The 118,593-nt window shown below is 36.3% G+C and overlaps 2 protein-coding genes across 6 annotated transcripts; one reads left to right on the top strand and one right to left on the bottom strand.

Moving 5' to 3' along the window:
* The first annotated feature begins 5,725 nt into the window (after nt 1–5,725).
* pgr (progesterone receptor) lies at nt 5,726–13,873 on the top strand. Of its 2 annotated transcripts, XM_026231048.1 has the most exons (9): nt 5,726–6,040; nt 6,152–7,080; nt 8,295–8,404; nt 9,248–9,364; nt 10,002–10,307; nt 10,462–10,606; nt 11,934–12,064; nt 12,438–12,595; nt 13,028–13,873. In XM_026231048.1, exons 2-9 carry the CDS (start codon nt 6,287–6,289, stop codon nt 13,181–13,183), a joined length of 1,917 nt encoding a protein of 638 aa, XP_026086833.1. In that variant the 5' UTR covers nt 5,726–6,040; nt 6,152–6,286; the 3' UTR covers nt 13,184–13,873. The 2 variants fall into 2 exon arrangements, with proteins under 2 accessions (XP_026086833.1, XP_026086834.1); XM_026231049.1 differs by having other exon boundaries at nt 5,726–7,080.
* A 250-nt stretch (nt 13,874–14,123) lies between these two features.
* On the bottom strand, nt 14,124–113,219 carry arhgap42b (Rho GTPase activating protein 42b). Of its 4 annotated transcripts, none has more exons than XM_026231044.1 (25): nt 112,871–113,219; nt 87,447–87,542; nt 78,114–78,175; nt 58,681–58,752; nt 40,245–40,346; nt 39,517–39,627; nt 37,122–37,226; nt 33,006–33,135; nt 32,079–32,179; nt 31,875–31,984; nt 31,179–31,235; nt 29,335–29,413; nt 29,091–29,130; nt 28,680–28,742; nt 25,904–25,978; nt 25,029–25,113; nt 24,763–24,821; nt 24,551–24,656; nt 23,996–24,155; nt 23,004–23,154; nt 22,383–22,796; nt 21,286–21,430; nt 19,315–19,374; nt 19,088–19,167; nt 14,124–15,965 (listed from the first exon to the last, which is right to left on the bottom strand). In XM_026231044.1, exons 1-25 carry the CDS (start codon nt 113,022–113,024, stop codon nt 15,877–15,879), a joined length of 2,706 nt encoding a protein of 901 aa, XP_026086829.1. In that variant the 5' UTR covers nt 113,025–113,219; the 3' UTR covers nt 14,124–15,876. The 4 variants fall into 4 exon arrangements, with proteins under 4 accessions (XP_026086829.1, XP_026086830.1, XP_026086831.1 ...); XM_026231045.1 differs by having other exon boundaries at nt 22,383–22,772; XM_026231046.1 differs by lacking the exon at nt 31,179–31,235.
* Between the last annotated feature and the right edge of the window lie 5,374 nt (nt 113,220–118,593).

Here is a 118,593-nt window from a genome sequence, read left to right as displayed (position 1 = left end):
TTCTCTGTCTAGAAATGAGTCAGAAATAGACAAAAGCTTTTATCAGAATTGGCTGACTTGACTACCAAAGCTCTGACCTCAATAACAGCTTGCTTGCTTACATCCCAACACGAGTAGCAGTTTTGTATTATTTTGAGTTATTTTTTTTCAGTCTAATCTCATTGTGCATTATCTAGCTTACTGTTACATTGCTACTTCACAAAAACATACATAAATGGACATGACATTTTGACTGGATTTGTCACGTTTTATTCAATTATTGACTAATCAGAATCAAATTTTCCAATTTATTAATAATATTATTATTATTATTTATCACATTGAAAGACACTAAATGAGCAGGCAAATATTTTTTGTATAACGATCAAACAAGTAAATAAGTCATTAAGTACTGATTTGAGTAAAAATTATTTTATAAGAAAAAGTGACATGATGGACTGACACTATTATTTTGTATACATTATGCAAAAATGTTAAAAGGTTGAACAATCAGAATGAGGTATTCCAGAGATTCATTAAATACAATATTATACTCTAATGGCTCTATCATATTTTTTTTTTTTTTTTTTTTTTTTAGTTTTCCTCAAAATTAATACAATAACAATTAAAGGCAACTCAGAATATGACTCAAAGCTGTAATAATTAAATATGTTAAATGATGCAAATATCCTTTATGTATTTAATCCCATTTTATTAACCAATTTGCTGCATTGTTTCAATGGTCCAATTCAACCATACTAATGAGAAAAATGACACAAGATAAACTTATTGTTTATTACTGAAGAGTTTTGAACTTAATTCTTCTGCTTTTTACTCTACATACGTGAATTTACATTTCCTTTAGCCTGAGGCTTTTGGTGTGAAATGGCTTTTAAATTTGCCCAAAATATAACTTTTTATATTAAAACAGCCCAGATTTAAAGAGTAATGCAATGCAGTAATTTAAATAAAAAGTAACTAAGTAACTTAATCATGCACGAGCAGATCTGTTTCCTCTCTGGAGACGTATTCTGTCTTTGCGTTTGCAAATTCAGCCATGAAATTGCATATTTGCCATGGTGCGAGTTCACCTGGCTCTTAAAGGGACTGGGAGACGAGACCCTGATTGGTTTATTGCACATTATGCCCAAAACTCACCCATTACTCATAAGAGAATAGGGACAACCCTGTAGACAGTGCGCTGAACGTTTTCCCCATCCTTAAACTAGCAAAAGTGGATTTGGACACATACTATGTGCATCTGCGCCGTGTGCTTTAGACCTTGCACTAAGAATGTTAAAATATAAATATAGGACCCTAAATGTTTAATTATGCTAGCACAAGATCAAATTTTAGTTTTTTCTTAAGAGAGAGTTTGTGATCACACCACTGTCACAGCTCACTGAAGCTTGGTTGCCAAGGTGACTGGAAATAATGCCTTGAAGATGCGAGAAAGTTAAGAAAAGAACCTGTTTGGTCACTTTAAACCCTTCAGCTGAGCACTCTGATGTGAGAAGTGTTAGAGAAAATGTCTTCGCTTGTTTTGTGCCTTAATTGATATCGTACAACCAAGGCTAATCAGTTGTTGTCAGTGACGGCTGAACAACAAAAAAAAAAAAACAGGTGAAAACGGAACATGATATAATTAGTGGTGTTTACAATATCAATCATATTGCCTATACCAGTGGTTCCAAATAACGCTCCTGAAGCCCCTCCAATACTGAACATTTTGCATCTCTCCTTTGCCTGGCGCACCCAATTCAAGTCTATGAGTCTCTAGTAATGAGTTGATGAACTGAATCAAGTGTGTTTGATTAAAGAGATATGGGTCATTCTTACTATTCGGCGCATATTTTAGCTTGGTAACTTAACAAGGACCAAATGTCCACCCTGTTACAAGACATTCTCATCTAAATTAACAAGTGTTTTGAATACACAGTTATTGTAATATTTACATTTTCTTTCTTACTCTGCAAATTTATTTTAACAAACTGTTCATAATCGGGCATTATCTTGAAAAAAGTTTTATTTTTGATATTCATAATTTCAACACATTTCTTTTAGAATAAAAATACATTTAAATTCATTATTGGAACCATTTGAACTTATTTCATTTCACCATTTCATTGCCTAAAAGTAACCACAAAAATATGCGTAGCATTTGTTGAACTTATTTAGTAATATCTCAAAAACTTTAAGGTAAGGGTGGACAGAGGGGGAAACAGGGTGGACAGGACATGACAGGGTGGACATCACACAGCTAAACAACAGTATATTTCAACATGTCGCCTAATACAGGAAGCAATTTACAATATTTACAGATTAATGGTTCTGTATATAAAATGTATAGGATATAGGGCCTATTATCACATTAAAGTAAGTTGTTATACCTTTTATTATAAGCTCTAATTTGTTATGCTGTCCATTTATTAAGCTACAAAATAAGTTTATTGTATTTTACTATTGAAAGTTTATAGTTTTAGAGAACCTATTATTTTGCCCTCCCTCTCACATGCACATCACACACACACACACCTACACACACACACACACACACACACACACTTCCTTCCTTTATGTCCTTCCTGCACCTCCCCTTCTTTTTATTGAGGTATATCTGCCTTCAGGGTGTGAAACAACAAGCCTTGTAGTCACAATAACAATCACAACGAGCCTTGTAGTGTCGCTGCTTTTCTTTAGCAGACAACAGTGTCATTTTCTACCAATTGCACGGCACCTTTTTCTGCCGGAAACCAATCTGCTGGTTCCTCCTCCCTCACTATCCTCGACGTTGGTGCAGCTAGGGGGCATATGCGGTCAGTTGCAATGCAGTTGTGTCCTAATAATACTTCCTCCCAGCAGAGTGAACCCAGGCATGCTGTGGTTTACATGGATGCCCCCACCACCGACTGGGGGGCCACGTGCAAGTACACAGTGTCAGGGGTATGGACAGGTCCCCAACTGCACTGGCATATCAACTGCCTAGATTAGTTAGTGGTGCGCCTTTCTTTGAACCGTCTCAAAGGGCGTTTTGAGATGGTTCAAGGCAAGGAACCGTCAAGACATCTCCCCCACCACCTCCTCCTTTGGAGTTGGAAGGCTCTGCACTTCATGCAATTCACATTCTGGGTCTGTGCAAGATGCTGTGCAAGGTCAGGGTGGATGAGGAGCAGCTCCTGCTAGTGGTGCTGTATTGGCCGACCTGGACATGGTTCCTAGAAATAATGCTCCTCGCGACAGCCCCTCCCTGGCAGTTTCCTCTGAGGAAGGATCTACTGACTCAGAGATGGGGCACCCTGTGGCGCCCAAGTCCACACCTCAGGAAACTTCATGTTTGGTTTCTGGAAGGGACGCGGAGGTTCTTGGTGACCTACCCCAAGAGGTAGTGGACACCATCATTTTAGCGAGACACCATTTCTCACCCTCCTCCATACCCTCTTGGGACCTGTTTCTGGTGCTTAAAACACTACAGCAGCACCCATTTGAGCCTTTGCAGTCAGTTAAGATAACGTTTCTTTCAATGAAAACTCTGTTCCTGCCTGCACTGGCCTCCAACAAAAAGGTAAGGGACCTGCATTTTCGGTCTACAGTTTGTGCCTAGAGTTTGGGCCGGCTGACTCCCAGGTAATCCTGAGACCCCAGCCTGGCTATGAGCCCAAGATTCCAACTACTCCCTTCAGGGATCAAGTGGTAGGCCTGCAAGTGCTGCCCATGGAGGATGCAGACCCAGCCCTAGTTTTGTCTCTGTCCTGTCCGAGCGTTGAGATGCTACATAGACCAGACACAAAGCTTTAGAACCTCAGACCAGATCTTTGTCTGTTGCAGAGGCTCTTACAGGGCCTTGTGCCCTGCCCGCTCAGGTTGTGAGCTCACTCTATTAGAAGTGTTTCATCCTCCTGGGCGCTGGCTCATTGTGCCTCACTGACGGATATTTGTAGAGCTGTGGACTGGGTGACCCCCAACATGTTCTCTAGATTCTATAGCCTTCGTGTGGAGCCAATATCCTCCTGCGTTCTCACCTTAAAAAGGGCAGAGGCACTGAGATGCCCCGGTTTAGTGTCGGATTGCTAAAACTCACCACGTAGCCACAGCTGCTGTACCACCGTTGAGCGTCTAGGTAGCGAAATACTGATATGCTTTGCACCTGCTGCCTTTTTATGCTCACGTTGTGATCAGCGGCAGCTGGATGCAGTAATCACATGCCAATGTGCATTGGCTCTTTTAGTTTACACTCAAAGTAGATTGGTTTCTCTAAACGACTTGACCGACGTGACGTCTCCGTTCCCTGAAGGGTTACATACGTAACAGAGACGTTATGCAAACTTACTTGGGGACATGGCATTTTAGCCTACTTGCACTCAAATAACAGTGATTATTTTTTATTTATTCATTTTTAAGCAGATATTGTTGTGTTTGATTGTAGAGGGGCAGTAACTTTGTAAGATTTCAGCATTCAGAAACAAGTATTAACATATTTTTACACAAAATATACCACATTATGTCATGGGGACTGTCGTATCTAATATAAATGTGGAATTTCCCATCCATGATCAATTCTCACTCAGAAACTGTGATAACGAACCTGGTAAACTAGAAGTTCACTTTGATGATGTTCTCGTAGAAGGGATTCAGAGAAACTGGGGCACATAAGCCAAAAAGCAAAAGAAGAAGCAATGAAGGGGAAAACAGAATGGAACCTCAATGGATGGAGCAGCAAGAAATTGTTTTTAGAATAAGGAGAATAATTCAACTTATGCAAAAACAGAAGGATTTGAATAAGAAAATTATCAGAATGCTGAAGGAAATGTTTGATTTGGTAAACTTTAACTTGGAGTTACAATCTCTCTCAATTTAGATAACGACATTTGAGCTTTGAGGTTGCAAATGTCTGCCACAAAAAAACTGAAAAGCTTTAAAAGGCAGTAATGAGATATACATTCTGTTAGGGTTTTGCTCAAAAGTTAAGTATGTATGTATACTTTTTATTAACTCTACCATGATTGTACAAGGAAGTGCATTTTGCAATAACCTTGCAGAATGGGCCATCGTTCTTAAAGTGTTTTATTGTGATATGTTGTATCTTATCTTAAAAATAAATGTTGCAATGTATTTAGAAATGGTTACTTGCTTAGCCTTCGCCTTTTAGTTGTTGTTATTGTTTAGATTAAAAATAGAGATAGATTAACTTGCTTTAATAGAAAAGATGCTGCAATTACTTAATCTGAATTTATGCCACTGTGACGTTGCTACTAAGTGAAAGGTTATACTTCCTGTATCCATAGCAACCTGAATACTTGTATGTGAGTGGGTGTTTGTGTTCACCGAAAATGGGAATGCGGAAAGAGAAGAAATTAAAATCTGTAGTTGAAACCGTTGCTTTAAGATTAAGATTTTAACAAACTTTGGTGTGTTAGGCACTTGTTAATGATTTGCTCAATGAAGTAGGCTAAATTGAAAACCTGCATTGCATTGTCAAACATTAAATAAAGAATATTATTATTATTATTATTAATAATAATAATAATACATGCATGGACTAAACAATGCTTTAAGTTTATAAGTAGGTAAATCTAGCTTTTCTGTAAGGAAATGAGCTTCAACTGAGCTCTTAACCGGCCTTCTGAAACTGAGCACACAAGTACAGGATGTTCACATCACATTAATGAATGACCTCAAACAAAGATCTTCCACCATATAAAACCACACTATTTTCTTTGTTTTTACAGACTTTGCTGAGCATAGACTTCACAGACAGTTTCAGTTGGATTATGATGCAGATGCTAGTAAATAGCCTAATTTTCATATTCAGTCTGGAACCAAACGTGTCCAAATCTTCTCCATGTGTAACTTCTGCGCAGATATATTAGAAGGACGTTTTTCTCTCCTCAGTCGTTCTGAACACATCATGTGGAGCATGTGTCTGGAGCATGTTGGATAACATTACAATGCATTTTATTTCGCGACGTCATCAATGACCACCAGTTCTCCGTTTTTGTATTTTGGTGTCTTCGTCACACTCTTTCAGGAGATTGATTTTGTGTAATTGACTTGTAGCCAAAAGGTGAGAGTTTCTCTTTCTACAAACCTTTACCTTTCATTGTCAGTTAAAAAAAAAACTTTTATAAAATAGGCTAAATATTTTAATTAACAGAGCAACGTCTCGTTGTTATAGATTTCGGAATAAGTCGCAGGGGACACTTTTGTACAGCCTCTTACCACAAGGAGGAATACACAGAGAAGGTTATACGCCAGTTTACAACATCCAAGCAACCAGTGAGGACGCTTCTTGCCGGCCAGATTTTTAATTATGGAATCCAAATCTAACAGCAGGATGGACATTGTGAACACTTCTTTCGCTGATTCCACAGAGGCGAAGACTGGAATAAGTAGTTTAATAGAAAAATTCACGGATGAGTGTTTCGGGCAAGGCAGGTTCTCCGAGCGTGGTTTTGGAGACGCGGGGTCTTTACGCAGCAGCGCGCCTGGATCAAGCAGCGACGCTCTGGATCAGCTATCTCTGCTGGACTTGCCTCTCAGTACCACCACATATACAGGTCACATGGATGACTTTCTGAAAGTCGAAAGCGGACAGTGGAACGCAAAAGCGCTTCTTCCCAAGGAGTCAAATGTTTCAGAGTGTTCGTTTATTAAAGATGAGAATGAGCATTCTCTTATTATGCAGCCACCGAACACTGATTTCGACATAGGCTTAAACATCAGCGCATTGGAAAGCTGCTACGACCAAGCAGAAAAGAAACAGCAGTGTGAGTTTACTGAGGAGTCTTCAGCTTTGCTCTCATCTCAAGCAGCCCAGCAGGTAGTTGTGGACAGTTCTTCTAACTTTCAGCTGGACATGACTCAATCTACAGTGGTTTTGCCACCACCGAGAAGAGTATCGCCTTCTCTCGGCAGAGGTATGTTGAATTTCGATGGAACAAGCGCAGCTGCCCTGATGCCCAAAACGGACATTTCCAAATGGATTTCACCCAAGGACTCTCCGTTCTGGTATCAGAGCGCTACTATGAATGAAGAGCACGCTGGATACTCTTCGCCAGATGGGTTCATCTCGCGCTCACACACACTTTACACGGCATTCCCTGGGTAAGCATGATCATTTATGTTGTGCCTCATTCAGATTTGAATTTAAGCGAAATAAAGCCGTTAATTGTCTGATTTTAAAGAAGAAGTATTAAACGTGTGTGTTTGTGTAGTTTTAATTTAATTATTCAGAATAATGATTATTTTGGAAATGTCACCTTTACAAATTTGTATTTATCATTTTATATTGAAATAGACTAACTTTATCATATGCACAATAGAACAAGTTTTCTGTTGTTACCCCAAATCCTTCAAAATGGAGCCGATCGATTTTTATTTTTATTTTTTTATTTTTTTATACTAAACCAAATTTGACACCATGGTTGTGGGTTGTGGCCAATTCATTGAGAATTCCTCTTATTTTAACTGAATGGTAACCAATAAATAAAAAATAGAAAATATAATAGAAAATATAAATAGAGTTATATACTATATAAAAAAAGACCTTTAGGGGTAATAAATAAGTACTTCTTATAAGTACAGTACATGTACATTATACATGTGTTCGTGTGTGTGTGTGTGTGTGTGTGGGTGTATGTGTGTGTGTGTGTACGCACAAACACACACACACACACACACACACACACACACATACACACACACACACACAATCTCATTGTAATTATTCCTGAAATTTGTTTCAAGGTAATTTTATAATTTTTTTTTATTATGACTCATGTAGAGTGTGTTTTTAATTCTGCTCCTAAAAATAATAATAATGAAAATAATAAAAAATAAATAATTTTGCACAAATATTTTAGATTTACATATTACATCCACTTGGTGTGGGCCAGAACCAAGTTCTTTAAAGGAGCAGGACTAAGCACATCTACTTTAGCACTGAATGAGCTAACCATTAAAAATCACTTAATCAGAAAGTCAGAGGTCAGAACATATTGTACGCTGACCCAATTTGGACACTTGTGGAACACTAAGAAATGTGTGTGTTTCATTTCAAACAGTATAGCATGGTGCTATAGCAATGCCATGGTCATGGGTTCAATTCCCAGGAAAAACAATAACTGATAAATGTAAATGTGCACCTTGAATGCAGTGAAAAGCGCTTTGGATAAAAGTCTCTGCTAAATGCATACATTAAATGTAAAATACCATCAAGTAACATCTGCAGGTTTAAAACCATTTAGTCCAAAACAAAAACTTTTTTGAGCCATTGTTATTAAGGATGTGATAGAATATTGTGTCTTGCTTCCATTCAGGGTTCCATCTCAAAGACTGTGTGTTATATGTGGAGACGAGGCTTCAGGTTGCCACTATGGAGTTCTAACCTGTGGAAGCTGCAAGGTGTTTTTCAAGAGAGCTGTTGAGGGTGAGCAACATACTAAAACTATTGTAATAATTCTGTCAAAATGCAATGCTCTGTCTTGAACTATATTGATTTATCATGAAATTTGCAGACTGCACTTCCTCTCTCCTGTAATGTTGATGTATTTCCTGAAACAGGAAACTTCCCAAACATGAAGTCCGAGCAGGACATATTTAAGGGATAGCCAATAGTCTTCAGTTACCTCACAGCCATGAGGATATTGGAGGTGGGACAATCTAATTTTAAAGAGCATTTGATTTGGCAAAAAATTGCATTTTCCTAGCGGACCAAGGCTAATTGAATTTTTTTTTTGCTCACATGCTAAATGTCTTTAAATAACACATTAGCTTATAGTAGATGCCCTGAAAGCAAACAAAATATGTGGACTACAAGCTACAAAATATAACTTGCGATTGCATAGGGGTTTTTAATATTTTCAGTGTTTCGTAAGTGTTGTTGCACACAGAAACTTTTATATTGTGTTTCAACGTAAGTGAGTCATGGTGCATTCAGACTCCCAGAAGACTGTTATTATTATTTGGACCAATGTTCACCGTGTTCTTTCTCTGCCTTGTTATTCTTCTTATCACTGAGGACAGATATGTAAGAGCCACTATGTCTGACCATGGCCATGTCACTATGCCCTCACAGCCTTGCTTCAAGCCAATTCACTCTGTGCCTTTATCTTTCTTTCCCTTGCTGTGCTCACAAAATCATCCTCTTTTAAAAATTACATGTTACTCTGATGGAGAACTGGAATCATTTATGTGCATCTGTGTTGACAGATTTTTTCCCTTACATAGTCATTCATTGGTTTAATAATTTTTCTTTTTGTCTCTTGTCTAGGTCACCATAACTACCTGTGTGCCGGACGGAACGACTGTATTGTTGATAAAATCAGGAGGAAAAACTGTCCTGCATGTCGTCTTAGAAAGTGCTACCAGGCAGGGATGATGCTTGGAGGTATCTTTCATGTGACATTTTTTTTTTGTACATATTAGGGTTTTGTATATATTTTATATATTAAATATAAAAATGCTAAAGCTTCTTAAAACTTAATAGACATTAATGGACAGTCATACTTTACAATGTTGAATATTTTCCAAAGGCCAGTCTTATCAAGGTTAATATACAGAATTAACATTAGTTAACTATAGTAGTTAGCATAAACAATGAAACATAATTCTGAATCATTTATTTATCTTGGTTAACGTTAAGTCCAGCATTTACTGATACATTACTGAAATGAGAAGTCTGTTAAAATTGTTTAATAGATCTGGGCTTGGATTATTTTTTAACTGAAACTAACAATGATAAAGTTAAAAGATTGCAAGTAACATTAATTAAGGGGACTTTATTGTAAAGTATTTATTCATCTTCGTGTTGTTCTAAACCCAAATAACAGGACTTTCTTCAGTATCAGACAAAAGAAGATGTTTAGAACAATGTCCAAGCTGCTTATTTCTATAGGTGAAAGTGAACAGGGACTGGGACTGTCAGTGATCAATTTGAAAAGAAATCTATTTATAACCCCAGCATATTGAATAAAAGTGAGAAGGTGATCAAGACAGACCCTCATTATAGTACATTTATGTTTCAGGCCGGAAGATGAAGCGGTTTACGGGTATGAAGGTCATGGGGTTGAGTCCATCGCTGATGTTCCAGGATCCGTTGTCCCTGCTGGCTGATGGTCAAAATGTGTCCTCCCTGCACTGTATGCCAGCGATCCGTGAGCTGCAGCTGTCCCCTCAGATGATCAGCATTCTGGAGAACATTGAGCCACAGGTGGTTTACTCTGGCTATGACAGCTCACAACCAGAGCTTCCCCACCTTCTCCTCAACAGTCTCAATAGACTCTGTGAGAGACAGCTGCTCTGGATTGTCAGATGGTCCAAGTCTCTTCCAGGTAACACCTTTACAATCAGCCTAATATAAACATTTTAAGTTTCACTTTTAAAGATGAACGTTCTTTATTGGAATCTAACCCTCGACTGTGGAACATTTCCATTTGCACAAAAGGTTCTTTATAATGGAAAAAAAGTTACTTCTGTGTTTAACAGGTTTTCGCAATTTGCACATCAATGACCAGATGACGTTAATCCAGTATTCCTGGATGGGTTTAATGTTGTTCTCGCTGGGTTGGAGAACCTTTCAGAATGTCACCACTGATTACCTGTACTTTGCGCCTGATCTCATCTTGAGTCAGTAAGTAACAGTAAAAAACAGAATTAAAATCTTTTGAAGAGTGAAGGCCCCTGGTATACTAGCAAAATTAGAAAACAAAGTGGTGCGACATCATTTCGAAACAAAATCAGGCCAAAGCAAAGCTTGTTTGGGCTACCAAAATCAAAAAGTGGCAAAGTGAAATTTATTGAAAAGTTGGCACTGGCTGGTAAATACCTTTGAACCACCATTGGCTTGTGGTAATTATGGCACGTATCCACTGCGTGGTACCACTCGGCTCGGTATGGCTCAGTACAGTATGGCATGGCTCAGTTCGCGTTTCCACTTCAGTTTAGTACTGCTTTAGAGTGAGTGGGATTATTCGCGTTGTTATTGTTGCGCTGCCTCTACTGCCGCGACTTATGAAAAGCATTTTATTTCGTGTCGCCCCTTCATGGTGTCGCTGGATCCACTTCTCTGCTATCAATGGGAGGATCGTCTGTACTTCCTCAACAGACAACGAAACTGTTTTTTTTGGGTTGGTTTGGCTTGTTCAAAATAGTTGCGTTCGCTCCTTCGCTTGCTGTGCTGATTTAAATCTAGCGTTTTTTTTGCGTTTGTGTCGCAAGTTCATTGCCGCAGGTAGTGATGATCCTCACCTGCCAATCTCTGATCAGCAATGTTTACAAATCACGTTTTGGTAATGTTACGGTTCACTTGGAACCTCAACTGAAGTGGAACTAAAAAAAAGGACTAGGTACCCAGGTACTGTACCCAGTGGAAATCCCCCCAAAATTAAACCGTACCGAACCATACTGTGCCGTACCATGCAGTGAAAAAAACCCATTACATAATAGTAATTCCAATTCAAAGTGATATTGACTCTGGTTTTAATTCTTTATATGATAAATCTACTTGCACTGAATCAATTGTATGTGATAAATAAGTGCTATATAAATAAGTGTGACCTGACATGATTCGGCCAGAATCCTGAATTGCAGAGATCTGGAGCAAACATATCCACATACTGTAGCTAAGATCAGATGCTTTCTTAAACGCTGCTTTCTCACTGTTTTCTTTTATTTATTGTGCTCTTAAGAGAATAGTTCCCAGCACACATTTGCTAACAGAATACTTTAGCTCAGGTATTTCAAACTCACAAGTGAAGAACAAAAATTAACTTTTCTGTGAGTGCAACAGGGGCTTTATCATGGACCTTTACCTATTTTGTACCTTATTTCTGGAATGTGTCTGGCTATTAGAATCCCAATAGCTACATTCAGTTAACAGTTGTGGATATATTGTATATGCAGTAAACAACTGACATTGAAGAATGCTTAGTGTTCTCATAGAGCTGTTTACATTTTAGTGATCAGCTGAGGAGGTCTCCGATCTACGACTTGTGTTTGGCTATGCAGTTTGTTCCACGGGAATTTGCCAACTTGCAAGTGACAAAGGAAGAGTTTCTGTGCATGAAGGCTTTGATGCTCCTCAACACCGGTAATAAATCCTCTCGGACTCGTAAAACTCTTACTGACTGACCCTCTACAGGCCAGTTTGTTTTTTTAGAATGGAATATTAACAGTCTGGACAATTTTAAACCATTTGGCCCCGTGCCAGTCGGCATGGATAGACAGAGATACAGTACGTGTTTGGCAAACTGTGAGACCTTGAAAAGTCCAACTAAGTTTCAATTCCAAACTAACAATTTCAGCCGTCATAATCTTTTCAGTGATTTACAGAAGGAACATTTTATGCATGGTGAAAGCTCAAAGAAGTTTTCATTTATCTGTAACTAATGCTGCAGGAAACTCTAACATAACCACTGGTAGAAGTTCTTTGGAAATGATTTAACGTGATGCATTTGTGACAGTTCCTCTGGAAGGCTTGAAGAGTCAAACACAGTTTGATGAAATGAGACAGAACTACATCTGCGAGTTGACGAAAGCCATCCAGCTGAAGGAGAAAGGAGTGGTGGCCAGCTCACAGAGATTCTACCATTTGACCAAAATCATGGACGCCATGCATGAGGTACAGCATGAGTAAAATAATACAATGGGGAGCTATAGACTAAATATACTTGATTCTGATTGGCTGTCAGTGTTTAATCGCACATGAGCTGGAAAAAGTCTTTATGACAGTGATTCCAGCAATGCGTTACATTACTCTGTTTCAATGTCAATGTAGTTGTGATTTGGACTTCCATATTTTTATAGAATCAGAATGATTAATAAAACGTCATAGTTTCAGTTATTTTCCTTGGTGTGAAACCCTCTAATCTGTTGTTTAAGAACACATTGTGATAAGCTGTGTGACGTCGACATCAAATGAATAGTTTATTGCATGTATCAAATCTTTCATTTGAAATACGTCACATATTCACACCATCACTTGTTAGATATCAGAGTGCACAAAGAATGATAGATGAGCTTGAATTGTAATGTTGAGTTTATCTCTGTGTAGATTGTAAAGAAGGTCAATCTCTACTGTCTGAGCACATACATCCAGGCGGACGCCATGAAGGTGGAGTTTCCAGAGATGATGTCGGAGGTCATTGCATCGCAGCTGCCAAAAGTGCTGGCGGGAATGGTCAAACCCCTCATGTTTCACAACAAGTGATCCAGACAGGATGCTTGGGGTCTGTGATGATGTACCACATCTAATTAACACTGACATTGATCTTTCCATATACAATCATCCCCTTATAATAGTTACAAGTTCTGATTTAATGTGTTAGCTGAAAATGCAAAGAGTCCAATAACAAAGACAACATGTAATCATGCTGTATTATCAAATCTGCTATTGCCTTTTACAAAACCTGTCAATCTTACATAACATGTTTCTGAGAACTTTTATGATAAATACAGAGAATGTAACTTTCAGTCTTAATATGTACTAAAATGTGTTTTTTAATGAATCCTTAAATATGACAAAAATTGTAACATATTAGACTCTAATTTATGTATTAATTATACACTTAAATCCTAGCTTTTCAGGAAATGTATCTGAGTGTGAGGAAAAGCCAATGCTTATTTGTCTAACTTAGTTTTCATGGTGAGATCTTGCAAACCTTTGATCTTACTTACATTTACACAATATCCGGTCACATAACGTGTTATGATAAATGCTGATTGCAGATGCTAACAATGTTTGAAAGACAAAGAGCTCAATTGTACATCGGCTCAGAGATCACTGTATAATAAGTGGATCATTGTATAATTTGATCCAGTCTGATGTTTATTTTTAAAGCAGAATATTAAATGTTTTATCAGAAGCCAAGAGCATTAAAGTTGAAAAACATTTTTTGGATCATCTGTCTTTTCGTATCTGTGACCTTGATGGTTTAGCTGAAGGGAGTATCAGTCCGACATCAACAGTCAAGGGTACGGAGCATTCTCATGTGTTTAATTGGAAAAGAACACTGGGATCTTGGCAATCGCCTGCTTTCCACATACTTCTGATGCTGTTTCCCCTCAGATCTCTGCCGGAATCAAGTGACTGATGTCTGAGATTTACTTCAGATGATTTAGCTTTTCTTAAATAGAAAACAAGAAGTGGGTCTCATTTTATAAACACATTTATTGACAGAACAAAAATGAACTAAGAAGAAAAATATATGATTTACAAAATAATCATGTATAAACTTCTAACATCTAGATTTTCTATCACCTGTTATTTTCATTATACAAGTTTGCAATATTTAATTATGGAGACAATAAGATAACTGGAACGTACCATGACAACTTCAGAATGAATAATGTGACCTTGACATTAATGCAACAGCTAGACTTGATTCATTAGTATTTGTTAAAAACTGATTTTAGCTTGACGTTCTGAAGTGCCCTCGATGCAAAACTGAGAAATGATCCACTGCTATCTCATGCTTTATACCAGTGGTTTCCAAACTTTTTTTTAGGATTAGAAATATTGTGTATAAAAAATATTAGACCTTTCAATTATAAATAACTGGAACACTTCATTGCATTCCACTCATTTGATTGAATAAAGCAGTCTTTTAAGTGTGATTATATTTCAGCACAAAGCTGGAAGACTTTAGTGTCCACCAAAAAAATTGTGCTTAAATGGCTGTGCTTAAAACTCTATAAGTCAATAGCATACACCCAGTGGTCAATTAATGTTGAAAAGGCATCAAAGTTGAAAAACAGGTAAAATCTGCAAATCAAACTGATGTCAAAAACTTGATGTTGATTTGATGTAAATTGAAGATCAAACATATTGGCCTACATACTGTATACTGTACAATTAACCAATTTCAAATACCTCTGGAAGAAACTGTCATCAAACAAACTGAATTTAAAATGATGTCACAGCATCTTGATCAAGTCTTGACTAATGTTTGACATCCAATTGATATCAAGGTGCCCGCTGGGCATGTTTATTCATTTTTACTTTCAAAGCATTTTATTAACAGCATAATGTGATGAATATGAGTATTATAACTGAAAATGAGTAAATATAATTATATGTCCCTTTTAATGTCAGCAGCACTCAAGCTGCGCAAGCAAATCATCTTGTTTTTCAGTGTTCCCAAGTGAAATCTTGTGCTTCAGTGTTAAGCTGGAGATTTGCCCAGATGGACTTTACTTGAAAACTTTAACATAATTATTAGTCATCTAGAAATATTGCAGAAATGTGTGTTCATTTTGTTTGTTTAATTTGGCTGTTTAAAATGTTCAAAAATCCTAACAATTGTGGTCTAAGTCTATTGAAAAAGAATGACAGTAAAACCAAGTACATTCACGATAAAAACCCCCCACACAAAGCAGAGTTTCTGCTGAACTGAGTTAAACATAACAGTGATTCACAGCTCAAATAGTTACTGCTGAGGTTTAACATTCTTCTCTATCGTTTCAAGGCAGTTAGCATTGAGCTAAAATAAAAGGAAGTCTGTCTTTTAGACTTATTATCTGACCTTTCTTAACAGAATTACAGTATTCCACCACATAGTAGACCTAAAAGGACCATTTAGTGCAGTCCATCGCACCTCCTGATCTCAGTGTATGTGAATTTGTTTATCTGGACTCAAGCAGCACATGAAGTTCATTTCAACATTTTAGTCTCAGCAAAAGCTTTGGAAGCCAGTTGTCTAGAATTACAGCCGTGATTCAGACATTAATCACCCTTGTGCTGCATCATTGAGGTTTTTTGTACCATCCGTGATCTCTTAATTTCACTTACAGAAATTCCACTTACATATCTGTCAACGACTGATATATATTTAAAGCCCTTGGTCTAAAATTGATGTTACCATGGATACCATGAAATGCTTGGGCCTCCTTTGTTGGACGCTGTCAGAGGAACACCACATAATTTTCAGGAATGAGGCCTGTTTTGCCCTCAAATGTTGCCTGGAGCCAGCCTGGTTCCACTGAAGGATACACTACACAGAGGGAAATGGGAAAGTTTAGTGGTGAAGACTTGATAGGAAAATTCTATAGTATTATTACTCATACTTAGAGCTACTTTCTGAGAGCATTTTGGGACAGATGACAGAAGATCATTGGGTCAGCAGAGCTTACTATTGTTGGTCTTGTACATGCTTTGTATATTTAGCAAAAGTAAATTATTCAATAGTAAACAGAATGTTGTTTACTGATTTGATGTTACCAATATAATGTCTTAATTTTAGAAGGATTAATTATATTGTTAGAAATTACAAATCAGTCAGTAATGTTTCCATGTATTACTTACTATATATGAGCAATATTACACAAGTAGCAGTGCGATATGGCTGTATATTAGCATGGGCCATAGGTACGAGGCAACAGTATGGTGTGTGTGTGTGTTTTCGTGATGGTGATTTTAGTTACATTATTCTGCAACAAGAGAATGTCTTTATGAGACTTTTATATTGAAAGAGACTGAAACAGGTTTGTAAACAAGGAAGTTTTTTTTCTTTTACTTTCAACAACACTTTGTTATGGCACAACCAACAAATGCACTGAGCAGCGCTGTCATCTGAAATCCCCCTTAACAGATGAAAGGATAGTACGACAAAGATATGGCTTTCCTCAGCGGACATTCAAACTGATGTTTTATTTTGAATATGAGATTGAGCTGAAGAATAATTGCTTTGTCAGATGCAGGTAATTACACTCGCTTAGTCTATCCCTCTCTCTCATAATACTCTACATACTGTAATACAGTGAGCTTTTAAGCATTTTAATACCATAAGCTTTCTGTGAAGCAACTCAACGTTCCTTCATTACTAATTTTAAAGTGATGTTTTCGAATTAGTAATGGAGGCTTGGGCTCAGCTGTTTAAACTATCAAACTGAGATCTGAATCTGTGGTGGAAGGAAGTTGTTCTGCACAAAAGGCAGTTTTTAAAGACACTTGTTGTCTCTTTTTTTTTTTTTTTTTTACACTCTTGTGCGGCAGAATCACAGCCATGCTGATATCCTGCCATCCGCACTGATATTCATGTGATATTAATCATATATATGGAGAGAAAGAAAGTTAAATAAAACGTAACATTTTTACATTTATTTAAATTGAGAATTCAATTAATTTAAATGTATTAATATTTAAGTGAAAGTTGTTTAATGATTTGATGGTACCAATGTAACATTATGTCATAAGCCCCTTTCACACTGCACGTCGGACCCGGAAAATTGCTGAAACATTGCCGGGTTGCCTTCTGTGTGAAAGCAAACACGTCCCTGGATTGATTCCGGGACTGATCCCGGGTCGGGGATCTAGTAACATTGCCGGGTTCAGTCCCGGAACGAGCGCTGTGTGAACAAATCTCAGATCTAATGCCATGTGATGATGCACGTTATCGCGCGACTCTTTTACCAGGTATTTTGAAGGAAGATCAACATTTGCGATAAAAAAATATGTAATGAAGCAGAGATCAGTTAGTTCCTCACTTTCCATGCTGAAGCTGAGATTGTTCGTTAGTTTAAGTGAAAGTATAACGTGCCTAACGTTTTCAACTCGAACATTACACCTCACGCCCTGATGTCACGTGACGTTACGGGACCTATACAGGTTGTGTGTGAAAGTACGCACATATTCCGGGTAATAACTGGCAGTGTGAAAGTGCAAAATCTAGCAACCCGGGAACAATTGTCAGGAGACATTATCCGTGTATTTGCTAGAAATCGCAGTGTCAAATGGGCTATACAGTAAATTAAGTAGCAATAATTTCTTAATCTTAAGAGGAATAATACAACTTAATTTAAAAGTCATAGTCAACAAAGTAAAAAATAAAATGGGTATTTTATATAAAATTGTTTTGATGTGGTCATTGAAATTGCAGGCAAGACAAGCAAAGAAAAAACCACCAGCCATCTGGGTCAGCAGAAAACATCCTTAATGTCGACCCTGCAAACCCTAAACATCACATCTGACATATGCCTGTGTGTCGTCCCACATGTTAAGAACAGACTTGAATGTTACCTCAAATTGTGGCTTATTGAGGTGTGCTATTATTTTTCTAAGTGATCAGACATATTGAAACAGCTGAACAGAAACACTCAAATTTAGAAACTACAAGCAAGGCCCCTTTTCCAGCCTGCATCTCAGACAAACACAGCATGTGTAGAAGTCCTGAACAGACTTGAGACAATGAAGCCATTACTTTTAAAGTGATTTGTTTGTCCATTATGTTAAAAAAAAAAAAACAATAGTAACCTCAGGAAAGGGGGCATCAGTGAACCGCATATGCATGGTTATTATTAATGATGGATCAAGTCAGGCCAGTTTGCTCGGATAAATTACCCACATAAAGCTTTCAAAGGACCTCACAAGTGACCTCAAAGGACCTCATCCTGTAATGACACATTTCAACATACTCCGGACTATCTGAGCATCTGTTTAGACTGTAAAGCATTAGGCAGATGAGGTTGGAAAATAAAGAGGTTTTAAATTGTTTTATAAGCAGAGCTCTCATAAGTCAACAGTGAGATGGTTGATGGGTAAAAGGTGGTTTATTTTGTGCTTGTGCTAAGTGTTTGCTGAGCTTTACAGAGGGGAAGACACTGCCTTCACCAGGTTACTGTGACCTGTTTCAATGCCCTGATGCCCAGCCAAGTTTGTTCCTTGCAGGAAATACATCCAGCTATAAAATCCCAGTCTTGACATGTTCAAAGAACAACAACAGATGGTTGTTCCACAGAGCAGACACTGGAATGCATTATTTTCCATCAATATTAATGCCCTGGTATGCAGCAATGTGCATCAGTCCAGTCATAATTCATTCTCTTTTTGAGTCTTGTAACCATCTCGGTCATGGATGGATAGATGAATAGACATGGAACAACAGACAAGACAGACAGACAGGGATGGGTGGGTGGATTGAATGGCAGACGGATGGATGGACTGAATGGCAGACCAATAAAAGATGGATATATTGATAGATACTGTAGGACTGAATGGCGGATGGATGGACGAACGGATGGATGGACAGACGGGAGGCAGACAGACAGGTAAATAGATGGATGGACTTAATGGCAGACAGACAGACAGACAGATAGACAGATAGACAGATAGACTCACCGTTGGAGAAGTGAGCCCCCTGTGGGAAGCTCAGCTCATTGCTGTTTTCAGCTTCACATGAATATATGGCTTTGGCATCTCTGTAGATGAAAATCAGAAATGATAACATGTATGGATATTCTCATACATTGTTTTAAAAGAGAATTTGTTGGTTTTATATTTTTATGACATTTGGCATCAAACATATCTGAGACAGTAATGTTTTTATGGGCCATGTTCATTGTTACCTTCCCGAGGGAGGAGGTTTTACAGCTGATGGGTTCTCAAAAAGCATCGCTCTGGCAGCCCTGGAACACAGAACCATGCCCAATGACAGGGTGAGTGTCAACGATTTTACATCACAAGAATTAAACTGAATAAACAAACCATTTTCAGCTAAAGCAGGTATCAACAATTTGACCTCACATATACAGTAAAAAAAGGGGTATGCATTCTGCATTCATTACTGGTACATTTATAAAGTAAATATATATATATATATATATATATATATATATATATATATATATATCACCTCTGTAACAGTGATTCATGTACACTTTATCACTGTTAAAGTAACACGCATATTCTCAGGCCAAACATCTTTCAAGTCAACATGTTGCTAACACTTTAAGCTGTACAACTTATAAAACAAATAAAAGGATTTTTTGAATCTAGTCCTCTTAAGTGAGTTGTGATGTTTCTTTTCTTCTCTGTCATGACAGGTAAAATGATATATCCTTCCCTGAAGAGAGAGTATAAAAACTAGTGCTAGCTCACATCAACCCTTTCAGTGGTGTAATTAAAACTTGTACCAACAAAGAACTGCCATCAATCTCCATTCAGCAGCTTCCTCTTCAAGCCAGCAACTGCACTACAAAATACTGCACCATGTTTCCTCACTATGTGCTGTACACTGAATAACGTTTTTCTGAAACCTGACAGACACAAATAAAAGCTGACAATAATTTGAACATACATCTTACATGATTGATTCTTTTGTTTCTAAATAATAAATCAGTTGCACTGAGATTTAAATAAAATTATTAAAACAAAATAAAAATGAAAAAAAAAAAAAAAATTCATATAATTCTTACAGCAGCACATTACCTTAAATAACGTGCCATAATCTATCAATCCTATTTGGTTTTAAATTAGAACTAGTATATTTTAGTAGTAATAATAGTAAATTTAGTAATAATATTAATAGTAGTGCAGTTTTTTACTTTTGTCTGCCAAATCAGTTTCTTCAAAAGTTTATTGTATTGTAATCAGAGCCATTCTGTGTAACACTTTAGGTTCCATTTGTTAACTTGGTTAACTAAAAATGCAAAATGCAAAATTATTAAAGTGATAAATTATTAAAATCTAAAGATTTATCTTTTTATATTATTCAATGGAACTGAGCTAACATGGACCAACAATGAACAGTTATATTTTTTATTAGATAGCATTAACAAAGATGAATAAATAAATACTGTAAAAAAAAGCTCATTGTTACTGTTAAAGAATTGCGAGATAAACTCGCATTTGTGACTTTTTCTCAGAATTGCACGTTTTTTTTTTTTTTTTTCTGGCAAGCCCCCCTCCCTGCAATTCTGACTTTATAACACGCAATTGTGAATTATAAAGTCTGAATTCGGAAAAATAAACTCGCAATTGTGACTTTTTCCTCAAACTGCAAGTTTTTATCTTGCAAGTTTTTACCCCACAATTCTGACTTTATACATGCAATTTTGAATTTTAAAGTAAGAATTCTGATATAAACTCGCAATTGTAAGAAAATAGTAGTCTCAGAAGTCACAACTGTGAGTTTACATTGCAAAAATTCTGAGAAAAAAAGTCACAATTGCTCTTTACATTTTTTATTCAGTGGCGGAAACGGTCTCCAATAATAAATATGGTTAAAGTATGTTTTACAAGCATGCAAAAGTTTATATTTCTAAAAACGTGTTTTAAAATGAAGTTTTTTTTATTTGTATTTTTTTCATCATCTTCATCCTAATATGTTGACTAGAATCTGTTGTTGAACCATAAACTTTTGATTGGCTCACAGGGTACACATGGTCCCCCAACATATCAAGTTTTTTCTAACATCTAAGAAAACTGGATGACTTCTCATCTGAGAATGAGTGCTGGAGGAACAGAAAGAGCTGGGTTTTCATCAAATGTCAGCTTCAGCATCAGTGGGTTGGACACTGATAGAGAGTTTCACTTACACTGATCCTGGTCTCTGATAGCCGTTGGTAGAGCTGCTGTTCTCCAGCTTTCGGCGCAGGGCCATTTTAGGTGGCAGATCGTGGTAGGGGGCGGATGCTAGATTCTGTGCAGACCCCATACAGCTCTTACGACCTCCAGAGAGCCCTAAACACGAGAGAACAAAATAAGTAAATTGGTTTATTTTGTGTATTTTAGGGGTTTTAAACCAAGTAAAAAAAAAATAAAAAAAATACATTTGAATACAGTTTTGTAAAGACACAAAAAAAGGGGCATACACTATTGGTCAAAATTTGGAACAATTCATATATATATATATATATATATATATATATATATATATATTTATTTTGTTTTTGTTTCTCTTTCTAAAGAAGTCTCTTATGCTCAGTAAGGTTGTGTTTACTTGATCACAAAATACATTATAAAAAAAAACAGCAATATTGCTAAATTGTATTATTATCTAAAATAACTGTTTTATATTTCAATATATTTAAAAAAAACAATGTATTCCTGTGATGGCAAAGCTGGATTTTCAGCATCATTATTCCAGTCTTCAGTGAAATTATTCTAATATGCTGGTTTGGTGCTTAATTACTATTATTATCAAGTTGAAATCTATTTTTGTTGCTTAATTCTATTGTTACAAAACAAATAAATGCTGCTCTTCTGAACTTTCTATTCAAAGAATCCAGAATTTTAATTTAAATGCTTTCCACAAAACATTAAGCATCAAAAACTGCAGCGAATCAGTTTTTAACATTGATATTAATAGGAACCATGATTTATAATTGAGCACCAATAACAGATGATAACATATGAGCAGCAAATCAGCATATAAGAATGATTTCTGAAGGATCATGTGACACTGAAGACTCCTGAAAATTCAGCTTTGCCATCACATAAATAAATTACATTTTAAATCATATTAAAACAGAAAACAGTTATTCCACATAGTAATAATATTTCACAATATTTCCAATTTAACTGTATTTTTGATTAAATAAATGTAGGCTTGAAGAACTAAAGAGCCTTCTTTGAAAAAAAAAAAAAAAAAAATCGAAACTTTTGACTAGTAACTTATGTTTTTGACCCCTACCTTCTATGATGTGTAAAGATCTCAGAGATGGGGCGTTCGAGCGGTTAAGCTGTGCTGATTTGATTCCTAATTCAGAGTGAGGAGCCTTTCTGGGTGCTGGTGAAGAACCGACAGCTGCTGAAGCTGCGTTCACCCTACAGGACTCCTCCCAATCCACACGGCCCGTGTCCTCTCTTGAGCTGGAGTCTGGACTGCTGGTGCAAGTGGGGCCCTGAGGCTCGCCGGAGGACGGGGAGGAAGGGACATGTCGCAGGCCGGGGAAGGGGGGCTTGTCTTTGGGCTGTGGAGAGGAGCAGGTTTTGGAGGAGCTGTTCTGCTCTGAGGAGTGGGAGGAGAGGGAGTCCATGCTGCCGATTGGAGTGCTGCCTGAACTACTGCTGAACGTGTCACCTGCAGGGGGAGTATGAACATGTGCTGTGGAGACATATAACAGCTGAAACCTGATTTGATTTCCTTATACATCAGCCTATTAAAGCTGCATTCCGTAACTTGTTTATGTTAATCTTCAATTGACTGGTTTCAAAATATTAAAATGAATTTCTGACGTTAGCATAAAACACAGAGGATGTATTCTCAGCAGTGAATGTGAAATGTGAGGGTGGCCGTTGGTGTGAGACTCACTGTCCGCGTCTGCCAGGCACATTGAGGGTGTGTAGAGGCTCTTGGGTTTGCGTGATCCAGATGAGAGACAGATGGCTCTGCTCCTGCGAGACTCCGGACGAGAATGAAGCTGTGGCAGGGGAATGTTAGGTTCCGGCGCTTGATGAAATATCTGTGAAGACAAAAATGAAGGAATAATAATAATCATTTGATTCGGCGAGGATGCATTCAATTGATTAAAAGTGACCGTAGACACTAGACTTCTATTTCAAACAAATGTTGCTCTTTTTGAACTTTCCATTCATCAAAGAATCCTGGAAAAGAGAACGCATCACAGTTTTCACAAAAATAGATGTTTTCAACATTGATAATACTAAGAAATGTTTCTTAAAGCACTAAATCAGCATATTAGAATGATTTCTCAAGGCTCCTATGACACTGAAGATTGAAAAATCAGCTTTGCCATCACAGGAATAATTTACATTGAAAAATATATTAGAATAGAAACAATGTTTTTTTTTTTTATGTGTGTATATATATATATATATATATATATATATATATATATATATATATATATATATATATATATATATATTTTATAAAAATAAAAAAAAATAATTAGTCAAAAGATTTTTAAACGTAAAAAAAAGGCTTTTTTTTTTTTACGAATTCTCTTATGCTCACCAGAAAAATACAACAAAAGCAGTAATAGTGTGAAATATTTGTACAATTTAAAATAACTGCTTTTTATTTGAATATACTTTAAAATTGTACTTATTCCTATCATTGCAAAGCTGATTTATTTTTAGCACCATCACTCCAGTTTTCAGTGTCACATGATCCTTCAGAAATGATTCTAACATTATGATTTGCTGCTATGAAGTGTAAGAGACTTCTTTTAAAAAAACATTAAAACATATTCTGAAAGTTAGTCTATATAGACATCTGCAGATATACATACAGTTTGAATGTATCATTTCTTACAGGGGTATGTTGTGTATTAATCTTGCCTTTTCAAAATTTTCAATGAGAATTTCTACCACGACATTTTGGAATTTGATGTTCATCATGGCAGCAACTGTTTCTTCCTGTGAGCGCATGAGCGTAGGGCCAAAGATCACTCCCAGATTGGACACGGTCATCCTGTTACTCTCACTGTGAGCGGACACACTGCAGAGACACACGTCAGTCAAATCCTCGAACCAATAACACACTTCAAATAATACTTCATTACCCCACACAACTACCTGACACCAATGAAAACTTGCATGCAGGACAAGAACGTTCTAATGCAACCTAGTGCTAGCACTAAAGTTTAAGTGGTGGAGTCCATAGATCAAGTACATCTTGTTCTTGGTTAAGCTAACGTTAGTTAAGAAGTCTTGCGAAGACGCCAGCTCCAAAAACAAAACACATGCTGGTGACCAACAATCTTATTTACAACGTTTTGCTCTAAATAACTCTACAACCTATTCCTTGAGACTAAAAATAAAGTGAGTTTAGGGAGAGAAAAGTTTTCTTTCAAAACAAAAACAAAAAAAAAAACAGTCAATGTTCAGTAATACTTGAGTAGATGTTTGATTAATATCTCCAGCATCTCTTTGTTTTTGTCAGGTAGTTTATGCACCAGCGCGTGAACTGCACACACTCTGTAGTTCTGATCATCAGATTCTGAAAGGAAACAGACCAAATATACACCATCAACACAAACTCAACACAAATATATACATATATAGACTAGCTTTTCAGTGTCTTAATGTTTAGCTTTAGAACTTACTGACAGCCAAGAGGAAGTCTGAGTGGAGCTTGTATGTCATGAGAGGGTCAATGAGACACCTAGTTGATGGAGACGAGAATAACATCTTGTTAGCTCTTCTCTCAGAAAAGCTTTTGGTTATTTTCAACTCTCTCAAATGGAGAAAGGTACACTCTATTTCAGTGTAATCTTGCTGAATTCTACAGTTCCCATCAGCATTCTTAATCTCCATTAGGAGTAATAACATCAGCCTGTAACCTGTAGCAAAACCTGAGGAACACACTAACCTCAGGTAATTTTTGAGGCCGCTGGTGATGGTTTTATTGTCCCAGGTATCTGGGTCCAGATCCATATCTGATGCTGCTTTGTGTGCTGTAATAGAAAACCAGGAACAAATGTGCAAATGCTGGAGTGATATGGAAGACCCATGGAAAACTGCTAATTCAAAAAAGTCATATTTAAAAAAATAAATAAATAAATAAAAAAGTTGCAGGAAAATGAAGGTAATTATTAGGTTTATTAATTATTTTCATGACTGTTAAGCGCACTATAAATAATTTATCATATAAAATGTATTGAATTTAATGTATGCTTATTTATTATGGCAATGATAACAAGGGATTTTTTTCATTACAGTAATGAAAACTGGAGGTGAAAATGTAAATAACTGTAAAGAAAGTTAAAAAATAAAATAAAAATAATAATAATAAAAAAAACATATTTATTTTTTGAGAATCTATCTATCCAGGAAAGAGATGTCCTTGTGAAGGTGGTGGGGGGGGGGTATCATGTTTTTGAAAATTTTAAATATGATTATATTATACAATTCCAGGAAATAAAATAAAAATTCCATATATAAAATAAAAAAATTTCAATTTTTGTTTCATGGTGACATGGTGTTTAAAGTTTAAGTTGGTCTGTAAAACTTTTACACTTGATTTAGGTTTACTGACTAAATCCAGACATTAATTCAGATCTTTCAGAACAAGATTAATAGCCACCAGATGTAACGTTAAGCTCCAACATAAATTCATTTGACAATGTTTTTGCAAGACTGGGGGACTGCTTCAGAGCGAAGGATTTTTGCGATCTGTCCTGGATCACACATTTATTTGTCTGGTTCTGGAGGCTAACATTAGATGTGTAGAGTGAAGTAACTTACAGAAGACTGTGGACATGAGCTTCTGCACTTTTGAGTTTATTCCACCGACTCTGTACAAACCCATTGTGTTGAGCCCTGTTGAGAGGAGAATGTGTACAGTACATACAGAACATACACAAATATAAACACAGCACACATGCATAATTACTCTCAATTTTGAAAGAGAGAGACCACATGACGTATGAATGAGTTTATCTGATGTCAGATGTGACCTATTATACCCAGTGTTGGGGGTAACGCATTACAAGTAATGTGAAGTTATGTAATCAGATTACTTTAATAAGTAAAGTAATGCATTACTGTTTAATTTACAAGAAAGTATCTGAGTTACCTTTTTTAAAAAAAGTAACACCAGTTACTTTGTTTTTCCATTTATTGACTGACAAGTCTCCTGTCCCTATATTGGGACAGGATATATTGCGCTATTTGAACATGATATAGTTCTAGACTAAATGTGAATGTGCATTAACTCATCTTACTTGTAAAAAAACAAATTTAGTATTCATCAAAATGAATGAATGAATGAATTAAAGTCAGAATATGATGCAAACCTGCAATAATTAAATATGTTAAATAACACATATGTATCTAATCTCATTTTATTAACTAATGTCTTTGCTGGTGACCTTTGATGATCCAGTTCAACCATACTAATAATCAAAAATGACTTTAAATATGTTTTTTTATTTCTGAAGAGTGTTGAACATTCTTCTACTGTGTTCTACCGTACAGACGTGAATTTACTTTTCCGTCAGTCTGAGGTTTATACATTACACTTTTTGGTGTGAAAGGGATATTTGGGTAACACTTTAGAATAAGGTTCCATTAGTTAATGTTAGTTAATGTATTAATTAACATGAACAAACAATGAATAATACATTTATTACTGTATTTATTCATCTTCGTTAATGTTAGTTAATGAAAATACAGTTATTCATTGTTAGTTCATGGTAATTCACAGTGCATTAACTAATGTTAACAAGCACAACTTTTGATTTAAATAATGCATTAGTAAATGTTGAAATTAACATGAACTAAGACTTATAAATGCTGTAGAAGGATTGTTCTTGCTTAGTTCATGTTAACGAAAGTAGTTAACTAACATTAACTAATGGAACCTTATTCTAAAGTGTTACCGATATTTGCTATAAAAATAACTTCTTATTTTAAAAACAATCAAGCCCTGCTCATATTTAAAAATAAGGCAAATGTAATGCATCACATTACTTGCCATAAAAAGTAACATAATTAGTTACATTTTTAGGGAGTAACGGAATATTGTATTGCATTACTTTTAAAAGTAACTTTCCCCAACACGGATTACACCAAATAGAAAGCTTTTACCAACTGATGTAAGATAAGATAATTTTTTAAAAATCTTTTTAATTTTGACTACGTAAACATTATTAATCAATAATACAGGTGCATGTTGTGGAAATTTTTATTTCAGTAATTCAACTCAAATAGTGAAACTCATGCATTAAATAAATTCACACAGACTGAAGTAGTTTGAAGTCTTTGGTTCTTTAAATTGTGATGATTTTGGCTCACATTTAACAAAAACCCACCAATTCACTATCTCAACGAATATGTTGACATGCCAATCAGCTAATCAACTCAAAACACCTCCAAATGTTTCCTGAGGCTTCAAAATGGTCTCTCAGTTTGGTTCAGCTACACAATCATGGGGAAGACTGCTGATCTGACAGTTGTCCAGAAAACAATCATTGAGACCCTTCACAAGGAGGTTAAGCCACAAACATTCATTGCCAAAGAAGCTGCTGTTCACAGAGTGCTGTATCCAAGCATGTTAACAGAAAGTTGAGTGGAAGGAAAAAGTGTGGAAGGAAAAGATGCACAACCAACCGAGAGAACCGCAGCCTTATGAGGATTGTCAAGCAAAATCAGTTGAAGAATTTTAGAGAACTTCACAAGGAATGGACTGAGGCTGGGGTCAAGGTAGTGTCAAAGAATTTGGCTACAGTTGTTGTATTCCTCTTGTTAAGTCACTCCTGAACCACAGACCAGAGGGGTCTTACCTGGGCTAAGGAGAAGAAGAACTGGACTGGTGCCCAGTGGTCCAAAGTCCTCTTTTCAGATAAGAGCAAGTTTTCATATAATTTGGAAACCAAGATCCTAGAGTCTGGAGGAAGGGTGGAAAAGCTCATAGCCCAAGTTGCTTGAAGTCCAGTGTTAAGTTTCCACAGTCTGTGATGATTTGGGGTGCAATGTCATCTGCTGGTGTTGATCCATTGTGTTTTTTGAAAACCAAAGTCACTGCACCTGTTTACCAAGAAATCTTTGAGCTTCCTTCTGCTGACCAGCTTTTTGAAGATGTCGATTTCATTTTCCAGCAGGAATTGGCACCTGCCCACACTGCCAAAAGCACCAAAAGTTGACCTGACTTGCAAGCAAACTCACCAGACCTGAACCCCATAGAGAATCTAATAACGCCGAATTGAGGCAGTAATTAAAGCAAGAGGAGCCGCTACCAAGTACTGAGTACATGTACAGTAAATTAACATACTGTACTTTCCAGAAGGCCAACAATTCAAAATTTTTCTTAAGTATTCTAATTTGCTTTAATTTGCTAAATGTGAGCCAAAATCATCACAATTAAGAGAACCAAAGACTTAAACTACTTCAGTCTGTGTGCATTTAATTTATGTAATACATATGAATCAAAATTTGTGTTGAATTACTGAAATAAATGAACTTTTCCAAGACATTCAATTACACACAAACACACATTCATACTCCAGTAAACACATCTCACCTCTCACCTCCACCAGCTCTATACACTTCCTCACAAAATTAAAGCCAGCTTCATTTAAATATGCTGCAAGAGATGGGTGAAAAGAAACAACATATTCAATAGATGGATTTAGCTCGTGTCACACTCTGGGGGATACTGCTTACTCTGGATGTCATAAATGTAATGCTATCGACCTTGTACAGGGAAATGAGAGAGCAGAGACACACAAAGGGTGAAGGGAAGGGAAACAGAACACACTATCTGAATCAGTGTGTGTTAAACACGTAATCTGATGAGACAATGTGAGGTCAGACTCAAACGTCAAGCTCACTCTGATTAAAAAAAAAAAAGAAAAAAAAAAGAGGCAAGACCTAATATAAAACAAAATGAATTAATAATACTGTGGCTGTGCTTAAAGACTTAAATACTTACTCTCCTCTTTCTTGCTCAGAATAGCAGGAAGGTTGTAGATCTGAAAGAGAGAAAAAAAATATTACTGCACGTAGTTAATTGAAAATTGCTTGTTGAGCAATAAAATCGCAGATAAACGGCATATTAATTATTACATCTTCTAACCAAAATATCTGGACTTGAGGATCTTCAGAAGCTTGAATCAATACAGAAGCAAATGTCAAGATTGAATTAAATCAGGCAAGAAATTAGCTTCAGGACTCACCGGCTCTTTGCCATCCATAGCTTCCAGCCAGAGTCTCCTGTTGGACTCAGACGGCGCTTGTAGAGTGATAATGCCATGCCTGAAGACAACACAGCACTTAAAAGTCTGACATGCTCTGGAAATATCTTACTCATCTACCTAATATAGTTCCTGAATAGAACCTTTTCTTTGTATATGTTTAGAGAAACTGAAGAATGTAAAGGATTTAGACCCAAATTAAATGGTGCCTCGTGATATACAATTCACCCCAAAATAAAAATGGTGTCATCATTAACTCATCCTGATGTCATTCCAAATCTGTATGACTTTCTTTCCTCTGTGGAATGTAAAAGAAGATATTTTGAAGAATGTTGGTTACCAAACATTTTTGGTTACCACTGACCTCATACCATAGTATAAAACTTTTTTCAGTAAATGATGACAGAATTTTCTGGATTTTTGGATGGTTGTGTGGCAACCTGTATGACTTTCTTGCTTAAATGGAACACAAATAATGTTCAAACTGCTTTTTTAGCAGCACACAGATTTTGCACTGATCTTATTGATTTTAATTTATTTAAACTTTTATTGAGGTTTTGTTTCATTTTTAGAGCTTGACCGCTCCTGGTGACTGTTTGCTGTTGTTTTACGAAAAAAAGAGCAGCGTGAACATTTTTCAAAACATCTGCTTTCGTGTTCCCAAAAAAAAAAAAAAAAAAAAAAAGTCATATGAATTTGAAATTGCATTATGTGTTTGTGGCTAATTATTTCTTGAAATTTTTTGAAACTAAAATCAAAACTGATGTCTTAATTTTCAATTTCCCAAGCTCAGTAAATCGTATGGGAAAAAATATACATGAAAGTACTACTTCATTTATTTAAACATCAATTTCATTATATTCTATATTGACACTCATTTAGAATCACAAGGATGAATTAATACAACCATAAATATTACCCATGAGTTTTTTTACACATGATTTGACAGCATTTGCAGTAACTTTAAGGTGAACATTAGAGCGAGCTCATAGCCATTAACACGCTCCTCGCAGAATATACAGCCATGCCTATGCAACAGCTGTCACTAATATCTGTGCATGGCTAAACGAGATATACCCTCACTTATGCTTTGATTATTATCCCTCTTGTTAGGGCAAGCACGCTGCAGAGCAGTTCAAAGGTAATGGATGGAGTGTTTCCTGAGAGGAGATTTGTGTACGCGAGCAAGTGTATGCATATCATATCAGTTATAATGGCTTTGAATTGTGAACTTCTGAACAACTTTGTTCCAAAACATAGTGAGCTGCCTTGCTTGCTTTTTAAAATAACATAAAACCTTATTAGTGACTGATTAAAGGAATATACATTTTATTATAATGTGTTTTAACGTTACCATTGATGAGGATTGTAGTAATAATTTCAGTCCGTAAATGCAAGAATTATATTTGCAATGGTTCTATTTTGGAAAATCCAATATAATTCAGACCAAATGAAACCCAAATGAACTAAAGAACTAAAGGCATTTTGGGCCTTTGCATTGGATGATGCCTTAAAATGTTTTCTTGGTCCATCTTGTCCTAACTCTAGCCTGGTGTGGCTATAACTAATGTTGATTTGATGATGTGATGTTTGCTCCTTGATGTCAAGCGATAATGTGATTTCCAGATCAAAAATCACTCAGCCAGTTAAATCAAATCAAACTGTTTACACCAATTACAGGTGCAGGCAATGTGTTGGATTTTCAACATGCAATCCTTTAAAACCACCGGAGTGAGAAATGAGCTTTGATCAGCGTGGGGTTTCGAATGCATGAGATCACAAGCAGCGCACATGCACTAAAACATGCTTCTGGGCTGGTCACATACCGGGCTTTACAGAAAAATTGCAGTGGTCTGAAAAGAGATCCACGATAGATGGTATTTCTAGATTGAAATAAACACAGAGAAGGGACAGGGGAAATGGGCACATACAGCACAAGGTAAACTGTCAGAAAAACAACAGTGCAACCTTACACTAGGTGGAAAAGTTCATGAACACACAAGAAGTTACATTTGCTACACACAGATGGACTGAGTATTAGTAGAATGTGCACGTTCTAATATGCATGCACAAATGCTTACATATTTGCCACCTAATATCGTAAGACTGTGCCATGAAGGCAGATGTAAGTAAAAAAGGAGAAAATTATACAGCTAAAATATACAGAAGACAGATAATATAGTGTGAAATAAAAGACACAAGAAGCATGCAGGAAATAGAAATGCAGGCCACTCTTAAAACAAGAAGGAAAAATTCATATTTGAGAAATAGAAGCTATAGCACGTTAAAAGGAGCAGGAATTCATCCAAAAATGAAAATTTGGTTTTCATTTACTCTCCCTCTATTAGTTACAAACCTGTATGACTCGTAAAACACAAAAGGTGATATTAGAAAGAATCAGACAGTCACACAGGTTCACAACAACATGAGGGTGAATAAAAATGTCCAAAATGTCCATTTTTGGGTGAAATATTTCTCAGGGAGTGAAACGCCTGTGCTGTGTTGTCAGTGCAGACACCCACCTTTCAACCACCTCAATGTCAAAACAGAAGCGCTTATCAATCGAGTCAGTCTTCCTCCTGATACAGGACTTCAGTCTGAACTTCTCTGTGGGATTTGACATGACTCCGTTCTGTGAAAAGAGAGGGACAGAAAGTTAGGACCTGAGGCAAACCGCAACTCCTGTTGCAGCTCCTACGGACACTAAAACATGAACATCTTTGTACCTGTTTAGCTGGGGGTTTTGCCTCTGTGTTGCACATGCTGAATGTGTTGCAGCCTTTTTCGTATGTACAATAATGGCGTGTCCATGTGCATCCCAACGGCCCTGCAACACACACATGAGATGTGCATACTTGCTTGGAAAAACATAATCATGTGTAAGCGCTCAAACTCTAAAATATGAATGAATGACAACACACACGCACACACACACACACACACACACACACACACACACACACACACACACACACACACACATATATACACCTTTTGTGAATATTACAGTTATTACAAAAATAAGGAAATAGATTTACAATAACACATTTCATTATAGATACCCAAGCAAATCATGACTACAGCAAACTCAGTTTTCTTCTATTAGCTTTAATGTACATTTTTATTACATTTATAGAATAATATAGAATGTTTAATTCAAATGATTAAAAAGGTGTGAATTTGATATTTATCTCTACTTTTTATTTCTTTACTGTGGTCATTTAATGCGTTTTCATTTTACAATCTACAGACAATAAAAAAATTATAAATTATATTATACAATATTTGTTTTGTAATAACTGTGTGTTATGCATCCATCCACAAGAGGGCAATACAATCCTTTTCTAGACCAAGTCTTTCACTGTCTTATCTGAGATTTTATAATATTAATCAAATGCAATCTAACTGTTTACATGAGGACAGCAATTTAATTCTGGCATTTCCTCTGCAGCAGGAAGGAAAAGGAAAAAAGACAGGATAAGACCAGAGTGAGGTCACTTAGGGAAGATAAAAATGAAGATGCATGTAAACCAAATTCTAGACTTATCATATTTTTAAAAAAGTGTTTGGTATGGAAGGCCTCAGACTGTCTGTCCTTCTGTTTGCTCATTCTTAGAGCCTAAAAGATTGTAGTCAGTCCATTTAACACTCACGTTTCTCCTGGATATAGAGGTAGCCTTCCATTGTCCACTGGCCTGGGGGCTTCTGGTCTTGATCTGCAGATCGGACTCTGTTCATCAGATTTTCTACTTCTTGCTTGGTGCTCAGAAAGTTGTTTCTTGTCTTCATCCAACAAACAAAAACACATGTATAACAACAGATCATGGGAATCGTGTGACAGCACCGCAACTGCCATTTTAGAATAAGATTTAATGTGAAAGATTAAATCCAGACATGGGACTGAAATAAGTATAGAGTAATAGACATCTACAGTATACAGAAATGCAAAGGAAAGAGAAGCTTTGTTGTAAAAGATATAGCGAATGATTTATAAACTAATACATTTAGATGTTTGCATACAATCAGCTCCATATGCATGGCTTTTTCAAACTTGCTCAGTAACTCACCAGGTACAGTCTCATGAAACACAAGTCATGATGAAAGAGCTCAAAGATTTGTAGAAGCAAGCTAAAAAGACATGGTTGCTTCAGTAAATGCATTTTTACACTACGTGCATGCTAACACTATCGGTTAGGTTTAAGGTAGGGTTTAGTGTAGATGGTACACTATTTTCGAATGCAAAATAGTATTCAAATTTTTGTGCCAATCACAGATATTTCATTTTTGAACTGGCCCTTTAAGTACAAAGCCAGCATAATAAAAACATTGCCAGAATCACAATGATCTGTTTCAGAAAAAAAAAAAAAATGAAATTTTTGCCCATTTGACTTCGAATACTTTTTTATTGCTTCAAATTAAAGTTTGTTAAGTCGTGACAACTTTTTCTCAACTTTACTTAAGATTTTTTTAAAGATTTTTTTTTAACATGCTTAGGCGCCTATTGTATCCGTTAGCATGATTATTTTTTCTTCCGCTACAAGTCTATGGAAGCCTATGGAATCGCTTGCGGGAAAGTTGTGAGATTTGGCACACTGATAGAGGACAGAGGGAAAAGTTACCATGGCAAATTTGGAGTCTTTAACTCAAACTCTCTAGCGCCACCACTTGTCTAAACTTTCAAAAATGTTATGCTAATAACTTTTGAACCATAAGCCACAAAATTTTAATACACAAAACCAAAATTAAAAATCGTAAAATGAGTTTTTTCACTTTTCAATTGATTGTAAAAATTACTTTTTCGAACTCGTCCTAGGCCATTGAACCAATTGCCATGAAAATGAAACCATATCATCTTCAGACCTCACTGGCAAAAATTTATGGAATTCAAGCTGATTAGTCATACCCTTTTTGAATAGCACGAGAACGAATTCTACGAAAAGCCTGCAAAAGTGGACGTGAGGCTATATCTCCACAACGGCATGACCTGAGACTACCTGAAGTGTTTTGGCGCTGTGCCCCCTAGTGGTCAGCAGATATGAAAACTGCATATTTTTGCTCATAACTTCTGAATGCTTTGGCCAAAAATCACAAAACTGGTCTCTTTAGATTTGGTGCATCATGCCCATGTCAGCCATTTTGGGCATCGGCCATTTTGAATTATGTTCTAAAATGCTGTATTTTATGAACGCATTAGGATATCATTACGAAACTAATTTGATTAACTATTATTGAAACTATTGATATATCCCTTGGATCATGACGTGAACACAGATACTAATTATACCAATATTGGCTGAACTTCCTTTCCACAATTTAGATTCATGTTGACAACCTACTTTTTCAAACTCCTCCTAGATCTTTGGTCCGATTTTCACCAAATTTGTAAAGAGCAGTGTTGGGAACGTTACTTTAAAAAAGTAATTAGTCATAGTTACTCACTACTTGTTCCAAAAAGTAACTGAGTTAGTAACTGAATTACTCTATAATAAAAGTAACTCGTTACCAGGGAAAGTAACTATTTGCGTTACTGTAAAAATAAAAAATAAAAATTATTAAAAAATTGCTACATGTCAGAGAATTTCTCAGTTTTCACAAGTCAGTTGAAATGAGTAAAACAGACAGGTACATAATTTTCAATATTTATTGCACGTCAACAGACAGAGTTTTATCCTGCACTTCAAGTATTATCTTTGTAAGAAAAGTGTTTTTGGCCACTAGCTTTGTAGATGCGTGTCACACATTACATGCACATTCTTCCCTTTGACCACAATGAATTTGAAGTAGTGCTTATATCTCCACCTTGAAAATGTCAACTTTTCATAGGATTGCTCCTGACTCGCCATCTCTGCTGCGAATCTCTGTGTAGCTGTTGCGTGTGTGTGTTTGGCGCCGCTGGCGCAGCCGCGTGTGCCGGCATATGTGTTAAAACACTGGTTCTGATTGGCTACCATGAAACACATGACTCTGCCTTAGCCAATCACAACCGCAATCACAATTAACCCACCTGCTCACTTGCTGTGTGAGCCAGGGGTCCGTTTGGATTGCATAGTTTATTAAATCAATGCATAGTAACACACCGCATTTAACGTTCAGTAACGTTAACGGCGTTGTAACGACGGGAAAAGTAATTAGTTAGATTACCGCGTTACTGAAAAAATAACGTTGTTACCTAACGCAGTTCTTTTAAACGCCGTTATTCCAAACACTGGTAAAGAGTAATAAACCATTTATTGTATTTTACAAAAATGCTAATAACTTTTGATTTTATTAGGCTATTGTTATTTTAAAACTGGTCTCAAAATATTCCTTGGGTCATGCCAACAACACATATACCCGTTTTTGACAGCTTGCTATTGCTTGTGTTGGTCTAAAAGTGAATTCTCTCTCAACAAACAATCATCAACAGCTACGAGGTGAATCAACTGTGATTTTAAACAAAAATGGATTTGAAAATCAGACGACAAGAGACAATCACACAGAAAACATTCAGGAGCATAGAGACTAGTCATCAACACTGCCCTCTGACTTTTATTGAATAAAAGCAAAATTTCTCTGCAAAGAGGTGATATTGTTGATATTTCAAATTGTGCACTGCAAACATCAATGGAGTTTCCATGCAGGCAAGATGATCCGCAGCTAGGGGTTTATTAAACGATTCTCTGAAATACTTGATTCTGATTGTCAATTGCAGCATTCCAAGGTCTAATGTTTCCTGATAATGACTGTCGTCAATACCAACGCTGTATAACAGACAGCTCATTCTGATATCTGAAGCTGGCACTTCTTTTATCTCTTAACACACCGCAGACTCATTATCTCTTGTTACGTTCAAATTCGACTGGTGCCATTTTGTGTGCCATTTAGCATTTGTGGTGAAAATTAAATCGGAAGATTTCAGTAATAGTACTGCAGTAATGTGTAGTGCTAATGGAATATTTTGACTCAATTCAATATTTTGTGTCCAATTATTTACTTATGTGGTAAGCAGCCTCATAATAAGCTGGATAATGTAAAACCAGCTGGTTGTTATCACAAAATAAAACCCTCCGGGTGATAAAAGACCTGATTAACCCTGTCTGGGTATATTTTTCAATAACAACCAGTTGGACATGCTTTATCCATTACTTAACAAATGCACACCTAGCCATGAATGCCTCATATATATATATTCATATACTGTATGTACACACTAAGTGCATTCAAATTATCTTTCACAGTTTGCTGTAAAGAAATGGCTTCATCTCCTTTTCTCCTCTAGAGATACTGACATCACAGCCAAATACATCACTGTGAATTATCAATGCCACTCGTACAATATTAAAGGTGCTTGTCCTGCGGTAGTGAATTACTGTTAAGGCTAATGCCTCACGTCTTCACAGCATTGTTGTTTCAGCCTATACATGCCGCAGTGCTGCTGCACTGGTCTTTTGTGCTTTAGAACAGGCTGACATTTTGTGACACCACATCTGCTTTGAGTTTATAGTGACAGTGATGCAATGAAAGGGTCAAAGGTCACGGCGCTCAGACACCGAGATGCTGACGAGCAGCAGGAAGTGGTTTTATTACAGGCCAATATTGATCAAAGACACACGGAGCATGTCACATCATAAAAAAGAGAGGGCAAAATGGACGCAAAACATTTTATATGTGCCAGGCATAACAACATGTGGCTTTAAATATATTTTCTAAAGTAAAACCATTTTTGGTCAACAGTAAGTGAAAAAGTGAAAGAGAAGCTGCATGACTCACAAGAGATGTACTGTACTTACATTCTGTAGGTTAAACTGTAGCTGTTGTTTGTAGGGCTCAAAATCGTGGGCCAGCTCGTAACCCTCATGGTAGAATGTGAACAGACCCTGTAGGAAGGCCAAGAGCTGCAACCCGAGCAAAATATAAGTGCAACAAGATGTAAATAACAAGTTTCCATCATATGCCTGTTACATAACATCTCTACCTCTTTCTCAGTGCAACACAGAGATTTCACAATGTTTTGTGTAAGTTTGTAAATTCTGAAGGTTTTACATAACTGTTCAGTCAAAAGACTGACAAGACTTCACACAAAATTCATTGTAAAGTTCTCTAAATACTGCTACACAATACAAAGTGTATTTATCCTGAACAAAAGACAGAATTAATTAATTAAATACATAAATAGTACTTTTGTAAAATGTTAAAAATTATGTGCATTGACTTAATAAGAAAACTGTAGTCTTAATAAAAACCCTTCATTTTACATGGAGTGGGTCCCCTCATGGGGACAGCCATGTTGAGATCACATGACCAGCCAAATACTATTTTGCTGTATTTCTGTAAATCTTCTGTAAATTCTGTTGCTGGATTTTTTTCACTGACAAATAAAAATAAATATTGCCTTCCGGTGAATAGTCCATTTCTACAGTAGCATCGGTAACAGGAAACTATTCCTTTTGCATGTTTCTGCATCCACACCACTAGGTGTCAGTACAAGTCAGATTTGGAGAAGTGACGCATGCTATGATTTTTGAAAATAAAATTACTGAGAAGGCATTTACTTAATTTACCAAATTAACTATTGAGAAAAAAAGGTTCCTGCATAGAACTGACGTACACTGAAATTAATAATTTTCCAGTTATTGGTTTTTGGAGCATGTTTTACAAGAAAATAAAATTTCAGTCCATCTATTTCAAAATTTCATGCTTAAATCAATGTGTTACTCGCATTTTTATTGTAATAGCTTGTGAAATTTAATAGCAATTTCTGAGTGAAAATTGTTTCAAAACCATTTTTTTTTCAGTGCACGATGAATGCATAACGTTATGACTAAAGCCCCATTTATTAATCATTACAGTTATCCCAGCTCTCTCATACTTAACGCTTATTCAAAAATTTGACTTTCTGATAGTGACTTTAGCAAAAGTCACAACCTGAAACTCAAGATCAGACCAGAATGCGGTGCTTCTGGGAGATTAACAGCATCTTTTTCCCATTTCAGGTGATAAACAATGGATGCACCTCTAAATCTACACAGCACATTCTCTGCCTCATTTTATCACAGACATATATGCATATAAATATGCTTAATGCAGAAATGAGTCATGCAAATTCTGCCCACTGCTGTAATATGTGAGGTCCAGCTGTTGTGTATTTCACGCGAGCTGTCCGCTGGGTGGAGATTTAAAAGGTAAAACATTAAAAGGGCTGAAAAAAAGAACAAAGATCTGTTCTTCTCCTGCGTTTAATAGCAAAAATATTTCAGTCATTGTTTCAAGTTAAAAGGAAGGATCAAGTCTGCCTCAAATGTTCCTTCAAAGATTCATTAGAAGAACTTGACATCATGGATAACAGCTCAGATCATTGATAATGGACCAATTTGAGTGAACAAGTTTAAGCTCATATTAAAATGTGTGACTTTTGGTTGCAGTTATCTGGTCAAATATGAGCACAGTCCCAGACTCTTCTAAAATTCCAGAGGAGACATACTTGAGGTTAATGAGGTCTTTTCTGGAGAAAAATCTGAGAAGCAGAAGGTATCATCAGAAATCTCAATATATCTCATTGCTGCTTAGAAAAAGATCTCATTTGAGATTTTTCTTTCCTATTGGATTGAATTTAAATTGATTTTTTTTTTTACATGCCAGTGCATGTTAGGTTCTCCTAAAAATGCAAAGTCATCATTGACTCTATCATTATGTTGTCCCAACTTTTTTTTTTTTTCTGTGGGAGATATTTTTAGAAATGTCTCAATTTCTTTTTTCCCATTCGATGAAAGTCAATGGCAACCAAAAACTTTGATTAGCAACATTCTTCAAAATACCTTGTCTTCCACAGATAAAGAAAGTCATCAAGGGTTTGGAACAATACGACAGTGAATTTTTGAGTGAACTGTACCTTTAATAGATCAGGGGTTATTGTGAAACAGGAAATGAGTAAGATGTAAGTTGGCACGACCACGTCAGTGGTCATAAACTGTCCAGCTACTTTCTGTTCACTACAAAACCATTATTGACCAGATGGATTGATTTTCGTTGTATTACACTGCATGAAGGGCTTCTGATTTCTTTTATAATAGACACATTTGAATACATGTTTTTTCTTGTGCTTATGTGCATAAGAGTGGCTTTGTATGTATTTGTGGACTTCAAATTTAACATAAGAGGTGATTTTATGTATCACACAGATCTTACCGGCTCAACAAATTCAAATTTCTTCTTCTCTTGAACCACCTGGATTTTGAAGACGTATTCTAGAGAGGCATCATAAAAGAGCTGCCTTTCCTTATCAATCTGGGCATCAGCCTGCAAACAAACAAAGAGCGCTGTTACCGGAGAGACGGACAGAAAGTGATGGCTGCCAGGCTTGTACACTCATTTGGACGTGTTTGGGCTTTGGTTAATGGTTACATGCGAGAATTTCTGGCTCAGCTTTGTGAGAATGTGAGTGATGACAAGCTACAAAAATGCACAGGAACATCTTTGAACAGCATGAAAAATAAAAGAACTAAAGCTTTTAAACACTGATGTTTTCTAGAGGATTATACATCCAAAAATGGAAAAAAAAAAGCAAAGAAAAAAGAAAACACCAAGGACTATAAAAACTATAAAGGTTAAGATGCCTAGTCCTACCTCATCTAAAAATGTGATCATGAGCGATTTACACAGTTTCAGTTTTACACATGCTGTTGATTCTGTTTTAATAAATAAATAAATGTGAACAGTTGTCTATCTTGCATTGGTTTGCAGACTACATTTTGATTGGTCTTTGTAGTTACTGGTTCAGAAAGCAAGATGTCATGATGGTCAGACACTTCAAATGCAGCACTAACTTAAGCTTACTATAATGCTTTTGATGCCATGTAAGCACTGGTATTTCCTTCAGTACATGCAAATCTAGCCTAATTTGTGGAATGATTCACCTCTTGGAGAGCTGATTCTTTTTTTCTGGACGACAGGTTGAGATGCTTTTCCAGTGAGGAATAGTACTTTTCCGCCTCCTTGTCAAATTTCTTCTTCCCCTCCTATGAAAAACACATTGTTACTGGCATTATATTAGCATTATTAAAGCAGCTTAAAGTCTGATATGTAAACTGTAAAATTACCAGAGCTGTAACTAATAAAAAATACAGAGCAATGACTCAAAAATAATTCAACGTTTTTCTCCAAACTGACTTTTTAGTGGTTTTTAGTGTATTAAGTCAGTCACACAGGTGTCCTAAAAGAGCTACCACAGGTGTAGGGAAACACATTAACTACGAACACGTTACACTAACATTTGACAACAAAATGTGTCTGTGCTCTGCCTATCAGGCCATAAGATGGCACTCTAATACTTTAGCACACAAACCCATTCCTTTCTCCAAATGAGAGACAGTATGCAGTTACTGTTATAGAAACAGTTTAGCCCATAATTAAAATATTCCATGTAAATAAATATATTGTCACTAAACCAAGCGTTAAGATGATTATATACTTAATCACACATAGTTACAAGATACTGATCTCTTTCTGTTCTCAACAGTCACAGAAGAGCAAATCACAGCACTCTTTTGAAAATATGCACAATTGCCTTCACTGCCATTTAAATCCAACTTCGAGAGTTTATGGGTCAACTATTATTAAGATTACATTCCCTGACAGATGCATGCAGACAGAAAAGTCAGATTTGAGTCTAAATGCTGACTCAGTGACACTGGTAGTATGGTATGTACCCTTTGATAGACAAGCTTCTATGGAAATGCACACTGCAAGAACTGTTCTCTCAAGCATACCAGAGGAAACGTACAAAATCAATAAATACAAATCTAAAATTTCAGCCAAGAGAATCAAGATAGAGCAACACAAACTTACAAAGTAGGTTCAAAGTCATGGGTGTTAAAAGTCAAGATGGTATACGCTGTTTTGTCACAATACAGTCACTTTTGAAAGCCCATCAGTGCAAAAATGCTGTTTTGGCAGCACAATGGTGCGGTTACACCATTTACCAACTGGACCATGCATGCACTTGGCTGTGTCCAAAAGCTGAAAAATGCTGCTTCCACAAGTAGCATATGCACGTCCAAATCCAATGATTATGTGACCATCTTGTCTACTGAGATACCCTCATTAGGCCTAGGCGAAAAATCGATTGAATTAATTAATTTTGAATTTTTTGTTACAGGCGATTTAAAAAATAAGTAAATCAAATTTTTGTGTAATGGCGCATTTTTGGCTCCCCGGAGCTTCCATAGCGTTAGTTTCACATGGCAGTATGGCAAGCAACAACAACAACATCATAGCACACACGAAACAGCAAGCTACAACATGGCTACCTATGAGAGTTGGAAGTTTGTTCCCAAGAAAGGAATAAAATCATCTGTTGTTTGGAACTGGTATGGGTTTGCTGCGACAGACGTGGAGCAAGAGACCCCACGCTGCCTAAAGCCCATGGCAGTCAAAAGCAGCAGCACCAGCCGAATATGAAAATGGGGGTTACATTTGTCTTGCTTTTGATTAGGGCTGCTCCGATCACGATCGGCCAAGCGTTAATGCACATCTCGTCAGTAAAGCCGGTTTTCTAATCAGCGGTAAATTCTCTCAGGTGCGTGATTTCACATAGAGCAGCTGTTACCACAAGAAGCCATTGTTAACTGAGAAGATGCGCAAATCCACTTCATTTTCAACGTTTATTTGCGCATCTTCTCAGTTAACAAACGGCTCTGTGTAGTAACAGCTGCTCGATGTGAAATCACGCTCCTGAGGGAATGTACCGCTGATTAGATAACTGTCTTTTCTGACGAGATGCGCATAACGATCAGCCGATCGTGATCAGAGCACCCCTACTTTTGATTAAAATAAAAGCTAAATTTGCTTTAAGTTGTCTGCTGTTTGTACTTATTGCTTTCCTTAAGTAGCGGGGAAAATCGGAAAAAAATCGGAAATCGAATTAAAAAAAAATTTAATCGGAGATTTTATTTTTAGGCCATATCGCCCAGCCCTAACCCTCATCAGATTTTTGAAGGCAGCATAAATGTAATAATTAAATATTCAGCTCTCTCTATTTTGTTGTAGATCATTAAACCATTATGCTGCCTCAGAAATCTGTCTGAAATCATTAAGTGAGGTACCCTTTGTGTACAAATGCTGCCTATAAAGCCATTGCCCGATAGAGCAAAAGGCAACAAGTTAGCTGCCTAAGCTTTCGGACAAAGCCCTTGAGTGCTCAGAGTAATTTGTTTGGCTTCACTTACCACATGACTGTGGTCTTAGACTTTATATTGACACCTATTGGTGTGGAGACACCATTGCACAAAACAGTTTATTTAAAAAAAAAAAAACTTGCTGCACTTTTTATCAGCAAGCTTTAGATGAAAAGAGAGATTGAAGAGTAACAGACGTGAATGTAACATTCAGATATCCATCTGCTTCTTCCATTCCCTGTCACAACTTCACGAGAGGAGATTTTCACACAAGAGAATCCACAACACTGAACCCTTCAAAAGTCCCTGACTCCATTCAGTGTTTTCACACCTGAGTTGTCTTGCCCAAGGCCTTTCATGCAGCGATTCTAGATTCTACAGTTATCACTATATTCAAAGGTCATATGTAAATTTTAAAGTGCTCGGTTTATTTGTAGCAACTTAAGTGCTGTTCTGAGTGGGAGCATGGGAAATGACAGAGGGTTTGTTTGGACCACTGTCAAAAGAAGCAAGCTGGTTTGTTTGAGGGCCAGGGTTAATGCAGGGCCTTGAGGTTAATGCATGAGCGCCATATATGTGATCCTAAACATTTTCGAAAAACCTCAATACTATTTATATAAAAAAAGTGCAAATATGTACAGAAAAATGTGTATACTGAGCACAGAATACTTAGTGCATACTGTGAAAACAGCATGTTAACATGCTATTCTGAAGATAGCTATAGTTGTAGTTATACACAGTCATGCAGTGAATGGAAATTTCCAGTGAAACTCGAGCTTGAGTGTGTATTTTCATTCCCATGGCCCCTCCAATAACCCTCGACTCCATATAACGGCTACTGATATGACTTAGCTAAACAATGCGCTTGAACAATCTCACCACCACACAACCTGAGTGACAAAATAATAACAGTCCTGCATCCACCACGTTTCCAAATTCCTGACAACAATCAATAAGTAATAGTAAGATTGAGTCTTAAGACCTCTACTGTGTCCAAGAGAAAATCTTTCCAGAGGAATCTGTCGTGTCTATATCTGACTCGTACTCCTAAACAATAAAACAGACAAATAAATGAATAAACACATAAGATGGTGTCTTGACAGCAAATAAATTCCCCATCGGGTTTGTTTGCTTTATATGTGAGCATGACAGAGGAATACAATATACTGGATCTTTGGGCTTGATGACATTTTTTTTTTTTTAGATGAATACTGCAAAAACCTGACTGAAGGAAACACATATTCTCTCTCTCCAACACACAAATGCTAAGAGAGGGAGAATCAGAGATAAAGAAAACTATGAGAATTAAACTGGGATCAATGGGATCCCATTGTAAATCAATGGGATAATTCTCTATAACCACTCAAACTAGAAGTAAAAAAAACAACAAACCAAAGAAATAAGCCAGAGGCTTTATCATTACCAGGCCCACACAAATCCACAGAATTCATACGTGTTTGTTTAGTCTGACAATAATGGAAAATTTGATAAGAATTTCAGCTATAAAAAGACAGTAATACTAAAAAGTCTACAAATTACTTCAGGGCTTGCTTATAAGTTGGTCCCTGCAGTATCTGTATTTAGAATTTAGATGAAAAAGTGGAAGTCTGCAAAGCTGATTTAAATAGAGTAAAATAAATGTGTAATATCCAAAGTATTAAAGGAATCAAATACTTAATCATTTGAAAATGAAACCAAAATTATTCTACAAATCGGCAATTAGATGTATTTTAAACATTTTAATGATGTTCAGTCACATGAGATTCAAAAAATCATACAAGTGACCTAAAAAGAAGCGGTAGGTCATGGGGCAGCCATGTTGAGATCACATGACAATCTCTACTAATAATTCTTAATGCAGTAACTAAAATAGAAAGTCCAGAGTATGAAAAGGGAAATCAATTCTGCAAACAAGCCGTCTCTGTTGGAGCAAAGAAACAAACCACAGTGACCCGTAGATCCCAAGCCACAGAGTAAGGATGAACGGTAGGACCTCAGTGGTCATCCACAAACACACTACAGCCACAGTCACCACACCAAGAAATGCCTCAGTAGTCCAACACACAACCACTCCATTCACAAACACTGCACGGAGTTATGGAGAGAACTGGCTGCAGACCGGCTCCAAACTAGCAGGAAACTATGTCATGTTAGGATGGAAACACAAAATTTATATTTTACTTATTTATTCAGTAGAGGACAAAACAAAGATTGCAGGCTTCAATACCAACATGTCAACCTTGAGTCCAAAATAACTTAAATGAATAATAGCCTCTTAAATTAACAATAAAACATCTTATAGTCAGATAAAAATTTTAAATCACACTTTAAAACACATTTACTAATTATTTTGCTTAATCCATATGTCAGCTGAGGTTAATAATGTTTCTTTGACATTGGATAACAAAATGTAACCAACACAAGAAATCAATGAAAATAGTTTTTATAAAGTTTAAATAGCTTTCAGTTTCCACATCGTTTAGGCTACATTTACACTGGTGTGTTTCAGAGATGCTCACAAGTCTCTGAGCTAGAGTCCAAGTCAAGTCTCAAGTCTCTGAGCTAGAGTCCAAGTCAAGTCTCAAGTCTCTGAGCTAGAGTCCAAGTCAAGTCTCAAGTCTCTGAGCTAGAGTCCAAGTCAAGTCTCAAGTCTCTTTATTATATTAAGTCTCTGGTTATAATAAATGTTGCATCACGTACAGCGACCCATCCAAGCTGCTTAGAACACTGCATAGCTATATATAAGGAATTCAAAGCATGTAATATGTTATTATGACAACTCCATTTATTAGCATACAATATCAACTTTGATTTTGGTATATAATCAGTGTAAACAGGCTATTGCAACATGACAAAAACACCAAGAATGCTTTACTTTTAAGTTAATATCTTTTAATAGTTAATATTTTGCATTTATGGATTCAGTAATGGCCTTCTGTCTGTCCTGGCTGTATAGCTGCACACCTCTTGTCTGGCTTAAGAATGAACAAAGCTACGCTGACTTATGTTATTCATACAATACCTACTCACAAATAAACATCAAAAACAAAGCCGGCTGCAATGAATTTCTGTGCAAAACAGCTTTTACTACAAACACTTCAACACAAGAACATTGTTATCACACAAGAACATTTTGATAGAGAACCAAAAATATTTAAAGTAGATAAAATTAGAATAAATAAAATGGAAATGTCTACATACTATTACTACTGTAAACTTTGCAAATAGGACATCAGCCCCTTCAAGTCAATGAACAATAACAAAGTGGGCTGCAATGAATATCTGTGCAAAACGTCATGGCTCCGCTCCTACCCAATGACAGAGGCACGCAGGTTTTTTTTCCACTGGAGTACTCACGTGAAGGATGCGTGCACAACTAATAACTAATATCATCACGCTATAAAGGGTTGGCCTGCGCTGGGTGCGCCCCTCCCCCTATAACTGTTCTGTCTCGCGGAGGAGCTCATTTGTGTGCATCTGTGTGAAACACGCGCTCTGAAACACGCATAGGAAAAAAGAGCGACAGAAAGAACGGCTCCCCTCCAGCCGTGACTCGGCTCCCATCGTTCATGTTTATGAGCCGTTCAAAAGAATCGGTTCGTTCGCGAACGTCACAACTCTAACAGCGAGCTCATCTGACGTTTACTAAAAATTAACATTGTTCACGAGTCCCGGAGCTCGAGTCCGAGTCGAGTCTGAAGTCTTTCGAGGACGAGTCTCAAGTCGAGTCTGAAGTCACTGTTTGTGCGACTTAAGTCGCACTCGAGTCCGAGTCTCAAACTCGAGTCCCCATCTCTGGTGTGTTTCATTTTAAAATGCGTAGTTCAGACAGAATAACAATTTCTATGAATTTCCCTGTTAACTGTTAAGCATTAGCTGCATCCATAGACAGTAAAAGAAATGGACACAGCGACCCCATTGGAACTCAATTGAGACAAGTGAAGCCCATTTTTAGCATTTTTTAACACTTCCGTTTCTGACGCGCAGACTCAAACGAAGCTTGATGACGTCAACAACCTGTCTGACAGATGTAAATCTTCTAGTAGCTGTGCGTGCAAGCTGCCATCATTAATCTTGCAGAGACGGCGATCTTGAGCGGGGAGTTCTTTGGCGTGAGTGAGCAGGAGTAAGTATTCTGATTAATTATTTTGTATAGTATTTTAAAATGTAACGCCAGTACGCCATATTAAGTTAATTGCCTGCGAGCTTCTCCTCCTGTCTGTACGGTAATGCGACAGAGAGTCGAGTGGTTATGATGCAATCGTTAGCCTATTTTTTACAAAAACTGTTTCTATGGGGCCATAATGTAACATAGAAGGTAATGGAGCCCTTTATACATTGTCGTGTATCTTTAGAAATAAATAATGGACAAATGGAGTCTTTTTAAATGCCTCAGATGTAAAGTCATTCGTCATCAAAGTGACACCAAAATGAATGCAAAGTCAATGGGATGCTAACGCAAGTGAAGTTCTGCTACAAGATGGCAGCTCGCGGCCGACTTCAACTTACGGTCGACTTCCTTGCCGCCTGGTTGCATCCAGCGCTGTCTGCCTGTGTTTTCTCTTACACAATCGCTGTTCTGATTCAGAGGAAGCTCATTCTCTGCTCATATGTCACTCATATTACACATTCATAACATGTCCTGTCTCTGATGACATACATCCATTACACTCCAGCCTTCAGTTCTGTACATATGAAACCCAAAAAACAACAACATTTCTACAGATGAAACATGAAGGTAATAAACACACGATTATGACAGTATATGATTTGTATGCGATTTTCATGAGGTTCTGCCTATTTTACAGGGTGTTACATGAGAAATGCTAAGAAGGTGTAGTGATATAGCTTGATATAGAAGGTTAAAAATAACATATTTTAGCAACATATGGCCAAAACACACATTAGATCGCAATCTGAAGTTATTACGAGCAAAGTGTGCATCAAAGGTCACGTGACGTGTGTTTTTGGTCATGTAGTTGGGACAGAGATCTTTTCTGAAACGCAGTGGAAATGTTAGTATGGACGAGGATCGTTTTTCATATTAAAATGCTATTCAAAATGTAAATGTACATTAATGGGTGTTGGGACGCTTACACACTACAGCCTCATGTGTGAGCCGCGTATCTGGGTGTAATCGGTGTAAACTAGTGTTTTTTCTTGATTCCTCACCAGAGCTAATTACCAGCACTGATTTACGCACATTAAGCATGTTTCATGACATTGACGAGATTCCCTTAAGTATTGAATTTTGGTAGCAATCGACAAATGACATTTTTCGGTTTAAAATCAAGCATCAAAATCGATACCCAGCCCTAACTATGAAAGCACTCCAAACAACACAGGGCACAAGTAGAACTTGGAAACTCATATTGAATATTTCTGGAAATGTGGTGCTCCTACAGTAACAGAGTCAATGCAGTGCTACCTATAAGGTGCCGAGACACGCTACGCAGTGTGATCCTGTTTTGTTGTTCCTGCAGGGGGTCTGCTGACCATCAGTGTGGCCATCAGGGCATTGTTTCAGACTTTCAACAATTTACTGCCATCCTCTGCTGAGACGACCTTACGTGACCTCTGCTCACGGGGGCAGTGTGAACTGCAGCCAGGTTAAAGACCACTGTGCAACGAATGGGGCTCTGCATGACAGACAGACTTCAGATCCCCCACAAAGGGACAAAAAAGCCAGGCAAACAAACATATGTGCATGAGCACGCACACACACACACACTCAGAGAGAATCCTGGAGCCTGCGAAGCCACCTGGCCAGACAGGCAGATGGCACCGATTTTGAGCAATCACTGCCTGAGATACTGACAGCTCCAAGGGGACACAAACCAACACCCCCAAGGGTGGACAGCACAAACAGCCCAGACTCTTACTCTTTATTCTTTCTCTCTTCTGCTTTTAGAAGACATTAGCCAATATCCACATTTTCCAAGCTTGGTGCCAAATATAAACAACTGTGATGGAATGTTTTGCCACTGTTTGTATCACTCTGATAAAACGTCAATTAATAAATATGAGAGGATCACCTTACTTAGTACCAAAAGAGGAGATAAGAGAGGAAAAGATGAGAGGAATGGACGATATGAGTGTATGAGACAGGCAGTGACGGGAAAATAGAGTAGAGAAGATGAGATGAGATGGAAAAATACAGATACAATACAAGTGAAGGAGAGGAGAAAAGATAATATACAACCAGATGAGTGAAGAGAAGAGACAAATCGAGGCAAGACAAGTGGAGAGGAGAAAAGAGAAGAGGAGAAGTGATGAGACAAGAAAAAAGAAGTGAAAGGAAAAGAAAAAAGATATAAGAAGAGACCAGAGGACAAGAGAAGAAGAACAGAGGAGATGAGGTGAGCTGGGACAAGACGAGAGAAAAAGACAGAAGACAACAGTAAAAAAGGATGAGTAAAGATGAAAAGCAGACAGTACAAGATGAGAGACAAACTAAAACGAGCTAAGCAATGAAGACAAAATGAGATGAAGAGAAGAGAGGAGAGAAGATGAGACAAGAACAGGGAAGAGGAGACAAACTCAGGTGACGAGAAGAGACAAATGAGAGGACAAAATTAAGAAACAAGACAAGAAAAGTAAAGAGATGAGGAGATAATGACAAGAAAGACAAGAACAGAGAAGATTCAATAAAAATGAGAGAGGATACGAGAAAAGAAACTGAGATGAGAAGAGAAGTGAAAACAACATAAGACAAGGAGCAGAGAGAACAAGGGGAAGACAAGATGAGACAAGAGAAAAATTAAGAACAGACAAGAAAAGGGGAGAGGTGATAATAAGTAATAAGATAAAAGAAAAGACGAGCTTAAATGAGACAAGATAAGAAAACCAGACAAGCTGAAACTGGAGAATAGAAGAGAGATGAGACAATGGGTGAGTAGAGGAGGGGACAAGATGAGACAAGAGAAGAAGAAAAGAGAGAATATCCAGAGATAAAATATAGGTATTAGAAGAGAAGAGAAGAGAAGAGAAGAGAAGTGAAGAGAAGTTGTCTCAGTCCTGTGATGCTCACTATAGAGCTGTGGATCATAATGAGTAGTGACATCCTGAAGATCTTCACACAACACTTCACTTAAACTCATTAAGTTCTATTCAGTCTTCTGTTACCTGATAAGAGCAGGTGGGACATTACCTGTGCCTGAGACACTGAAGCTCTACTGATGCCGCGCAGTGCTCTTTAAAAAAGAAAATAAAACACTGAATAAATAATAATAAACAATTTTATCCGGCAAACTTTCACATGACTAATTAGACACAGTTTCCGGCGATGATATAAAAAAAGCAATATTTGTGATCACAAGGCACCTTATTATGAAAATGATCCTGAATGATTCAAAGAACTTTAGCACAACAGTTACCAAGCCATCATTTTTAATCTTATTATGCAAACATCAGAACTCTGTAATCACAGAACTGAATACTATAACATACTGCAGCGCATTTCAATTCTTGTTTCATGAAAGCGTCACAGAGACGAGAACTGTTCTTCCCTCAACGTTTGATCAACCTTAGACATAAAAGCTATTATTTCCTGCCAAGCGCATAAGGGTAAAGGGTCAGCTTCCCACCTCTTATTTTGAACTATTTCTGGAGGCAAGAAGCTCCTCTCACAGCTCTTATTCTGATGAAGGTTTGAAGTAATCTTTGAATCTGTCCACCTCCTGCAGAGAAAAGTTATTCAAAAACACACTGTACAGCACTCTGCACCAGACAGGAAGTGCCCTAGATTAGACAGGCCTTGAGCAGATGATGACCTGATGCAGACCATTCATCGTGAATTTTAAAACCCTAGAAAGACCTGACAGCAAAACCTCAGATATTATGTATTTCTTGTCCTGCCACAGATATTTGTAACTTGGTTCTAAAGTTCTAGACAACATTATAAGGCATCACAGAGCTGTTCCAAACAGCAGACAGCATTACATATAGTACATCCTTCAAGGAATATGCAATCCCAGAATATACTGTTATAAACTCAGTGAGTCTTGACTGTCATTTTCTTTTAAAATTGTTGAAGTCATGGTTTAAAATTGCAACCTATTTTGACAAAAAATGTGTGACTGTCTACATTTCAGTTTCCAGGTGAAATAAATAGTAAGAGTTGACTGATAGGTGCTTTTCCCCCCAAATTCAGAAGCATTTTTTGCAACACAATTACATGGCCATTCTATACTGTGAATATTCAATGCTCAATAATATGACACATTAGAATGTTTTAGAAAAACTGTTTAAAAGAGGAAAAAGAAGAATTACACTATGTCTACACCAGATGTGGCACCAACTTGAGGCTGTCTAAACTGGATGCAACCATTGCATATCAACTGAACTTTGTATCAGTACGTCATAAATAGAAATAGAATGAGGCATCAGTTTACTGAATCCAGTGTACACAGCATCACTGATAATAATGGGTTCTACAGTATTATGTCAAGCTGCTTGCGCCCTGTGTAAAAAATAAATGAATAAATAAATAGATAAATACAAAAATTAAAATGATGAATAATTTACTGCCATTGTGAATAATTTATAATCATGTAATGCATAAAAAAGTAACTGTAATATGATTATAAAGAATTTTAAAACACAATATAATCTAATTACAAATATTACATTTTTTTTATCCAGATTACATGTAACCACTAACCCAGCACTGGTTACGACATCAAAACACTTTTACCTTTATGCATGATTTATAATTTTATACATTTTAATAGCAATGTCAATAAAAAAGCTACTTTACCTCAAAAGATTGATGTTTACTGAATTAGACAAAAGGTATTTAAAAAGTGTAGTACTGGAAATCTGTGTATACCCAATAGTGGTGGGCATTGATTAATTTTTTTAATCTAGATTAATCTCACTGATTTTGAAATTAATCTAGATTAATCTAGATTAAAATGGCTCATTCGAATTGCCATAGCTGGGATCAGCGGGGCCCTGGTGAAGGTTGTACCAGTGAGCCCTGTTTGAAATTGTTTAATTTGTATGTTCATTTATTTTTATTTATTTGTGCTATTTACACAATGTTTAAGTTTTTTTCAAGTTTGTGTGTGTCAAGGTACAGAAACCAAATAATTAAATGTAAAATAGCACTGGATAGTCTTCAATGTAAAAATGAAATATACATTCAAACTTACATTTATTCAGACACCTTCAACATTTCTCACATTATTACAGTTTTGTTATATATATCAAAAATTATATCTGGTGTCTGGATAAGTAGCTAAATTAAGCGCGGTCACTTTAAGAGACGATGAACGCATCCAATATAACACACATCCCATTTTTTTTCCTCAGCTGTTTACTTTCACTTAAAAAATAACTGACAGTTTTTTCTAGCATAATTTCCAATGTGGATATTTTTACATATTATGTATGTATTTGTCGGCACAAGACCAAAAATAAGCAAATTCGATGTTCATGTGTTTTGAGACGTCTTTCTCTGCGTGAGCCCTGAACACCAGAACACTGCGAGAACTGAATTGGGCTCTTTCACATCTTTTTGTTTGTTCAAACTGCGATTTGTATTTGTTCGTTCAGGTGCTGGAGGTACTTCAAGGAGAACTTCGCAGAAGAGAGCTCGGTTCAGTGTCACTGTCTGTGATATGCGACTCTCTCTCTCTCCACACCGAACACAGCGCGCTCTGTTCAGCTTTTCCATGTCTTGTGTTTGGATGCTTTAATGTTTAAATCGACAAGCGGTACGTCTTAAAACACGTGAAAAAGATAAGCTTTCGTGACGATGCGCAGCAGTGGCCCGTCAACTGTCCTGAGCATCTTTTTAGGTTGGCCTCAGCCAGTCAGTTATATAAAATATCAAGGTGAAAGTCATCATAAGCTTGCTTAGTATAGACCCAGCTCCCAACCCAACTTTGAGAATAGATTAACGGCGATATTTTTTTTATCGCCCTATAAGAGTCTTGCGTTAACGCAGCATGTTAACGCCGATAACGGCCCAACACTAATACCCATACATACTGTATAAAATTTTACTCAATATCTTTTTTTTATTATTCTTCTTATTATTTTTTTTACGTTTTTAATTGGAAAGTATTGATAAAAACTGTTCCAACTTAAAAAACAACAACAACAAAAACAACAACTACAACAACAAGTTGCCAATGTAGGTGGTAGACATCTAAAACCATACTGGTTGCTTAAACTCAATATTTAAGTAGATAAACAGTTATAAACAAAAGGACATGCATCTACAATTACTGAACTCTATGAACAAAGTACGTATGGATTACTTCTTGCTCATGATTACAAGTTGTTCCCCATTCACAATGTACTTCTTTCAGTAATTGCATGTTCGCACAATGCTCCGAGTTTGGCTGTTACCTTTGAATGTCATCAGATATGCATGCTGGTCTAGGGAAGTGGGAGTGTGTGTCGTGACTGACGGTGTGAGTTTTTGTGTAAGCGAACTCTTGTCTGTGAATTTCCCAGTGGTTGAGGACATAAACAAAACCTCAGCTCTGTCTTTGACCGGGGTTAGCTCGACCTGCCGGCTGGAAATGCAAGGTCTCAGAGATGCACATACAACTGAACACACCGGCTCTGCTTCACAATCTCAGTCAGCCACTTTTATTCACCTTACAATAGAAACCTAACTGAAAAGGAACCTCACAAACGAAACTGAAAACACACATACATAAAGTACAACTATGCATGAAGTGCCACGCTGTGGCCCTGAAGATATGAAATCTGTAGTTAGTTCCTCCTTACGCTAGTTCCTCCAACAAAGTCGTGTCTTAAGCAAGATCGTACACATCAATGCAAATACAAACAATCTCAAAAAAATAAAAATAAATAAAAGGTACAAAAGTTGTCACCGGGGTTGTACCTTTTCAAAAGGCACACATTTGTACCTAAGGAGTCCACATTTGTACCTTAAAGGGAGTGCATAAAGTGTAGATATTAGTACCAAAAAGCTATAAAGTGTACCTTTTGAAAAGGTACCACCCCAGTGACAGCTTTTGTACCTTTTTTTCTGAGAGTTTTAACACATCTCCACACAATCAACACTCCTCTTCCTTCACTCTTTTCAAACTACTTTTATGTGTTATCAATCAAAAGAAGCGTCCTTCGTAAGATATCTAGCTTTATATAGGAACTAATTTCTCATTTGTGGTCTTCTGTCTGCCAATCTGACTGTGTAACCACTTAGTCAATCTCATAGCAGCATGTTTCATTAGCAAAGTCCCGGTCAGGGCAGATGTTCATTCACCCCCTGCCTTCTGCCACCTGCTCCAGCCACCATCAGTCCAGAGGTGGCTTCACACGTGCCTCGTATCTCCAGCCGTCACTGTGACAGAAAACCATGGGCCCACATCCATCATTACTCTATTGGCCTTGATGATCTAACTGCTGCTGGGCAAGTTTGTGAGGTGATTTTTAAAATACATTTTACATTTCAGATATAAACTGCATTGTGCCATATCAAGTTAAATTAATAAATCTTAATACTACTTGTGGTATAATTATTCCTTCAGGAACTTAACAGGGTTCACTGTTGTCTATTTGACTTTAAAAGTTTTGTGCTTGACGTCATGAAACTAAAAGGTGCTTCTTAGAATGAGAATTTAAATGTGATGTTTTCAGGGTTAAAGGAACGTAACAGGTTTGGCAGCTTGATGATTTTATGTTTTACCTTTTTGACTTAAAGGGCCCTATCATACACCTGGCGCAATTCAATGCAAGGCGCAGCACAAGTGTGTTTGCTAGTTTCAGTCCGGCGCCGTTCACATTTAGCAAATGCATTTGCACCCATTTGTGCACCCATGGGCGTGCTGGTCTAAAAAATAGGTGTGTTCAGGCACATTGCTGACACATTGCTGTTTTAAGGAGCTGAAAATAGACTGCGCCATAGACCAACTCAAACCTGGTCTAAAGTCTAAAGTCAATGACACAATATTTTTGTATTATTTAAAGAGCGCGTTGGTAGAAAATGCGCCTCTGGGCGGGTCCACAGTGCGCATTGACTTTGCTTATTACACACAGGGATGCGCATAATACAAACATGCCAAATATTAAAAACAAAAGGATTACAGTGTAAAATAATATTATTGTGTAGGCTACATAAATATGAAAATGTAATGATGGATAGTCATTGCGTGTATAAGAATTAGGCTACCTATTTGTAATTCAGCCTATTACTACTTATAATGATGAACGAAATTCTACTTTATTCCACGCCTTCTTCACCTTGGGAAGCTTTGGTGGATTCCTGCTTGTCCCGCAGATGATCTGCTCACGCACTAGTTTCCACATAACGTGTAAACATTTTACTAGTTAGACTTTTTCCAAATACTTTTTCCAAACTGTAATTCCTGACTAAATGTATAATCAAGTGAAACATTATGAAGTTTCAATAACAGTATACAATACTATACCATTCAAAAGCTTGATGTAAATAATATAAATGTGTCAAATAGAGATAACTCTAACAAATGTAAAAACAATGCAGTTCTTTCAATTTATTCCCCCTAAAAAAAACTGAAAAATATTCTCAGCTCTTTTCGACATTAATAATAATGATGATGATGATGATGATGATGATGATAATAAATGTTTTTTTTTGGTAGAAAAGTACATACATGCATTTCACATATTATTATAGCCCAGTTTGTGCTGATTACAGTGATATTAGACTTTACCCATTTAGATATTTATAAGAAACTGAAACAAGCACAAATGTCAGGGCATGACAAAACTTCTCCAGGCCCCAAAAATACCCTTAGACTCCAGAGGGTTAACTTTGCGCACGAGCAGATCGGTTTCTTTATTCAGCTTTTCCGCATCTCGCTCTTAAAGGGAATTGGAGATTAAAGACACTCTGGTTGGTTTATTGAACATTACGCCCATTACTTATTAAGAGAATACAGACTGTTTTTCCGTCACTTTACATTTCACGTTTAGATCGTTAAAATATGGCCCTAAATGTTTTGTGTGTAAGGTCATTAAAGTAGAAGGTGTCTCACAGAGAATTTTAATTTGATGTACTCTAAAAACGTATGATAACAGGGTTGACATTTTTACAGCTAAAAAAAATACATATTGCACTTACTAACTCCACTCTGGTAAATACGAATACAAATTTATAATATTGAAGATATTAAAATATTATAAACATCAACATGATTTTCTGTATAGCTACTTATATGCAAACAATTTGCACTGTGTAAAGTGCTATACAAATAAATTGGACTTGAATCAAAATTGTAAATATTAGCAAAATAAAGAAATTAAACTCAAGAAAGAGCACATACAAAAATATACAATAAAGTAAAAGCATTTCTGTAATATGTCTAGAGAATGCCACATACTGTATCACATTAGTTAGTAAACTCAGTATAAACACACAGTACAAGCTGACACCAGCTAGTCCTTTTTAAAGTTATTTATATAAGGGGTGAATGTTTTGTAGAATGGCCCAAGTGGTTTCTATAGCCAAATTGGCAAGTTACATGTTTTATTATCAATAAACTATACAAACCTACTTTCATGGGCAAGGTAAGAAGTGCTTGCTGCCGATTTTAGTTCAGTGAACTAGATAATACTGTTGGCAATGACTGTATGCCTGGCATATGGTAAGTTTGTGGTCCAGTTTGACGATGCAGCTTTAATTATTTATACGTTTTTGAGCTGATATGCCGATTTCATGACCTGTTGGAGCCATTTTATGAGACGTGGCTCACAGAAAATTACATACGCCAGTCTTAATATCATGAGCTGAGATCATTAACTTCTGTTCTGGGCTAGAGTTGTGCCAGTGACATTTGCAGAGGAAGGAAAAAGCGAATTTACCCCAAATTATTAATAAAACAAAATCAATCTCTTAGACAAATGTGAAAAACTACACTTAATACTGAGATGTCAAATATTTGTTATAAAATACAAAATGAGGCATTAACTGCACGGAGAAGAAAGAACAGTACAATTCTACAAAAACTTTCCTCATGTTCTTTTAACGTTGCACAGCTTGTGATTCTAAGCTCTGATGACCCATACGTAAGAGCTCTTCCATAGTTAAAGCCTTGTGCCTGTGAGGTGTCGAGTAGAACTGTTTGGCCAACAGGAAATAAATTGTTCAGGCTTTAGGCTTGAGTGGCCCTTTTATCGGCCACTGACCTCACTCGGTTAACCAGCTGGAGCTGCAGCGAGGCTCTAATTCCCTAATATGGATGTCTACACCTCCCAGCCACCCTCTGAACACTAAATTTGAGCAAGGAGGAGGTCTGGCAGCTGGCAGATCCTCCACATTCTCATAATCCTTTAGTAAGGCTCCTGACTCCATGGCTAGTGTTTCATCCATTCTCAACATTAGGACTGTTTATAGTACAGGAGAAAGGAATAAGCCAAATCATCAAATCATCAAAACATCAAATCATCAAAACATCATCATCCAGTCTGTCTGGAATAACAAGAAGAAACAGAACAAACTGTTTTTCTAAATTGCTTTGAGGTGGGAATATAAATCAGAGGTCTTGGGTTATATACAGATGGCTGAACCTAACACTCGCCTCAAGGAAGACACTCAGCATGTGTGTTCGAGTGTGTAGGTATATATTTATTTAGGGCTGAGTGTAGTTGTTCATATGTGTGATTGAATGTGTGTGTGTGTGTGTGTGTGTGTGTGTGTTTGTGATCTTTCAGACCCCAAGGGCCTCAAACTGCTGGGCATTTTGATGCTGCTTATTTGAATGTATAATTAGTTTCTACCTTACAGTGATGCTGCCATGTGTGTGTGTATTTGGAAACGTGTTTCAGACTGTGGACAAGCTTTGTTTGAACTATATTCTGCCAAAATCTGCCACTGTGTTATTTAGGATTGAAAATATTCCATTTAAGGTTTTTGATGTTAGCATGATTCGAATGTATTATTATTGAATACCTGAAGATAATATTTTATGAATGTTTATCCATTAGGAGAGTGCCTTCATACCACTAACTAAAAATACGTCAACAGAATTTATGTTTGCCATGCCATGTATTCTTTGAAGTAACTTTGTATTTGTGCACATCAAAGTATTTCTAATGTGTTTTCATAATTTTACCATGGTACCACCAAAGTACAGAGTATTTGCATTAAAACATACATTAGAAATGTTTAGGAAGATGGTTTATTTATGTTTTACTGCACAGTATCTTGCTTAATCACTATTTTAAAAGTTTATGTAATTTTTTGATCATACAATACCATATTATTTGCAGATATTTATGAAACATGCTAAGTTCATATACTATTCTCCAACAAACAATGCTCCAGCCAGTTATTTTGCTTTGAAATATGAGTTCTGTGTCGGAATGTCTGTTTTTGTGTTGGTCTGTGTGACTCCGTCCACTACCATTTTACCCAATAGTATTGGACACCAAAGGAAGCCAGCAAAAGAACTGGGTCAGAGATCGCAAATTCTACCTAATTAAAAAGTCTTGGCATCCATCTAAAAAGCTCTATGAGCACAGGAATACTAAAACACCTCTTCAACTTACAGTGTAAGGTTTGTTGTCTAACATGTCATTTGAGCTTGTTCCTTGTTACATCTGGCAACCCAGGGTGGGGGAAACAGAGCTCTCCAATAATTAGAATTAGAACTGCAGTTTCCATTTAAAATAAAACAATAAAATCCATAAAACAACATTCAAAACCCATTTTACTTCTGTGATGACATTGAGTAAAACTAGACTTTCAGTTAGAAAAGACACGTTGGGCGGGATTTTATCCATTACAGTTTATTTTGATTATGAAATTGGTCTCAATGACAGAATTATATTCATATACAATACTACTTGGTATTCCAAGATACTTTGACTAATCATGGCAGGGTAAACATGGTATTACCGTAGGCACTTTTAGGTACTTTTTAGGTATAAAGACACTCTTGTAATGGCTAAACATTCATAAAATATTACTATCTTCTGTCCTTCAACACATGCTAAAAGCAAAACCCTTATAAGGGATCATTTCAATTATAAATAACCCAGCAGCAGATTTTCACAGAATATATTCCAAACAAGATTTTGTACAGTCTAAATGCAAACACATTTCCAAAAACACACACAAGCATAAATCAGTAGCATATTTTAGTAATGTTGGTACAGAGTTTAAATACCAGGGTAATTTGATTATTTTCTGAAGTGTAATAGGATGACTTGCCTTGGCTGCTCCAATCTGCTCTTTCCGGAATCTCTCCAAGGGTGTGATCAGAACATCATCGGCATTCTGGATCTGCAATCAGTCAAGCACAGACGCAAGGCATTTCATGAGAAAACAGTCTTCATTAAACTACATTAACTTCGGTGTACTTCACAACTTGAATGAAAGTTCGAAAGAACGTGTAGCATTAACACCAAAAGCTGAGAAATTTTAACAAGCTCACTATTTAGAGCAAATTTGTGGTGTGAGTTTACATTTTTGCGGCAGGCTTGTGAGAACGTTCACACCGACAGAAGAACAGTAATGATTAGTGTGATAAAACTTCATTCATCAGTATTCATTTAATGAGAACTCCAGAGCACACTGCTACAGTTCACTCCACAGACTATTAAAATGAGGGAAATCGGCAATAACATGAAGACTGTGAATCTGAGCAATAAAGAAATAAGAAAAGAGCTTTTTGTTTTAAACAGGCAATGAAACAAGAGGAATATGGCCATCAACGAGCATAGAAGGAGTTTCACATCCACAGATTCAGTACACATGCATTTAAAATCTGAAAAATGCCTATATCTCTATATCACAAGCCCCTCATAGCACACTGACAGATAGCAGGAGACTCTCTCAATTACAGCATCAGTCTGCGTGTTTGTTCGCATATGTTGTACCAGAGATCAAGATGATTTACATTCGTGTTGCTATGTGGTTGCTATGCTGGTATTTGCTAGGGCTCTGCTAGGAAGTTGAAAGGATGTTCTAGGTGGTTGCTAGTGCATTACAAGCTTATTTTCAATGGGTGGTCACAGGCTTTGCAATGATGTTGCTAGGTGGCTGCTATGGTGTCGTGGGTGGTCACTAAGGCATTGCTAGTTTGCTGCTAGGGTATTCTGGGAGGTCACTAAGGTAATTATAGGGTGCTCACTCAGGCTTTGCTAAGATATGGCTAGGTGGTTTCTAGGGGAGTTGCTAGGTGGTTGGCACAGTGCTCTGGGTGGTTGCTGGGGTGTCTTAGGTGGTTGTTAGGAGTGTTGCTAGGGTGTTGTTACTAGGTAACTGTTACAATACTGTGAGTGGTTACTAGGAAATAGCTAAGTAAGGTAGTTGCTGTAAGGTGCTCTGGGTGGTTACCAAGGCATTGCTAGTCTGCTGCTAGGGTATTCTGGGAGGTTGCCTAGGTGATGTTAGGGTGTTCTTTAGGTGTTCACCCATGCTGCGTCCCAATTAGCCTACTTGTACTATATATTCTTTGTGAAGGAGAAGTACATACTTTTGAGTGTTTAGCAGAATAGTAGGCAAACTTTGGGACATACTACTTTGTCATAACTGTGTCTTTAACAGACAACTCTGTTGCTTAGTTTCGTGCATTCTGTCACCATTTAAACCGCCCTGTCAATTGTCTTGTCACATTAACATAATTCACATTGCGTATAACTTGCTTTCCTACCATATTAGAGAGAAATGAAGTTGCAGGTTGATCTGCAAATCGTGGACCCTTCATGCCGAGAACTCTACTCGTGTGAATGCATAATGATGCATTTAAAAGTTAATGACCAAACATATGTGTATAAAATTTGCTGCAGATGAAATGTAATGCAGATAATATTAAATAATAATTTTTTCAGACTGGATATACATTGATTATTTTTTCACTCAAACCCCTTTCTCCACTTTACATCATCTCACATATCCACCTTGTTTGTAGTTTTTTAACACTCATTTCAACCTACTATGATTTGGGACATGCCAATTCTTTTCAAATACTATTTATACATATGTGAATTGGGAAGCAGCAACAGGTTTGTAAAGATGTTGCTAGGTGGTTATTATGGTGCTCTGGGTTGCTGAAAGGGCAGTTGCTAGGGTGTTGTTGCTAGGTGGTTGTCATGATATTCTGGGTGGTTACAAAGGCATTGCTAGTGTGCTGTGTTCTAGGAGGTCACCAAGGTGAAGATAGGATGTTCTATGGGAGCTCACTGAGGGGTTTGCAACAATGTTGCATGATTTTTAATGTTGTGCCCAAGAACTTCTGATTGTACACTAAAGGTCAATGGTGTCACTGCACATGGTTGTTGATTATGGCAGCAGTAGGGTGGCAATATGCTCTGCTCAGAAAAAAAACAAAACAAAGTGCACCACAATGCTTCAAGTCAAACGAATGAACAAACACGTGAAAGCGATTCAAGGCATAAGGAGCCGTCTGCTCTGCTCTTTATAGCTCTCATGAATGTTACACAATGATCAACCTGCACAGTGCAAATAGCCAAAACCTTGATATTTTAGGCCGTATTAAAATCCTGGCTGGGACGTGTCCCGTATGAACGGCACATATGGCCACCCTAGGCAGTAGACATGATTGGCTTCCTGTAGTGCTTTCAGTTGCACAGCTGAATCAGCCTACTTCAGAACGTGCTGTTCATTTCTACAGCCATGTCATAGAAGGGGTGGAGAGTGCAGTCTCCTCTCCTCTACAACCTCCAGATGCTTCCGTTCTTCTCTGATGAAAAAGCCTGCTTTCTTGATGAGTTCGTTCATCTGCATTGTTACACCAAGAGCCCCAGCTCACTACCGTGTAGAACAAGGCAGTCATGTCAACAGATTAAAAGAGTGTGCAGCTATACACACACTAAAACCAATGAGATTTTAGAAAGATAGTGTTGTTTGCCCTGGTCAATATCTGTCGTCAATATGAACCCCAAGGTCTCAAACCAGGAATATGATATATGAAATGACATTATAAAACTGTTCCAGTTCTTGATTCTGATTGGTCAACAGCTGTTTATTTATTTATTAAATAAACACTGCAAAAAGTAGCTTTAGAAATAAATATTTTATTTGACTCAACATAGAAGTTTTACACACATTTTTAGGCTCCATCTCTTTTTTTTTCTTCTTTTTTTTGGCTGCTGCATCTGAATAGGTATTTACAGACTGTTTATTGCAGGTCAGAGGCATTAATGCATTTATACTGCGATTTAAAAGGATAAATTATGCTGTGCTATTAATGGGTTTTAATTGGTTTTAAAGGGATAGTCATCGGAAAAATAAATCATAATAATAATTTATCAAAAAAAACAAAAAACAAAAAAAAAAACTGTTATACAAAATCAGTATCAGATTTGCACTTCTGTCATTTGGACAAAAGCAGCGCATTGTGTGATCATGCACTCGTTGCTTGTGTGATATATTTTTTATGTCATAAGATATAAATATGAGACATAAACCTTTTTTAGGAGCATATAACTGCATTCTATAGACTATATTTGATTTACATTAATTAACACACTGAATCAACCCAAGATGCTGAATAGGCTCCAGCATTCCTGTTATAATATAATATAATATAATATAATATAATATAATATAATATAATATAATATAATATAATATAATATAATATAATAGTCGACGAATCGATGCTTCGATTCGAGGAGCCTGATTCGACTACCAATCTAACAGTCATTCAATCATTCGCGGGGAGTTATTGATTATGCCATTTTGACTATATGGGGGAGCTTAAATGTCTGATTTCACATACAGTAGAACTACTGGTTTTCTCCCAATAAGTTAATATACAGCCTATTATGATAAAGCTGTAAGAATCTGAAAATAAAGAAGCTTCAAATTAATATTTTAAAGTGTGAGAATAAATCTAACCACCCCTTTAGATTTATCTTCCACTTTCCATAATCCGTGACCGACAGAGGAGCATCTTGGCGGCAGGGATTTAAAACTTTACCAAGACTCAAACTGACACAGAGACTGGATTAAGACTGTGACTGTTATATACATACTATTATAATGAGAAGACCATTATACTAAAATGCTATTAGTTTAGCTGCTGTGATTTTGCACATTGTTTCGTGAAGAACGCGTCTACTAAAGGAGTTAGCATTCAGAGCCCCGCAGATATGTTCATGTGCATTTTGGGCCCTTTTTGCAAATAGCCTATAAGTCTTAATATTAATGTTATGTTGTATAGATAACGAAGCGTATTCTATATGAAATTATGAGTTGAATCCCATTGAGTAAAAACTCTATCAAATGCGTCACTCTACAGGTCATCGTCAGCATGCGCAGCTCATAACAGAACTGCAGAACATTAACTGCTAACGTTTCGTTTTAGGCTAATATTATAATGAGAGCACTTTTGTAAAAAATAAAATAAAACGTTTCGCCGACATTAAGTGTTAGATATCTGTTAATCAAAACATAAAACATTATTTCCCCCGTTTATATCTGCAAGGTGTTCATTACACATTTTCCCTGTGTGTTAACATCAGTAATTATGTTAGTTGAATATCTGACTTGACTCTTGTTATTGTATTTTGCCCCTCCCCCAAACATTTGATTCGATTATCAGTCGAATATCGGCAAGATTCGAAAATTCCGATTTGACTATGAAAATCCTTAGTCAGGGACACCCCTAAATATAATATCATATATTTTTTTTCAGATTGGGCAAAGAATGAATTTGCACTTTCATTAAGTCCGCCTGATCCACGCAGCAAACATATTTTGTTTGTTATCAAAAAATTACTACTCTAGAGTAGGGATCCACCGAATCCAGGATTCGGATTCAGCCGAATACTGGGCTTTTTGACGGGGTTCGGTTTCGGACGAATCTTAGTTATTTTTTTTTTCACCGAACTGAACCGAACCCTAGGCTTGTGCTACACTGGTCAACGTCAAGCGGCCGTTGATTGCGTGAAGGTTTTTATATGAGGAGGAACACGGCCCAACAGTTCGCTCTAACCTAAACTGTTCAGGAATCTTGAGCGGCTTATACCGTAGCAATACAGAGCCAGCCAGTCACATCGGGTGCTGACGTGGAGAGAAGCGTTTTTTTCGGTGAGCCTTTGATTCCTCTTAGAGAGGATCCTCTTCAGTGGTGGAAGGCAAACCAGCAGCGATTTCCAATGCTGCATGGCAAAAATGGCAAAAATCTACATCTATGCCCAGTGAAAGACTTTTCAGTACTGCTGGGGACATTCGTTCCAACCCTCGCAACCGGCTGTCACCTGTTAATGCAGAGCGTCTTGTTTTTCACATTTCATGAGAAAGATTAGAGGTTTTACGTTAATTTAATTATGATGAAGGAGATGTGTGTGATCTTCCGTAATAGTTTTCGTAATATTTGGCTACTGTTCTAATCGTAGCCTATTCTTCTGTTATAAACGAAAACTAAACAGCCTGCTATACATGTTTATTGAGTTAATGTTCAATAACATTAATTTCAGTTAAGTCACCAAACATATTCAGATTTTTAAAAAGAAAAGAAAAACACCTTTCTTTGCATTGCTGCACTTTTATTGAAAGGTTTTGGTTGTTTACTTGGGTAAGTATAAGCTTGGTAATTGTCAAAAAAAAATTATCGCTTGTCATCCTGGCATAATGTTGCCCATTCTCTTTTTTTTTTACAGATAAAATAAAATAAAATGAAAAATACATTGCTGTGGACGTTGTTTACTTCATTAATGTGTTTTACTGTTTTAATGGAATAAGGATGCGAGTAGGATTCGGTATTCGGTTTCGGATTCGGCCGAATCTTAAACAGTGGATTCGGTATTCGGCCGAACCCCAAAAATCTGGATTCGGTGCATCCCTACTCTAGAGGGACTTGGCTGTTGTTTTTGATTCTATTTGGAAGTCTACCGGAAGTTAAGTTAGGTCCTCAAAAGCGCGCATGCGCGGTAACGTTTATTCATGTTGTTGCTGTTGAAACCGTCTATAAGATAATATAAAATGTATCTAAATGTATAACATTAAAAATGCAAAAATATACGTAAAAGGAAACCAGAATATATAAGCTGCATTAAACCTGCAGTAAGTATACCATGTATTTAAGATCTTTGTAATGCCAAATACTTTTTTTTTATATTTGCAGCAGCAGCAGCACATTACAGTTGTCAATGAGATGAATTGGTAAGCTAATGAATATTCCTCTCACCAGGTATTAAAAACCTCCTTGCCCAAAACATGCAAACATACCAGGTCAGGATGCACATCGGCGTATGTGGAGCAGACCTGCCGTGGCTGTGTGACATGACACTCGCTTTGATTAACAGTTATTCCACACTGTGAGGGTGTGTGATAAAGCTATAACACAGCACATAATACCTAGTCTAATTTTAGAGAGACCTTTCTGCTCCACCATCTCTGGAGAGCGTCGCTCTCTACCCATAAATCAAAAAGAATTGTTTTCATTGTCTCAAAAAGCCCATGAAACACACGGTCACCCTCACCTTTGCTTAACAAAGGCACACAAACCTCATCTACCCCAAAACTGGCACGGTTTCTATCAGTTTCTCATTTCATTCCTTTGTTTTATTACAATTTAGGAAGCACTGCTTCATTGGCATTCAAAAATATCCCCCCCCCCAAGCCTTGAATGAAGAATTTTGAAAGCATAACTTTATCAAAGGAATTACTGGTTAGATTAATATTCCGACACGAGGGAAGAACTGCGATGAGAACATCATCCCTACGGCTAATGGAGACGCTAAATGTGGCTAACTGGAAAATAACTCAATAAATGCTACAATTTCCAGCTCATTCCTTGATTATTATTTTATGACCAATGAATAAAGCATGTGTATTAGAAACTCTGTAAGGCACAAATAGGACTATGTGTGTGTGTGTGTGTGTGTGTGTGTGTCTTCCCAGGATAATGCTTAGATCTGAAAGGGATCAGATCTATATGATTTAAATGCATGAGTTAAATCGACACCTTGGCTGCACTTTATTACCGGTTTGGAGTGGAACGTCCTCACGGCTGATTTCATACCATCTTAACTTGCCTAGCTGTAGAGCAAAACATCCTGCGCTGCAGTGCTCAGACACTGTGACTAATCTGAATCTGAATGACTTGATATCAACAGCGAAGGTTTTCAATGCATTTCTTCCTTTGTAGTTGTGGAGGCAGTTCTCAGGACATTTGGCCTTTGGAATTAATTTCGGGATGAGCTGCCATAATCACCCTTATCTGAAATGGCCTGTCTTGATGGGGCCTTTGAAGACAGTCTCACCTATAGGGATCACATGTCACTGAAGACATACCAAGGACATCAAAAAAGGCCTTAAATGCGAAAAGTAATTGCTGTATCACGAAGCAAGTTTATGTAAAACATACAGTACATGCAAAAAGTTGGAGTGGACTGATTTTATATTCCACTCCTTAGAACTGTTTTACACCCCAAGAAACATCATGCCATAAGGCCTTAATATAATGCTAAAAGAACAGAATACAGGGGGAATGTGAAAATTAAATAAAAAGAGAAAACAAAGGAAAACTGTCATGTTCTCTAGCTGGAGTGCCTGTGAGCTTCGCTAGGGGGCACTCCATTCCAGACTCTTGCCACTTCACCCCGGACTCCATTTCCCAAAATTCTTTTGGAGTATTTTGATATTGGACTATTTATTTGTTTATGATTGTTTGCTGCCTGCCCTGACCTTCGCTTATTTAGTGAATTACTCTTTTTGATTGCCTTGTACGTGCTGTTTCGCTGGTGTTTGACCTAGCCTGTTTGACTACCCTCTACTAATAAAGCCTGCAAGTGGATTCCCATTCAACTTGTCACAACGCCTCCTTTGTTATGAAAACAGTGCGTCTGTGAATAAAAATAGATACTTTGTGATACTTGTATACATTCTCAAGTGTTAAAGGATAGAGATGTCGGTTGAGATGTGTCTCTGAGGGGAACTGCCTGTTTTCAGAAAGGTTCAAATGGTGAACTATTTTTTTTCATCTTGCCCTTGTATAAACTGGGATTAAAGTGTTCCATCGCTACGAGAGTGAAAAAGCAAATGTGGTAATTAATATTGCTTTTTACATATCACTGGTTCATAGCTCGTAAGACATGATAACTGCATTTGCAAATGGACTTTGCTTTTCAATTTGAAATTTGGCACTCACTGTGCATTCGCGAAAGTGAAAATGCAAACAGTAATGCGCGATTTGCATTTAGATTATGTCACATTTTTTGCGTCCACAAATTGAAAACCCAATTGCAAATACAAATTTTTCCTTTTGAATAATGTCCGGAATATCATTCCATACACTGAAAAATATATGAAATTGTTAGCAATTAAAACTTATACTTAATCATATGATAACAAACTCATCAACTCTTTCAAGTTACTCATAAAAACTTTTCAAAAGAGATCAAAGAAAATGCCTGCAAGGAACAAAGCACCTGGTTCATCCCGGGCATCTGAGAACAGTCGGCGGTGATCTATATACAACTCTAATTGGTGTCAGTGAGGTTGACTGCAAAAATTTTCTTTGAGCTGAAAACCGAATGTCTGCTGAATTCATTTGGATGTCGTTCAACAGATCTTGCAGCACACATTCCGCCGATAAACCTAAAGAGAGAGGGAAATCCATTTCGGCTCTGAAGCATTACCCATAAGGCATTTCATCAGCAAATTAAATTAACTTTTTATGATGAACTCGTATTGATTTTTCATGACAGCATTTTCTCCATTAAGATATCAATTATGTTGTGTTTATGTTAAGTGCGCTCTCAGCGAAACACAAATCTCCCCGACCTGCTCTGCCACCTCAGGTGCTAATGCAGCCAAATACCTGTTTCCTGAATAAACCCTCACATCCTACTCATCTGAAAAGTCGATGAGTAGATATGAGATGTTTTTCTGAGCATGACGGCGTCGGAGAGGCTGTCTCATTCAAGGTTCAATTCATTGGAAGAGGTGTAAGGTGAAGAATGTCCTGTTTTGCTCAAAACAGTCAGATTTCATAGATAGGATGTTAAAAGAGATAACTGCCACTTCTATCTGGTCTTTAAAACATTCCATTCAATTCCCGATGGATTTTTTACTCATTCTAGGAAAAATTGCACATTATGTTAAGTAAAATGGTTTAATTACCAGTCAAAGGAAAAGTTAGGAATAATTAAGTTTTCTTTCTTTTCTTTTTTTTTATAGCTTAATATTTCTAATACTTTTTTGCAGCTTAATATTTCTAATACTTAAAAAACTGTGATACACAATTTGATTGTATGTAAGGCATCTATAATAAATATAAATGTATATTAAAATAAATTGTTCTTTTGGACATTCATCAAAAAACGCTGAAAAAACAAACAAACATTTTATCATGATTTTGACAAAAAAAATTAAGCAGCAAAAACTTTTTGATTTTGACATTATCATACAAGAACCAATATTAATAACTGATTACCAATAATAATTGAGAAGTAAATCAGCCTATAAGTATTATTTCTGAAGGACCATATGACACTGAAGAGTTTTGCATCACAGGAACTGTATTAATATTTCACAATATTTTGTAGTCAAATTAATGCAGCCTTGCTGAGCATGAGAAGTCTTTCACAAAAAAAAAAAAAAAAAAATATATATATATATATATATATATATATATATATATATATATATATATATGTATATATATATAAAGTTGTCATTGTGTATGGACATTATCCATGAAGCTGCATTCTCTCTGTGTATTCTATTTAGCTGTGAGAGGTATGTGGTGTCTTTTGTTCAAAGACACTTTTGTCTTAGTTACAGTAAACTCAAATAAATCTCCTTGTTTTCTGGTTCTAGCTGTGAGGCAGTGATTTCATCTCGAGTCCTGGATTCACAGTAGAGTACAGTCCATATGTGTCTCACCATAAATGCCCTCATGAGTCCCATTAACAAACTCTGTAAACCTTGAAAACAATCACTTCTTTTCTATCTCTCTACCCTCTCTGTCGTCATGCTCGATGTGACATTCCATAAGACTGGCCTCAGCACACTGCGTGCCCACACTGGCAACGCAATCATAGCGAAGATAAACAAAACAGCAAGGAGACTGAACAACTCACCACATCTAGCCTAAACCAGGTCCTGGTTTGCATGAACTTCGAATTAGCACTTTACTGGAATTTTGGTGGCTTATATATATATATATTTATAACAATTAAGCATATGATCCATCCCAAATTCTCAGCAATGCACTTGAATTTAAAATTAAACAAATATGATTAATTTAGTAAAAAATATTTTAACAAATAAATAAATAAAGAATATTAATAATAATAAAAAGAGGTGTTTTTTTTGTGCCCTTCTCACAAAAAAAAATCAAACTTCTATTTATTTTATTTGTAAGTTATTGGTTAAATGTCACTGAGGTCAGGGACAATTTTTAATTCTATTTATACATACACTACTATTCAAAAAAAGTTTTAAATATTTTTTTTTAAAATAAGTTTCTTATGCTAACCAAAACTGCATTTATTTGATCAAAAATGCAGTAAAACGGTAAGACTGTGAACTATTCATGTAAAAATGATAAGTAACCGTTTTCTATGTTTGATAATTTTTACTATGATACCATATATATATTTTTTTAGGATTCTTTGATGAATATAAAATATAAAATTCAAAACAGCAGCATTTCTTGAAATATGAATCGCGTCAAATTGAAGCTTGATGTGAGGGTACAATAAGCTGTGAGTGGTTTAGGGCAGAATGTAAGCATAAATGTGTGTTCCCTGTAACTCAAGATTATATGAATGAACACAGGGCCTGTCTTCTTAATAGCGTTAATGTAAGACGGGATGTAAAGGTGTACTTAGAGCTGTCTAAAACACAAAAAAAGCTAAGAGGAACATGCTCAAGCAAGTGAGGAAATTACAAAACAGTTTGCAGGCTGAAGATAACCCCACCTGGCTAGACTGACAAAAAAGGAACCGAATTTCACTGCTTTCACAAAATTATTGGCTCTGAGGGCAGATTTGTTCTGGAACAGCTTCAAGAGGATTTCCCTAAAGGATATGATCACCTTTAAAACAGCGCCACAACATCAGGCCCCTGGCCTCTGAATACCATCAGAACTCAGCAGCTTTAAACAATCTCCAACCGTGCAGTGTTCAATGCACTTTCTCTCTCTTTCTTTCACACACACACAAGCTTTCCATCTCTCTTTCTGCTGTTCAAGGATTGCTGTCTCACACCAGGGGGAATTCAACCAGACTTCTCTTTAAAATGGTGGAATTTGATAAGTCTGTGCTCCACAATAACACACTTGGGTGGCTGGTGCACACACACATGAACACATTCACACACATTTATGGTTACGGATTTCTTATGTGGCTTTGAGCCAAGCAAACCATCATGACGGTAATAAAACCTTCATGCCTGTCTAGTGCCAATAACCCAACTTCACTGTACAAACCATTCCAAAACCTCCTTGAATTAGTCCTGGCACCAAAATATATATTTCAGTTAATAAATCTCTAAAACAGGAAGTGGCACTAATTTGATACACATGTATCTATGAGGCAGTGAGGGAAAGCAGCTTCTTATCGCTCAGTGTCTTTTCTATTTTTGGGTTGTTGATTGACTCCAGATGTGACTAGGGGACACGGGGGGTTGGGTGGGGGTTGAGGATTTTGTTTCAATTTCTCATCTGTGAAAGCACACACCCGCAAAGCCCCAAAAGAAACTTGATCTAGAATGCTGGGTTTGCTTTGAGTTTATTTGTTAAAACCTTCAGCCATCCATTCATTCTAGTTTTCATTCATATCATGTCAAAAAAGAATTTGGGGGTGATGTTTGCCCATGCAAATCTCACTGCTACAGTGCTACTGGTTGCCAGGGTGTTGCTATGCAGTTGCCAAAGTGTTCTAAATTGTTTAGCATGTTGCTATGATGTTTTGGTGAGATATAGGTGCATGCTTTTGTTTGATAGAGCTGGATAGTTGTGAAGACATTGCTAGGTGGTTTCTGGGATGTTCTGGGTTGTTACTATGCTGTTCTTGATGGTTACTAAAGACCCTGATATATTCACTGCAAAGTTCCATTTTGTTAATGTTGTTAGTGACCTCGATAGACTGAGTTATACAATGTTGCTAATGTGGTGCTATACTTGATGTTCTGGGAGGTTTTAATATGTTGTTAGGTGGTTATTAAGGTGATGTTATGCTGTTTCTCAAAAGTATTTTAAACTTATGCCGCGTTTCCACTGAAATTACCCGGAACATTTGTACCTGGAACTTTTCCCCTCCCAGACCTGTTGCTTTCTGCGTTTCCACCATTGTGTAAAGTACGAGGAAGATTAGGCAAATAGACTGGTGACGTAGGTCTGCGTGTGTTTCTCAATACTGTAGTATGCTGATTTCGGACGTACATCCTCGGTAGTTCAGACGTATCAACTCGGGAGTGTGAGGTCCGCGACGACGCAAATCTGGTAAATCTGCAAGCAGCAGCGTACTTGATAACTTCAGTCAGCTCGCCTTGGCTACTGCTATTTTCCTCACTGTACATTTAAAATGAAATAGGATATCAAATACCACCCCTTTCGTTTTCATTTAAGCATAATAACAGCTGCAGGAATGTACTTAGTTCAGGAATATGTGTGTATATATACAGCCATTACAATGAAACAAAATATTATATAAATTTGCCTTTTTTATTTTTATTTTAACATATAGATAAATTGAATACAGACCAAAGATAACCTGTTAGATTTACCCAAAATGAATTATATCTTATTTAACCACTAAAGAGACATCAGAGCCAGCGGCACATATCAGAAGGTCTAGACGAGTTGCTCTTGGCGGATACATGAGGACTGAGCTCCCGCTGAACGCCTGGAGCTCACCGTCTCCGAGATCGGCGGAAAAACATTTTTAAATAGGCGCTGTCTTTTTAAATAAACCACATCCTTTAGTTTTAAACCATTACATTATCGCCTGGAAATACTTTTAAAATTACATTTCATGACACAATAACAGTAAATTTTTTTAAATTATCAGAAAAAATGGTGGTTGAACTCAACCAATGCTGCGTGAACTCAACCAATCAGGATGTTTAGCGCCCAGGTCCCGCCCCCGAAAGTTCCGGAACTTAGAAAAAGTACTACCTCGCCAGCAGGGACTTTCTGAGGGGCATTTTTTTACCCGGAACTTTATTTAGTTCCTGGTTCCTGCGGTGGAAACACACCAAGGACCAGGCCAAAGTCCCTAGTTCCTGGGTAAAGGCATAAAGTTCCTGGGGGCATAAATATGGTGGCAAATTCTGTTGAACTCTATTGATAACAATGGGACCATAGTTGCTTTTGGGAAACGCACCTCTGGGTGGTTGCTAAGACATTGCTAGGCTGGTCTAGGTGGTTGCTAAGGCAATAACAGGTGGTTTCTAAGGAGTTTTGGGGGCAGCTGCATAAAAATAGCCACTATGTTAAGACTCTGTCTTAAGGCTGTGTATTGCCAAGAATCTGGCGATACAATATGTATCACGATACAGGGGTTGCGATATGATATGTTGCGATAAATTTCGATACTGTCAGCAAGATAATATATTGGGATCAGTTATTTTAGGAAAAGGATATATTTTTAGGAAAGCTGTCTTTAAGAACATAATTCAATTAAAATCTATTTATATAGCATTTTTTACAATACAAATTGCTGCAAAGCAACTAAACAGAAAATTAAGTTTAGTAGTCACTTATCAGTGGTGACTGTCAGTTAATGTACATATGGAAGTAATGTACGGAATATATATATATATATATATATATATATATATATATATATATATATATATGTATGTATGTATGTATATATATATTAGAACCTGCTTTGTTTCAGTTTACAATTGTGAGATACAATGTCATAACATTTTGATCTGAACAAAAAATTACATCTGCTTAATATAAATAAAAAAGTGCTTACAGTATTCCTAAAGAAAACAAAACAATTGTAAAACAATAAAATAAATACAGATGTTGAACCTTTTCAAGTGGATTTCACAGGTTTTTCACTTTGTATTTATGTTATATGTGTAACTGCCGAAACCGCAACGCGAGCACCGCCCCAACTGCACAAAACACCCCCAAAATTATTGCAGCTCCGCCGCACAGCGACCCTACCGCCCACCTTGACCCGCCCCACGCGAGCCCCTCTTCACACGGGACGTGGCGGGACCGAGGCGGGGACCTCATCATGGTCCCACGGTGGACGTTACTACAAAGCCCAAATGACAGCACACTTCAGCTTTGTACACTGAACCAGGAACAGGGACAATTCTTTCAGCCTCCATTACTTGGAGTGATATTAATGCTAACACCAGTAGCATGCTCTAATGCTAGTATTTTCTGTCACTTTGACTGTCATTCAGAGATGGAGACTGCCATCTAGCGGCCGGGATGACTCAAAATTACAAAACAACTGCCATTAATCTAGTATGATTTAAAAAAAAATCTATATTCCATTTTTGAGAATCGATACTGTATCGCCAAACAAAATATTGTGATACTCACGTATATCAATATTTTCTTACACCCCTACTGTGTTAACCAGTTAGCCGAGAAAAGTCTTCAGTCTTAATTTTTTACTTTTCAGAATCAAATTAGACCAATCTACCTTTTTGTACCTTAATTAATAAGTCTTCAATGAAATAATAACTTTTTGTTTTGACTTTTTGAGAACAGTCTAAACGGTTTATGTATCTGGCCACTGGGTGGTTTATTAAATTTTGCTAGATGAATTAAGGGATTTTGTGGCCCCTACTTTAATGTAAATGATGAATAAATGATTAGAGAGCATCTCAGAGGTGCAAACCTATCGCAAACTGAAAGTTTAAAATCTGAAGCGCCATTTAGCATTCTGATCTCCACAAGACGTGGATAGATAATCGTGGATAGATAATCACAATTCTTCTCTCATTGTCACGTCAACAGGTCAGAATTATTTAGAGCATTACTGCATCACAAGGTCCTGGCTTCAATCCCACTCGACTGAAGAGAACTGACGAATGTATGTATACGGCTGCCTTGGATTCAGTCTGACAGTGAAGCGCTCTCTGTTCCATGACTGATTGGGCTCAGGAGATCAAGAGCGCACTAGCAACTCTACCATGGAAAATATTTGGAAAATCTCCTTCCTCCCTTACTTATATTCATCTGTTCAAAAATGTATGACACAAGGTTTTGCTAGATGGAGCAATGAGAGCATTTGAAATCTCCTTTTCTTCCAGGTTGAGCTTTAAACACAAAAGTATACCCTAAAAAAGCACACACCTGCCATTACATCCTTTTAAAAAGAGCAGACTTACAGGCCAAAGGGATGAAACACTAAGCTATGTAAATAAACTGAGTAAAGTGGAAAGTTTCATTGACTTCCAGCTACATTCCATGTGGTTTCTCATTAACCATGGTTGGCCCTGAATTACAGGATGTCTGATTAAGCAGTGAGGAAAGTCAATCGCCGAAAACAAAGAGCAGTGATCCACACAATGCAAAGAAAAAATAATGGCTCTGTTTCAAAACCTAGCCTCGCTGTCTACCACCTACGTACAGCTGTCTTCAACATCAGCATCCTGAGTAATGCAACCTCACAAATGAGTGATTTGCAATGCTCAACACAGGCAGCAACTCACAAATAGTACTTCTACTCTATACGGTGCACACGAGACTAAACACACAATCGACTCAAAAAGAGATTGAAGTAAGTATTTGTCAAAGCTAAAAATCAATTTTATTTTTCAAATTGGATTCAACTTTTTTTATAAATACATTTTGGCATACATACAATTATAAAAATTGTTTGACCAACAGTTCTAAATATTTTCAATATAAAGAATACAAATTTATATTTTTTCCAGGGTCCAAAATAATTTCACATGCTTCTGTGAGACTGTACCTTTAAGCCTCCATTTGATCTCCATTTAAACTTATTGTTTCTAGGAGAAAGATAATAAAGACATCCCATTTGAGATATTTTCTGTCCTGTGGGCTTCCTCTTTGACTAAATCTTCTGCGTTTCTTCTTTGCAGCAAACTATGCATGAAGACTTCTAAAAAGAGATTACATGTTTAAGATGATGGAGAGGAAAATGAAATCAAATCCACTGAGGCTGCTTTTCTCAAAAGTGTTTTGTTCTCAATAAAACTAATGTGTCTACTGTGTGAGACCGCGCAAATGAGTTTATTCCAGCCATAAATCCATAAATTATGCATTTAGGAGTAGCGTAATAAAATGTATATTTAAAAGTCCTTTTTTATATAATATTCACCCTATTACTCACTGTCTGAAATGAAACAGACTTTGCTTTTTCCCCCACATATATGGAGATCAGTTAGCAGGGGTTGCAGTATACGAACGAAACTCAGAGACATCAAGGAGCAGGTCTTCTAGAAAAAACAGCAACATAGGTCACGAAAACAAACCATTAGTCATTTTATCAAACTTCCCTTATCTTCTATAACTTCAAACATTTCACAGGAAGCAAACAGTAATGCTCCCATTTGGGATCACTTACAAACACAAATACTTAAACTCTGTTTCAAAACATAGTGAGCTTCCATGCTGTCTACCAAGGCAACATCCTATCTGTTATCTAACCTCTTAAGTGACAGATTAGAATGTTGTCCAAATACAAAAGGATGTGAATTATTTTGTGAAGTGTATGGTAGAATCAACTCACAATTGATTTCAGTGGAGGTTCTTGTTAGGGCTGTCAAAATTGCTCAAAAATGACGTTTGAATATTCCCTCTAAAAAATACACGAATATTCGAACTATTCGAACATCTAGTTGCGCATTACGTCAATAACAGGCCAAAATAATACAAAGAGACATAACTACTTGTATAGATAGTCTATTTAAGTTTAAACATATATGACAACGTATTACCTACACAAAAACAAGGAAATCAACTAATGGCCAAGTCTGCAGACTTCACGCTCTCTCACCCTCACGTTCTCTGCGCATAATAGTTTAAATGAACAAACAAATTTTTGTGCAAGCAATTTTAGGTCGCGACTGTTGTCCCAAATATAGCAGGCTTCACTCAGTGATTGAAACAAATATTATTAATATTAATTGAAGTTTTACAGCATATAGAACCGACATTGAATGCTCAGAGTGAGCTGTGCTGTGGTAAACATCGACCTTTTCCTTGACATGAAACGATAAATAATCAAACCTCGGATCCATTGCTTGAGAGAACTCCCCGAAGCGTGCCCCATCCGCGATACTGATTGGTCTCATGTCCTTACAAATGAACGAAATTATTTTATCCGTTATGGCCTCTTGTCGTGTTGCCGGCAAAGAGCTTGCGGCGGGCGATGCAAAGTAACGTTAAGTGTCAAGACGTGACTGTTTAGCTGTAGTTCCACACATTATGCAATGCTCATTTGGGTGCACATTTTTGAGATGTTACGCTAGTGGTCGAATGTTATGCTAACTGTATCTTAAATAGCTTGCATACAACTTTATCTCGCGGGTCAACAATTTTACCTCATTTTCTCTGCTGTGGTTGAGTTGGGCTCTGCACTTGCTGGCATCTTCCATGAAGACGCGTCAACTTTCAGCAGTGATGCTGTGCCCTGTCCCTGAACCCTCAGGCGCACTAGCGCGCCCACTCGCAAAGCAGACAACCACGCTTCTACTACCGTGGGCCTTTTTTCCACATTTTTTTAAATTCTAATATTAATTTTCACCTTCGAAATTCGTTTTTTTTAACTATTCGAATACATATTAACATTTAGAATATTCGTTGACAGCCCTAGTTCTTGTTAGCATGATGCTAAGCTACACTGAAAAACTCTACAACACAATACCCTAGTTAGCTCTAAATAGTCAATTTTAAATTAGACTGAGCTGTTATCAGAGTTTACATTGGCACTGATAGAATGTTTATAATCCGTAAAAACTGTTTTCATCCTTCCCCCTCACATAAACATCTCTTCTCTGGTGACATGCACACCCAGGTGGGCAATATGGCTTCCCCTCCAGAAACTACTCACATGAGATTGTACTAATTAGCAAATGACAAGAAATCCAATGATCCAATCAATACTCAGTTGACAAAATCAACTCCCTATACTTTTTTTGTGTTATTGTTCAAGAAGCAGTTTCACTCTGATGTCACAATAGAGAAGAATAAGCACTTGCAACAATCTTTTGCTAAACCAAGTTATTTCAAATGGAGTCCACGTGATTGGGAATTTCACATGAGGGCAAAAGATTTCCCCACGCAGATTTTGCGACAGGTTCAAGAGGGTCATGAGGATAGATACAGTGCATTGACCCACCAAAATCTGCTTGGTTTGTGATTTCTCTGTGAGCTGTGATTTATACATCACTATACTACTGACAGCAAGCAATGAACCATTTAGAAAGATGAATGTTGGATCTACAGCACAACTTAAAAACAAAACTATAAAACTTATCATTTAAAAATGGATGGCCTGATTTTGAATTTGTCTGATGTATTATTCTTGCCATTTAGTAAAGTAGTGTAAAGGTTTAAATGAACAGCTGGTAACTGGTCGATAATCACACACATCATTAAAGCACCATTTAAGTGTGCTATTAAGCATTTTGGATTATTCTCACGTCTTTGTGGTTACGTTTTAAAAACATTTGTCTAAATAAAGCTGCATATTGCCTGAAGTGTTTGCTGTTCTCACATTTAATTTAACAGGAAGGACAATAATGACGCAATGAGAAGAAAATAAGGCCCAAGGGCTACGTGCACCAGTGACTTCGTACAAACTACTGAACCTTTGGTGTCAAACTACAGCGCAAGGGTTCATATTCCCAGAACTGTACTTCATATTACTGGAACTGTACGTGATATAAGTCGTGATGAGTGACCACACACGTCAAAAAATATTAACCATAGAGCTGTGTGGTTAATATTTGTTTTCTGGATTTCATTGACAAGTCAGTTCTGAGGTCTGAGACACACACACATCCACACATAAACCAGACACAATGTACGACCAAGTCTAGCGTGCCACTATGATCTACACTGAAGAGTGTACCTGTTTTAAAACGCTGTTTAAAAATTGCACAGCTCTTTGGATATAATGAACAACTGTATAATTAACTGTTTAATTTCCTGTGTTGGTCTCTTTTTTTTCAAACAAAATAGCATTATTTTATTTGGTAAATTAGCTGTGTAAAAGCAAGATAACACACTGTTAACTGGTCATTATCATTAAATAAACCCTGACAGGGTGATTAAACATTATTTATCTGACAGATTCATACTTGTTCAGACTTGCTGTTTTACTGATCAGAGGGGAAAGGCAGGCTTTGTTTGTTTTCTTGCTTTCTCATTATCAGCTCTGCTAATCATTTGGATTTTATGGAGCGTTAATTTGATAACAGGAAACAACAGCAGTACTTTCTTGGCATCTGCAAAAATTATGCTTTACAGTATTACCACATTTTTTACCTTTATAATCTTTAATAAATAAATAAATCCATAATGGTATTGCCATAGAACATGTCCGAAACATACAGTACACACCCAAGAAAGCAATGACATGGGGAAAACAATATGGTACTACTATGGTATTATAAATAAAAAAAATAAAATGATGTTCATAGGATACACAGCTATTCATTTTACAGATACCATAAACACATCTATAGTATGTATACTCAGTACTTACCAGCCGCCTTCTCTCCTCTTCCATGGTGCTCAGCAGCTGGGAAAACTCTTTGAAGGACTGAGCTGGAGAAGTAAAATAGAGTTATTAATCCATTTTCATTTGTTGGTAAAAGTTCTAACTTACTATAATAACTTGATTCATGTGGGTCAATAGAAATGCTGTTAAGTAAACAGTGTTAGCATTGATTTATTGCCACTGCTACTTATATAAATTATTCAGCATTTAATACAAATGCAGAATGAACAATGGACATTATTCTATGAATTTAAATCAATACAGAACAGTTAAAAAAGACATTCCTCCACTTTAGGTCACCTAAAAGGTATAGACGTGTTTAATGGTTTATCCACAACTGAGTGCTTAAAGGCTTTTAGGTGCTGCTGATTGGTTTCAGGGTTTAAAGTTTAAACTAAATTCTATGTATACACACACACACACACACACACACACACACACACACACTTTTTACCAGATTCAACTCTTAACCATTTCATATTTTAAAAAACATTTTTAATATAAAATAATAATAGTTTTATTATTTTACAAAAAAATAATAATATTTAATTGTGATTACTGATTATAATACTGGAATTAATGTAATATTATGAAAAAGAAAATAATTAAACAAGTTCAGATGTCAGATGGTGTAGTTACAGCCTCTACCAGCAGGGGCTAAAAAAACATAACCTTAACCTTAGGATTAACCACTGCATTGAAGGTACTGTAGATCAATCTCAAATAGAGTTGACCCATGAACTGGAAATTATTTTAATTCCCACAATTCCCACAGTCCTTGAGCAAAGTACTTAACCCAAAGGTTACAAGAGAGAAAGCGAGTCTACAATTAATGTAGCCTAATATGAGCTATCCTTGGAATATTTTTTTTATTTATTTTTCTAAAAATTTTAAACAGAAGCAGGTGTGAGTGTGAATAAATAACCTTGATTCCAATCTGCGCATATTATAAAATTCACCATACAGTTAAGTTTAATGTAAAAGTTAAACATATGGATGTTTGGAAATAGTCTGATGAAGTCTTCCATCTATAATTCCCTTAATTATGAATGTTATGAATGAAAATTAGGAAATATAGTGCTCAAATTATGAATTACGTTTTATGGAACTTTTATTATTAATTATTATTTTAAAAAAAATTGTACCATGCTAACCAACTAAAACTATGACCCATTCTCAATATATAATGACAAAATTACATTCTTGAGTGAAGTGATCTTGAGTTTGAATTCGAAGACTATTGTGTTAAGTGCTTCACTAAGAAATACACATCCTTTAAAATGAAACTCATCACCATCCAGCATTGGCACTATACCCTCTTTCTCTCGCTGTAGCACAGTAACAGCTTGTGATTGCTCGGAACAGCGTCTTCATGCCACTGATGGCTCCATCGCTTCAATTAAACAGACTGTGAATGAGAGACAGCTGCTGTCTCTGCCTGGATGGACTTTACCTACGTTTGAGCTTGGACACTTGGTCAAGCTCAGCTTGCCAACTCTATAAATGCAATTATCAAACCATCGGTCCAGATAGTCTGTCCACTCTCTTTGTGTCCATTTATGCATCATGGCTTTTAGCAGGCATAGACAGCTGAATGTAAGACTGCCATCTCACAGAATCCTCCAAAAACACCCACTGATGCCAGACATGCACACAACACAATCACTGTTAGGGCTGGGAAATATTATTTTTCAAACTATATCTTGATCATTTTTAGTATTTTGACAATGTTTAAAGAAAATTTATTAAATGTTGAATTCAACAATAAATAAATACATATATTTTTTTCACACTGTAAAAATAGATATATTTACCTATTTTTTACATTGAAAGATTTTAATACATAAAAATGAAACAAACTTTAGGGACATTAATGGACATATAAAAAGTTAATTAAACATGGCCATTGTTTATTTTTTTTATTTTATTTTTTTTATTGTGTACTTACCAATAGTTTTCAAAGTGATCTTACGTTTACATACAAATAAAAATAAAAATAATAATAATAAATACAATTTGGAATTTATTCATTAATTAAGAGAGTGAGAGGGATAAAGTGAGAGATGTGGAAGAAAAGAGCAGAAGCGCTGGATAAATGTCTCTATTAAACTATAAGGTACTTAAGGCAGGATATAGTGGCTTAAAGGGGTTAGAAGGTATGTATCATTCACAGGATAATAGGGAGAATGACAGGGATGAGTCATTCTGTGAAATGGGCTTTTGGCTCAGGATAGAAGAGATCTGACGTACATACATTTGAGAGGGACTGATCAGAGGGGCAGACAAGGATTCGCCCTCTCATTTAAAAACCCTTAATGCACCACCCATAAATCAAGACCGGTCGCACACAACTACGCTTCAACAAGAAATAGCTTTAAAACCCCATGAAATCACTTGAACAACATTATTTTCAGAGTGTTTTTTTATTGCAATATTTATCTTCTTTCTTTCTTTTTTTCTTTATATTAAAAAAGTTAGGCTTTAGTTACATAACAGCCATGAGTTTTTTTTTTAAATTAATTTATTTAAATTATTATTATTTATTTATTTATTTTGTATTAAGGATCATGTGGTGAAAACAGCATTCAAAGTCAAATATTCTCATAATCAAAATATCATATAATTTGATTAGGGATGCACCGATCATAATTTTTCATGGCCGATACCGATTTTTTTTTTACAAGTAAACTGGCCGATTCCGATACCGATTTTTATTTCTTTAAGCAACAAACAAGAAATAAGGAAAGTATGCATAAACAAGATGTTTATTTGGTATTTAATAGGCCAAACTGGCTTTTGGCTATTGAAAACAATAACCATAACCATCTGAAATTAACGAGAGTAACTGCACAGTAAGCAGCCTACATTCAATACAAACATAGATGGTACAGACATCAGCATTTAGCTTTTGCTTTTGAATTGGGTTGAAACTACAGAGAACTGGCCTTAAATGAAAAGATTAACTGTAACCATGTGAAATTTAAGGCAGTAACTGCATAGTTCTACAATCAACACAACACAATCAACACACACTCAATAAGATGTTTCTTAATCAGAATTCAGTATTTTGTTTTAGTTTTTAAATTTGGTTTTAAATAAAAAAAGGTCTTTACCAGTGAGACTAAATAAAAGTATGCTATATAAATACATTATTCCAAAATGTTAAAATCAAATAATGTTGGTGCGAATAAAACAAAGATGTAAAGTTTTTCATTCGTCTAATTAAAAGAAAAGAAAAAAGGGAAATGATTCACATCTTTATATTTTTTTTTACATTAAGCCAAAGAAAAATAAATAACTATTGGCTCAAGTAAAAAAAAAATATAGATGTGAATCATTACCCTATTTTTTTTAAATTGGATGAATGAAACACTTTTTTTCAGTGTGCAACAGCAGGTGAATTGTAAATCAAATTAAGTCGATGTAATTTTAAGGTAAAATAAATTAATCATCCTATACAAAACTGACGTTTACTTCTGCCTTTTCAAACATGTATGCAAGTACCACTTTACAAAAAATAAATAAATAAATAACACATTTCAGTTTTGTCACAGTTTAGTCCGTTTCATTTCTCATCCAACACATGAGAAGTTAAGCTGAACATCGATTCACTGTCTCCGCTTGTGCAGGGCGCGGACAGTTACAGTACGCTCGTGCAGGTAAGGCTCTTATTTGTGCGCAGTACATCAGCGGCTGTTTGCTTCCTGCTATCTGTGCCTCAGATGTGTAGCTCTGCACTTCCAGTGCTGAACGGCTGCCCGTGTCCTGCGCACAGATTTCAAAATTCTTCCAAACAAATGACATGATAGCGAATGAACACAGTGTATTCTGTGCACATGGGTGCACTTCCGGAAAAATCGTCCGAAAAAAGACCAAAAACCGATTCATGGCCAGTCAACCGGTGCATCCTTAAATTTGATCTTTATATGACAAGGCAAAGTTAGTACAGATTGTAAAATGTCATGTGGGTGTGACTCTCCAAAAACATAATACATAAAAAAAAAAACATTGTTGAAAATAATTATTCATGGTATAATTTTTTACTGGAGGGTTAAGCCGAATAACATTTTTATATCCAATATATTATATTAATTCTATACATTAATATTTAATATATAAATGATTTATTTGAAAATGTAAACAATAAAAAAAATATATATATATATATATATATATATATATATATATATATATATATATATATATATATATATTTAAAAAATATATTTTAAAACAATCTTAAGAAAATTATGATTCCTAGAAAATACAGTATTCATTTTTGGTTGAGTGTTATATGACATTTTTATATTCAATATATAATTTTATATTCATTCTATTAAACATGTAATAAATATACATACAATTAAATACGGTGTCCCTGTAGCTCAATTAGTAGAGCTTTGCTTTATCAAGCGAAATGTTGGTGGTTCGATTGCCCGGGAACACATGATAGGTAAAAATTGATAGCCTGAATGCACTGTAAGTCGCTTTGGATAAAAGCTTCTGCTAAATGCATTAATTTAATTTAATTTAATTTAATTTAATTTTAAATATGTTTAATATATAAATATTTGGAAATAAAAATATACACTTTTTACCTGGATTATAATATATATATATATATAATATATATATATATTTTAAACATTATTGAAAAAATATGTGTGTGAAGGATGGTTATGACATTTTTAGACTTTATTTCTACTATTTCCTCCTAGGTCAGTCTACAAATTGACGTCATTAGTGAACAGCTCCGCTATGTGAGACAATGGAAAAGTCATTGTCCAGAAGAGTCAGTCTTATACTTTTAGGACATTTAATATTTCTAGAGCTACATCAATCTTTTTGTGAGATTGATTTCAGGATAACTGGTGTGGATTGTGAATGTCACAGCAGGAAGTCATGGAATGAAATCGATAGGTCAGGTGACCCTGTCTGTACTCCCAGACAGACTGCTGATGTGACACAGACTGGCTGGAGCTTCAAAGCAGACTGCAGCTCAGCTACATCAAGATTCTGGTCCCACAGCACATGAGGGGTCCGGTCAAGTCACTCTGAAAGCTCACTTTCATCGATGACCAGATTGATTCCACAAGACAATTACATTTTCTTCAGTAAGAGTAATCGTACCCTTTTATGACTGGGACACTATGGGAACAAAACTCAGAAATACCAGACAGTTTCGAAAACTTTCCATGAAGACTGATAGATGAGAATGTTTTTCTGCTGGTCAACAGATATAGTGTTTTCAATGGTCGATGTCAACAACAGCACTAAGTAAAAGGCAAGAATTGCTGAATGATTTAATACTGATACATTTTTTAAAAGCTGTGGATTTAAGTATAAATAAAATTTGTATTGTATTTAAACACTTTTTATGCATTTTTTTTTATTTTTAAATAATCTAATAAATAAGCTTGGTGATTTTGTGGTCTTCTGATATATTAAATAATCTCACAAGTACTTGCCAACAATCTTAATAAGCTTGATATTATATAAATAGAGGTATCCTTAATAGAGATCCTTTAGAAATCATTTTAATATTATGATTCATTATCAAAGTTGGAAACAGTTCTTGTGCTTAATATTTTTTCAGAATGTGATACTTTTTTAAGATACTTTGATGAATAAAAAGTTAAAAAAAGAAGCTATGTTTTTAAAATTTAAATATTTTTCTAATAACAACATACATTACTGGTCAGTAATTTAGGGTCAGTAATTTTTTTGCTCTTTCTTTTTTTTTTATAAAATCAATACTTTTATACAGCAAGGATGTGTTAAATTGATAAAAAGTGATAGTAAAGAATATATATTATTAGAATATATATTATTATTAAAATATATATTTAGAATAAATGCAGTTCTTTTTAACCTTTTATTCATCAAATATATTAGACAGCAGAACTGTTTCCAACACTCATAATAAATCAGAATATTAGAATGATTTCTAATGATAATGTGATCGACTGGATGTAACATGTGACACTGAAGGCTGGAGTAATGATGCTGAAAATTCAGCTTTGCATCACAGGAATAAATTATTATTTTTTTAAGTATATTCAAATATAAAACAATTATTTTAAGTTGTAATAATATTTCACAATATTACTGTTTTTTCTGTATTTTTGATCAAATAAATGCAGGCTTGATGAGCAGAAGAAACTTCTTTCAAAAACATTAAAAATAGTAATGTTTCCAAACTTTTGGTCTGTACTGTATATATACCGGTATGGCCAGACTTGAATGAATACGGTAGGTCTCAACCACAATGCTGCGACTTTTTCTTTCAAATATTTTGTAGAGATTATTTTCTACCTCTCATTTGCTATGATCAAATGAAACAATTATATACAGTAATTGATGGATGGATGGATAGATGGATAGATTACAATATTTATCTGAGTATTACTGAACAGACTTTGAACAAAATGATGGATTCACGTCAAAGAGATTGTATTAATATGCAGCCACAGGTTTCATCAAAATTCACTTGTCCATGGAATGCAAACCAAAATCATTCCGCCGCATTACATGTGTAAATCAATAGCTGTAGCCCTATTTCCTACCTATCAACCTTTCTGTCCATTAAAGCTGTCCATTAGCTAAACAGCCGTAAAGATGCCTTTGTGTCGCTACCTTCCAAAACATTACCATTAAGGCCGGCTCGCCCAACATCCCTTTTAATCATACAAATACTGGGAAAAATAATTCACCCCATTCCTATTTGGCGACTAGACAGAGATACGAAAGGGCCAAAATGAACTCCATTATGATTTGCCACACCTCAACGCATTGAAATAGATTTTTTCCTCATCAGATTGCTTGGGAAAAGAAGAGGAAAAGGTAGCAGGCTTGTGCAACTGAGAGTACGGAAAGACTGGAAGCCAGCTGTTAGATGCAGATGCTCTGAGTGTCATGCCAGCACACAATGCACAGAGCAGGACAGGAAGATAATAAACAAAGTAATGAGAGAGATCGTAGAAATGAGAGAAGGATAGAAAGAGATGAATGGCTCCAAAAAGAGACAGAACAGAATGAGTGATCAACCCATCAGGGCGTATGAACTCTCAGCACATCTGCTCCGTGCCCACTGAGGGTGAGCCGTCTGCATTTTCCTTAATCTCTGACACAAATCACAATTAGTTACTCTGATCTCTTAAAGGCGTCAAGGTGGGAATTTTGACATATTTTATATTGTATACATATTGTGTATTTGACAGTTTAGGCTTACACTTGAAGCCCAAAGTATAGTTTGGTTGTCTGTGTTTCTCATTGTCTAGAAGCACATGCACAGAACGATGCCTGGGGAAGAGCATGAGTTCTGTTTTACAGCTTTATATGCTTTCTTTATAATATCAAGCACGTCCCACAGAATACTTTTTACTAGTGTAAGGCCCGAGTCCATATTTTCAAGTTCGAATCAAGTCTTTAAAGGGATAGTTCCCCCAAAAATGAAAATTACCCCATGATTTACTCGCCCTCAAGACATCCTAAGTGTATATGAGTTTCTTTCAGACGAATGCCAGCAAATTGGTTGGTTCAGCAAAGAAAAATTTGTGTTGTGCGATGAACCCTGTTGGGAAATCAAATATTATATCTGGACCCATCTCCATTCATCTCACCCATCCGAATTTGTACAAGTGTGTTCAAGTTCTTGTGAGCGCAAATGGCTGGCTGGTCAGGTTTGATGAGGCTTTGTCCAAACTGGCAAAATACAAATGAGACAGTGATAAAATAAAGATGTTAACAAGAGATGTGGTAACTATTCCTATTTCAAAGAGAGCACGGGCAGACGAGGAGTTAATGAGCCATTTGCTTGGCAGCGGAACAGTGAACCGTGTCTTCAACGGACACAACTCTGCCACATCGCAACAGGTTTAGTCTGTCTAGTGTCTTCAGAACATTTGAACACCATGTCAGTACCTCAACGACAGGACGAGGCAGTTTACTGTCGGGGATCTGTCATGTCGTGTCGTGCTGCATACAGTGTAGCATCACTGAATATAATGAGTAATATCATATCGCGCTGCGCCGCTCGCGTCCGATAGACAGGGCGTATTTAACTTTCTTATTTAGGCTACTTTCTTGTCTAACTGTATTATTTTTTTGAGATTTATTTTAATGTTTTACAGGCTGCGTATTCACTGATGGAAGTGCTTAAATAAACATGAGCTGGCTCCATGACTACAACACTGCATGTAGTTTATTTTGCGGTTTTATTTGAAAAGATACGAAAAAAGCGAGCACTGGTGCCTTTGTGCATGCGATTGAAGAGCACGCACTGCGACCACAGGACCGTTTCTGCGCTCGCTTGACTTCTGAGTTGTTCTGCGACTTGAATGAATTCACTTCTTGAAAAAGAGACAGAAGCAGCAGTTGTGAGTGGGGTGGCCAACTCTAGTCTCGCCCCTGCATTAATTGCGATAAATATTTTTAATGTATTAAACTGAAAATTATCGTCATTGTTAACGTAATAATTTTGACACCACTAATATATTTATACATAAATTATATATATTATATTTTTATATCAACACTGCTCCACCGGCAACTGTTGGTCCATTACCACCACGGTGGTAAAAATCTGTAATCTCTAGCTTCCGCTAACTTTCGTATGTGTGTTCACGAGAGAGTGGCATTCCAGAGATGATGTAGGATGTAGGCGCCGCATGATGGTAAGTATATTATGGGTAAATTTTCATTTCTGGGTGAACTATTATTTAACCAATTGAGTTTGAGTGGGAGGTGTTTGTTAATGCCTTTTATCTTAATTATATGTTTCAATCAATTTTTTCTATCTTTCATGTTACACATGATATAGATTTGTCTGCACTCAGACAATTCCAGTCCAAAATGTCTGAGTCAATCTCAAATCCTAGTTCATTCATTATTGCAGTCCAAAGTCCAAGTACCCAAACTCTATTTTTTATGACACTCATGTTACATGATTGGATGTGAAGTTTGGGATTTTAAGCAGGGTCAAACATGCACCGCTGTAATGGAAAGTTAAATAATGTAGCACAATAATCATTTTATCTTGATGCTTTCATAATCACTGGAAGCCCATATCTAAATCAATAAATTTTTTATTAATCTCACAGCCCTAGCTTCTGAAACTCCGTTAGGTATTTTTGTCTGTAAAACATTTAAGCAGGAAACTTCAGCAAATATTTGCATTTGTTCTCAATTTAATCTACCTGCCTGGACAAATAACTGAAATATTTAAGGAAACCTGTTGTGATTTGTCATGTGCATCTACAAGACTGAAGGAGTATGAGCAGTAGCAGACCTCAAATAAGCAGTTGACATCACACTTACCGATGTTTACTTCATCGTCTGTTTCTGCGTCACCAATGCACTCAAACTGGAACTCCTGTAAAGACTGGGAGAATTTCTGCACGGCTGCCGAGAGGTCTGAAACAAAGAAAAAGAGATTTAAACCATAAAACTAAAACTAAAGAGATAAAAATCGAACTAAAATCAAAGCCAGTTGAGTCAGAGGTGTATCCTCTTTTCAACACGATACTATGGGAGTCTGTATAAAAAGACAAATTCACAATCCTCACTCCCTGCTGAGAGTAAATGAGTTCTCATATGGAGTGCTAAATGTACATCTCAGTCATCAAGAGTGGGTGGAAGAGACTTGAGCAGGAAATGCTAAGCAACTCAATCAAAAAACGGTAATGAGACTGCAGAGAAAAGCCATTTCATCATGCCTTAAAAGAGGTGATAGACCCGACTGCTCCTCCAAATACCAAAAAAAGCATTCAAAAGCTTTCTGACTTTCGACTCTGAAAAGGTTTTCTCATTACTTTTTCCTTAATCTTCTATTTGGAAAAACACAGGATTGGAAAATTACTCTTTCAATCTTAAGAACACAGGATTTGTCAAAAGTGCAATACGTACACATTCACAACGTGGCAGGGAGGAATTCTAACTTTGCACTTTTGACTGCTGGCTTGGTAAATTCTTCACTGACCATCTATCAAGAAAGGCCACAGGGAAGCATTGTAATGCTCATTTGATAGACTAGCACTAATATGCAGACTGACACAAATCTGCCACAAAGAAAGGCTTGTAATTCCAGAAAGATCAAAAGTTAATTCCATGCAAATGCTTCACTTTTAAGTTCAATGTAAGTCTAATTTGGGGCATTATGGCTCGCTTTGGTCAAATCTAGTAATAGCATTGACACTGAACACTGCAAAATAGCAGTGAGGACTGAGAAGAGAGCTTCAGGTCATATTAAATTTACACTTAATGACTTTAATTTTCTTCTATTTCAGCTTTGTGTGCATCATACAATTTCTGCCCACTTTTTGGTCAGACACGGTCAAGAACAGAGATAAATAACATTTCTGTAACTTCTGGCTCTTTGAATCTCACGTGTCAAACATACATTCAGAATGCAGAGTTCAGGGAGGATATAGAGAACACTGCAATCTCACTTATAGTAAACAGTGGAACATTCCACTTACAGGGTTCAGTTCTAATGGCTACAGATTTTATGTGGATAAATTAGCCATGATTCCTAACTGAAGAAAACATTGCAGCAAAGGGCAACAGGATGTGATGTGATTTTTCCCACATCCCATAAAAACAACACAGCACATCATATATTTGTAGCTGTTTTCCGCTAAGGTCACAATTTTAGTCAGAGTTTCTTGCAAACAAAACAGTCACAGAATAACAGGGTTCATACACATTTTTACCAATAAATTCGGATGAATTCATGACTTTTGAGACAGTAATTCATGACCTAATGTTCCATTATTTTACAAGTATACATGTAAAATAAGAATAAAAATCTGTTCAAATTTATCATAGCAAATGTTTTCTAAGATTAATGACCATTAATGATTATTTGCTTTCTATTTGTTTTAATAATAAACTGTAAAGCTGTGACCATGTCAGACCTTAATCCACGCAGAGGACATATCACATCACTGAATATTATTAGTTATTTATCCAATATTATCAACTAAACTCAGGACCTGAATTTCATTTAGGAAACAGTTCAGGTCTAACAGTAGTATTCAGGTATTCTTTTGTTGCTTGATTAACATTAATGACAGACAACAAAGCTTTATTAGGCCAATGTCCCTTTAACACAGACTGTATGGATCTAATAAACTGATACACTCACATAAAGGCACAATAATGTATGCAAGTTTTTCATCATTAGGGGTCATTTAAAAAAAAAAAATAACAGAGGTGAAGCTTGAAGACGCTATGAAAGAGAGTGGAATGATGTGAGATGTCATTTTCAACATTCAGAGATGTCCGAATCATCTTCACAAATTAACTAATTTTTAGGACCTGTATCTTCCAAAGTTATTCAAACCACAAATAAATTATACAGAGAAAGCGTGCAAGTATATTTACATTGTCAAGGAACAGTATGACTGACTAAAGTCTAAACTGTCAAAAAACTCATAATCAGTAAAGTTGTCTATACACCGTATGATGAATGAATCTCCTACATACTGTACATCATATCTATATACAACATACATGACACTTATAATAATTAGAATGTTATTTTGTAGGTGTGGATGCTAATATGCCTTTAAATGCAAAATCAATCCTTAAATTGAAATGAATTTGAGTTGTGGTTGCAAACTGGACGTATACGGTAATTGCAATTTGATTATGATATATGAGGAAGTAAAAAAAATAATGAAGAAGAAAAGCTAAGTTTGTCAAAAAAAAAAATGCTTTGAAATGTGTTGATGGATGTTTCAAAATATGACACATTATAGAGATTTGCATTGAGTTTCACTTATTAAATTATAAAATAAATTAACATTTCCAGAAGGCGCTAGTTGTGTTATTTATTTTTATTTTTCCTGTCATTCCAATTCAACTCCCTGTGGGTTTAAAAATCCTGCCATCATTTACACACCCTCAATTTGTTCCAAACCTGTACGAGTTTCTTCTGCTGAACATAAAAGTATATATTCTGAACAACGTGGGTAACCAAACAGTTGCTGATCCACACTGACTTCCATAATATGAAAATAATAAATAAAGTGGTGACCAATTTTGTCTAAGCATGACATCAATGCACTAAAACCCCTCATAACACCTTAGCAAATGCAGAGCAACACTCTGGAAACCACAGACAACACACTAATAACCAGTTTCCATTTGCAAACATCTTGCTAATAAAAGATATATATTAAATCTAGTCATAGATTCTAACTGAGATACACACATGAATTTAATCCAGTATCAGGTTTTATTGGAGGCCTTATGCATCACCCAAGCACTGAGAGTGCATAACAAGGTTATCCACCGATGAGTTGAATGAGCATGTCATCTCATGCCATGCAGCAGCTCTGAGACTCCAGGGTGCTGGTCAATAATCTGTTTGAGATGTAAGTGTCTGCTCAGTCAAGCTGAATGAGCCCCATCAATAATGCAGCTCCCTTCACCTTTCGTACCGACAGACAGCATCACCACTGCAGTGCTGATCCATAACTACACTACTTTCCTAAAACCTTCAGTGAGAGCTAATAGGGCTCACTTTTCCCATGATCAAACACTGAATAAAATGCAAGTGGGTTTCATGAGGGGAGGAGGAGGGAGGAGGACACCTGCTGCTGCCCAATCGGTTTTCAGATTCTGAGCACAAAGCCGTGGAAACACCTATAAAATCACACCTCTGCCACCAGGGTCTCCATAGTGGCATTCTGCTCCCCTTCCCTTCCTGTATCACCTCAGCTCTCCAAACTGTCTCTTTATCTCTATGGGTAATGGCTTGTAGATCTGCTGTCCGTCTCCACAGAGCTGTCACATTGAGCTGTAAATGGGAGTTCTTGGCTCTGTTTCAAACCTTTGCAAGTTGCCTTGTAAGCCAGCATCCTCCTCCAAATTGAACATCGTAAGAGACTAAAATATATGGAAACAAATTTGTCAATAGTCATTCATGTGTAGAGGTTGACCCATAATAGCTTTTACTGATATTTTCTCAGATACTTAAGAATTTTTTTTTTGGGGGGGGGCTTTTATACACTGATAAATGGGAAAAAAAAATACAATTTATTCAACAAAACAGCCATTTATACTTGAAGCACCAGCAAGCAATGCTGCCTTAGATTGGACTCAAACTGTTCTGAGGTGCATGACACTTTTCAACAGACTTTGTGTCAAAAGCACACCAATGATGTCTAAAGATGCTCCCTAGGTAGGCATCTCAATAGGTTTTGGAACACAGCTCTTGATTCAGACATCTGGTGTAATGAACACACTGCCAAGAGTAACACTAGCTGTTTTCACTACTGCATGATGGGACATGCACCAGTAAGAATGAGTGTGAGTTTTTAAGTAATTGCATAAGTTCACACCGGGTTTTAATGATAAATCAATAAGAATAAGATGGAATAATGGCTTCAAGAAGGATGACAGAGCTATGTGAGCTGTCACAAAGCATTACACACTCAAACTGACTCACAAAAGCTGCAAGTGAACATATAACCAGCTGGAACCACTCCCTATAACACACATAAGTCTGCTAAGAGATGATACATGTCATTACCTCCCGAGTTTCAGGGGTAGAAAAAAAAAAAAACATTCCCTTACAAGACAATCAAGGCTTAAATGGAAAAACTAGATACCAGAAGAAGAGCATGTTCATAGGACATTACTTAAAAGGTCACATACATCCACATTGCTGCCTCTTCATTTTCTCTCCCTCATTCTTTCATTCTCGTTTAACTTTAAAGAAATAGTTAACTCAAAACTGAAAATTCATTCGTTTACTTGCCCACGTCATTTGAAACTCATTTGGTATTTTTTCCTTTTTATGGAACATTGAGAATTTTTGCTAAATCTTCACATTGCTTGTTTCATATAACACTCTTAGACTACTCTTTCCTAAAAAACAAAAACCAAACAAACAAACAAAACAAAACTCAACATGTTAAGAGAGTTTGGTGGTGGGCATTAACTATGTTTCAAGAAAAGCTTTACAATTAATAATATGCATAATTTGTAAATATGTATAACTAATAAAGTTAACTAATAATATATACATACATACATACACACAAACCCGATTCCAAAAAAGTTGGGACACTGTACAAATTGTGAGTAAAAAAGGAATGGAATCATTAAAAATCTCATAAACGTATAATTTATTAACAATATAATATAGATAACATATCAAATGATGAAAGTGAGACATTTTGAAATGTCATGCCAAATATTGGCTCATTTTGGATTTCATGAGCGCTACACATTTAAAAAAAAGTTGGGACAGGTAGCAATAAGAGGCTGGAAAAATGATATGTACATATAAGGAACAGCTGGAAGAACAATTTGAAACTTATTAGGTCAATTGGCGAGTGGCAGTGTCTCTCAGAAGTCAAGATGGGCAGAGGATCACCAATTCCCCCAATGCTGTGGTGAAAAATTGTGGAGCAATATCAGAAAGGAGTTACTCAGAGAAAAATTGCAAAGAGTTTGAAGTTATCATCATCTACAGTGTATAATATCATCCAGAGATTCAGAGAATCTGGAACAGTCTCTGTGTGTGAGGGTCAAGGTCGGAAAACCATACTGGATGCCCGTGATCTTCGGGCCCTTAAACGTCACTGCATCACATTCAGGAATGCTGCTCTAATGGAAATAACAACAAGGGCTCAGGAATACTTCCAGAAAACATTGTCGGTGAATACAATCAACCGTGCCATTTGCCGTTGCTGGCTAAAACTCTGTAGGTCAAAAAAAGAAGCCATATTTAAACATGATTCAGAAGCGCAGGCGTTTTCTCTGGGCCAAGGCTCATTTAAAATGGACTGTGGCAAAGTGGAAAAAATTTTTGAATCAAAATTGAAGTTATTTTTGGAAAACTAGGATGCATGTCATCCGGACTAAAGAGGACAAGGACAACCCAAGTTGTTATCAGCGCTCAGTTCAGAAGCCTGCATCTCTGATGGTATGGGGTTGCATGAGTGTGTGTGGCATGGGCAGCTTACACATCTGGAAAGGCACCATCAATGCTGAAAGGTATATCCAAGTTCTATAACAACATATGCTCCCATCCAGACATCGCCTCTTTCAGGAAAGTCCTTGCATTTTTCAACATGACAATGCCAGACCACATACTGCATCAGTTACAACATCATAGCTGTGTAGAAGAAGGATCAGGGTACTGAAATAGCCAGCCTGCAGTCCAGATCTTTCATCCATAGAAAACATTTGGTGCATCATAAATAGAAGGATGCGACAAAGAAGACCTAAGGCAATTGAGCAACTAGAAGCCTGTATTAGACAAGAATGGGACAACATTCATATTCCTAAACTTGAGCAACTTGTCTCCTCAGTCCCCAGACGCTTGCAGACTGTTATAAAAAGAAGAGGGGATGCCACAGAGCGGTAAACATTGCCTTGCCTCAACTTTTTTGAGATGTGTCGATGCCATGAAATTTAAAATCAACTTATTTTTCCCCTAACATAATACATTTTCTCAGTTTAAACATTTGATATGTTATCTATGTTGTATTCTATGTTGTATAATTGTATAATTTTTTGTGTTTGAACATGATTGGTTTTGTAAAAAAAAAAAAAAAACTTTCTTATTGTAGTTTTCATTGTTATTTATTCGTTATAGTTTAAACAATTCAAGTCATTTACTTAAAGTTTCGCTAAACAAAGTGAAAAAGCCTTGGCAAGTACCATTTTATTTGTTAATGTTTATTTTATTTCAAATAAAGATAAAAAAAAAATGTATGTCACTCTATGGAAAGAGTTGTATAAAAATTAGTTTGTATTCTACAAAAAAAAAAAAAAAAGTCTAAAAGTTGCTCTTGGAATGATATGAGGGTGAGTAAATAATGACATAATTTCCTATTTTTGTGTGAACTATCCTTTTAAACACGATTCAACATGCATGTCGGCACTTAGCAACATTCCTGTTGATATTAACAAGCGTGTTGCATCTGGCGTATAATTTTGCAGAGAGTGTAATTACAGGGCATGCTGCGGAACCAGGCAGAGGCAGTGTGCACATATGACGGGCTTCCAGCCTGCTTTTATCGCAGGTTTCATCTGATGTCACACTTCCACACAGACTGCCGTGGAAGAGTGCCTCCATAGCTCACTGTCTGTTAGAGAAAGGACATTTCCTCTGGTCCTGCTACCACAGCAAGCCTTACGAGACAGTGAGGGAGCTTGTGTTTAATTGTGTGTTGCAGTTAGTGGGTGGCTGTGTATGCAATATATACACACACATATATATATTTATTTATTTATTTCTCAGTGGGTGCGTGTAGAGAAATGGCATTTCAGTTCTGTCTTCACACTCCAAAATATTCCATGGGTTGGAATAGAGTCAATAATGAGGCAAATCACACCTTTTGTAGTGATAATATGATTTCACACACAAGTCTCTAAAAAACAACCTGAATTGGAGAGTATCTGCTGTAAAACACTTAAAGCATGCTGTGTGTTCAGTGACTTCTACTGGATGATACTAAATTTAAACATCAGTAATGGATTAAAGGCAGCTTTGAAGTCAACATAAAATGACAATCAAACACCATTTAACTTTCCTAATTCAGGGTTTGAACGTTTTTACTCAGCAACCAATTTGTTTAGAGCCCCAGATATACAGAAAAAAATAAAAATAAAATACAGAAATCACCACAAATGAATAATTAATTACTATGCTTTATCAATTTGTTAGCCATGATTTCCTAATTCAGTCTCTCGTTTTAAGTAAATTGTGACCATGTCCTAATTTGTTACCACAATTTATTAATCCATTCTCTTGTTTAATTTAAAGCAGTACAACTTTAAACTAAAGTAGTATGAATAGTGCAATGTGGCCATGATTTAACTAAAACAAGGGAGCAAATTAAAACGTTTCGGGAAGATACTGATCTTATATTAATATCAAGTCACAGCTTGAATTTAAATAAATAGTTCAGCCATGAAACCCTTTAGCATCCGGATAGGTTTATTCAATTGTAACATCTCCAACCAGTCAGCTTCACACATTCATTAATATTTTCTCTATATAACCTCGTCTTCTGCAAACCTGTGCATAGTAACCGCGTACTATGAGAGCCCTCTCTTTAGCCCACCACCTCCCCAGCACCACCTGTCTAGATTTGCTTGGGGGATCTACCTTTCTCTCTTCTTGCAGCAGCATGTCTTTATATGTTCTTTTGTAGAAGTGAGTCATACTTGCTCTGCAGTAGCAGCGTATCAGATCTAGTCCGCCAATACCAAACCTATGCACATCTCCATTTACTTTACTAAAATGTCTTTCAAACTATTTCCGAGAGTTGTCATGACTGAAAAATATTTATTATTAAATCAGATTTTTAGGCTTTCAGCTTTATGACAGTCAATCATTCGGATAGCATAAAAAATAATGACACAATTCTCAGTGACTTCTCTTATAAAACAGGATTTATAATATAGTTCACTCAAATGTAGGCTATCAGCTGTTTCCTAACAAAAGTCAATGTACTGAAATCAGGATACTGAAGACTCTTCTCCACTGACATTCATTGAAAAAAACAAACCCATTCTAACTCAATACTGTAATGATAATCAAAGTCATGCCCCAAATATCATGCCATGATGACAAAATTATATCCCAGCAAATAATTTCATGATCATAAAATTCTCATGCCCTTTGCATCATTATACTGACGGTAAATGTTTTTCAATGAAAGCAATATGTTACATTGCAATAAAGTGCTAAAGGGCGCTTTTAGCATCTGTGGAATAGCATGCATAAGTAGTGGCCCTGCAGCATTTATCAGATGCCTAGGAAGCAGAACGGTTTCAAAAAGTGCCATTCAAGTTTTCTTTGTTCGAGGTTCGTAAGAATTGTGAAACAGAACCGCCAAAACTATAATGTTCTTTTGAGAACTGACAAGTAAGGTACTACGGAACGTCTCGAAGAAAACTTGTATTCCTCTGATACTCAATCAGATGCTCTTGACAGGAAGACCATACTGATTTACCATGAGAGGGGCCCATCAAAGAGACCCTCGTCTACCTCCAGCTTAACAAGAAGCAAGGGATTGTTCTCTCATCGAACCGTAGGAGTTCCCTGTCCTTTGATTCCACTCAGAGGGGATCGAAAGTGGATGAGTCTTGCCCCAGGTAACGATGACAATCGCTCATCAGCCTCTCAGCGGGGGTGCCCATGTGTCAGCCGGAGGAAATCAGGCCTGGCACTCCTCCAGTCAGCAGCTCTCTGAGCACCAATCCTCCAGTCAGGCCTGCTGTATCTCAACCTAAATGACACTGTACGTGCTTGAATCTCGAAAAAAAGACATGGAGAGGCATAATAAATATTAGATCTTTGAATTTACATGGCCAGGTGGCTTCATCAAGATCTGCTGGAACGCTATTGCTTAATAATGGCTGATCTCAAAGGGCCCACAGCACTTTTAGTATCAGACTGGCACCACTTTTGACATCTGTAGCATATATATTTTACAACCTGTGTTAAATGTTTGCACTTTTCAAAGCGACTTGGATAAAATAATGTGCATTCAATTATGGATGTCACAACTCAAAAAGAATAGTTCACCCAAAGATTTCCTGAACATTTACTCATCCTGTGGCAATCAAAGATGTGAAGGAGTTTGCTTCTTCATAAGAACAGATTTGGAGAAAATTAGCATTACATCACTTGCTCACCAATGGATCTTCTGCAATAAATGGGTGCTGTCCAAAATTTGCACCTCTGCATTTACATGGGCCACAAAGTAGAAAGGTTTTGCAGCTTTATATTAAATGACAACATAAGCCCTACATAGACATCATTTTAAGTTATCATATGTGCTCCTAAAACATGCAGGATGCAAGAGAAATGTTGAAAGTATGATTGCAATTAATTCATTACCAAAAAAAACTGGTTACAGTATAAATTAGTATCTACACCAGACACAACCGCTGTCACTCATGTCGCATCGTGCCACAATAGTCTTTGTATCTGTCTACACAAAGTGACCTTGCATATCAGTTGTCCTTTGTGTCAGCACATCATAAATAGAATGAGGCATCAGTTTACTGTGGAGAATTGCTTCCACAAAGAATCACTGTTTAGTTTTTTAGTCTTAAATCGCATTGTGCCGCTTCTGTAAACAGTATCAATATGTTAACTAGGGCTGCATGATGTTTCGTTTAAGCATCGATATCGCGATGTACGAATCCACGGTAGTCACATCACAGGATGTGCAATGTAGGCTGTCGTAGTTGATCCGTTATAAATTAACCGTACGGGCCAGCTGCTCCCTATATATATATATTAGTGGTGGGCCGTTATCGGCGTTAACGTGCTGCGTTAACGCGAGACTCTTATCGGGCGATAAAAATTCTCCTCGAAGTCCCTCCTGCACCGAATGAACAAATACAAATCGCAGTTTGCAAACAAAAAGATGTGAAAGAGCCCAATTCAGTACTCGCGGTGTTCTGGTGTTCAGGGCTCATGCAGAGAAAGGCGTCTCGAGATGCTAAAAATAAGCGTTTTCAAGTGTTTTGATCAAACAGCTAATTTTTACTCTAGTGCCGACAAATACATACGAAATATGTCAAAATATCCACCTTGGACATTATGTTCGAAAAAACTGTCAGTTATTTCTTAAGTGAAAGTAAACAGTTGAGAAAAAATAGGATGTGTATTATATTGGATGCGTTCATCGTCTCTTAAAGGGGCCGCGCCTAATTTAGCTACTAGCTGCTGTAATGTTAATCCAAGAAAATGAAAATGAAAATCATTCACTGCTCTTGACTACTTTGTAGCTTTAACAGTCAAACCAAAAATGATTCAGACACCAGATATATTTGTTGATATATATAGCAAAACTGTAATAATGTGAGAAATGTTGAAGGTGTCTGAATAAATGTAGGTTTCATTGTATATTTCATTTTTACATTGAAGACTATCCAGTGCTTTTTTACATTTAATTATTTAGTTTCTGTATCTTGACACCTACAAACTTGAAAAAAACTTAAACATTGTATAAATAGTACAAATAAATAAAAATTAACGAACATACAAATTAAACAATTTCAAACAGGGCCCACTGGTACAACCTTCACCGGGTCCCCGCTGACCCCAGCTATGGCCCTGCTCACGCCTGTTTCACACATAGTCCGTCTGCAGTGCGTATGCAGTCCGTGTACTATACGTATGTGGTGCAGCACAGACTCGATGTGCTTTCACACAGGACGTGTTTGCAGTTAGCTACTCGGTACGTAAACGATCGCTGCACTGCTGCAGACGTAACACTCCTGGAATGCAACTGGAATCCATTAACATGGGTGCGTAAAAAAATATGTGAGTATGTGAAACAGGTGTACAGTTGTTTGCACCTTGTGCAATGTGGAATTAGTTTACAGCTTTTTCAAGCAGTTTGTGATGCATTTTGGAAACAGGAGATGAACATTTCTAATGCACCATCTAGCTTGATAAACCCCTTCTCTAAGACTTACTGTTTGTCAATTTTATTTGGGTAACACCCATATTCTGAATGCTGTCGGCAGAATTCGAATGAGCCATTTTAATCTAGATTAATCTAGATGAATCTAGATTAATTTCAAGATCACAGTGAGATTAATCTAGATTAAAAAAAAATCTATGCCCACCTCTAATATATATATATATATATATATATATATATATATATATATATATATATATATATTAGGGGTGTAACGGTTCACAAAATTCACGGTTCGGTTCAATACGATACACTGATGTCACGGTTCGGTTCGGTTCGGTTCGATACGTTTTAGATACAGCAAAATGTAAAAACATCTCAACTTTTCAGAATGCCGCAAGCGCACTGCGGGTCATGTGACAAGAACTAACCAATCAGCTTCATCCTTTCCCGTAACAACGTTGAGAGCTCAGCCAAGATGAAGGATCAGCTGATCATAGTTGTATATGGATTGCAATTTTGAAATAAATTTAGTAGCAGCGCTACTGCAAGCGATTTTTAGAGCTGCAAATCCATTTATCCTTCGCTGAAATTTCCGCGTCTCATGGAGAGAGCACGTCATTGTTGCTTAGCAAAGACAGACGCCTCATGAGCGCTTCTATCCAAGCGCTTTGGAAAGGAGGAGAAAGACGCGCTTAGCGTTTTCCATGCGTTTTTAGGCACGATATGTGAACGGCCCCTAAGGCGCTCGCTCACTCAGCACGCGCTGAAGGCTCGTTGCAAAATGTCGAATGCCTTTAACAGACCAGAAATATAAGATCCTAAAATAACCAACAGGTCTGGTGTTTGGGTTGGATTCCCTGTAAGCTATAGTTTCTAAATGCTGCAGGGATAGTTTGCTGCGTGCATGTTTCTCCTTTTTTTCGTCTTTTCCCAGATAGTACTGACGCATATATCCCAGATATTCCCGCTGGTGTTTTTTTTTTTTTTTTTTTATTCCCGCTGGTGTACCCTGTCATGTTGCAGATGCGACATACCGTTGTTTTTTTATCCACCACTCTCTTGCCATCACCATTATAGCTTAAAGGGAATCCAAAGTGCACCCAAACACCAGACCTGTTGGTTATTGGAGGATCTTCTCATTTCTAGTCTGTTAAACGCATTGGCTATTTTGCAACGAGCCTTCAGCGTGTACTGAGTGAGCGAGCGCCTGGTGAGTAGCCTAACATAAACATATAAGATGGTGTTTTTTTCTTCTTCGGGAGTGTCAGGGGCGTTGCCTGTTACGTTGTTTGGGTTATTGGGCTACCTTGTTGAACGCATATCATTATATTTCTCTCTCTCTCTCTTTTTTTTTTTTTTCAAATATAATTAATTACTCCAACGAACCGTTCGGTATACATAATGCGTACCGCGTACCGAACCGAAAGCGTCGTACCGAACGGTTCAATACGAATACGCGTATCGTTACACCCCTAATATATATATATATATATATATATATATACTATATGGCACACTTGGAAAGTTGCCTATTTTTAATTAGCTATAGTAGAGCCTATATATTCTGAAAGAAGAAAAAATGGTGTAATTTCCTACTGAACTCTAATCTAACGCATACTCACTTTATTTTTTCTCCGTTCTGTTCTGATTTTCTGACTTGTGACATGTGCCCGTGGGTGAGCGAGTACCTAAAGTCTGTCAGTATTTCCAGTGCAAGCTTAATTAGACGTTTCTGGCAATCTGAAGTGATGTGTCAAATATGCTAACAAAATTCTTCAACATGCCAAGTCAAAAATGTATGCAAAATTCTGACACATTTGCCAACTTACTAGAAAGCTGCATCATTAAAGAGAGGTTAAGGTAACACAATAAACACAACCAGCCAAAAAGAAACCCAAACATCTCCAATCAAACAGGTCACAGCGGCAATGCAAGACCTCCATTATCAGAAATACTAGCTTTCAGACAAAACAAGAACCACAGACGACGAACAGCTCTGTTCACGATGGCTCAACAGCCTCAGAATACATTCATTCTGATTTGATTCTGATAGAATCACTCTTACAAGTCGTAAAAACAAGCCTCTTAAAGTAAAAGCAAAAGCAAAGTGACATGCATCTCAAATGGTAATCATGCAACTTCAACCAGAGCAAAGACAAAATTACAAAACCAGGTGTCCGCTTTCATGCACTAGATACATAAAAAGCAATACCATGCCTGAAATATATTGCATAAACAAAGGCAAACAGCCATACAGCAAAACAAACTAATGCATCTCATTCAGATTCTATCACACGGCATCAATTTTAATTAGCAGTGAAGAGCATATTGTTTAGTGCCAAATGCTCTTTTCTGCTGAGCAAAGGGAAATGTCAAATACTAACATCAGTCGGGATTATTTAAAGATCATTGTATAATGCATTAGCTGAATGGGGTTCAGTTACAATTCAGCTGGATAAATGATCAATTATACAGTACTGTATATCTTCAGATCTTGGCACGAGTTTTACAATGTAAGACAGATAGAACTATAAGATGAAAGACAGGCCATTGGGTGATACTGCTAGTCAAGCTCAATTGATAATACTAATAGAGGATTTCTTGCAACAAACAATAGGATTTCATTTTCTGTTACTATCTTCCCTCTCAATAATGCTTAGAATTAAACAGGTGGTTGTGTTAATAATGCTATGATTATTTTATTTATGTTTTATTTGAAACTTTTATTATTATTATTATTATTATTTAAAGTATCTTATTTAAAAAAGTAATTTATGTAATATCTTCAAGTTAAACCACATTTTTATTTTGGCCAATTGTAGTTAAGACCTGAGAAACTGCAGTTTCAGACTTTACACTTACCTTTTGAACAACCTGCCGCTTCATTAAATTAAGTGTGAGAAAACGTATGAATGCATGCTTGTATAAATGAAAAATATAAGAAGGACCTGAATAAACAATGCAAAAAAATGATCACGATATTTTGATATTTAACTGTACCTAGTTCAGGAAGTTAAGCCAAGTTTCAGTTAATGGTTTGTTTAGACTGAGGAGCAAGTTTTCAGTTCTGTAATTCACCATGTCTTTACTAAGTACATTGAAACTTTACTTTCAACAATGTGATATAGGAACCAGGATATTCAACAAGAAAACCTGTGGTCATTATTTACCAGAATGGAGCTAAGTGGTTGAAAATATGTGCTTGGAAAATAAAAGCGATTCACAGTCATCTGAAAAGGAAAGTAATTTCAAAGGCAGAGCATATAACTACATTTTGAAAATTATATTATGTTTTATATATATATATATATATATATATATATATATATATATATATATATATATATAACAAAGACAACTGTTGCCCTGATGAAAAATGCACAATCAGACTAGGAACATGCATCACAAAAAATATATATAAACAGGATTAATATTTTTTTTTTTTTTGCAAACAATTCTTCTGCAAGCAGCATATAAATACTTTAGAGGACACTGATTGTTGTGCAAATAGATATGTTTTTTGGTCTACTGCAAGTAGTTCTAATGCAGTCACATGCCATTTTCACAACTGAGTGCCCATAAACCAACAATGACATCATCCAGGTCATGTACTTTTGAAATTACACGCACCAGCCGAAGGAAGAAAAAATTAGCCATTCATAAAAGTTGGTTATTTTAGTACCATTGATATACTTTTGTTAATATTTAGATTTGTTAATTTGTTTGTTTTTTGTTTTTTTATATTGCCTTTATTTTATTTTATTTTTTCTTTTTTTTTTTCTTTTTTCTTAGTTCCTCTTGTTGATTATTTTTGTCTTTATTTTTTATATATAGGTCCATATCCATACACTTGCATTTTAAAGTGTTGAATAATTAAAAGTAAAAATAATTTTGTTCTGTTTTTGAAAGAAAAATGATCTTATGCTTAACAAAGTTGCATTGATTTAATCAAAAATACTGTAAAAACATTAATAATTTGAAGTAATTTTGCTAATTAAAATAACTGTTTTCTATTTAAATATTGTGGCGAGTGGGGCGGGGCCGAGAGCCGTGGGAACGGGCAAGGACGGTGGAGTGATTGGAAATGAGCGACACCTGCTCAACCCACCGGTCTCGAGTCCCACGGGGAGATGGAAGAATATAAAACAGGAGCGACGACAGTGAAGGACGAGAGAGGACCAGGACTGGGATTTATTTTGTGTTTTTATTTTGTTTGTGCGTGGCAGTCGTCCGTGAGGGCTGCCGCGCTGTTTTGTGTTTATTAAAGTCATTTTGATTGTCTGCCGGTTTCCGCCTCCTTCTTCCCGATGATTATGAAGTTTATACTGCGTTACAAATATATTTACAATTTAATTTATTTCTGTGATGCAAAGCTGACTTTTCAGCATCATTATTAGATTCTTTGGTGACACATGATTTAAAAATCATTCAAGATGTTCTGCTCAAGCAACATTTCTTAGTGTTATCAATGTGAAAAAATTGAAAGTTTAAGTTTTAGTTATTTTAGTACTTCAAATAAAAAAGAGAACTGTTGCCTTGACAACTAGCTGAAATAAAATAATTGTAAAAACGTTTTCAGTTTTTAATAATATTAGTTTTATCATACATTTAAATGACAAGAATTTTACTAAAAACTGTTTTGCGCACAGACGACAACCTGATCCCCATTCACACAGATTCGTGAAAAATACTAAAAATGATGTATTACGCCATTATGTGCCCATGCACAAAACACAATCCTATAGACAGAGTATTTAATATGCATGCGTATGACATAACCATTTCACAAATTCGTGTTTTGGTAGTTTACAGTAGACGATAGCAGTACTGTTTTCAAATATTTGGACTTTGAAACCCATTTTCAAAAGTTTGCATTTTCAGGCTCCCAAAATGCCGTTGTCTCGTAAATGAATGGCCAAAACTCATATAAAGTATAAAGCATATACAGCAAGTAAGATATACTGTATTACAGTATCTGTAATGGGCATAACAAATACAACATTAAGAAAATCTGTTAACATGCCATCCAGGTGTGTTCATTTAGCATCACTTGAGATGATGTGTTAGTCACTAAAGAGTGTCTCTCTCATCCAAGACTCCAGGTCATATCGGGCAACAGCTCTTGGGAGTGAATCTGTAAAGGTCAGAACCGTATTCACAGTGACATTTTTTATAGATGGAAATGGCTAGTCTAACATTTTCTAACAGTGGACTCTGTGTACCTTGTTTCTTGGAGCCTTGAAGAATTAGAACCTTTCACTGTGTAAATAACTCTCCACAATCCAATCTTTGTTCAGATTAATTAGCCTCTCGGCATCCTGGATCCTACTGATACAAACTAACACAGACACACACTTGCAGTACTGTCAGTGAGGAAAGTTATCAGTGTGGGAGGAAAGGACAAGCCTACCCAACATTGTTTACAGTGCATTTCCTGTGGCAAGCCCCTGGAGCATTGCACTTACCCGCATAAACACACACCACTCCCAGAAGAGTAGTGAAATTCAAACAAAGACCTTACTAGTGCAGGGATAGAGGAAAAGAAATGCTTTCAATTTTAGTGCACTGGCGACTTGTGCTTTACGAGAGCGGGGAAGTGGGGGTGGGTGGCGCTGTTTTCATTTTCAAAAAGAAAAATTCTGTCATTAATTACTCATCATCATGTCATTCCAACCCCATGAGAAATTCGGTCATCTTCAGAACATAAATACAGATATTTTTGATAAAATCGAGAGGTTTCTGACCCTGCATAGACAGCAACACAACTACCACGTTCAAGGCCCAGAAAGGTAGAAAAGTCATCGTTAAATTAGTCCATCTGACATCAGTGGTTCAACCTTAATTTTATGAAGCTATGATAATATTTGTGTGCGTATTTTTAGTAATTTGGATTACATAATGAGATTCCAAAAATTAAGTACTTGTAATTAGATTAAATTACATTTTAAAATACTTGTAATCAGTGTTTGGTATAACGGTGTTTAAAAGAACAGCGTTAGGTAACGACGTTATTTTTCAGTAACGGGGTAATCTAACTTACAACGCCGTTAACATTACTGAACATTAAATGCGGTGCGTTACTATGCATTGATTTAATAAACTATGCAATCCTAACGCACCCCTGGCTCACACAGCAAGTGAGCAGATGGGTTAATAACGAGATAAGCGATTACGATTGGCTAAGGCAGAGTCATGTGTTTCATGGTAGCCAATCAGAACCAGTGTTTTTACACACATGCCTGCACACGCGCCAGCGGCGCCAAACAAACACACACACACACACACACACGCAACAGTCAGCTCCACAGATTCGCAACAGCAGCAGAAATGGCGAGTCAGGAGCAATCCAATGAAAAGTTGGCATTTTCAAGGTGGAGATATAAGCATTACTTCAAATTCATTCTGGTCAAAGGCAAGAACGTGCATGTTATGTGTACATGTGTAACACATGCATCTACAAAGCTAGTGGCCAAAAACACTTTTCTTACAAAGATAATACTTGAAGTGCAGGATAAAACTCCTGCTGTCTGTTGACGTGCGATAAATGTAGAAAGTTATGTACTTGTCTGTTCTACTCTTTTCAACTGACTTGTGAAAACTGCAAAAAAATAAAAAATTATTTGACATATAGCAACTTTTTTTTTTTTACAGTAATGCAAATAGTTACTTTCCCTGGTAACGAGTTAATTTTATTATCGAGTAATTCAGTTACTTACTCAGTTACTTTTTGGAACAAGTAGTGAGTAACTATAACTAATTACTTTTTTAAAGTAACGTTCCCAACAGTGCTTGTAATCAGATTACACTTACTTTTTTACTGATTACATGATTGCATATTATTCACACAATAGCAATAAATGATTTTTCCCTAATTCCCTTTTTCTTTCATCTTTTAAACATTTTCTGTTCTAAAATCACAGTCACTAGTCTCAGGTTGCTACACAGTTTCAGAACACTGGACTTACAGAAATCAGTTCAGGTTTAAGAAGTTTTTCAACATTGCATCAACTGCTGATGAACACATTAATGAAAGGTTATTTAAGCATCAATAACTGTGTCTTTGGAAGGCTTTTGTCTTTCAAACACATTGCAGTGAAATGCACAACTTCATTTTAATTCTTATTTGTGTAATACAACCATTCTTAAACTTTTTTTATTAGCTAAACTTGAAGTACCCTTTGATGTTGATTAATGGCCATGACATGCAGATAACAGGGTTTCTGCAGGATTTTTAAGCTCAAATGTAAGACTTTTAAAGACCTTTTTTAAGACCTGCACAAATAAAATGAATACCATATGAGCGGTGTAGGGCAATGTCTATAGTACCATATTAAACTGTAAAAAGCATAATTTACAGTTTACAAGTTTTCACAAAAACAAAGTTTTATAAAATGATACATTTTACATATCAGCCTTTAAACAACTGCAAGAAAATAGATTTGATTATTACATTTACAATTATATAACAATATATATATATATATAGATATATATTACAGTATATAGTATATAGCTGCTCTTTTTAATGCATCATTTTGATTCTATTTACTTTCTGGATTCCTGTAAATTTTCTCTCAAAAATGTCCATGTTCTCTTTCTCCCACTCATTTGTCTCCCTCAATTCTTTATATCTCAAAAACAAAGTATCACATTTTATACTTATTTTCATGAAACTTAATAACAGTACAAGTTTTCTGCAGAAACATCAGAACAAGGTTTAATTTAATTAATGTATTAAAGAACACTGAAAATGATCCAAAAATAATACAAAGTAGTTAAACAAATCTTTTTTGTTTCTCAATTTAAAAATGATTCTTAAAAAGACCTTGTCCTCTTGTGTGACATCTTTGTCCTCCGGTGTGACAGTACAGGTCTACACCAAAGGATGTTTCAGCCTTTTGTGCCGGTTTATGACCTTGCTATTCCTAGCTGACCTGTCATTAGCAGTTATCAATTCAAATTTGCAAACAAATATAATTTAGGGGTGTAGCACCAAATGACAAAATTTTTTACACTTTTATAGCGGTTCCAAAAAAGTTAAATATTTGAAAAATGCTGAGAAAAAAGCCCACATGTCATGGGCTTCAGATGGGGCTTCAGTAATCTTGAATGATCTTGAATGGGGATTAAATCTGTCTGTGGAATTGGCTGACTTAAAATCACCATATGGTGTCACACCAGAGGACATGGTTTTCATTGACAAATGTATCAAGTTCCTATGCTTTTAGAAATATATGGATGAAAAAAAGACTGCAATTTACTAAAATAGACACTTTTAAAGTTATGCCTGATGTTCTGTATTTACATTTTTATGCTTTTCTTTTTAAAAGTTTTTATAAAAGTTGAGATTTGGCTCAAAATAAATAAATAAATAAACAGACACGTCAGCTTTTATAACAGGTCCATGTAGGACAAAGAAATGTTCAACGATTTTAACATGCATTTTAAATAATGACAATACTAATTATTACCATTTTTATCTTGTGTGACAGTGAAAATGCGATTTCATACTTTAGCTAAAGTCATATGTTTTTGATAAGTTAAAAATCGATCACTTTAGCAAAAACTGTGCTATTTTCTGTTTATTCTGATACATAAAATAATACATTTTTGCTCAGTAAATATGAGCAAATATTAATATAAATATAATTTAATTAAAAAAAATATAGAGACAAAACTAAAAAAATAAGTATGAAAGCACCGAAGGGGTTCGTATAATAATTTAATATAGCTGTAGAAGTAGTAACAATAAATGTTATGTTTAATGATATGATATGATTAATATTATATTTTTAAACGTGATGGTTTCATTATAAACAGTGATTATCTCTAAGGTGGACACCCAACTTAATATGATATTTACCATCTGAATTTTACCATGTAATGTCAACAAACGGAAAAGTCAGCCAGCTCTTCTATCATCATATTAAAGGGGTCATATGATGTGATTTAAATTTGTCCTTTCTCTTTGGAGTGTTACAAGCTCTTGGTGCATAAAGAAGATCTGTTAAGTTGCAATGACTAAAGTCTCAAATCAAAAGAGATATTCTCTATAATAGATACGAGTCAACCACGCCCCCCTGAAACGGCTCGTTCTTACTCGCCCCCACATGTCTACGTCACAGTGTGGGAAGATTTGCATAACACCGTCCAAATATTTTTTACACAAAGAAAGAAGGCGTTACTTTTATTCTCGCTGTTGCCGCTCCTCCATGTTGTGGAGACGCCGTGTTTTCAGTGTGAAAGTCTGAGCCAATCCAAGCACACCTCTCTATTCAGAATGATGAGCTTTGTAAAAATGTACGCGATTCAGAAAGGCGGGGCATAGAGGAGAAGCAATAATGTACAGTATGCAGAAAATAATGTGTTTTTGGAACTTTAAACCGCATAAACCCATTACATTTCACCAAATACACCAAATAATGTTATTTTTAGCAACGTCATATTACTTAATTAATTATTGTGCATTAATTCAGCACGAACGGCAGAGGTGCTTTTTACCTCAATTACCATACTTTTATATATTCTTCCATTATTGAAAAACTGTTGCTTAAATTACCTTGTACAAAACTGAAAAACATTAACAAGACCTTTTTCTCCAAATATAGTCAAAAATTGTATCAATTTGCTACCTAAATATAGTAAAAAAAGAATTAATTTTGCTGATACTTTTGTATGAGTTGTAAACCTGAGGAAGGTTTATTGACCAAAATGTTGCTAAAAATGTGTCGCAAATCAATGCTGTAAGCTTGAGTAGTGTGTAGATTTTTCGAGTTATATAAACGCTTTAGAATGCCGTGACCTGTAATCCACATTATACATGTATTACTGAAAGCAATTTTTCTGAGACAAGTAAACATTTTCTTTGGTAATCGACAATCTCACCGACACTAAAAATAGATCTCAACTAACCTAGACATTCACATTCCTTTACCACGTGGGTCGGAAACCTTGGCACACAGAGAGATAATCATTACACTTGAGCAATAGCAAAAGTTTAAATGAAGTCCCTTGAACCTGCATGGCAATGCACCTTTTGAGCTAGATTATCCGTGCATTATTCCTCAAAGTCACACAGCCTGTTTTATTAAAAGTCAGTAACTATAAATACTGTTTCAACTCATACTAGTTTAGAAGATTTTAACCTATGCTAGCCAACAGATCACGCAACCACTGCACATACAAGAAGCAATCAGAATATACAAATTCAAACAAAAATCACTAGCCTATTCAGTCCTTATGCATTTGGGCTCTAATATACAATACTTCTTCCTAAATATTTCCCTCAGAGATGAGGATCAATTGTATAGCAGTTACAAGGACATCATTATGTTAATTTAAACAGAAATCCGACCCTCACATCCTTCTTATTCAGAGCTGGAGATCACTAATCACCTTCATAAGGCAAAGAGCCTTTTGATCAGGAAGCACCTCTAACCCATTAGGGCGGTAAGTAGTCTCTTCAGCTCGAGCTCCCCTTAATTACCTTGACAGACTCTCTGCTGCAGAATTAGATGGGACTAATCATGTTTGCAGAAGAGCCATGGCTCGTTTCAAACTTCCATTGCTGAGTGAGCATCTTTGTACTGCAGCAAGACTGGCTTCAATTACATGTCAACTACAATGGTGGTGTATGATAACTAGCTCCAAATATGAAAAATTTGATTTGAACTGCAAAACTGGTTCACAAATTAACTATTAGTGTAGACACAAAAACAAACGATTCTAATGTAGTGAAACATGAATCATTTACGTACACAACTTTACGATAAAGTTTTATGAATTCTTATTTAATCTATGAATATTTAAAGGAACTCTATTATGGGGTATGAAAGGATTATATTTTGGTTTTGGGACTCCCCAGTAACAGGACTACCTGCATGCAAGGTCTAAAAAGACACTTTTATTGTCTTTTAATATGCATTTATTTTTACCTTACTTGCTTAATGACTCCCAAAAATTCCAAACCTTTTTCCAAACCCCCTCCTTTGTGTGACGCTAATCTGCGGTGATTGGTCAGACTCGTCTCAGTTTTATTTCATCATGCATTTAATGCCTGATAAAGCAGGTTTGTGAGCAGTGCTGCTTTGTGTACAGTGTTACCGGGGAAACCACTGTTTTTTCTGCTCCAAAAGCGGCACCTAGTGGCAAAGAATGAATTAGCATTTTCATGCAGACCAATGTGAAAAGACCAAAAAGTGGGTGGGCAATATGCTAATTTTTCACGTTGACATCAACATGAAAAGGTTTTTGATTTGTTTAAAAAATTACTCGTTTCAATGATTCAGAGTCGACTCTTTCTTTTGAGAAACAATAACTCTATACACGGTGCACTTTCAGTTTTGCAGGATGTTTTCATTTACTTAGAGCTGTGATGAAAGGTAACTTTCAAAAACCCATAATAGGGACATTCTAATTCATAGAATTATTCAGTTGATTCTATTGTATTTATTATCAACAAGCTTTAGCTTTTGATTGCATTTATTACAAATGTACTGTACTGTAACAATTATAAATGTATTTTAAACAATATAACAAGAAATTACAACATTTCTATCTGTTCATTGTGGCTTCTGATGCCAGATTACATAATCTTAAAAAAGACCACTTTGAAACTTCTAAATGAATCAAATTTCATTTTTCTACTACTTATTAACTATTTAAGATTTCTGAACATGCTGCTAATAAAAAAGACATAAAAAATGATTAATATGTTGTTAAAAATATTTCTAAAGTACACCACAAATGCACAATAAAATTATCATCATAAACATAACTTGCACTGTAATATAGACTTGATTGCGTTGTGAGAGGAACAGAACCAACTTCAAATCTTCATACAGCTGTTTTTTCCTACCACAGAGACCGTAACGATGAAATCTGCTGCCAGTGACAGTGGTTTTATGTCATTTGGACTACTCTGGTACTCTTTTTATACATTTTTGGAATAAATTACTGTGATTAAACTTGTCTGTGTTTTAAGTTTTTCTTTATAACCATTCTTCAATAATATAAAAAATGAAATGGCATACACATGGAATGTATATATTCTGCCTGTTTCATTTTGTATATTGTTGAAAAATGGTTGTACTTAGGATTAGGAATGGGGTTAAGGGATCTAAAATATGTCTATAAACCTCTATATTTGTATATTTTCTACCTGTAAATGTATTTATGTACAAATACCTACTTATATATAATGAGACCAGGCTGTATGCAAACGGGAAAGCATTTTTAAATGTCAGAAGGTAACAACTGCATATTTTCACTTACACTGTAATTTTCTTGGTTTGTTTTATTGATTAAAAAAACTGCAACAATGAAAGATCTTTGTTTTGTGGTATAGTAAAAAAGCACAATGAATGTATTATATTAGATTACGAAAAAGCTACAGAAAATTACCACCCGAGATTCTAGCAGTCACTATGTGCCGCCGTTAACTGCAGGATTATGTGACCTTTCCAAAAACATGCACCCCGCTGAAGCATTGAATGAAGTGAACAAAATTGCACTGCCGCCCGTTGACACATCAGTGTGAAAGACAGTATTATTCATTTGGGTTCATTTGACTTGAGAGAAGCACTTTAAATGATAAAAATAAATGGTAGTTTTTAAAGTTACCTGCCGGGTAGAAAGCAAGGTTAAAGCAACAAATGTACAGTACAGAGAGGGATCGTAAACCTATGTGAAACAGAGCTTTTAGGACAATTGTTCCTTTGTACAATTTTTTTTAATGTTTTTGTATCAAACTGCAAGTCTGTGTCTTTGTGTGTCATTTGAAATGATCTAAAGGACATAAGAGTTTATGAGTGTCACAGAAAGTAACTGTGATTAGCAATGAACTCGAAAGGAATAGTTCACCTGAAAGTAAAAATGATGTCATCATTTATTCACCCTCATGCTTTTCCAAACCTCGTTTTTCCCACGGAACACAAAAAGAGAGATTTTAAATACTGCTTATACGCTCTTTCCCATGCAGCTGGAGGCTTTCAAGCTTCAAAAAGGATGCAAAAGAAGTTAATATTCATTGTATGTGGTATTTCAGGTCCTCTGAAGCCAGTTGATAGCTTTGTGTGATGAGCAGACTGAAGTTTAAGATATTATTCACTAAAAATCTTGACATCAGTCCTAGCTATCTGTGACACTATAATGAAACTATATGAGAGAGGTTTGATAATAATCCACAAGTACTGTAACATCACAATAACCCACAAGTAATCCACATGACTCCAGTAAATCAATTAATGTATTATAAAGAAAAAAAAAATCACCATGTTTGTAATAAACAAGTCATCATAAAGACATGTTTAAATAAAAAATGGCTTGTGGCTAAAATAGGAGTTCTCTATCTAAAGTACAAAACTGAATTCACCATGATTCTTTTTCAAGAAAAGCACTCATCAGTGTAAGTAGCTAATAAACCGAAAGCCTCTAGTGACGGACGACGCTGAGAATCACAACAGTCTCAGAGTATCTGTGGCCTGGATCAGTAAACTATTCGCCATTTAGAACTTCAGATAAACTCTGAGGGAGAACATGAACTGAAATAGAAATGTCGACACTTAACATTTCAAAATGTTTGTTCTCCTTTTCTGTCTCTCTTCCCTGACCAGAAAAAAAAATTAATATAAAAAAATCGATATACTTCTGTTTTTTTATTTTATAATTAGGCTACCTTATCACATACATGTGACATCAAAATGTATTAGTCAATTTCAGAACATTTCTAACTATGCCTTTTTGAATGTACATACATTTTTCTGATCAGACAAGCATATTTATAACGAAACAACATTTGTTAACATGTCACTTTCACAAAAAGGCTGCAAACTAAAGCTAGAATCTATTTAGTCCATATGCATGTGCTATTTGAATTTAAATTAAACTCAAAGCAATAAACATTGATTAAACATGTAAGATTAGATTTTAGATTAGATCAAGATTTTTTTATTTGTCACATACACGATTATATAGAGAATATATAACCAGCAGTAAAATGTGAGTTGGAACTTTTGAGTGATATTTTGTTTTTAATAAAAGTGGGCCACGTTTTATTATTAACATCACGTATTATTATTAATATGTGTGTTATCGGCGACAGTAAACAAACTGTGATATTTCTAATTCATCACTGTGTCTCAAAACCTAGTATGACGCCTACATAGACACCACTGTTGAGCGTCCCACGCGCGCTTTAAAACACGCCTATAGTGAACACATGCTTTCTAAGTAGACAGCACTCTATGCATTGAGTTGCAGCTAACATTAGCGGTGATAGTAGAGATGCGCGTGTTATTATTAGCGATGTGTTGTGTTGCTACTCACTCTTGAGCGCGCAGACCAGCTGGTGTCCATCTTTAATCAGCTCTTTGATGAACGAGTTCGTTCGGTCCAGCTCGATCTCGTGACATTTGAGTCTGTCTCTAAAGTCCGGACTGTCCACAAAAGAGTCACTGAACTCTAAAGTAGGCAACCCCATAATCAGACCTGAAATAAAGCCTCACAGAACAGTGCAACTCGGTATTTCCTCAGACAGACTGGTAGATGTGTGTCATCATTGTCATCCTTATCCACACTCGGACGCGGAAAGTGTCGCTCTCTCTTGCAGAGATTCACGCGAAAGTTTCTCTTCACTTCCGCGCTCGGAACTTTCATCAAGCCAAACTTCTGCAGCAGTCAGCCTGAGATCAAGAGACTCCTGCTGGTTACATTAGATAACACCCGTAGACGTGCTGCATTTGTAACAGCTTTACTCTTAACGTTCAACACTCTCATTAATAAAGTCGTTAAAAAAATACATATATCTCCGTTATCAAATAATAGTAATACAAAATCTATATTGTAAGTGGCATCTATCTATCTATCTATCTATCTATCTATCTATCTATCTATCTATCTATCTATCTATCTATCTATCTATCTATCTATCTATCTATCTATCTATCTATCTATGTCTCGGTTGATATTCGCAATTGAAAGTGTTCTTTGATACAGTTCAATAGAAAAGTTAGTACCCAGTTATTTGTACTTTAGACTAAATTTGACAGGTTGGTTTATATGCATTTCAGCAAAAGAAAATAGTTCCAAGGAAAGTAATTTTATTTTTATATTTATATATATATATATATATATATATATATATATATATATATATATATATATATATATATATATATATATATATATATATATATAATATATAAAACTATTTTTAAATATATTATTATATATAAAAAATTTTTTTTATATTTTTATGTGTCATAAATGTAAAATACAAATCAACTATTCTATTTAAAATTGTGTTTGTTTTTTTTTACAATTAAGCCGATTCATTAAATAAATGATGACCAACAAAGCAGAATCTCAGTAAAATAGATTTAACGAAAAGGTACATTCATCCTATGACATTGTATGGCATATGAATATATGTACATATATAATTGCTCATATTTTTATAATCAAATGTAATTATTTTACTCAATTTCACTCAATATAGATTTAAATAAGTAGGGAAGATGACTAAAATAGCCTATACATTTAATGTAATAACTGAGTAATAATAATAATAATAATTATATATATATAATAACACTACAGTAGTAGCATGTCACTCAAGGCTTACCAATTTTTGCAAAATAAAGACAATATTTCCAGGAATCTAAAAACATTAATGTGTCCACAAATCCTCTCTTAAGAGATACAAAAAACGCTGATGTTCCATTTAATGCAATGTCACAAAACAGTATTATACAAATGCACGAAATTAGTTCAGTTAACGACTAAACTGTTTTTACTGCTTAAATTGCACAAATGGTCATGTTCAGATGAACTGACAAAACTAATAAGATCAAAGTCTTTCATTAAATGTTTTGAGATGAGATTTTGGGCCATATGGTTAACAAGGGGTGGCCAGTGACATCTTGCCCTATTGATTTACATGACCTAAGTTGGTGTGGACATGTCCATCTGGGATCTACAGCCATGGATGATGGTGTTCACAGATGCCCTACAGGTGATAAAACACAAGAAAGGCAGATTTACCCTGATTTGAGTGCACAACATAACAGTCACTCACTTAATCCTCAGATAGAGAGAGAGAGAGAGAGAGAGAGAGAGAGAGAACAACATATCAGGAAGATCGCTTTGACAATATCTTGTACGGCCTGAAGGGTCATACAGCAGAGTAGATCTATCTGTGTGTGACATCAGGAAAGCTCCTGGATGTCTGATGACCTGCAGCAGTTTTCAAGGTCTAATGAAACAGGCCAGACATATATGGCTACAATAAACCAAACGCTCGAAACAACTCCTTTAAGGGCTATACTGTTCGCTCACACCACCCATAACCCAGATGTAAAGCTACCAAAACCACATAAATGTCAACCAAGGAAATAAAACAACCGAAATGAACCATAAAGCAACAGAAATCATGTTTATACGTCAGTCAATGAATATCGTCATGTCATTCGGGCACTTTCCGTTCTTTTCTTCCCCTTTTCAACTCCAAACAGACTAATTATACTGTCTGATAGATTGAGCTGGAACTAATGAGAGTGGGGGTGGGGATTCTGAATTAATACCTTTCTAAATGAAAGTAATTAGACTTCAGCCTAATTGGAGCCGGTAGAATCGGCCACAAAAACAGGGCGCGCTGGGGCGATAATGATGTCAAATTCCAAATGAGCATTCAGTCGACGCAAAGCAGGAGGAAGAATTTAAAACACTTTGGCCAACTAATTTACATATGCAATTCAAAATTTTCCATTACTCCAAAACTGAAAGACAGCAGCAGTAGAATGAAATGCAACTAGTGTAAAACCATTGTGCAACATAACAGACAGCCTGCAAAGAGGCATTCAGACTGACAACGCAACCAAAGGTCATTTATTTTTAGTTAGATTTAGTGATTTAAGATGACATGAGCAAAAAGACAAGAATTCATCAGTAACCAATCATCAGCCCCCATCTTCATTTCAATAATATGTTCAGTAAAGAGTCCTAAGCCATGAGAAGAAAATCCCATGTATTATTATTAGTATTTTTTTTTTGCAACTCTGCAGTTGCAGTTCATATGTGGAATGCAAATCAGACAGCAACTCTTTTTGGTGTGCAAGCTGTAATTTCCCACACTCGTCATTTTCGTATTTTAGCATTCAGCCTCTTCGATTCAGCAACAGTCAGTTCAAGTGACGGGGAGAATTGGAGCTATTCCACGGTTTTCGTGATGAACAGGAGACCTCCTCACAGCCTGAGACTCAGAAATGCTCCTGTGATGGGGTAATGGCTGAGCGATTGCTCTGTGAATCTGAGGCTTAATGTAATTGTGTTGCCTAGAGGAGAATTCAGTGACAAAAAATGTTCTTTTAAAAAATAGAATTTAACAGGAATCGTGCCATAACAGGCAGCATGAGGCTAGGCTGATTTCAGTGTTGCATGGTCGCCTGTGGTGTCTTTCAAAGCAGTTTGGTTTAATTAGGACTATACCCAGAAAGGAAACAGGTACTGTATACACTGAAATAGCACTGTACTGTACCATTACAGAATACCAAGCACACATGCATGCACCAGTTCAGGGATATATATTTTTGATAGATACACACGCAATAGATATCAGTGCGCTTGCAGAAACTGCATTGATTAGCTTCCCTGCTCGGGTTTGTTGTGTGCAAGCTCCTGATTATATTTCAGCTGATGTCAATAAATGATTTAGCATCTAGGCTGAAGTGTGTGTTTGGAGGCCTTGGCTTCACCAGCTGTGTGGAGGTCTCCCGTGTGGATGCTCTTGCTTGGACAGGGATGGGGTGTCCCAGGGGTCCTGTTTGACTCATCATCGTAATGAACCATTAAATTATGAATCAGTCAAGACACTTCAGCAGATTTAATTGCTGTGATCATTGAAAGTATGAGGAATCACATTCCTGGCACAATATGGGCTCAACTGTGTGTGTGTGTGTGTGTGTGTGTTTTTTTTTTACCGTAGCACATGATTTGTAAACATTGTAAACATGTAAACTATAGCCTTGTTTTTTCACATTGTTTTTTTAGGTAGCTCTGCAGGTAGGTTTCTTGAAGTGACTTGGAGACATTGCCATAGTTCTTCTGGATTTAGTCTGTCTCATTTTGTTCTGTTTCTTCTTGTTATTCCAGAAAGACTGGATAATGGTGAGATCAGATCTCCGAGTGGAGCACTGGCTGCTGTCAGACTCCTTGTGCAAACACAAATCTCACTGGATTATTACAATTAATGGGAAAAATAATGTTTGGAAATGTAAACAGATATGTTCTACTGACACACTACAACAAAATATAGAAATAACTGAATTAAAACAATTTTTTGTGGTAAATGAAAATCCTAGAATCGCCCCATTTGTAAACTTTTTCATGTTTTCATCACGTGATCAGCTCCATAATGTTTGTATGGCTTTTCTAAGTTGGTAAACTTGCTTGGTAGCTCACCTGGTCTAGCATTATACTTGCCGAAAAATTTGTATAAACTTTGATGTTAACGTTACTGTGAATGTTCATTTCCCATTTGTACTTCTACCACAGACAGTGATGTTTTTGCTTAAAAAAAATAAAAAAACAAAAAATTAAATGCATTCATATCATCATACAACCATCATTTTATCTTTACATACACACCTGAACACATGCCCAAATCATTTCACTGTAACCAAGGAGGGTAACACTCCATGTGAAATATATTTAAACCAATGTTTCCTGAATTGTCTGACTATTTTAAAAGAACTATTCTAAGTTTGTTCAACAAAAAAATGGTTTTAAAACATTCATGATGATGAAATCAAATACTAAGGGCATGAAATCAATGCAAACATTATCAAGATTTACTCTTGTACAATCATTACTCAATGTACCTTTTTTATTTATTATTATTATTATTATTTGTAGGCCCACGACTTGTTCTTATTTGCTCTAATGATGCTATACTGTACTATTGTGTGCATTGCAGTGTTGCATTTCTGTCATAAAAAAATAAGTCTGCTTACAGTTATCCTCCTGATACTGGAAAATACATGTGTTCATACTGTGTTCAGCTGAATGGCAAAAAAACAAAAAACAAAAAAAAACCTTTACATAAATTCTTACCATCAACCCACTGATACCTGAGGTACTAGGTCTGTTTAGATGAACTCTTTAAGATGAATTCTGCATTAAAAATCTAAAGGCAGAAGATTTTTCACCCTACAACTGAAGCCTTGTGATAAAGGTCTATTCTGTGTAAATCTGCAGCATTCAGCAGAACTGTGCAGGTGCAGACTCTAATATGGTCTGTGTGTGGATTACGAAGAGCTAGGATATGATGGAGGCAAGATAAAGTGACAATTCGAGAGGATGCAGCTCCTGGAAGTGCAACTGGGAATGCCACACATGGCCAACGAGTTATAGTATGTCGTGATACTGTAGCTTTCTGTGATGGGAGAATACTGTGAAGTGCTCATCAGTTACAAATGGATGTTTTCATAAAACAGGCCAGATAAGAAATGGGGAGGCATTAAAAGGTCAAAACTGCAATGAAAACTATATGTAAACAGGTGCCCACAATGTCATGTTGTGCAAACCATTCTTTGTACATCAAGGCATTGCATTGGCATTGATTAACAAACAAATAACTCAGGGGCGGACAACAACAGCCCATGTTTGCTGGTTGATTCTAACACTGCGTGATCCTACAGCTAGGGTCTCAGTATCTGACACTGACTTCGATGACAGCATTGCATTTTCTTCCACAGTTTGACGTTTGAGGTAATTTCACAATTTCCGCTGCTCGGCTCGTCTGCAGACGGCGGCACGTGGAGCACTCAGCCTGTCACCGATTCCCCCTCCTCATGATTAATGACCCGAATTGAGATTCATTTCTTATCAATAAGAGTGTGGCATTTACTGTCGCAAGTCCCCCTCCCGCATTTATATGGTCTTTTTACTTGCAGAAACTGAGTTATTCATTGGTGACACCCTTGCCACATGTAAGCAGATAGGTTAAGCTTGATGACTTTTTAATGAGACAAAGTGGAAAGCACAGAACTAAA

This window comes from Carassius auratus, chromosome 43, assembly GCF_003368295.1.
Source record: "Carassius auratus strain Wakin chromosome 43, ASM336829v1, whole genome shotgun sequence".
NCBI lineage: Eukaryota > Metazoa > Chordata > Actinopteri > Cypriniformes > Cyprinidae > Carassius > Carassius auratus.
Note: the sequence above shows the minus strand (reverse complement) of the source record. Positions and strands in the feature narration are given on the sequence as shown.

Excerpts from the sequence above, each read along its gene's own strand:
- pgr (XM_026231048.1), top strand. The coding sequence starts at position 6,287 with ATGGAATCCAAATCTAACAGCAGGATGGACATTGTGAACACTTCTTTC. Across the intron at positions 7,081-8,294 it reads CTTTACACGGCATTCCCTGG|GGTTCCATCTCAAAGACTGT; the intron begins GTAAGCATGATC and ends GCTTCCATTCAG. Across the intron at positions 10,607-11,933 it reads CCTGATCTCATCTTGAGTCA|TGATCAGCTGAGGAGGTCTC; the intron begins GTAAGTAACAGT and ends TTTACATTTTAG.
- arhgap42b (XM_026231044.1), bottom strand. The coding sequence starts at position 113,024 with ATGGGGTTGCCTACTTTAGAGTTCAGTGACTCTTTTGTGGACAGTCCG. Across the intron at positions 25,114-25,903 it reads GCTCATGTCCACAGTCTTCT|CACACAAAGCAGCATCAGAT; the intron begins GTAAGTTACTTC and ends TTTCTATTACAG. Across the intron at positions 24,822-25,028 it reads GGCCTCAAAAATTACCTGAG|GTGTCTCATTGACCCTCTCA; the intron begins GTTAGTGTGTTC and ends TCCATCAACTAG.